Source organism: Engraulis encrasicolus, chromosome 11, assembly GCF_034702125.1.
Source record: "Engraulis encrasicolus isolate BLACKSEA-1 chromosome 11, IST_EnEncr_1.0, whole genome shotgun sequence".
NCBI lineage: Eukaryota > Metazoa > Chordata > Actinopteri > Clupeiformes > Engraulidae > Engraulis > Engraulis encrasicolus.
The window spans coordinates 30,916,380-31,060,558 of NC_085867.1; the positions used below are offsets into that span (position 1 = coordinate 30,916,380).

General features: G+C 42.3%; 7 protein-coding genes across 12 annotated transcripts in view; 3 read left to right on the plus strand and 4 right to left on the minus strand.

The window, feature by feature from the left end:
- ankrd55 (ankyrin repeat domain 55) overlaps positions 1 to 4,157 on the plus strand; it is a 26,098-nt gene extending 21,941 nt beyond the window's left edge. Inside the window, exons 11-13 of the mRNA XM_063209701.1 lie at positions 1 to 508; positions 2,425 to 2,526; positions 3,369 to 4,157. The exon at positions 1 to 508 is cut by the window's left edge and continues 220 nt beyond it. Coding sequence (XP_063065771.1) covers positions 1 to 508; positions 2,425 to 2,526; positions 3,369 to 3,673 — 915 coding nt within the window. The 3' untranslated portion in view covers positions 3,674 to 4,157. The remainder of the gene's footprint in view (positions 509 to 2,424; positions 2,527 to 3,368) is intronic.
- A 3,083-nt stretch (positions 4,158 to 7,240) lies between these two features.
- On the plus strand, positions 7,241 to 28,196 carry il6st (interleukin 6 cytokine family signal transduce). The gene is made up of 16 exons (XM_063210425.1): positions 7,241 to 7,406; positions 9,581 to 9,666; positions 10,928 to 11,248; positions 15,162 to 15,300; positions 15,650 to 15,807; positions 16,025 to 16,176; positions 16,712 to 16,871; positions 17,938 to 18,023; positions 18,333 to 18,561; positions 19,297 to 19,485; positions 20,502 to 20,645; positions 21,395 to 21,538; positions 22,114 to 22,254; positions 22,618 to 22,714; positions 23,289 to 23,370; positions 23,749 to 28,196. The coding sequence occupies exons 2-16, from the start codon at positions 9,591 to 9,593 to the stop codon at positions 24,634 to 24,636; spliced, it is 3,006 nt and encodes a 1,001-aa protein (XP_063066495.1). The 5' UTR covers positions 7,241 to 7,406; positions 9,581 to 9,590; the 3' UTR covers positions 24,637 to 28,196.
- Positions 28,197 to 28,994: 798 nt separating this feature from the next.
- Positions 28,995 to 63,636, minus strand: LOC134458237 (interleukin-31 receptor subunit alpha-like). 2 transcript variants are annotated; one of them, XM_063210428.1, is made up of 17 exons: positions 63,450 to 63,636; positions 63,126 to 63,300; positions 62,967 to 63,028; positions 62,650 to 62,709; positions 62,330 to 62,474; positions 60,363 to 60,520; positions 55,567 to 55,703; positions 51,341 to 51,503; positions 50,167 to 50,234; positions 48,183 to 48,378; positions 45,026 to 45,202; positions 39,777 to 39,872; positions 37,058 to 37,213; positions 35,662 to 35,814; positions 34,210 to 34,291; positions 31,321 to 31,399; positions 28,995 to 30,715 (listed from the first exon to the last, which is right to left on the minus strand). In XM_063210428.1, the coding sequence occupies exons 3-17, from the start codon at positions 63,019 to 63,021 to the stop codon at positions 30,017 to 30,019; spliced, it is 2,424 nt and encodes an 807-aa protein (XP_063066498.1). In that variant the 5' UTR covers positions 63,022 to 63,028; positions 63,126 to 63,300; positions 63,450 to 63,636; the 3' UTR covers positions 28,995 to 30,016. The 2 variants fall into 2 exon arrangements, with proteins under 2 accessions (XP_063066498.1, XP_063066496.1); XM_063210426.1 differs by having other exon boundaries at positions 28,996 to 30,715; positions 50,167 to 50,246.
- A 1,010-nt stretch (positions 63,637 to 64,646) lies between these two features.
- On the minus strand, positions 64,647 to 88,187 carry LOC134458238 (interleukin-6 receptor subunit beta-like). 3 transcript variants are annotated; one of them, XM_063210429.1, is made up of 16 exons: positions 88,091 to 88,187; positions 87,851 to 87,904; positions 87,339 to 87,635; positions 86,626 to 86,767; positions 81,546 to 81,706; positions 79,991 to 80,157; positions 79,489 to 79,630; positions 78,111 to 78,193; positions 77,436 to 77,634; positions 76,864 to 77,037; positions 75,570 to 75,665; positions 72,572 to 72,721; positions 71,765 to 71,905; positions 70,858 to 70,939; positions 70,265 to 70,346; positions 64,647 to 69,155 (listed from the first exon to the last, which is right to left on the minus strand). In XM_063210429.1, the coding sequence occupies exons 1-16, from the start codon at positions 88,101 to 88,103 to the stop codon at positions 68,454 to 68,456; spliced, it is 2,685 nt and encodes an 894-aa protein (XP_063066499.1). In that variant the 5' UTR covers positions 88,104 to 88,187; the 3' UTR covers positions 64,647 to 68,453. The 3 variants fall into 3 exon arrangements, with proteins under 3 accessions (XP_063066499.1, XP_063066501.1, XP_063066500.1); XM_063210431.1 differs by lacking the exon at positions 76,864 to 77,037; XM_063210430.1 differs by lacking the exon at positions 72,572 to 72,721.
- A 1,046-nt stretch (positions 88,188 to 89,233) lies between these two features.
- ddx4 (DEAD (Asp-Glu-Ala-Asp) box polypeptide 4) lies at positions 89,234 to 114,537 on the minus strand. Of its 2 annotated transcripts, XM_063210432.1 has the most exons (26): positions 114,433 to 114,537; positions 113,468 to 113,507; positions 113,287 to 113,314; positions 112,714 to 112,773; positions 112,567 to 112,629; positions 109,281 to 109,316; positions 108,908 to 108,983; positions 106,770 to 106,852; positions 105,549 to 105,596; positions 105,020 to 105,058; positions 104,879 to 104,902; positions 104,641 to 104,712; positions 104,337 to 104,372; positions 104,196 to 104,231; positions 102,196 to 102,253; positions 101,891 to 101,997; positions 100,843 to 100,988; positions 100,381 to 100,533; positions 97,430 to 97,584; positions 95,826 to 95,955; positions 95,146 to 95,312; positions 94,165 to 94,310; positions 93,216 to 93,315; positions 92,704 to 92,974; positions 91,230 to 91,337; positions 89,234 to 90,135 (listed from the first exon to the last, which is right to left on the minus strand). In XM_063210432.1, exons 2-26 carry the CDS (start codon positions 113,486 to 113,488, stop codon positions 90,052 to 90,054), a joined length of 2,247 nt encoding a protein of 748 aa, XP_063066502.1. In that variant the 5' UTR covers positions 113,489 to 113,507; positions 114,433 to 114,537; the 3' UTR covers positions 89,234 to 90,051. The 2 variants fall into 2 exon arrangements, with proteins under 2 accessions (XP_063066502.1, XP_063066503.1); XM_063210433.1 differs by lacking the exon at positions 104,196 to 104,231 and having other exon boundaries at positions 114,433 to 114,536.
- A 13,101-nt stretch (positions 114,538 to 127,638) lies between these two features.
- LOC134457725 (uncharacterized) lies at positions 127,639 to 128,754 on the minus strand. The gene is made up of 3 exons (XM_063209702.1): positions 128,518 to 128,754; positions 127,817 to 128,376; positions 127,639 to 127,719 (listed from the first exon to the last, which is right to left on the minus strand). The coding sequence occupies exons 1-3, from the start codon at positions 128,636 to 128,638 to the stop codon at positions 127,639 to 127,641; spliced, it is 762 nt and encodes a 253-aa protein (XP_063065772.1). The 5' UTR covers positions 128,639 to 128,754.
- Positions 128,755 to 133,036: 4,282 nt separating this feature from the next.
- Positions 133,037 to 144,179, plus strand: part of slc38a9 (solute carrier family 38 member 9) — a 17,494-nt gene continuing 6,351 nt past the window's right edge. The window contains exons 1-10 of one of the 2 annotated variants that reach the window (XM_063211308.1): positions 133,037 to 133,171; positions 134,206 to 134,314; positions 136,133 to 136,262; positions 137,969 to 138,087; positions 138,750 to 138,813; positions 139,279 to 139,372; positions 140,833 to 141,003; positions 141,447 to 141,506; positions 142,447 to 142,647; positions 144,117 to 144,179. The exon at positions 144,117 to 144,179 is cut by the window's right edge and continues 45 nt beyond it. In XM_063211308.1, coding sequence (XP_063067378.1) covers positions 134,250 to 134,314; positions 136,133 to 136,262; positions 137,969 to 138,087; positions 138,750 to 138,813; positions 139,279 to 139,372; positions 140,833 to 141,003; positions 141,447 to 141,506; positions 142,447 to 142,647; positions 144,117 to 144,179 — 967 coding nt within the window. In that variant the 5' untranslated portion in view covers positions 133,037 to 133,171; positions 134,206 to 134,249. Of the gene's footprint in view, positions 133,172 to 134,065; positions 134,315 to 136,132; positions 136,263 to 137,968; positions 138,088 to 138,749; positions 138,814 to 139,278; positions 139,373 to 140,832; positions 141,004 to 141,446; positions 141,507 to 142,446; positions 142,648 to 144,116 lie in introns of those variants that run through there. The other variant, XM_063211309.1, reaches the window with a different exon arrangement.

Consider the following 144,179-nt stretch of genomic DNA (forward strand, 5'->3'; position numbering starts at 1 on the left):
TCGTCGGGGAAAGACCCGACGGAGAGACGAGATGATGGTGGCCCCCCGGTGGCCTTAAGGAAGCGCTCCTGCGAGCCGCTGAAGCCGAACCTCCAGGAGGACCAAGGAGGCGGCAAAGAGCCCACCACCAACAAGGGACTCCCTCCCATCCGCACGCAGAGCCTGCCCCCCATCACTCTGGGAAACTCACTGTTGGCCAACGTGCAGTTCATGGTGCAGAGGAACTCTGGCGGCCAGGTGATCAGCCACTTGGCCCACCGCTCGCAGAAGAGCAAGAGCGAGCACGACCTGTTTGACAGCAGAGCCAAGAACCAGAGGCCAGGGCCGGTGCCGGTGGGGACGGGTCAGACATGGAAGGCGGCGGAGTCCAGTCAGGTGCTGACCCATAAGGCCTGGGTGTCGGCCCCCCAGGACAGGCTGCTGGACCGGCCGCAGCAAGACACCACCACGAGCCCTTTGGATGTGCTCTGTTCAAAACAAACCCCCTACATGCAGAAAAATGAGCAAGGTAATTGTGCTGAGATATAATTCAATAGTCAGGGTGTCGACACAATCACGTCTGCTATGTGGAACCTGTGCAAGCTGAAAGTCCCCCCCCGTTAAAATGGCCCAAGCCATTTTTAAATGGTTGTGAACCACCGATCCATATGATGCCAGATTGCAAAAACCTGTCGGGCAAAAATATTCTGCTGCTAGGGTTTGTCAATACTCAGTATAGAAATATTCAAACTTTCTTGGTGGGAACGACATAGAACCCTGTGGTTGCCTCTTCTGCTTTCACACACATTCTCTTTCCCTAAGTGTTCTGCAGACCTTGGTGAATCAATGAGTAATGTAGCAAACACAATCAGGGGAGGTGTTTGGTAGCTTGCACTAACATGTTACTTTCCTATAGCAATTTTTTTAATAAAACACCTACAGGTTCAGCAAGTTCAGATTGGTTGCAAGTTGTATGGTGGCCAAGCATTTACTGTCTGATCAAGGGTGGGATGTTTTCTGGACTCAGCTTTTCATACTGTAGGTACACGGACACCACTGTGCTACATTTGACACTTAAATAAATAAAATAACCTCACATTCATGGTACTCAAGATATCTTGCACTTTGTTCAGGCCTTTCATTCAGGTCACTGTGTCTGACAAGAGTTGAGAGCAGCAATTTAAGTCTGTTACTTTAGCCTCAGACCTTCATCAGCTTTTTTTTGTTCCAGACGCCCACAATAGCTCTGAGGACATACCCTGAAACCACATTTTTGTGGTTTGTTGTGTACTTTTTCTTGATGAAGTCCACATTTTCACTTCTCAGTTTTGGCTGAACACTATCAATATCACTAATAGTGCCAGAATGTGGGAGGACATTAGCAATAGTGAAAGTCCACATACAAGCTTTACAGAACATCAGCTCTAAGTAACTTTTGTGAGTTAATTGCTCACCTCAATTAGTCACGGGATTCTTGAATGGGTCATTATTCAATGAAGGCTCTCTTGATTGACTTTGCTGTCCACGGGCAGGAAATCACACTTTTCCTGGCAGGAACCTGTAGGGGTAGATCGATCAGCAGAGGTGTCAAGAGTAAAAGTAAATTCATGGTGCAAGTTCTACAACACTAGCACATGATATTGCATAGCTTTACACCATTTACTCCATTGTACCTAAGGAGATAGGTAGACGGTTGTTACTGAAAAACACTAAGGACCAACCACAAACTTGATCCAACCAGGGCAGAGTCAGCTGATGGAGTACACAGGCCAACAGGTTACTCAGATAGGTTGCCTCCATTAGAAGGAAACAGTGTCTCTTTTTTTACTTTTACTTTTACTTTGTACACATCTGTTGATCAGACAAGAACGGCTTGGGTGGTTTTTAGAGGATAAAATGTTGCCTCATAAGTTATTCATGATTATTCTCACTTTTATGCAGTATAGTAAGTGGACCAGCCTGTTGGCCTATCGTTATTAATGGCACATTGCACCAGTAAAGTGGGTGACGTATCAGAGTTAAAAAATGAGAAATTCTTGGTACGTGTGTAACCATTGCATATTTGACGGAGACAGCAAGTCTTTGTGATGTATCAAGAGCCACAGTATCCAAGGTAATGTCTGCATACCACCAAGAAGGATGAACCACATCCAACAGGATTAACTGTGGACGCAAGAGGAACTAAATTACACTAAAATGACAGGTGTCTCAGTTATTTTGTCCAACCCCTGTATACGTATTATGCAATTAAAATGTAACACTTATTGTATATGTTGTATAAAAGTAATACAAAAAAGTTGTTAATGAATGTAACAAGGATCTTCTATATGGGGTTTGTTGTCATATTTCACTTGCAATGTTTTGATCAAATGTATCAGCTTTGCAGTTTGGAGTTTCATCATTTTAACAACCAGTGCTTCTCTCTCTGCTGATTGCATTTGCCAGCTCCAAGCACACACCTGCTACCTCTCAACAGCCTGCGGATGCGGGAGTCCGGCCTCGCACGCAACAGCCTGGCGCCTATTCGGGACCACTGTACACACCGATGTAAGTACCGCAGTACAATATTGCATTAGCTGACACTAGGGGTGGGCGATATGGCAAAAATGTTGTATCACGATTTTTTAACATGAAATCACGATTTCGATATTTTATCACGATCTTCCATCCAAAAAAAATAAAAACAACAAAAAAAACTTTCATATACTTGCAATTTGTAATTTGCAGTCAATAAAATGTTAACACACTGATGATACTCTCATAAAGTGTACAATTGGAATACAATAATGTAAAGAATAAAGTGAAGACAACAACACAAGTGAGAAAACGTCACTCTGATACTGATAATAAACATCTTCAGTGCAAGACGATCTATACGATTTCTCCACTTTGGCAGATTCGAGACGATATTTTACTCAATATCGCGATTCACGATATAATATCGTCATATCGCCCACCCCTGGCTGACACTACTTATTTGTAAGCTTACCAGTTATACACTTCACTGAGGCATATACAGCATATGCTATTACATTCCTAAAGAAAGATGTGTGGAAAGAATAAAAGACAAATAATGCTAAACTAATAAAATATTGTGTAATCTAAATTTAGATTCTTCATTTTTTGCAATTATGTCACATAAGCTAAATAACTAAATACAGTAGCTTTGTGACTCTCAGCAGTATCTACTATAATGTACATCATTTCACTAGTGAAATGCTGTAATACTTAAAAATACTTAACTTCATTTGAACTGCATTACTATTGCACTACATAGAGCCTTTAGTCATGCATTATAACTTTTCACTACCTTTCTGATAACAGCAAATTTATAACAGGGGACATGTCTTAGGAAACAGAATAATGACAAAAAATGTTATTCTGCGCAGTTTCCCTTCCACCTGACCAGGTATCTCAGGGAGTAAAGAAGTCCAAGTCCCTGCCACTGGGCTCTCTGGGCCGGGGGTTGACCAGCCTCCCTCCCCCCAACACCTCCAAGCAGCAGCAGCAGCAGCATCAGCAGCAGCACAAAGGCGGCCTGCTCCAGAGCCAATCACTATGCTCCCTGCCACCCGCGGCCGTCGGGGAGCCAATGAGGATCATGCAAGTACTTCCTGCCATCCCGCCCCTGAGGAGACGCAGTCCCTCCCCCCCTCAGCCCCCGGTGACGCCCCACGCCGATGTCGAACAGTGACTGACCCACAGGCTGGCTGTACAGCTGCTGCTGATGCTGATGGGGCGTCGTGTCATCTCCTGTGCGTGCATATCAAACAAAGTCATGTGTGCCGGGAATGATCTCGTCTGTCTATCTATCAAGTCAAGACATGTCAGTACTGCTTGGCGTAAGATGTAAGATGTCTCGAAGGCTTGTTTAGATATTCCCGGTTCTCCTGTCGTGGAGGTGGAATGACTCGTGCGTTTTGTTTGGGGTTAGGAGTTCATCCAGACTTCTGTAAATGAAAGCCAGATTGTCTTAAGTGTTCTGCAAACGTAGAGACTAAGACGAAAAAATTACTGACTAAATTTGTGGAATGATTTAAGGTATTTAATACTGTTTCTTAAAGAGATACTGTCTTATTTTTGCATTTTTTTACTTGACAAAAACTTTATTTAAAGGCATGCACTGTGATTAACTATGTCTGTCAATGTATGTACAGCATTTGAGTGGCATCTTGAAGTTCTTATTTGACTGTTTTGTAATAAAGGAATTCAATGACCAAGTCATGAACTCAAACTTAACCACTCACACAGCGTAATAATCTGATTGGCTGATGAAGGGAGAATGTGCGTCACCATCCAATTGAACAGCACTTACAAATGATAACCATCATGAGAACTTGTAGCACAATTCAAGAGTAAATAGGCTAAAAGATGACATGGTCTACTTTTTATTAACAGGTCCTATAGAGTAGAAAAGTGAACAGCTTTCAAGGTGAGCAGTTCCATGGAATGGAATGTTATTAAAAGAAACAGAGATGTTACTAATTGTCTAAATAAATACATAAATTAGTATTAAAAAAAAAAACTGGTAATGCAAAAAGTTTCATCACTCCCTATTCCACTTTGTATTTGAAGACATTTTTAGTTGGGTCAGAGAGGCTGAAAGGAGGGTTTGTTGCCCCAGGCCCAGAGAGAGGGAGGCCTAGAATTGCATTCTCAGTACATTATATGGATTGAGGTTGGGGCCCTTTCACATGACTTTGTCCTGGGCCTGTCCAAAGCTGTCAGCGACCCTAAACAGGGTAACCATGTTCAGATTTTCGGTGACACGTGACCCTCGTTTCTACGCATCAGTCCAAACTAAGAATGAGTTAAAAGTTTAGGCATAGTACAATAATAGGCCTACACATCATCTGACAATTCAGAACCTAGAAAAATATGTTTACCATCGTAACTGACCGTAAATTATACCATGTTATTGTGCATGTTGGTCAGAGGCTATGATCAAGGGCAGCACATATTTGGTTAACCAGAGGATATGGTGTTGACAGTGGAGAATAAGCTTTTTCATGCCAAAGCAACTTTGTCATTCATGCTTTCCTGTAAAGAACAGAATTTCAGTTAGGCCTACTGAAATTCCGAAAAATGAATTCTGCAAATGCTCATTGTATTTGGGGTTACTAACCCTCACGATCATAAATCTTTCTCACTGTGTATGTTTTGAATATTCCCGTTGCCTGACAAACAAAAACTGCTGACTGTTCCTCGATGAATTCCAGAATCACAACCCAAGTTCCCAAACATCAACAAAAGGATTGACAGGGTTTCCCATCTGTCCTCACATGCTTTAGCGGTAAGAGCTGGAAACGCTGGCCTATTATCTAGTTGTTCCTGTAAGTCTGAGATTTGCAATGTGTTGATACACGCTGCACTTGAATGATACACACACAGCAGTTATGATCTTGGTGCATCATTATAGAATGCGGTATTGTTTTATACACTGTTACAGCATACTGCCATAAGTGGGTATAGTGGGATTTATAAATGGTATAATAACATATAATACTTACACCAATTTATTTTGTGTATCTTCATACCATTAAAATGTAGGGTTGAATGTAGGCCTATGAAGGTTTTTTAAAATATATATATACTTTGCCAAAGTGCTGAATTCTCCTGTAGATGCAGTCGGCTGGACTGAGGCCCATGTGTACCTGTAACATGTCGCTCTGGGAGTACACCAGCAAGTCCTCCACGGCAGGGTGGTCTGCACACACACACACACACACACACACACACACACACACACACACACACACACACACACACACACACACACACACACACACACACACACACACACACACACACACACACACACACACACACAAATGACGGTGAAGTGGATGAATCAGTGCAACACTAATACCAGTCCCATACATACTACATGTTATTACACCAATTATTCAACTGTGCCTAATGAGATAAGTACATTGTAACTGTGTGCCCTAATGTAAAGTGTGATCAAGGCACCCATTCCCATACAGCTCCAGGGAATGTAACCAATACCCTGTAATAGCTGTAAAAATGCTTTCGATGAAAGCGTCAGATAAAAGTGTACTGTATTGTAATGTAATGTAATATAATGCTGTATATTCCCTATGGGATTTGTGGTGCTACCGCAGTCTCACAATTTCAGACTATATAATGCACTTGACCAGTGAGAATTGTTTTTTTTAATTAGAATGGCACTACATCAGCAAATAGTTTCAGCATAACTGCAGCATACAGATACGCATTGTGGATGTGTAAAATGCTCTTCAGGTTTAGGGCATCCGAAACACTATGTCCTCCTAAAATACAACCAAACAAAAAGGTCTACCCTGACATGTTCAGTAGGCCTTGCATATCCCTGTAATAAGGTATGATAACGACTATATGTGTGAAATTAACAATGCCACTACTTGCAAGTATTTCGTAGCCTATTTAAACCAACCTGAATCTCTGAGACAGTCAAATGCTAGCGTATGAATGATGAACTCAATCAGTACATAGACCTACCCACAAGTAGGCCTAGCTGTATCCTGTCAAATAATATATTTTTTAAAAGCCTACCTGAGGAAGCTGCCATTTAAAAAAAAGAGAAAAAGCCCATGTTCAAATGTCAGTCTAATAGCAGTTCTAGCCCGTGGAACAATCTGAAACAGCAGAACAGAATAGGGTGGTATGACGATGACAGTCTGTTTGATTATTTGGAGTATTTGTTATTAATCGATGGAGATTAGGTGTCTATCATGTTACAGAAATGTACACAAATACAAAAAACACACAAAGATCTACATTATTGCACATTGCAGTAAACATAGGCCTACTCGAGTAGGCTAGGCCTACAAAAAGCCTTCCAGCAGTTCTTACTTACACACACACACACACACACACACACACACATACGCCAGCAGCAGCAGCAGTGATTGAAAATGAATATGAAAATCTAGACTAGAGTAAACAAACGGGCTTCCACTGAAGTAGGTAGGCCTAGTAGGCCTACACGGTGTCCTGTGTCTATTTATTCAATAGCATATGAACTATCTGTTCCTTCTCGTAATAAAAAAAAGGTTTGGGTGTGTAGGGTTTGAGAAAACGGGCAGAAGCCACGACCCTATTCCCATCCATACAGACACTAACGGGTTAACAAAATATATATGACTTTCGGTCAAATGGGTGGAGACTAACGGGAACACTGAGCGGAAATGTGGGCTGACGTGACAGATTACAGCGAGCTGTCGGAGTAGATCTGTAGAATATGTGCTACTGTCTGTCGGCTCTCACTTCTCCTTTCAGGGCTTATCCAGCTCGTAGAGCTCTATTCATATCTGCACATTCTCCATGCACAAGGCGGAGTTTACCCATCAAGTGTACTGCCACTGAAGTGCCAGCTGTATTTTGTTCTTGGCTCAGACATGGAATCACAGAGATAATAATTTAAGGTAATACATATTTTTTTAAACGAACATACGCTTTGTTTATGCTTGTTGTAGCTTACTGTGTCGTCGGGCAGAGCTAATTTAACAAGACATTGAAGATTTAGTCTGATGCTAACGTTGGCTAATAGCCTAGTACCCAAGCATGGGGACATCATAATGGTCTGAATATGTGCGTTCAAAGACCGTACTCTGACCTGTGAGAGAAAAGTGTTTGGTTTTTAGTGACATGATTCTTAAACACGTATAGAGTTTCGTGGCATATAGTGCGTAGTACGTGGGGTGGTTTCTCGTGCCCCCAGTGTACAGTGAATGTGACGCTAGTGAGTTAGCACAACAGGCAAGCCCTGTAACTGAAAACCTGCGCACATTGCGCTGTCCAGAGCTCCGATCAAACCCACCGTGGGCAATAGAAGTTAAATAGCTGATGATGGATCGACTGTAAGAGATAACCTCAACATCACCATAGTGGCTTTGCCAACAACGTCGCATGCCTCATCCCTATGCATTTTCAAAATGATGGAAATAAGTAGGCTAAATGCCAAGACATTCCCTTGTCGCCTCCTCTGTTTACAAATCGATAGGTTAGCCTACTAATGTGTGTTATGATGTGCTGGTGGAACGGTGCAACATTTTTTTTTAAAAAAATCTCACCTGGCTGACCATTGGTGGGCTCTGTAATGACAATGGCATGGCAGTAGCCAAAAAGAAGTGCAGTCATCGCTTACCTCACTTTCGAACCTGCGTGTTTATGGGAGAACACAGAGGCTCAAAGAAAACAACCATAGACAGTGAAAGACCCACCAGCTCACTGCCTGCCGTTCCCGTGCGCTGTAGGCTACTGTAGTGTACAGTGTACAAATAGTACCCCCCCGAAAGGTTACGTGACCACTAGCTTCCGGGCACCATAGGAGACAAAGCAACGTACGACCACCACATAGTTTTGCTGCTGAATGCCAGGTGCAACTTGAGAAGTTTCTCATACTTGTAGTAGTTGCATGCACTTGGCATATTTAGCTTGTTATTTGCTCACCCATTGGTATAGCTTGTGCTGAATGTGTAAAAATGTGTCTAGTGGAAGATGTCAGGTTTTGTAGTCATAATCATCAAATTATTTTGTTTTGTGTGTCCTTACTGCTCTATAAATAGGGGTAGTGTACATTGTGTACTTTTAAAGGAAAATCAATAACAAAGGATTTGCTTTCAGAAATTAAACTGACTGCAAAGAAAGCCATAGTTGTTCTCACGGTGAGGGAAATGCTCTCACACATTCATATCTGGAGACTCATTTGGATCACACTGAAATCCTTTTCAGTCCTAACTTGCTGTTTTTACAGCCTTGAGACGTGGTTTGTTTGGCTTCGGCTCCCCTGTAATTGAACAGATTACTTCACCCTCACATCATCACTTGTAGGCCTATGTCCTCCATAGTTAGATACCGGTACTTTGTAAATCATCAGGATAGTTTGGCAGCTGCTGCTGGTGTGATAGCTGTAATTTGCACTGCACAAAAGCAGTGTAAGTTAAGTGAGCAGTGTTTTCCACAGTCCTGATAGCAAAGGGGCGTTGAAGCGATGGCATTAGACGTTATTTGATGATAATTTGCGTCGATTCTGCGTACCTTTGCTGTCAGGGATAGCATGGCAACAGGCAAAAAAAAGGTCTGGCCAATGCAAGTGGTATATGCATGGTGAGGGTCCTAAATTAACTGTTTTCATCACTTGCTTAACACACACTCAATAATGGGTCAAAGTGGCTAGTAAGTTGGTTCTGTTGGTCAAACTGTGTGTATACCCCCATTGAAATTTACATGTGCCTGTTGATCCATTTGTGGTGCTCGGTTTTCATTCCGCGGTGCTGTGCCACAAAATGGTCCATCATGTGTAACTGAGGTGATCCTGCGCTAGTTCGCCACTCTGGGCTGGAACCCGCCACCGTCCAGTCACCACTCCAGTTCACCATGGGAGGCACAGCACAATACCACTGAGGACAGCTCAGCGATTCTGATACTGTATGAGACTTTGGGAGGGAAGTTTACTATCGTCCTATGCCAAACACTGCTAATTGGCATCTGTGTTACACATGCATGGGTAACACTGTGATATGTAATCATGTAATAATGTAATCTAACCATATGGGGTCTTTTAATCTAACCATTGTGGGGTGTTTGTCTCCTGCAGGGTCTTCATCATGATGGCACGACTCCTCTTGCTGTTGCCTTTGTTGTCACTGCACCGTGTACTTGCCGCATCCCACAACACTCCTGGTAGGTCTTTCTTTCAGACGTTATTGATTATGGGTAGAGGATTTATAAATAGATAGATAGATAGATAGATAGATAGATAGATAGATAGATAGATAGATAGATAGATAGATGGATAGATAAATAATATATACACAGTATATATGTTTTGTCTTTTCTTGCCTGTATTGGACAAGCCTTTGTCCAATATGATGGGAGAAAGACACGGATGACACCAGATGACCCTGATGAAGGCGTAAGCTGAAACGTTGGTCTTATTAAATGTAACTGCATGAAGTTCCGAGTGTGCGACGACCATTCTTTACAGGCAGAGAGACACGGGAAAGGAAATGGATATGACCTTGGGCCGGAATTGAACCCGGGTCCCGGCGTAATAGTACGGTGCCTTTGCCAAGACAGAGGATATTTTTCATGGTTTATTTGGTTGGGATTGAAACAGTACACATAGACCAGCAAAATGCATACTACTAAAGGAGCTGCCGTAGGCTCTGCTTGTGTCCCAGTATTTATAGTGAATACTAGATTTCTGTCTATACCTTTTAAAATGTCTCCCTTTGTTTTTCGCCCCTACATCATTAGCTATACCAAGTAGCCAAAAAACAAAGGTAACACTTCCAAATAAGGGGCCATAATTAACAGTAAAGTAGCTACAACATAATACTTAAGTAAGGGTTAATAATCATTACTTAATGCCACATTAGACACATTGTTATTAATGCATTAGTAAGCAGTTACTTAACCATTAGATAACTATTGACCTAATAGCTACTTAACTATTAACTACCCTTACTTATCTATTAGTTGAATAATTATATGCTATAAACTTGTAACACAAGGTAATAGTTATCTAATAGTTAAGTAACTGCTTACTAATGTTCAACATATGCATTAATAACAATTAATATATGTCTAATGTGGCATTAAGTAATGATTATTAACCCTTACTTAAGTATTAGGTTGTAGCTACTTTACTGTTAATTATGGCCCCTTATTTGGAAGTTTTACCAAAACAAAAATAATGTGGTTCTTTGCCCTACCGTGGCGCTAACGGTAGGGCATTTGTTTACTATGTGGCCGACCCGGGTTCGATTCCCGGGCCGGGTCCTTTGCCGGCCCTTCCCCATCTCTCTCTCCCAACTCGCTTCCTGTCACTCACCACTTCACTGTCCTATCATAAAATAAAGTCAAAAGACCAAAAAATATCTTTTTAAAAAGTACATAAAAATAATATGGTTCTGTTGTTTGTTTTTACTCCTCCCTCCAGACTGTGTGTTGCTGCAGCCGAATCCCAGCGAACCCGACGGAGCTCCGGTGGAGCTGGGCAAAGAGTTCACGGTCACCTGCCTCCTGCGCCCCCCCCTGAAGGCAGATGACATCGTCTGGGAATACAACAACGGCCGGGCCCAAGTCGAGCTGCCCAAGCACCTCTATAGGAAGATCAATGACACGGCGGGCACCATCACTTTCAACGTGACCGAGGACATGGCCAAGGACAAGTTCTTCACGTGCAGCGTCAAGAACGCAGACACGTTGCCCCATAACAACTGCCGACTCCACAAATGGGGGATACTGCTCGATAAAGGATGTGAGTGAACATCATTCTCTGGGATTTTTTTTTTTTTTTAAACAGTGTTGGCAAGTGTCATACTGTGTTTATATTTTAGATAGGGCAATGCGATGTGGCAAAATTCTTTATCACAATATTTTATTCTGTGTTTTGGTTTAATTTAGTTTACTTGATTAAGTTTAGTGGAAACGGGACCCATGTCCAAGAGTCATTGGGGTTACTTACTGCTCGATTAAGGATTTGAGTGAACATTCTTTTTTTAAGCAGTGTTGGCAAGGGTTATGCTGCTGTTGATGGAATGTCTGTACGTCTTGACATCCTAAAGCCTGAGTAATGGGTTTATAATTAATGTTGGGCGATGCAATATAGCAATAGGCTTGATCACAATATCTTATTTTTTTTGACCGATGCCTCTCTTTATCCCAGTTAGCAGTGGGCTGGTCAGCAGAATCTCAAATTGTCTCTCACTAACTGCACTAGGCAGAATCACATGATCACATGATGGTATTGTGCTTCTAGTGGGTCATTTCACGTGAAATCAGACACTTTGGGACCCGACCGACCCGGATTTCAATCATACTTGGTGTGCCTTTTCAGTAGCAAGGTAGCACCCCAGAACTGCATTGGTTTGAATCTGACACTAATATTAAGGGAGAAACAGACTAGGAAAGGTTCACATGTGAGGGTAGGACACTATACATTCAGCCTTGAATATATCAGTCAGTGTTAGTCACAAAAAGATGCCTGTGGTGTTGTTTGAAAGCTCTTTTCTGGCTCTACATATTACACAATCACCTTGGAATACAACTACTCTCAGAATATGAATTATGATCAATTGAAAAATAAAAATTGAATATCTAAAAAACTTATATTTTAAAATGGCCAGTTCCTTGTCCAAACGTAGCCGGCAATGTCATGAGCAGCACCTAAAATGCTGGTGTTCGGTTTGTTATTCATTTCAGAGAGAATTTGACTCACAAATATGGCATCATACAGACCACTTACTAATAATATGGTAATACCATAGTAGCATCACATGACAAAACAAAAACAAAACAAAAATGGTCAGTGTCCATGGTCCCAGGTTTCAGAAACTAAGGCAGATGTCCATTTATACATACCAAATGATGATATGTGAATGTTTGAACATTCCTTCTCTGTGTACCTGTGCCATCTTCCCTTTACCGTACTTTAAAGAGATAATCAATGGCTACACTCTCATTTTGTACTCTACCAGTGCATTTGAAGCAACAGCTGTGTCTTTTGTAGATAATGTATAAGTACGTCCCGTTGCAGTTACAGGTTCCAGAAGCACATCCTGATGATCCATGACAAGTCTATCTGGTCTGAAGGGAAAAGTGAAGGATGGAGATGGCCCATGAGGATGCAGGAAGTTCAGTTTCACCTCTCCAGTGCTCGGCATACATTCCTCAGCACATGCTAGCCACCAGTTGCCATCATATACAGCTACAACATACCCTTTGATGCTTGAAAATGTAACACATTCCTTTACTGAGCTCACTCTTTCAACTCTGCCTTCTCTGAATGCTCAAAATGGCCTAACTTCCACTGTGTCCATTGACAATGGGCAGAAGCTGTGTAGTTTTTGAGTACCCGGAATAGTTCTTGCAGATTCAAACCTTTTCAACAAGTTCTCAGCTTCATGATGGTACATATCTGTTGTGGCAAACTGGCAATGGATGTTCTTGACATTATCCTTGACAAATTCAAACAGTTGGTATGGCGTTACAATTTAATTGTCAATAGGACGTTGCAGACTTCCTTCACAATATAAGAACCTTAAAATTACAACAAATTTGTGCCACCACGAGGCAGATTTTCACATACCTGCAGAGTGGCACTTTTTTTGCCACATCACATGGCAAAGGTCCATGTGATGGCGTTGGAGGGACAGTTAAATGGCTTGCTGCACGAGCAAGTCTGCAACGTCCTATTGACAATTAAATTATAACGCCATACCAACTGTTTGAATTTGTCAAGGATAATGTCAAGAACATCCATTGCCAGTTTGCCACAACAGAGATGTACCATCATGAAGCTGAGAACCTGTTGAAAAGGTTTGAATCTGCAAGAACTATTCCAGGTAAACTCAAAAACTACACAGCTTCTGCCCATTGTCAATGGACACAGTGGAAGTTAGGCCATTTTGAGCATTCAGAGAAGGCAGAGTTGAAAGAGTGAGCTCAGTAAAGGAATGTGTTACATTTTCAAGCATCAAAGGGTATGTTGTAGCTGTATATGATGGCAACTGGTGGCTAGCATGTGCTGAGGAATGTATGCCGAGCACTGGAGAGGTGAAACTGAACTTCCTGCATCCTCATGGGCCATCTCCATCCTTCACTTTTCCCTTCAGACCAGATAGACTGTCATGGATCATCAGGATGTGCTTCTGGTAGTGGAACCTGTAACTGCAACGGGACGTACTTATACATTATCTACAAAAGACACAGCTGCTGCTTCAAATGCACTGGTAGAGTACAAAATGAGAGTGTAGCCATTGATTATCTCTTTAAAGTACGGTAAAGGGAAGATGGCACAGGTACACAGAGAAGGAATGTTCAAACATTCACATATCATCATTTGGTGTGTATAAATGGACATCTGCCTTAGTTTCTGAAACCTGGGACCATGGACACTGACCATTTTTGTTTTGTTTTTGTTTTGTCATGTGATGCTACTATGGTATTACCATATTATTAGTAAGTGGTCTGTATGATGCCATATTTGTGAGTCAACTTCTCTCTGAAATGAATAACAAACCGAACACCAGCATTTAAGGTGCTGCTCATGACATTGCCGGCTACGTTTGGACAAGGAACTGGCCATTTTAAAATATAAGTTTTTTAGATATTCAATTTTTAATTTTTCAATTTATCATAATTCATATTCTGAGAGTAGTTGTATTCCAAGGTGATTGTGTACTATGTAGAGCCAGAAAAGAGCTTTCAAACAACACCACAGGCATCTTTTTGTGACTAACACTGACTGATATATTCAAGGCTGAATGTATAGTGTCCTACCCTCACATGTGAACCTTTCCTAGTCTGTTTCTCCCTTAATATTAGTGTCAGATTCAAACCAATGCAGTTCTGGGGTGCTACCTTGCTACTGAAAAGGCACACCAAGTATGATTGAAATCCGGGTCGGTCGGGTCCCAAAGTGTCTGATTTCATGTGAAATGACCCGCGTGACATAGTAGACAATATGGTGGTATTGTGCTTGTAGAGTCTAGAGACATACCGGTAGTAGACAGCTTGTAGACAACATGGTGGACAAGATGTGGCGGTGTGCTTCTAAGGAACTTGACATGTACACATTGTTACAAAACACATATTACAACCATTACAAACTGTAATAATAAAAAGCTATTGATGGTTATGTACTTTAGCAGTAGCGCTGAACAAATTGCAGTTATTTGTTCTGTCTTTTTTTCCAATTATTTGCTCAGCACTAATTTGCGATGAGAGAAAAGATAGAAATACCTACGCATCTGCGGGAATTGAAATATGACACCTTAGCTGTTGCGTGAAATGCATAGGTGCCAAATTGATGAAGCTTATGAGTCAAAAGGGGTAATAAGTTAGAGGTTGAGGAAAATGTTGATGGTATTCTTCTATCCACCTGTGCACACTCTTCAGTCAATACAACATCATACAATTTTGACCTACTGAGGTTAATCTAATAATGAAGGTTAGCCATGACCTAATGGTTAGGGAGGTGAACTTCAGATCAGAGGGATGTAGGTTCGAATCCTACCCTTACCTCTCCCCTCCATGGCTGAAGTCCCCTTGAGCAAGGCACCTAACCTCACATTGCACCAGGGACTGTAGCCAATACCCTGCAAATAGCTGTACGTCGCTTTGAATGAAAGTGTCAGCTAAGTGTAATAATGAATGCTCCTATCCCACAGACCCACCGCAGGTGCCCACCGACGTGACATGTGAGGCATTGCAGGAGGGCATCGTCATGTCCAATAATGTGACGTGCAAGTGGAACCCAGGAAGCAGGGATCCGAGGATTCGCACCACCTACACGCTTTATATAGAAGTGTGAGTTATAGAGAATTCATAAGACCCTGTTAACCCGCATACAGATTTTTTTATAAACACATCTGAGTTTTAGCTCTGTTTTGAAAAGGGAAGATTTCTAAATTGCACCCGTCACTATGGTGTTTTTTTTTAAGACTCATGCTGTGCCTGCAGTACATGTAAATCTGGTAATCTGGGATTAAAAATATCTGCACATGTGTAATCAAGGCCTAAAACTAAACTCGGTCAATTCAGTGTTCAGAGTGAAAGTTATTGACCCTAGAATCATGGGATGTCATTGCTGATATTTCTCTGTGTTACAAAATTTGGTGTTACATGGTTGAAAATAAAATAATTCTTCTCCTTCTAGTTCGGGGCAAAAGTTTCACAGGCGTGCAACCCGCCACTCGGGCACAGTGGCACTGGAGGTCTTCCCCCACCACGAGGACATGCGTATTTGGGTTGAGGTTGTAAACGCGCTGGGGAATGCTACTTCTGAGATCATTGAAGAGCCCGCAGAAAACACAAGTAAGCTTCAACCCTGAAGTCTGCATAATTACTACCATAAACGTCAACAAGGTTGACTGACTTGAATGATGGGTGAAGCGTAATATTCAGTATTTTCTCTTCTCTTTAGTCAAATCCACCAGCAAATGTGAGATTGGCACCCAAGATGGGTAAACTGTAGTCTGTACAAAACAATCACGAAATGTAACACTTTCAATACTTTTCAATGTCTTTTTAGTCAAGACCAATCCACCGGCAAATGTGAAGATTCCAGAACCAGCCTTTTCAAAGTCGCTGTTGGTCCAGTGGAAGCCTGCTATCGCCCAAACCTATGTGCGGCTGAAGTATGAGATCAGGTATCGCGAGAGGGACTCACGCAGCTGGCAGAAGGTACATGAACCCCCTTTACCCCATTGTAGCCTAAAGAACCTGCTAAATGCCTAAGCCTTTTGGGGAACAGATGCCCTCTGTCTATAAAAACCTGAATATCTCGGCATCCAACGCACATAAAAGCATGAAATGAGTTGCATTTTAAAGCTAGGACCCTTCTTTTGCATTAGAATGTGTTCCTTCAGCTCTAACATACCCACATTTGTAATTTAAAAAACCCCTGAAATCTCAAGAGCCTGAATGCAGCGTATATGTCGCTCCAAGCGCCAAAGGTCAAACAATGTATACGCGGCATCAGGCTAAAAATGGGTCCATTACCAATTACTAATTAATTTATGGGCATAATATATGTTGCTGTACCAGCTGATGTCTGATGTCCCCCAAGAAGTTGGCTACGGTTACATGATGTTTTTAAATCAGATTTAATAAATCAGATTTAAATAGATCTGACTTAAAGTTATTTTGCAACGTGTATAGAATTTCACTTTTCAGAAAGTGTCATTGACCCCCTTACTCCCTCCCTAAATGCAACCAGGTGCCCCAGGAGGACACGAAGGACAGCTTGGACTCCTTCCGGCTGCAGGGGCTGAAGCCTGACATGGAGTATGTGGTGGAGGTGCGCTGCAAGACCGAGGACGACCTGGGCTACTGGAGCGACTGGAGCAAGGCTGTCACCAAACGCACCACCGAGGACAGTAAGTGGCACTGATATGATTTAATAAATGAAGGGTTTTGTTGTTAAATGACGTCAGCGACGTTTTTTTTTTAACTTTTGCTTTTTGTTATTGGAAATTACTGTTTAGACGCCCTATCATCTACTACTGTGTGTGCATTCTTGCCATTCAGGTATTTTGAGAACATACTTTTCAAACCTGTATATAATGCTTTTTGCAATGCAATGCAATGGCCCAAAAAAATTTTAATTTCCCAAAGTGTTCTAAAAGAGATATATGTCATTTTGCAATGAAGCTCTTCAAATGTAACCTCAAATTAAGAGTAGAGAAACTTTCATTAATACCGAAGGAAATTCAGGTGTCTTGTCAGCTTACACAAATGGAGCTGAACAGATTTGCTGCTGCACTCGGCAGCACACCATAAGTAAACAATTCCGTTCAACATAAGGAGAGGTGAGGGGGAAAAAGTAACTTGTGAAATGTAACTTAATTAAATTCTTATGTGTGAAAGCCGTGTATATAGTAATTATTATATATATTATTAACATGGCAGAAGACGGCAAGTGGCACAGTTTGTGGATATTCTTGGATTTATATGCAACTTCAAATGGAACTTAATTAAATTTAAATTCAATTGTTGAACAGTTGTAGAGTGTAGTAATTGCAGGTTTAATCAGGTGTTCAGTTATTGATTTTTTTTTTAAATTATGGTAGAATATGATTTCTACAATGGGTGCAACTATGATATTGAATGTCATATGGCACATGGCATTAAACATGTCTTAAAAGTCTTAAATGTAGCTTTAAAAATCCTGAGGCTACCCATGTGTTTGCACATTCATTCAAGTCCTGTCATGAAAAGGAGTGATCTTTTTGAGAAAGTGGGCTTGTTTTTTGAACTTGAAACGTTAGTTTAGTTTTAGTGTTTATTTGGCTGGGACAGTTCAGAAGACACATTGAGCCAGATTATAGCCACAAGGCTAATTTTCATCTAGTCCCTGGTACTTAAACTCCAGACTTCAAGTATTCCTGTGTTTGCTATAACTCTCTCTTGTCTGTGCCTCTGTGCTGCGGTATTTTTCCACAGGTCCGTCCTCAGCCCCTGACATCTTGGTGAAGGCTGTTAGGTCCAGCGCAGATGCCCCTGCCCTCGACGTCCAGCTCCTCCTCAAGGTAAAGGCCCATGACTGTACAAACAGACGTGCAAACGCATGTCATCGCGGCAAAATTGACAATAAAACCGACTTGACTTGAAAATTGTTGAAGAAGCTTAAGAATCTCAGTTGAATGAAATGTGCTAATGGTTCTTATGGTTGTTATGATAAATGTAAGAATAACCTGACATTTGTTTTTATACATAACTTCTCACTAAGTCCTTCGTGTTCCGTATCCTGTGCATTTGTTTGTAGGGTACAGTCCACCTTTGTTTCTTTATTATTGTGAATAATTCCTTTATTTGTTTACTTGGCTTTCTCCATTCAGAAACCAGTGGATTCCAATGGAAAGATCCTTGCGTATAACATCACAATTTTGGAGAAGGGCACTGTTAAACAGGTCCTTACGCTCCCTTATCAAGCCCACCAGCCTTTCCAGACGTACGACTTCAATGTACCAGTACAGAAAGACTTGGTCGCTTCTGTTCAAGTCACTGCCAACAACTCGGTTGGGGTGTCGCCCCTCGCAGATATGGCCGTTCCACTAACTGTTCGAGGTGTGTGTAACTCCCCCAGTCTATGTCTAGTACTTCTGAAAAGCACACGTTCATTGCCACAATTTTTTGTTTTTGGTTATTTTTTGTTTTTTATAAACTTTCCCAATAGTCTTGTGTTTGGCGGCTCCTTCCCATGCATTTCTTTGTGGTTGTGTATGTGACATGCTAAACTTCTTTTGTTTGTGGTTATGTTTGTGATAAATCTGCCATCTCTTTCCTGAGCTATATAACTTGGCCACCACCATCTGACCATTACAAACTTAGCAGGCATTTTGTACATTTTTTTTTTTTGCACTACCGGTACATATAATTATTTTTTTGATTAAATTTTTTTGTCATTTGTATTTTCTCTGTTTTTTGAAGAGAGCTACTTGAGACTGAAGAGACATTTCTTGTTTTTGCAATATACAGTACTTGGCCAATAAAGCAGGACCCCATTTCTCAAAAGTGTCGGTGCTAACCAGTTAGCAACTTAGTAGGTTGCATATGGAAAACTGCACTGCAACCATGCAAGTTGCTAACATAATAATAATAATAGCAACTTGGTTTTATATACCGCCTTTCATGGAGCCCAAGGACGCTTTACAAGGGGGGTGTAGGGGCTGGCAACACCGCTGTGGAGAGACGCGCCCCTGATTCTGATTCTGATACTAACCGTCATTTGTGTGTGTGTGCGTGTCTGTGTCTGTGTGTGTGTGTGTGTGTGTGTGTGTGTGTGTGTGTGTGCCCATGCAGAGCTCCCCGCCGTGGAGGACCTGGTGGTGTACTCCCAGAACGACACGTTCCAGGTGGAGTGGAGCCACCCTGCCGGCCTCCAGGGCCCCGGCCTGCCCTCCGAGTACATTGTGGAGTGGCGCTCCCTCCCAGAGGGGCAGTGGAACTGGCAGAGGGAACCGCGCAACGTCACCAAGACACACATCAGAGGTAATAGAGAGACCTTTGGCGTTTTGTGATGCATTTGTTTATGATGCGTTATAATAGGAGGGTCAAAGATGTTTTTTGGGCTCAGACGTCAGGTGGTACAACCACAGCTGATGCCCATTAAAGGGACACTGTGCAGGAAATGGTCAAAAAATTTACTGCAACTATGCTGCTCATTGAAAGTGGGTTGGCTATCGCCAAATTTCATATTTGCATGAAAGTTTACTGAGTAATAAACAAATATTTTCTAGTATGGACCAAGTAGAGTCATTTTTGCAGTTAAAAATGGCTATTTTTGGAAATTCAAAATGGCGGACCATGGAGAGATCCCCTTTTTCATGTATGAAAACTGCAATTTTTCCAGTCATAATGAATACTTAGAATTTGATGGGAGTGGTAAGTAATCATGAAAAAGGTAACATTAGTGAATGGGCAACATGAATTCTGGAAATAAACAACTAAAAATCTCACACAGTGTACTGCAGTGAATATGCTTCTTTAATAATTTACTAAAAACAAAAACTCAGGACTCAGGAATACATACAACCATCCACAACATTCACTGGGGAGAAATCAAAAACATTTGAGCAGTCAAAATTGAACTCGCCCATGTTTTTCGCTCAGATGTTTGTAAGTCAAGTCAAGTAAGGCTGTCTTTGCTAAAATAACTACTGAGTTTTATTTATAAAGCCCAAAGTGCTGTGCAGTGTCCAACTAAAGCAATAATGAAAAAAAGCATTTTTAATATAGCATATTAGCAACATAAGCGCAGCAAGCATTCCAGAAGATGAATAAAACAATTAAAATTCAAGTGTTAAAAATCTAGATAAATAAAAGGTGTTAAAAGGCAGAACGCTAAGAACTAAGAAGCAAAGGCTAAAGTGTAAAAAAGTGAGTTATCTATCTGGATTTTAAAAGTAGTGATAGTGGGAGCCCTTCAGCATTCAGTTTTCAGCTGTAACAGTGGTAGGCAGCACGCTTTGATCTGTGGTGTGATTACTGGCTTCCTTGTGTTTTAGGCAACGACTTACGGCCCTTCGTACCGTATAACGTGACAGTGACCCCCATCTACAAGCGACAGTATCAAGAGACATCGTCCCCCAACATCATTGTCAAACCGTCTGGAAACCCCAAGACAGTCACCTTGTATCTTCGAGAGGGTGGTAAGTGTTTGTGAAATAGCCTTGATAATCTCTACTCTACTCTAATCCACTCTCATAATTTCTACTCTACTCCTAATCTCTCATACTCTGCTAATGTCTACTCTATTCTAAACTACTCTCTCTCTATCTCTACTTTACTCTACTCTACTCTACTCTACTCTACTCTACTCAATCACCACTTGTGCCGGTGGTTGAGGTGGAGAAGACGTGGAAGCATAGCGCTGAACTCCACTGTTTTACTCTGCTCTCCTCTCCTGTTCTCTGCTAATCTCTCCTCTCCTCTCCTATTCTCTGCTAATCTCTCCTCTCCTCTACTCCATCACTACTAGTGCTAGTAGCGGTGCTGAACACTGTTTTACTCTGCTCTCCTCTCCTATTCTCTGCTAATCTCTCCTCTCCTCTCCTCTCCTCTACTCCATCACTACTAGTGCCAGTAGCGGTGCTGAACTCCACTGTTTTACTCTCCTCTCCTCTCCTATTCTCTGCTAATCTCTCCTCTCCTCTGCTCCGTCACTACTAGTGCCAGTGGCTACTCTCCTCTCCTTTTCTCTGCTAATCTCTCCTCTCCTCTGCTCCGTCACTACTAGTGCCAGTGGCTGCTCTCCTCTCCTGTTCTCTGCTAATCTCTCCTCTCCTCTACTCCATCACTACTAGTGCCAGTAGCGGTGCTGAACTCCACTGTTTTACTCTGCTCTCCTCCTCTCCTGTTCTCTGCTAATCTCTCCTCTCCTCTGTTCCATCACTACTAGTGCCAGTAGCGGTGCCGGTGGTGGATCTGGTGCGGACGTGGAAGCACAGTGCAGAGCTCAAGTGGACGGAGATCCCCCTGGAGAAGAGACGCGGCTTCATCAACAACTTCACCGTCTTCTACGAGAGCGAAGGCCAAGTCCTCTGTAAGTGGCTGTCCTTGTTGTTTTGTTCTTTCATCCTGTTTGTTTGTTTTTCCTTGTTTGCTTTTATCATGTATTTTTGTTTTAATCTGAAATGGTCGTCATTTATGTATCTGTGACGGACACAATATTCGTGCGAGTAGACATTTGCAAGATGGTATACTTGACTGAGGTGATGCAGGTGAAGTAATAGTTACAGTAACTAAATACTTTGTGTAGCTATAAATAGAAGCTGTTGTGTCCAATGTGACATTGATTCATGAGAATTAGAACATTGCTGTCAAGGTGTTTTTGTTCTTTTGTCAGTCGTGTGTGCAGTGATTCTTCACACAACTATTTCAGTTTGTCTGTTGAAACCGGTTTGCCTTCAGAGTTTGCATGCAGTTTAGATCTTTTTTGTTTTGTTTTTATGCCTTATTTCTTGTTTTATTTGCTGTGCGCGTATGCTTTTCATTATGCTTTTCTTTTCATTTATGAATGAAACGCGCAACACAAATTCACTTGTCTTGACCTACTGTATTGCTGGCTGCTTCACGTCCCTTTACGTCTCTCCTGCTTTGTGTCTTCTCCTGTCGCAGCGGAGACCGTGCCACCCAACGTGCACCGGCTGACGCTGACCAACTTGCAGAAGTACCAGTACTACACCATCAGACTGGTGGCCTCTACCGTGGCAGGGGCCAAAAGCAGCGACCCCTTCAACATGAGGACCGCCCAATACGGTGAGCCGTGACTTTCTGTGTGGTGTGATTTTTATGGTGCAAGTTGATTCATTTTGTTTGTGTAGTGCGACTTCTAGGTGCAAGTTTGTGCAAGTTTTTCTTTTAGTGTCGTGAAATGCAAGGTTGGTTGCTTGGTCCATTGGTTCGATTTTTATTTTATTTTATTTTTTTAATTGCTGTTGTTTACGCAACTATATTGTGGTGAATGACACTGCTCCGTTGTTAGCATTTCTTTGCTTGTACTGTACTTTGTATTTGTATGCGATGTTTCTATCCTGTGGATCTTGAGTCTGTAGTAATAAAGTTTATATTAATATTAAGTGTGTCTTTTTTTTCTTTTTTTTTCAACCCTTCCCCTCTTAGATCCGGGTGAGATTGAGATGATTGTGGTGGCGGTGTGCTTTGGCTTCCTCTTCCTCACCATGCTCACCCTCCGGATCTGCTTCAAGAACAAAGAAACGTGAGTCCGACACACACACACACACACACACACACACACACACACACGCACACACACACACACACACACACACACACACCCACCCTTAAACCGATGGAGTACACTTTCGAGTTGCTGTTGATCTTAAGTATTCACGAAACTTGATTTGCTGGTTTGATGTGATGGATTGGATATATTATTCGGTGTCACTTTATTTGACGCCGGCATCCTATGTATGATAAAAGTGTCATAGCAGTCATGGATGAGTCGTAAACATTAGGTCAATGTCGTTAACATTTTATGACTTTACCATAACAGAATGTCACTAAATGACAAAGACAGCCCTGACTATGTCAACTTTTCATGACCATAAAATGTTGACATTGACATCTTGTTTATGACTCATCCATGACTGTGTCATGACACTGTTTTGACATTATTATGACACTGTAATGTCATACTTATAACGCCGGCGTCAAGTAAAGTTTAAGCTGTTATTCCATAGGAATAGGTACTACTATTGTACTAATAAGGTTGTGCTCCCTAGGAAGTCTAGTAAATGGCAAATGGTTTTGTGTTTCATCTCTCTCTGCAGGCTCAAGAAGAAATTCTGGCCCCAGGTGCCCGATCCATACAACAGCACAGTGGCTAAATGGTCCCCAGACCTCTCAGCCAGGGTAAGTGTGTGTGTGTGTGTGCGTGTGTGTGTACAGTATGTGTGTAAGAAAAAAAAGAAAGAAAACTGCCACTTACTGATGCAACCATTGGCTGAAAACGCTGTGGCTCATTGCGTGTGCCGTGCGCACTCATGTGCCTGTGTTTTGTGTGTATTCTTACGTGTGGGTTCAGATGGGTTTTTTTTCTATCTGTATTGGCCATGATATAGCCATAGCTGCTGAAATGGCAATACATGTAAACAATCAATCAATCAACACATGTGCGTTGATGCGTTGTTGCATGCCAGCTCCCCTATGGATCCCCCCCCCGGGCCACCTGATCATGTGCCTGTGTTTCTGTGTATTCTTACATGTGCGTTGATGCTGTTGTTCTTGCAGGCCAGCTCCCCTAAGGAGTCCCCGCTGGGCGACCTGAGCGTGGTGGAGGTGGACGTGTTTGAGCGGCGCTCGCTGTGCGGCGGCGGCGGCGGCGACATGGACGACAAGGCCTCTCTGGCCGCCCTGAAGAAGGACAAGTACCTCTCGGAGGAGCACAGCAGCGGCATCGGCGGCTCCTCCTGCATGTCCTCGCCGCGCCAGAGCGTCTCCGACAGCGACGAGGCCGACTCGGGCCAGACCACCGGCAGCCTCGTGCAGTACTCCGCCGTGGTGGGCCAGTACAAGGGCCAGACGCCAGGAGGGGGCGCCGGCTCCAGCTCCTCGTCTTCTTCCTCTTCGTCGTCGGCAGCAGCAGCGTCCAACAACAACTCCTCCTCATCATCATCTTCTTCGTCCTCCTCCTCCTCGGACGCGGCTGGCATCAATGGCAGTGGTAATAGCACAGGCATTGGCGCCAACAACGCCACCACTCCTGCCACCACCACCTCCAGCCAGGCCCACACCTTCGCCCGCTCCGAGTCCACCCAGCCCCTGCTGGAGTGCGAGGAGCAGCAGGAGGGCTCTGGTCCACACCACCACCACCAGCACCACCACCAGGGGGGCAGAGCTGGCTCCCTCTTCAGGCGGCAGCCCCACCACCTTGGGGACGTGGAGAGAGGCGATGGGGGTGGCAGTGGGGGATCCATGAGGGGGCAGCACCCGTCGGAGCAGGAGGAGCAGGACTGCGGCTCGCTGGAGTTTTGCCCAGTGGAGGATGCTTCGGAGCCCACACAGCTGCCCGCTGCTGCTACTTCCGGGGTGGCAGGGGCTGCTGACCACTTGCCCCTCAACCTGGGGCTGGGCAGACCGGCGTATATGCCCCAGCAGAGTGGATACAGGCCTCAGTGACCTGACGGACCTGACCTGGGCTGCGTTTTCTCAACTGCGTCGTTGCCAACTTAAGTTTGCTAGCAACGTAGTACGTTGCCAATGGTTGCCAAGTGAGTTGCTAACTGGCTAGCAACGATGCTAACTAAATGAGGCTAGTAACGTTGCTAACTTAAGACTGTTAGCAATTTAGTGGGTGGCCCCATGGGGAATTGCATTACAACCAAGTGAGCTGCTAACTGGTGGTTTGCGACAATGCTTTCGAGAAACCTGGGCCTTGACCTGAACGGAATGTGCACCTGACGTGACTGGTCCATCAAGCGTAATTACACAAACACAGAGTCATACAGACACTCGATGCCTTCAGTCAACTCTCTCTCACTCTGTCACACACACACACACACACACACACACACACACACACACACACACACACACACACACACACACACACACACACCTCTTACACATCTAACGATCAAAATACATGACATAACGGGTTCGGGTGGGGGGGTTGCTTATACAGTATGCCTCAGCAGAGTGGATACAGGCCTCAGTGACCTGACGGTAAACTGTGGCCTGACCTGAGCTGAACTGAACTGAACTGAAGAGATTGCACCTGACCCAGTCATCACTCAGCGGTCATACTTACACAAACCTACAGATGCAGCCAGACACTTGATGCCTTCAGTCCACACACAATGACCAGAAGACAACACTTAAAAACACATTATTCACACATTTCCCTACACATGCAAACACACACTCGCACGCAAACAGAGTGATAAAACCACAACATTGACATTGACACATTATCAAACACCCTATCCCTCACACACACCCAGTGATGTGAATCAACACTCAACCCCCACTCTTAATGTTACAAGGTAACACTCACATGCTATATGTTCCCTGCGGCCCAATAACAGTGGACAAAAGACTCAGTGAGGACATCAACCACCTCCACATCCACCAATCAACTGTAGCCTTCCTCATTGACATTCCCATGCCCACCTGCCTGTTGTTTTGAAGGTTCCTACTCCCCACCACACACACACACACACACACACACACACACACACACACACACACACACACGCAAAGTGCAAAACCGGTTATGAACTGACATCGGTGGTATTTTATCCCCTTGAGTAGGCTACAATCAATTTGATTTGTTTTGTGTGTGTGTGTGTGCATGTGTGTGTGTGTGTGTGTGTGTGTGTGTGTGTGTGTGTGTGTGTGTGTGTGTGTGTGTGTGTGTGTGTGTGTGTGTGTGTGTGTGTGTGTGTGTGTGTGTGTGTTTGCAGCGCTTGTCCACAGGCCAATTAGCAGCTGCGTTTTTGCACTTCACCAGAAAGAAACGTGTAAGCTTTTTTTTTGAGGACTGACAAATGAAGCATAGACCCATATTTCTGTTTTTCATGTGTGTGCAGTGTTCTTCCTTGGTCAAAAGAAGTCATGTCGCTGTGCCTTTGGGCCTTTTTACGCCAGACGTGCCACCGGACTGAAGCGATTTTTACCGGCAACGGTGAAAACGCATGGAAACAGATTAGATCTTCCACACCACGACAATGGCGGTAGTCGGGCGGTAGCGGCACGGCAGACGGTTCATTGACGCGCTGCAGTCGGAAAATCCAACTCGAGCGGAATTGTAACGGCGGCCTCTGGCGGTGTCTCATTGAAATGAATGGCAAAGTAGCCATATGCAGGTGGGGGGTTTGAACAGAACTGGCCGCGCATGTCGGCGCGATCAGTGTTAAAGGCTGAGCAGAAAGCACTGCCTGTGACTGGGTGGAAAGACAGCCGTCTTCTGGCTGCCGCCACCATGCCACACTCTGGTGTGTCACTGGCCTTTGTGAGTCATTCAGCTGCCACATCAAAGCAAAACCAACAAAAACTGCGAGCAAGGAGTCTGCCCAAGTCCTTTATCCACTTCGTCCAATTCACACACAACTGTTAATTGTACCAGCATGTACACTGCAGCCGTGACAGAACCGTACATGCACACCTTTTTGAAGTCAGCCAAGTGACGCTTGCTTGGCATCCTGCCATTTGGATGGACTGAAACCAGTGTTGCAAGAACATTTTGCTCGCCGCAAACTTTTTGTTTTCTTTTTTTTAAAGTTCCAAGTGAATGATTTCTCTTCCGTGAGTTTTCATGGAAGACCTTTCAATGGATGACATGTTGCTGATACATGCAAAAGAATGCAATGCAGTTGTATTTGAATCTGTGTTACTACTTGGGTCGTTACTGAGGTATGGGCGGTGTGGGGGGTTGGGGAAAATATTTTGGTGTAGAGTTCTTGCACACCTCCATTGGTCAGGTGCGTCGGGAGGGGAACCCCTGGGTCACCCATTTTAGAGACAAGAAAGCTCCCGCATACACTGTCTACATTTGCAAAGTTTAATGGCAATGTTTTGGTCTGTTGACCCTCTTCAAGCAATTCAACATTTAAAGGTGGGGTTGCAGGTTAACCATTTTAAGAATATGTACTATTATGACATCACGTTGGGGGTTCCGCAGTCTATGTAGAACCTTAGAATCCTGAGGGAGTTCCCCCAACGTGATGTCATACCTGCAACACCAACTAGACAGAAACGTCGCTATTAAACACTACAAATGCAGACAGTGTGTGCAGCAGCTGTCTTGTCTCTAAGGGGACAAACAGCTCTGTTGTCTCAGGCCAGGGGAAAGGCGTGGGACCCCACTACGTTGTATGTATTGGGAAGGGGGCCCTTTCAGATGATTTTGTCCCGGGCCTAGTAAAAGCTGTCAGCGGCCGTGCTGTCAGGTGTGCGTTCATTTGTTCGATTACAAATCATGTGAATGTAGTATAGGTCAGTATGCTACTACAACTACTACTACTATTGCCCATGTGAACATAGGCATACCATTTTAATCAAATGCATATATGTATTTCAAGTGTACCATATTGTATTAGTGTATAGTAGCTGTTTTTTGAGTGTATTTCTTAGCTAGCCTTATTGTGAGCATAATTTTATTGATTGATTTTTTTATGCTTTAGTTTGCACATTTTTTAACCAACATAACCAGAGGTCAAAACCTCATGTCTAAAAACATACTTAAAAAGTTACGTGTGTGTGCGTGAGAGAGTGTGAGCGTACATACAAGTGGGTGCACGCGTGTCTAGTAAGGCAAATCCCTTGCCAACCAAAGATGACCTAATTCTGAAGTATGCTCTTTGGAACATGATCTGTTCCGATGCGTCATATATCATGGATGGGATTGTTTAATTCAATAGGACAGTTCATTTATACGTAGGTCAGAAGGTTTCACCTCCTAATGTGACTGACATTTGTGTTTGTCAGTAAGCGTCACCAATCATGTGCCTGTTTTGTTGTTGTTTTGTTCATTTTGTTTTGTTTGTTTGTTTATTTCTATGTACTATTTACTTCCCTCATCCACTACATGTATCATAAAGTCGCCAAAGGCAAGGAAGCTACATTGCTCTTGCTTCTGTGTTCTGCATGCCCTTTTTGGACCATGCGTCCACCAAACTGAGACATCCACCTAAAACGCTTACAGTGCTCACCTGCAATAAAACGAGTAATTAAAAAGAGGAAGCAGTCTTCATTTTCATCTTTTACCCCTAACATTCATACTGTGGTCATGTGCAGAATGTCTCCTTCTCTCTTTCTCTCTTTCTCTTACTCTCTCTCGTTACTATGATGCAGGGTCGTGCTTTTGGATGTGTTTGTCTGCCCGTCCCAGTCTTGACACACTTTCCACAAGTGTGTGGGCTTTCCCCCCCCCGGGACACCCTGTAATGTATACGACCTCAAGGTCGAAGTTCCAGGTAGCTAAAATGAATTCTTGTGTTGGTTTGTTGTGGCGAAATACACAAACAAGCATGCAAAGTTCTTAATGTGCCAGTTAGACTAGTGTGACTGGTTCTGTTGTTGACTTTGGTAATCCCTACCAAATGTAAAGTGGGAACGACACGGGTACATTGACTTCAGCAGCTCATGAAGTTTGCTTGTACAGCATCACACAAACTGTGTTGGCAGAGGATTGAAGACACAGCCAATTTACACAATACAACATTAGGGCCAGTCTCTGTTTACAGAGTTCCTGCTTCTGGGAAAGGTTTCCTAAACAGCAAATTGGTTGGTACTCTGTCCGGTAGCATACTTCACACCTGATGATTGCTCCTCAGGGTATTTCATGCAGTAATAGTAGAATTACTACAAGTGTAATTACAACATAAGCTGTATGCAGGGCGCGAATTAACACCTGCCAACTAGCCAAATGGTGGTGACAATTTGTCTGGTAGAAAAAAGCCATGACTCATTGCTGAATGTGTTTGACCAGTAAAATTAACATCTTCAAACCATTTTGACTAGTGATGAAAAAGGTAATTTAGAGCCCTGGTTGTATGACATTGCAAATTTGAAACCATGTAATATAGTGTATTACTAGTGTTGTAATTACATAAGAGCACGTTTACTTCTACTGTAACTCTGATCTCCTGTTAATGCATCCTTTGCCAGGCGAAATTCTCTCCTCTAGCTTCTAGCCAAGAGAGGCCGCTTCACCGTAAACTTCAGCAAACAGCAGTCAGAGATAGGCCCTTCTATTTCTGTATGTGTAAACACGGTATAAAATACACATAGGATAGTGCAATCTATGCCTGCACACAGGTTTACATTTTGTCATTCTTTAGCAAACTAGCAACATGATGGCCATTCTAGAAAATATTCTGTCTCTTTCCAGATTCCACCTTTTTGAGTCATGTGGAGTTCATGGACATGTTGAGCATGATTTCACAGGAACCTAAACCTAATTGCACTTACTGGAAGAGAGTTGTGATTTGTATTGAGGTTCATTGCGGTAGGTCTTTCATGATGAGAAACATTGAGTCACATGGATTTTCTTCATGGGCTAAAACAAAATTCACAAAGCAGTCAAAGCCAAGTGGGAAAGAACAATTGGTCATTCCCTATTCGGAATGTCTTTTTTTTTTTTACATCTTTATTCTGCTTTGCATTGTCTAGCAGCCAGTGCCTCGGAAAACAGAATTTCAGTCAATATCAGCCAAAGCTGAAAAGCAAGTGGTCATGTAGTTAGAATATGCTGAAGTTGAAAGCTCAATTTTTGCAAGAAAACAACCTGGCCACAAACATGTCAAAAAATTCACCATAAATAACAAACACGATAAACAAGCACGAGGTTTTCCAAGTTGGCAGGCAGCCACATAGACTTTGGTAACAATCTTCAATGTGTTAAACATTCACATGCACTTCATTCTCTTATAAACACACATGCACCCACGCACACAAATACACATAGAGTTTTTTCCCCAACACTCATTGGCCACAGCTGTCAATGCTACATATTGGATGCGTTACAATGAAATAATTAGCTGTGTCATGATTTCCTTCACAATCCCACCTTGTTTGGTCTGCACTGATTCACCGTAAGGTAAGACAGCTCATTGAGCAGCAGGGTACTTTGCCCTCCGGGTTTCTGCTCAGAACCAGTAAGCTTATTCTCCAATGAGGAGCCGACATTCAGTAGTGTGGGGTTGGGGGCCAGCTTTTGGCCCGTCTCCACGGTGATATAGCTCTCAACGTGCTCCAGAGGACTCTCATCGAGGTCAGTGTCAAACACCTCCCAGTCCTGCGGCTGAACGTTTTTACAGTCAAAACCATCCCCTCCGGGGGTAAGACGTTCGTCAGTTCTACTGGCGTTGGTGATGGCGGTGCCATTGGCAACATCACCAGCAGGTGGCGACAGTGAGCCATTTGCCAGTACTGCTGGTACACTCTCGTAGTCGTCTGTCCACTGCAGGGCCGGCTGCTCAGGTCCACTAGGCCGGGAGAGGGACCCTGCAGCAGTGACATCCAGGGTGGTAGTACACGGTAAGGTGCCTGGAGGCTTCACAGGGACACTCTCATAGTTGTCTTCCCACTGAAGGCTCTCTTGCTGCTGCTGCTGCTGCTGTTTGATGAAGGGCTGCGACTCTACAGAGACAGAGGAGTTGGAAAGAGAGGGGTGCGGCAAGATGTCCTCCAGGGTGGAGATGTCACACGCCATGTTCCCGTCACTGGGCTGAGTCACTCCCCAGAGACTGGCAGACTATAAAAGAACATGTATAATTTAATTATATTTATTTATGATTGAGGTTTTGCAGATGGTGGTTTATGTCTAGTATCTATTCTAGATACGGCTTCCATCATTGGGAATGGCTGACAAACTTCCCCCAGGAGTTTCAAGTGGAAGCGCTGACAAACAATACAGGGTAAAATAAAAAATAAATTAAATAAAAAACAATTTTATCCTCACATGGGAAAGGACAGACTAATTCCATTCAGTTCTTCCATGTTCAAAATATGGCATACAAATGCACACTTAATTGTAATATATGTTAATATAATATATAAATGAATATAGCAACAGTAATACTGCTACTAATAATTATTATTCTTATTACTATTACTATTGATATTGTTATTATTATTTTATTATTATAATTAGCATTATTATTGTTAATAATTAATTGTAGTAGTAGTAGGAGGAGGAGTAGTAGTAGAATTGTAGCAGGCCTAAACTTTCTTTGCTGCATGCAGTTTATTCAGCTCAACAGAGCTACAGTAAACAGTAAAAAAAACAGATGCACCAATGAATACAAGTAGATCAAATAAACAGAGTATATAAATAGAATTTATAGAGTTGTTGTGTACCTTCTTGGGGTCTTGGGGAGACCACTTTCCCAGCGAGCTCAGCCTGGGGTTGGGCAGTTTGTTAAACAGGGTCTTCATGCTGTCCAGAGCACAGTGACACACATGGAGGAGAACACAGTAACAACAACACCAGCGTTAATATACAAGTAACTCTCAAAAGAATTGTAAAGAACTCATTTGGTCCCAAGAACATCATAAAAAAGAATAACTTAGTGATTGGAGCCAAAGGTTGCTTTATAAAAAGCAGATGGGGCTAAAGGAATTGGGGGAAGGGGAGGAAATGGTGTTCTAATTGTACATTGTATATGGGCAGTCATGGGTGAGCGGTTAGGGCGTCAGACTTGCATCCCAGAGGTTGCCGGTTCGACTCCCGACCCGCCAGGTTGGTGGGGGGAGTAATCAACCAGTGCTCTCCCCCATCCTCCTCCATAACTGAGGTACCCTGAGCATGGTACCGTCCCACCGCACTGCTCCCCATGGGGCGCCACTGAGGGCAATTTCGTTGTGTGCAGTGTTCACTTGTGTGCTGTGGAGTGCTTTCGCTTTTTCATATTCTTTGGTAAGAGTAACATTTTCAGAATTATTTCTACTCAATTTTGTGTAACTATTCAGATATGTAAATTCGAAATTACACTGCCCCCTGCAGAACTTGACACCGCCTTTTGATTCCATTGTGTAGTTTGACTATCCACAGTGTTGTAAATAGGCTACTATATCTGGATTCATACAAGTTTACGCCACAATATTGACACCCCATTTTCCCCCATTGTGAAGGAGAGGACGCAAAGGAACGTCTCACACAACTACTGCAACTTCTATTTCTATCCTTTACATTACCATTACATTACAATAGTCTATGCAATTACGTTTGTAGAGTTGCTGCAAAATTTGGAGAGTAGGGGCCAACACTATATAAGCATGCTAAATTGGACTCAGACAAGGATGGATTACTGTACGAGCCAACTGGGCCCGGGCCCGGGCTCCGAGCTACAAAAAAAACCTTATTGGTCTATATTTTTGTTCTGATATTGTGTTAAAATTGCACTTTTAACTACTGTATTTTGGGGTTTTTTTCTCGGGGGAGAAATCCACCAACTCCCAATCACTAAGGCTCTCTAACATCTTCACTAAACCCCCAAATCATTTTTTCGAAATTTGCCATGCCATGGAGGGGGGCCTTTCTTGTTGACTGGCCCAGGGGCCCATGGAGTCATAATGGATCCCTGGGCTAGGCACACAGTTTACTGCACACGTTTCGCCTCTGGATTTCTCGAGCGAAACTGATGAGTGATGACACAATAGAGGTGAAATGAGTTGCGAGCTCAATAACAACAAATGCATGAGTCAAGCAAGTAAACATGAGCTGGCTGGATGAGAGGGCTTCACAGCGGAGGATCAGAGGTAGAGAGAGCACACGTAAACATACCGCGCTCTACACTACAGTGGAACATGTGGGAACAAGTAAAGCCAAGAAAGACCTTTCTGGAGAAATGAAAATGAATTGAAAATGAATGGGGTTTTATTTCTGGTGAGTTAGAATTAAACTGATGAGTTAACACCAAAACGTGGCATGGAAATCTACAGGGTATATTGAAGAGTGAAGTGTGGGTCACCAGGTCAACAAACAAGAACAGCTGACAGCAAAGCATCAAGGATATCTGGGCTTCCATAACTCCCATGCACAGTTTCTGCCATTGACTTCAATGTTAAACGCATCATGGTCGTTATTAAGACAGAGAGAGTCCTAACCACGTATTGAACATTGCATGTTATGTAGAAAGTACCAAATTTCAACTGATTTGATGTGACCCGAATTTTGATGAAGAAAATTGTAATTTTATTACAATATTCTAATGATGTGAATTCCACAATTCATGTTTTTTTTGAGCTGGAAGGCCAAAATATGTAAAAAGAAAAAAATGAATGATTGGTATAGTTAAAAAAAACTGGGCCATGAATCTACAATCCATGACAGTTTAACATTATTGATGGAATTATGGAAATAAATCAACTTTTTCATGCTATTCTAATAAAGTGGCCTGGAGCTGTATATAACATTTTTTACATTTCTGAAAATAGGCGGCCACGAGGGTGCAGGGCCCACCGGTGAGTCAGTTCTGCGTCGCTAATTATGAGGGGGGCCCTTTAAGCCAAAAGTGCACGGGCCCTATTTCTCCCCCAGCCAGCCCTGACACACAGTATACTATGCACTGCAGCACATTAGTCATGAGTCATGGAAGAAGCTTCTGACAAGAACTGGGAAAGAGAGAGGATTGCCATGGCCAAGGGGCCTGTCTGTCTGTCTGCTTTTCTTTTTCATTTTATTTATTATCTAGTATTTCTTTAACTAAGAAGTGGTCCCATTCTGTAACAGTAGCCCAGAGAGTCCTGGTCAAGAAGTCGGCGTTAAAAGTTACATTACAATAATACAAAAACCCACACACAGCAAGAGTAACCACATCACGTGTAAACTGTGTGCTTTTTCTGGAATCCATAACAGTGTTTTGAGCAGAACCATTGGAAATCCTATGTTGTGCAGTTTCATGAACTATGATATGAAAACCCGGGCCTAAACGTTTAGCATAACATTGCCAATACCAAATCGTTACCTATTCAGGATACTTAGTCAAGCTGGTGGGTGTTTGTTGTTAAGGTGCTTTTACTATAAAGAGCTGGGGGAGACCTTGAACACGTGCTGTACAGATACTAAGTATATGGTTCACAATAACACAGATACAAGAGAAGTGAACTCTACAGGGATAAGAAAGAAAGAAAGAAAGAAGGAAAGAAAGAAAGAAAGAAAGAAAGAAAGAAAGAAAGAAAGAAAGAAAGAAAGAAAGAAAGAAAGAAAGAAAGACAGAAGCAAACAAACACACAAAGTAGCCTTACCAGATGACTATGGACAATGTAACAATCAGAGCCACCAACGCTGCAACTGCGATCAAAATCAACTTCACGATGAAGTTTTTCCCTGTACAGGGAATATAGAAAACGAGTACGTTAATACACATGTGCGTTAGTGTGTACACACAGATTTCACACCACACATCCATTTCTAAATATTCATTATGGCTTGGAAATGCATTATACAAGAATAGAATCCTTGATTTTTTTTAAATTACCAGTCATTGTCACATTTGACTGATCTTTACAAGAACGTTTTCAAACTAGTAAACAAATATTTTCTAGTATGGTCCAAGTACAGCCATTTTTGCAGCTAAAAATGGCTATTTTTGGAAATTCAATATGGCGGACCATGGAGAAGATCCCCCTTTTCATGTATGAAAAGAGCAATTTTTCCATTCATAATGAATACTTAGAATTTGATGCAGGTGGTAAGTATTCATGAAAAAGGTAACATTAGTGAATGGGCAGCATTAATTCTGGAAATAAACAACTAAAAACCTCAGTGTCCCTTTAAAGGGTTAAAAAAAGCACATCATATGGCATTATATGGTCAGTGTTCTATTTTCAATAGTAAGTAGTTCAATGATCAGGGGCCTTAAGTACAAATCTTTCTTATGTTAAAAAAAAGTACTTAAGTAAATTTTCAAATCTACTAATAATGACTTAACATGAAAAAGTGCAGGTGTACTAAATTTCATGTGAAATCGGACAAACGTGAATCGGCATGAAAACCTGTTTATGTATGGACTGATGATACTAAGTGCAAAATGTACAGCATCTTTTCAGACTTTTACATACGCAAAGATTCAAAAGGAATTCTTTGTACATGAGGTCCCAGTTCACACATTTCAAAATTATTTAGTTCATAATTGTCATTAGTTAACAGTTCGTTCGTAGTTCCAAACAGGAACTAGTGCATAGTTCTTGCTAGGTTGTTATGAGCTGAACTGTATTATATCACAGACAGCAATAAAAACATTTATCAGAACAGTGACAATATGTGTTAGATGTCATCTTATATTATGGGACTCTTCACAATATATTTGGCTGGATATTCACCTGAACTTTAAAGAAATGTTGCACCCTATTAAACCAAGGCAGGGCTTTAAATTAACACCTGGCAACCGGCAAGTAAAATAGAATAGAATAGAAAAGAATATTTGTGAGTATGTTTTTGGCTAGTAGGATTAACATCTAGTCATCATTTTGACTGGTAATAAAAAAGTAAATTTAGAGGCCTGAACCATGGCGAATGTAGTTTGTTCACAGGCACCAGAATGAACTGGTTCCTGGTTAGATCAGGTAGTGATCTTTCAGTTCATGTTTGCAAAAATTATGAACTAATTCATAAACTATAGGTCATTGAACTTGTTCAGATACAACACTGCATATGGTATCGTATGCAAATCATATGCCACAGTTGAATTGGCTTACCAAATGGCCTTGTTTTGAAGTTGTTTTGAGCGCTTGTACTGGATCCAGCAATTGAGGAGGCCATGACATAAATGTGGTATGCAGTGTTAGGCTGCAGGTCTGTCAGCGTAACAGAGTGTCTTTCTCCATTCCCCATGCTTGTCTGTGTTACATCTGGTGGAGGAAAGCAGAGCAGATTAGATTTGGTTTTGGCAAAGGACACGCTCAACTTCTTGGAAAAACAAAAGTCTTTGGGTGCGCGATAAAATGTATCAACTTAAGGAAGAAAATAAATTATTTATTATTTTATAAATTATTTATTTATATTACCACCATGTCCAAAAGCAAACGCGTTTCGGCTATCAAGCCTTCATCAGTGCGTGCAGACGCAGTTTGTGAGTGCAGATTAGATTTGGTAACACTTTACTTGAAACCGTTGTCATACGTATGACATGATGGCAGTGTGATAAGAGTGTCAAAACAGTTTCATGACAGTCATGAGTGAGTCATAAACATAATGTCAATGTCAAACGTTTCATGGTCATTAGAAGTTGACATTGTTAGGGCTGTCTTAACCATCACCGACTGTCACTTCATGAAATGTTTATGACACTGAAATAATGTTTATGACAGATGCAAGACTACGTTACGTGACTGTTATGACACTGTTATGTTATACATACGACGCCGGTGTCAAGTAAAGTGTTACCATAGTTTTTTTTGTTGTAGAAAATGCACTCAACTCCAGACCGTTTTTTTTTTCTTTCTTTCTTTCTTTTCTTTTCTTTTCTTTTTTTTTTTTAACAAAAATTTGGGTGTGAGCAACTGGATCGGTACATTTCTTGTAGAAAAGCTGCACTCGTAGACGCTGAAGAAGGCTTAGGCCAAAATGTCTGTCTTTGCATCGAAAGTAAATGTAGCATATAACAGAGCAGATGTAGCACAACACATTTAGCTTCATGTGATATTACAATTTGCGATAACAGTGAGAGATTAAAAATAAACAAAAGCATTACTATTATTCAGTTAGTGAATTAAACTTCAATTTTCCATTTATATTTAGAAAGATACAGATAAAATATAAAAAAATATTGACTCTTTGTTTGCATGTTTTCTTAATAAACTTCTACAATCTTGGATCAAAACAGATGTGAAATGGTTCTCCACATCCCATGTGGACTATGTTAAAAATGTTTGATTGATGTTTCGAGCATCAAAGGGGTTAGATTTACTGAGTGCGCCGTCTTTCTTTCTGGGACTATTTCTCCCCTCCCTTTGCCTGTACAAACCATTGGCTTGGAGAGGAGGGGGAATCTTTCTACACTGTATCCCATAAATAAAGTTGTGGATGTAGAATAAATAAAACAAAAACAAAAAAGATAACAAAAACAAAAACAACAATAAAAAATAGATTTACTGCGTGTTGGTTGCTGTGAGCCGTCGTCTGTGGTGTAGTAGACGGTGTAGTGGAGCACGCGGCCACAGCACTGCTCCGGCCCCACAGCGTCCCACTCCACTCGGGCTGAGCGGTCATCTACGTCCTCCACCTTCACACCAGACACCTGGGCTGGCTCTACACGCGGTCCAAATAAAGTGGGATGTTGTCAGGTGGTGGTGTCAACAATAATCGATTCAGCAATGCTTCACAATATAGGCATGGGCAATTCAACAATCGATTCGGCACATGCTATTAATGATGCAGCATATTTTTTCTAGTTTGAATTACTTCTGTGGGCATTTCTGGAGCAAATGACCTTCTAACTAAGTTAAAGCACTTCAAAGCACTGAGACCTGCAGGAGTGACACACACACAACAGCCGATAAAATGTTGTTCAGTATCTGACTGCTTGTATTGCCTCATGACTGATGAAAAAATGCCCTTTCTTTCAGTAGAAATGTATTGCATCAAAATAATTCCCTCACTTTCATTGGAAATGTAATGCATCACAATGCATCATAGAATCAGAGTGAACCGATTTGAATGAAATCGTTACCTCCCGAATCATAATTGAATCGGATTATAAGGCCTGTGCAAATGCACACTACTAATGCCTGGCCTTGGCCGTAGCTCAAATGGCTAGGGCACTGTAGAGTTAAACCGGGGACCCGGGTTCGATTCCAGCCCCGAGGTCAATTACCATATCTCGATGAAGGAGAGGATTGTGCACATCCCAGGGAAAGGTGCAGGACGAAGGCCAACTGTAGTTTTCAGAGTGAGAAGTCCGCACACTTAGAATCATTTTTGCTGTGTTTTATTATTTCATGGCATGAGTGAACCTAATCCAGATAGAGTATATTTACAACACTGTGGAGAGTCAAATTTCTCTATAACAGTGGAGTCAAAAGTCTGTGTCAAATTCTGCAGGTGGCCAGTTTAATTTCAGTTTTACAACTGTTCATATTTACACAATGTGGAGTAGAGTTAACTAAATACTGCACTCACAACCAAAAGGTAAAATTAAAGGTAAACTGTGCACGAAATGGTCAAAGAAGGTACTGCAACTGTGCTGCTCATTGAAACTGGGTTGCCTATTGCCTAATTCGATCTTTTTATGAAAGTTTACTAAGTAATAAAGTAATATTTTCTAGTATGGCCCAAGTACAGTCATTTTTGCAGCTAAAAACGGCTATTTCTGGAAATTCAAAATGTGCAGGAAATGGTCAAAAAAGGTACTGCAACTATGCAGGTCATTGAAACTGGGCTGCCTATTTTTGCAGCTAAAAATGGCTATTTCTGGAAATTCAAAATGGCGGACCATGGAGAAGATCCCTCTTTTCATGTATTTTTCATGTATGAAAAGAGCAATTTTTCCAGTCATAATGAATACTTTGAATTTGATGGTGGTGGTAAGTATTCATGAAAAAGGAAACATTAGTGAATGGGTAGCATGAATTCTGGAAATAAACAACTAAAAATCTTGCACAGTGTACCTTTAAGACTTTTTTTGACCAAATGTTATCAGAAATGGAGTTAATTTAACACGAGTTAAAGAGGCCATGCCACTCTAATTACATTGCCATTTCCAACTTTTTTCCATAATCCTCGATGTTCTCAGACCTGATATGCAACATTATTTTAGCTGGAAAGTTATTTGATGGTGTATTTCAAGGCATTTTATTGCGCCCCAAAAAAAACCCCACCTCACAGGAGAACTAAGCGGTTTGTCCATAATGTTTATGAGCTTTGTGCTGATTGGCTCAGCTGTTGTTGCTAGAGAACCAGGTCATTGTAGAGAACATGTTCTACTCAGGACTCGCAGGCTGCTCTCAGCCCTTGAGACGAAAAAAAAAGAAAGAAAGAAAAATAACCTTGGCTGAATTAGATTAATATTTACGGGCAGTCATGGGTGAGTGGTTAGGGCGTCAGACTTGCATCCCAGAGGTTGCCGGTTCGACTCCCGACCTGCCAGGTTGGTGGGGGGAGTAATCAACCAGTGCTCTCCCCCATCCTCCTGACTGAGGTACCCTGAGTATGGTACCGTCCCACCGCACTGCTCCCCATGGGGCGCCACTGAGGGCTGCCCCCTTGCACGGGTGAGGCATAAGTGCAGTGTGCAGTGTTCACTTGTGTGCTGTGGAGTGCTGTGTCACAATGACAATGGGAGTTGGAGTTTCCCCAATGGGCTTTCACTTTCACTTTTTTCACTTTATTTATCCTGGTATTTTGTACTATGTATGCTGAGAGTGACTAAAGAGAATGACATTTTTAAAACTTCAATACCCAATACCAGAGAGCAGTTGGAGTGTGTACATTTTTTCATTTATAATATTTATAAGTCATAACGTAACATCTAGCCTTTTTATTTTCATAATGCCTTACAGGCCATGTACGTATGAGTATGTGTCGTATTGAAGCAGCTAAAGCAGACCAAAACTTAATGAAGCATATGGATATTCAAAAGTGTTCCTACACAACGTCACATTCAATAACTTAATTTAAAAAAGAAAAAAGAAAAAAACAAAGAAAGAATAAACACAATTCTGCTATTCCCGGATTCAGGAGTTGTAACTGTGTTTAAAAAAAGACTACTCTAGGAGTACATGTGGTTCATGCCGTGAGCAGCTCTCCCAAAAGCATTCCTAGAACCCAAAGTTCAGAGAACTCAAAGTTCAGAGAAGATGAATCACACACTCACCCCCCTCCTCTGTATACACATAGAGAAAGCTCTCATTTCCTGGGACTCTCCCATAAAGCGGAGTGATCATGACGGTGTACAGTGTCCGTGGCGAACCTGTCAACATAATCAGCCACAGCACATAATGAGGAAAAAAGTCAAGCATTTATTAAACATCAGTGAAGTCCTAGGTAGCACCTTATTAATCATTTGTTAGTGATGCTTTCTTATTTCTCATCATTCAATGATTAACATTGACGTTTTGTGTGTGTGATGATGAATGATTAACTACTCATGTAGCATTGCGTGGCCAGGACCGCTGACAGCTTTGGCCGGGCCCGGGACAAACTCATCTGAAGGGCCCCTTAACACTGTACATACATATGTAAATGAGCCAGATTGTAGCCCAAAGGCAAATTTCCATTTGGTGTCCAAATTTCCATCTGGTGCCAACAAACCCTAAGAGGGATTGCAGGGCTCACCACAAGACTGTGGAATGAGGTATAAAACTAGTGTATCATGCCAGCCTACACTAAGGAGCATCCCTGTAGTGGAAATCTGGATTGTGAATATGCTAACTTTCAGGAAGACGTTTGAAAGCTTTGTCAAACTAGAAAGCTTTGTCCTAATGGCTCTAACCTTGTTTCTCAAGACTCAAGAGTCGGCAGCCGGCCGGCAAAACCAAAATGTATCCTGTGTAACATGCCCCAGTAAAAATCTGTTAAAAACAAACCAGCAAATGCCGGTGAAACAAACCAAGTTCAGTGAGACAATATGTGAACCATCAGACCCTTCACATCTGGTTTTGAACATTTTTTGGACCAGACTACAGAGGCACACTTTGGAATTTTATCGCAGAAACACGAGCAAAAGCGACCAAAAACACAAGCTCATGTTGTTTACACCAAATTTCTCCACTTCATGTCAGTTTAGTTCATTATCTCAAAGCACGGTGTCGGCACAGGGAGCAGGGAATAACATATTGTGAGACCATGGCCGTAGTTACATTTGAGGCTACCGAGGTCCGGACCTCGCCTATTGTGAGAGGTTTTTTTATTATTATTATTATTTTAACGGCAAATATGACCAACTGAAACACACAAAAACGTCTATAAACCTTTGTGAAGCGTCCTTTGCAAACTGTGGTTAACATCCATGAGCTATGTGTTCTAGTTTTGCCTTTGTGTTCTGTTTTTGAGAGTAAACCAGATTGATTAATATCGCAAGTGGTGCGACTCGTGGGAGAGAACGCAACTCAGCCGACATCGCAAGTGTTTGGTCGCGTTCGTGACAGAGCATTGCGCAAAGCAAAATTACCATGCTTTCTGGTTGGAAAAATGCATTGAAATGGCAAAGTGTGCGTGTGCAGCCTGCGCAGTAATGTGCCGTCACGAACGCGCCCATTAAGCACGCGCTTGGTGAGATCTCCGCTTTCAGAAAGCCCGCGCTTGATGAGATATCCGCTGACAGAAAGCCAACCGTTGTATAGCCTACATAAAGCTCATGCGTAACAAGTAGGCTATGGTGTCTTAAAAAGCCATTTGAGTCATTATTTTAAGAAGGCCGGCTGCTGCATCAGCTGCTGCATAAAGGTAAAAGCAGGATATCCGTGAAAGGTAATCGATTGTAAATTGGAAAGCATATGTGATAAACACTGATAGAGGAGGTCACCGGAACATCTTCAGGTGTGGATATTTTCCTGTTAATTTGGACAAGTGCCAAGACTGTCGACGTTGCCACGTCTTCGTCAGAGTCAATCGCAGTAAAATATCCACACCCGAAGAGGCTCCCGTGACTACTGTGTCTGCATAGCCGTGACGCATCAGATGGCTCAGGAGCGCGGAGGATAGGCTACTTTTCTTTCTCGTTGAAAGACTTTTGTCCTCTGCGCTTGTGAAGAACTATAACAAGTAAATAAAAACAAAACCTTTGATGCGACTCTAGGAAGAAAAAAGTTTACTCCAAAATAGGTGGTTTGCACTACAGAGCTATCCCTGTATCTTTGGAGGAAAACAGCTGAAGTGTAATTTCATTGGGAGAAAAATATGAATGGCTGAGCAACTTGCCATCTGAGGATGTAGCTTATTGTGCAACTTCAGGGTCAAGCTTTAGTTTCCTTACAAAGGGCTTTACTGACTGGGAGGATGCTGTTTATAATAAAAGAGGCATGATACCAAAGCATAGCCATTCAAAGGGAATAGGCTGAGTTGGCTGAAAACTACAACATATTTATTATTATACATGTCTACATATTTACTATTTCACATTAGGCCTATACATTCATAGAGGAGGGCCCTATATATAGGCCTGTGTAGCCTATATTTATTTATTTTATGAATTCATTTTTAATTTATATTTTATATTAATAATAAAATTTGGACCTCGGCTACTTCACATGGCTGGCTACGGCCATGTGTGAGACTCTGAGGTGTTGAATGTTGACTTTATAAAGGTCAGATGAGGTCAGAGGACCTTGATCACAATTCAAGATGGCTGTGAGGTTCAAGCGCATTGTGTAAACGCTACGATGACTTACATTTATAGTATGTTGTGCACAGTAAAAAAAGAACTGTTGTTTTTACGGAAAATTGCTGGCAGCAGTGGTTGCCAAAGTCTACCTTTAAACAAATAACGGTATATTTCATTTTTACATTTTACGGTAAGATTATGGCAGCAGTGGTTGCCAAAACCTACCGTTAAATAAATAACGGTATTATTTTTTTTACATTTTACGGTAAAATTATGGCAGCAGTGGCCAAAACAGATTGGACAGATTATATTCAGGTGAGTTCAATTATAGAGTTACAATCAGACAACTGATTGGACTGATTATACTCAGGTGAGTCCAATTATAGAGTTGCAATCACAGACAAGTGATTAGACTGATTCTACTCATTGGAGTCCAATAAACATCAACTTAATTAGATACCTAAATAAATGCCCAATTGCCAGATTGTCTAGTGCAGGCAGGTGGACCAGTCTAGTATCATCAATGAAGGGTATGCAAATCCATTCTTTATTTAAAAAAGGCCTGAAAATAACCTTAAGGAAAATGAAGGCCAAAGCTAGCGGGGCAAGCAAGCTAACAAACAAGCTAGTTAGCAAGCCACCATGCAGCCACCCTTACAACGTGCCGTACAGCCAGCCAGCCAGCTAGCTAGCAACCAGTGAGCAGTACAATGCAACAGTCCCTGTTTAAATACATGTTCAAGTGAACCATGTGACCCGAGTGATGAAGCATTTGGCAGGTGCAGGCAGTAAGTTAATCATTGCATGACAGCCCTTAGCACTCAGGTGAGGTCAGGAATTGATTGATAGATTGATTTGGATGGGGTAGAATGACAGTTTCAAATAGACTGGGCTACTTCTAAGAGCTCAAGGGATTACTGTCCCAGGTAGACTTTTTCAGATTATACTAGCCTATAGGTATATTTTACACATTAAATGAGGCTAAACTGTAGGCTGTTACCGGAGAAATAATAAGTTACAGTGAATTACTGCAAAATGTGCAAACTGTTGCCATTTGCAGTCCTTAACTGTTGCACAGTAGTTTATTCAGTTGCCAGCTTCATTGTTGTCAAATCTACAACGTGGAGGCACCTGGAGCCAAGCAGACAGGCAATATGTTTTCTGTGGAGTAATTAATATTCAATTCATTTTTAACCTCCATTGCTTTCTGCTGGGTAGGAGGAATGCAAAAAAAGATATTCTGAATTTTGAAGAGGTTTACCGTGTCAATTTGCCTCTCAATCGAAAACTCTGATGGCAAAGCCTCAAAGTCCAATAAGGGAAAAAATTATTGCGGTGGAGAATTTTTCGCAGGATGAACTACAACACATGCAGAGGGTTGTACTCTGAGTTAATACNCATTGATGGCTACAAATCAAATAGCGTGTTGACATCAAACTCTGCCTGTTACAACCAGCCTATCAGTGGTTTGACAAGTTACACCTGGAACAAGTGCAATCACAAGAGATCTATTGGACTAAAAGAGGACAAAAAGCCTAACACGACCAGAAAGAGCACCTACTTTTTGTAGTATACACAATGTGAAGAAAAGCAGAACAGAGTTCTTTGTCTGTTGGTTCACAATTTGGTTCACTACCAGAGGATTGAGTTTGGTTCACTTATAGGGGACTCAACAAAAATGGCTGCTCATGTTGCCAAAACATTTGAAAATTGGGGAGGCATGTTTTTCATAACTCTCAAGGGAGTTAAACATTAACTCTCTAGCTCTCTTAGCTCAACAACTCGGATCCAGAGGAGTCAAATAACACTCTGTAGTGTTGCTGCAACTCTTGATGTTTAGATTTTGGCTGAACACCAGTCTAACTCTGATCAATCGAACTCTGGCAAATTTGCTGTGTACATATGTGTACATCAGTGAAAAATAAAGTCATGTACCGTTTCTTGACTACTTCATCTTCACTTAACGGTATTTTCCAATATTTTCTTTTCAGTGAACAGTTCAGTATTTTCTACATATTGACACCAGTGAAAAATAAAGTTATGTACCGTTTCTTGACTACTTCATCTCACTTAACGGTATTTTCCAATATCTTCGTTTACAGAGAACAGTCCAGTATTTTCTACATATGACACCTGTCGAAAATAAAGTTATGTAGCGCTTTTTGACTAAATAGTGGCTTGCCATATTTAGTACAGAGATAAACTGTTTTACATTTTACGGTCACTGACTGTTGCAATTTGACATTTTTTTGCCGTAATTTCAACAGGCATTTTTTACAGTGTGCAAACTAGATGTCCATTTATCATGATGTGTAATTTCGAACGCAGCTAACATCAGTGTGCGGCCTTTATATGGTGAAGCACCACAGAATGAAATCCCAGCAGCATAAATTGATTGTGCCTTTTCCCCTAACAATTCTATCATTCTTGACCAGAGAGAGAGAGAGAGAGAGAGAGAGAGAGAGAGAGAGAGAGAGAGAGAGAGAGAGAGAGAGAGAGACCCCGCGATCCCCATCGCGGCCCTGCCCGCTAACGAAAAAAGACAGCAAAATGGGCAAAAAAACCCCTGCTTATAACTAAAACTTAAAACCGCTCATACCATGTTGTTATTGCAATAGTATGGCTACAGTGCAGAAATGACATACTAATGGCATCGGGGCAAAAGTTCGCAAATGCTGACCCGGGCAATTGCCCAGTCATCCTGCCCCTGATCATTAGTCTAATCAAGAAATCTCAGTTGTTAGTTGTTCAGACAAATGTTAAGGACCGTAACTCCCACAGAAGCTCTGGTACAGACTCACCATAAAAGGAAATGCTTGTGTCCGCCGTCTTCTGCCACATGTGGTGGCTTTGGTTGGCGCGGCGCATGACCACGTAGCTGGTGGCAGCCGAACGCGGCGAATCCGGAGTGCTCCAGGACACCACCACTTGGCCATGTTTGACGGTCGCCGTGGGTGATGAGACTGGAGGACCGGCAGCTGTTGGATAGTCACAACAAGAGCAATCAGAGAGGGCAGCCAGCCTGGCCAGAGAGAGTAGAGAGAGAGAGGTTCCATTGGCCCATTGTTTCCGGGTTCTATTATTGGGGGGGAAATCCCCCTTTAGGCAGACCAAGGCAGACCTAAGGACTGTTCTATTCAATGCCAGGAGCATTATGACACGCCCCTTTAGGCAGACCGGAACCTGGTCATGTTAGGTGCCCATAGAAACCTATTATGTTGGCATATCTCTATACTTAAAGAATCTCTGGCTCCCTTGGCCAATGCTGCAGTAAATGGACGTGTGAATGGACCCAAAACAGCACAGGCAGACAGACAGACAGGCGGACAGACTGACAGGGTAGTGTGTCTCTTTGGAAAACTTTGGTAAGGCTTTAACATCAAAGACTGAGTTAAAGTCTGCACATCCAAACGTCTGACCTGGGAGCAGGACAAGCAAATGATCAGATAAAAAAAGAGGAAAAAGTCCGCTTCAACCAGGGTTTTTATGCTCCCATTTGTTATTTTATTTTTCCGGAAAAATGAAATAACAAATGGGAGCATAAAAACCGTGGTTGAAGCGGATTTTTTCCTCTTTTTTATAAGGCTTTAACATCAGCAACAACAGAAGTCAGACTTGACCATTTTTCTGAGTAACTAATTTCCTTGAGGCAAAGAGCACCTTCTTTGAAGAAACAAGTGAAGCTGCACTCCTTGGTGATCACGGAAACACTGTTGGTGTTATAGTTTCTGAGAGAGACAGACAGACAGACCAACAGACCGACAGACAGACAGACAGACAGACAGACAGACAGACAGACAGACAGACAGGGTAATTGCAATAACTGACCCAACTCCATCTGGTGGACCAGGTAACAAAGGCTACAAAGAGGACAGGGTGAGACCTGTACATTGTATGCCGGAATGGCCTGAGACGAAGAGCAGTTATTTTTTAAATAGGACAGCACCACACATATACGTACGGTACAATGTGAATACATGTTAATCACACAAGCAACTTGCCCTACTGCTGTATGGTGGCAGGATGGAGATATAGAATATGATGCAAGCAGGAAATGTCAAAATAGACCATTATCTTACAATATCTGCTGCAGTGGAAATCAGAGGGAACAACATGTCCACATGCAGACATCCCAAGTCTCCCAGTAATTCAGGGAGTCTCCCTGGTCTTGACAGTGTCTCCCTGATGGCTGCGAGTCGAATAACATATCCTGTGTATTTTAGACTATGGGAGGGAGTGCCTTTTGATAATGTGAGCGAGAGCTGGGTATGCAAGATAACTCAAGCATCATTCATGCAACATCCTTCACTCATTACTGCTGCTGCCCCAGCAACCAGCGAACCCCAGCATAGCTGCTTGGCAGAGGATAAAGCCAGCAGCCAACAAATGCCAAACAGCTCCTCAATCAATCCGTTGCCTCATCTGCCGCACAGACTCAACATTTATTCATCAGGTTTTATGTGTCAATTGTGTCCCGTATGTCCTACGTTTGCCTGACAACATAATGCAAAACACTTCTGACATATGCAATACATCTCCAAATAAATTTGAATGTTTGTGTCTTTATTTCTCCCTCAAGTCTACCACCCACCTAAGTCCACCAAACATACTGTATGCGCTCGCAACTCATTCTGTGTTTTCTGGAACCTGAGCCAATAAGCTTTTTGTGTGGGGGCAGGCTTTGAATTCGTGGGGGGTGAGGAGTGGGGGTTCTCGATAAAGATGATAAACATCGCCCGGAAATGAGTTTTTGGAACATGGGATGTCTGCAAAGTTCCCGGCAGTACATTTTTTTTAACAGGACAGGAACACACATATACAGTATACGTACAATGCGAATCATACAAGCAACTCTTGCTCTACTGTATGGAGATATAGAAAATGTTGCAGGCAGGAAATGTCAAAACAGACAATAATCTTACTGCATCGACTATAGTGCAACTAAGAAGGAACAGGATGTCCAGATATGCAAGGGAAGAGTGTGAGGGTCAGTGACGATTCAGCAGTAGCACACGACAGGGTGGCGCAACGACAGCCAGTGCCGCTATTGTATGGCTTTTTTTGGTTGTCTTTTAGTGAACTATCTAAGGAGCATTCAGTGCAACATAACAACCACCAATTACTAATTCATTTATGGGCATTAGATGTTACTGCACCACCTGATGTCTGAGCCCAAGAGGCGTCTTTGACCCCATATATAATGGAATGCAAGCACACTCAGAAGAGCGTGTCACCCTGGTAAACCATACACTGGAAATAATATTCTATTGATGTCTGTTTGCAAGATAGGCATTCCATTAGTTTTCTTTTGTTGTGATCTACAAGTGGCTATAAAAAGTCTTACACGTCCCTATTCAAATGTCAGGTTTTTATGATGTAAAAAATGAGAGAAAGACAAATAAACCACAGCTTTTTTCCACCTTTAACCTAACTTAACTATTAACCTGTACAATGCAATGCAGAAACATGGGGGGGGGGGGTAAATTGTCAAGGTTGCATAAACATACACAACCATCACCCCATAATGCACCACCAGTGGCACGCTGTAATAGTCATTGAAAGGTTAATTACCATAGTACTACTCTACTATGACATAACAGGGAGACTTTAGTAATGCACTATGACTCAGTCATTGCCATTCTCGTAACAGAAAATGTATAATGCCGTGTTTTAACGGGTCATAGAATTGCATTGACAGGATTTTCACACAATATGCTAAAGCAGTAATTCTCAAAAAACTGGGGGCTGGGGCCCACTGGTGGGCCCTGGAGGTATTTTAAGTGGGCCTTGAAAGCGTTTTCTAAAAATCAACATAATATTTGTGTGTGTGTGTTGCTGTTGATTATTTATGTGAGTTGTATAGTTTAAGGGGTCAGAGGTAGGCCAAAAACATTTGTGAAAATTTCAAGTGGGCCCCCAGGTTGGAAAAGGTTAGGAACCCTTGAACTACAGTCTTACCTTCAGCCAGCATTGGAATCAGCACAGACGCGTTGTCAGTGATGAGCCTGCCATCTTTAAACAAAGCGAGGGTCACCTCATGGGCTGCAGCAGTGAGGCTAACAGAGGTGTGTTCCTCAGAAGCCTCCAATGTCTTGCGGAGTTCAGAGTCAACAAAAACATGGAATTCATCAACGCCACAGGCCTGGGGTGGGCCCTAGTGGAGTGGAGCAGAGTACAAGAGAGCAGAGTACAGTTAGAAGTGTATTGTAGTTAAGTGTAGAAGATGCTCTATTAAAGGAAAGTTCCAGCCAATTTGAACATGCATTTGTATTTGCTTACACTACCCTGAACTGCATTTATTGTTCAGGCATTTTATGAGATGCTGGCCAGCTAGTTGGGGCATGGGTTTGGTTGTATAATGTTTGAAACTTCTTGAGTTGACATACTCCAAAAAAGAGCACTCAGAGATGGCAGCCTGCCCACTTACTAATGCACACTTAATGCAATCACTCTCTTTGATGTTTTATTCCATGGCAGGATTACATGTCAACCACGGTCTTTACCAGAAGACAACAACAACAACAACAACAACAACAACAACAACAACAATAATAGTAATAATACATTTATTTTATGGGTGATCTGAGGAGGACTGTGCACAGGAGATGCATTCCCAATCTGCTAGATTTGGAGGGCTTTTGCAAAGAGGACGAATATTGCCACATCAACACGTGCCACGCTGATAGATTCTTACCCAAAAATGTAATACAAGGCAATTTAATTTAAGTGTAATGCGAAGCCAGTCACAACATTCTAAGTTGTTCTGACAAGTAAAGGGTATGAGCAACAAAACCACATGTTGACATTGGACAGATTTCTCCTCCAATACTGAGGGGAAATAAGGAGTGCAGCAGGGGCCCAGCAGGAGTCCTGCCAAGCAGGATGCTACACAATAGTGCAATGGGCAGACGGCCTGTTTATACAGCATTGTGCTGGTATTTGCAATAGCATGAAAACCAGGTGGATAGACAGTGAATGGACAGTGGAGAGAGGGTCTGGAGGCACTAGGCAGCCCCTACACTGCATGCCTAAACTAGTCTGTCAGGGATGGGCAACCCGGATCCCCAAGCTATAAGGCAGTGCCACATACTACAAATTGCCTGTCTACGTGAATGGGCAGCCATGGCTTAATGGTTTGGGAGCTTACTGTATCTTGAGGTCAGAGGGTTGCACGTTCGAATCCCACCCAGACCTCTTCCCTGCACCTCAAGCTATGCGCCTCCAGCCTTGAGCAAGACGCCCAACCCCACAATGCGCCAGGGTCTGTTATACCCTGTATCTAAATAACTGTAAGTCGCTTTGGATAAAAGCGTCAATTAAGAGTAATGTGTAATGTAGTGAGCAGGGCGATTGACCACGATGCCAAAATGCGCTAAAATGGCAGCCCGCTACTGTTTAAAAACTGGCTTCATTCAGCTCTGCTTAAGTCTATGGCTGACGTCACGAATGCTTTGTCCGTTTATTATATACAGTCTATGAAATGAACCAATTCGGATCTGCACATTTTTTTAGAATATGTGGCACTGGATTTTTCCTAATAGGCCAACAGGTTGCTCATCTTGCGAGAAAATTAGGAGCCAATCTTGTTGCCTCGGACCATTTCTCAAAAAAGATGCCCTGTGTATCATCATCACCTTAAGCGATGCCGCAACAAATCCTGGAAATAGACTTGCTCTACAACTTCCCTTGAGATAAATATTTGAAATGCATCTTTCCCCTGTACTTCCAGCCGTTCTGTTAGTGATGCTACTTGTTTTGCGTTTAATACATCATCTTATGGTAACACAGGATCCGTCCTCCTCGCTCTTAGTTCACAGAGGGAATCTAGCCCAGCCAATCAGTGAACAGGAGTTGACGGATGGAGTAAACAACGGACGTGAGTGTGTGCTTCATTGGAATCGCAGTGTGTACAGAACGCTGGCTTAAATCCAATCAACCTTACCTTCCACATGAGCAGCACTTCTCTGTGGCCGTTCTTATCCGGCTTCAGCACTTGTCGCCACAGGTCCACTGAAATGGAGCCTTGAATTGGGTAACAACAGGAAAGTGAGGCTCCATGAAGCAAGAAGAAAAACAGAAGTTGCTGTTTCTGTTTCTGTTTTTTTTTTTTTAAAAACTGAGTTACTGAGCTATTAATATCCAACTAGTGTCACCAGGCACCAAACAACCCTTGAAGTGGTTGGAAGTGAAGTAAAATGCAACTGCATTTACCATGCTGTGTTCTGTGAGCTATATTACAGACATACATCCATAGCCATCCTGGCAACAACCGTATATATTTTTAAATCTTTAAAGTTTTCAATGAATTCCACATTAATGAACCAATGAATGAATTGGTTTATTTTATTTGTTTATTTTCACTGTTATTTCTCTTTCAATTTCATGTGAGGAACAAGGATCATCAGCATGGAGAAGAGGGGTCTCCAAGTGAAGCTAAGTGTAAGCCTATAATGTTTTATCTGTGACTGGGCTACTAGTCCCAGGTCCCAGGTTCAGTTTTTTTTCAGCATGGTGCTAATGCTCCACATGCATGGCACATGTTTAATATGTCTTGTGATGTTAGGTGTCTGTCCTGTCTCGCTCAGAGATGCAAAATGAATTTCAGTGAAACCATGCAAAGCAATAAGTATATATATCAAAGTAAAATAAATAAATAAATATCTTGAAGTAAACACATCTACTACATTTTCCATTTGTATACACAATGTGATATAATATCAGAGATGTTTATATCAGTTCACTGTCTTTATTTGATACCTGTGGGTAAAATGTTCTTTGCAGTTCAAGAGAGAGATGGGTGTCCTTAGCTTGTAAGCGACAAAGTAGATGACACATGTAACATAAAATCTAAAACATATACAGTAAATAGACACAGAAATAAGTGTTATTCTCTAACACACCTTAAGTTAGCCATTCTGGATACAACAACAGTATACTACAACACCTGCAGCTTCCAGCAGGGTTGGTATTACTATCTGCACTTATTGCTCTGTATATTTCCTGTACACTTTGTATCTGTAAATGTATGCTATGACTGTGTCCTCTATTGTAAGTCGCTTTAGATAAAAGCGCCTGCCAAATGTAATGTGATGTAATGAACAAAGGCCGCTTCTTACCACTTATTGGGAGGGAGGTTTTGACGGCAGGGCTCCAGTTGCTCCAAGGGGCCCCCTGGGTCCTGTCGTGACAGCGCACTGCTAGGGTGGCACAGGGCCTCACCTCAGTCAAGTTCAAGTGTATGGAACACGGAGGACACGTCACATTATTACTCACCACCCTCTGCCAAAACAAAAACAGCACAAAGAATATTAACACATTTTTAGAATACCTGTCTTTAAAATGCTTTATGCTTTAAAATGCTTTAAAACAATTAACCGATAACACATTTACAAATGTTTGTAAATGAGTCAGAAATGTTATGTTAGCACAGCAGACACAGCACAGCTGTCCAGAAAGTTTGTCCTCCAAAGAAAATGCACTTACTTGTTTGTATCATGTGGTGGCACTGATCCCCAACTGTCACACTTATTATTTTAGTATTCATAACCTGAAAAGCCTTAATTACTTCCTTAATTCCCAGTGTCACTCCGAATTACATGATGTCATACCATATAATGAAAACATGAATATTTCAAATTTTGGTTAATATGGGTGAGGCAATATAAGAAGGCACTGTGATCTATTGCATTTCCTTTGCTTTCAAAAGTGAATGAGTAAATAAGTGTGAATAAATAGTGTCTGCCAGATCGATGGCTGAGCCTAGATTTTCCTCTATGGACCGAGACAAAACTCATCTGCTAGGAAAAAAGTGTTTTCAATATAACAGCACATTGCACAAATACAGGGGTGATAGTGAAAAAAAATTCTGAGCCTGAACTTTTCCCCCTGCTCTAATGACGACGACAAGATACTGCATAGTGACGTAACGTAGGCCTATTTTGACACATTATTCAAACATTTAATAGCCTGTGTATGACCATTATTCAAGCCTGATAGTAGAAGAAAACCCTGAACCTGTAACACTTTCTGAGATAAGAATAACCTAATGGCTTTTATTATCAATGTTTTTACTTTTGCAAACTCTGTCAAGCCTGAAATCAGGCATGGAGTCTGGATAGTATCAGCCCTGCAAATAGGCTACCATAAGGCTGCACACTATCAATAACTTTTTTGTATTTAGTTTGCTCATCGTTTCTTCAGAACGTCCTCTATCTTAATAGGATGTAGAACTACACTTTCTTTCTGCACATGCAATCCTCCAAAATCGGCTTCAAGCTGAAAATCAAATTTAATAAATAAAATGGGGATATATTTCAATGTCAAAATGACATTGTTAATGAAAAATGTCAATATCGTTCTCAAGGTAATTATGGCTGAAATGTTATTTCAGGTTTTCATTTTTGTGGAAAATGTGTCACACCAAAAGACAGTACAAGATGGAACTGAAGCATAATTTTGACATAATGGACAAAAAAGGCCATGTTGTGTCAACCACCCATATATGTATAATACACCCACCGGCCGATTTATTAGGCACACCTTTCCAACTGTTCATTGACGCAAATTTATGATCAGGCAACTGAATACATTTATGCATGTACACATGGTCGAGATGATCCGATGCAGTTCAAACCGAGCATTTGAATGGGGAAGAAATTATTTTGAACATGGCATGGCTGATGGTGCCAGAAGGGCTTGGTTTGAGTATTTCAGAAACTACTGATCTACTGAGATACTCACGCATTACCATCTCTAGGGTTTACAGAGAATGGTCTGACAAAGAACAAGCATACAATGAGCGACAGTTATGTGAGCAAAAATGCCTTGCTGATGCCAGAGGTCAGAGGAAAATGGAAAATGATACAAACTGATACAAAGGCACCATTAAGTCAAATAACAACTCGTTAAAACCAAGGTATGCAAATGAGAATGAACGCACAGCACATTAAATCTTGAGGCAGATGGGCTACTGCAGCATGAAACCACATTGGGTGCCAATCCTGTTAGCTAACAATAGGAAAACGAGGCAACAATTTGCATAGGCTCACCATTAACGACAATAGAAGATCGGAAAAAATATTGCCTGGTCTCATGAGTCTTGGTTTCTGCTCCAACACTCAGGTGGAATGGTCAGAATTGCGCATCAACAACATGAAAACATTGATCTACCCTGCCTAACAATCAATGGTTCAGGCTGGTGGTCTAACGGCATAGGGATATTTTCTTTAATTGCCACAATTTGGGCCGCTTAGTACCAATTGATCTTTGTTGGAATGCCACAGCCTACCTGAGTATTGTTGTAAGCAGTTAAGGCAGTTCTTCTAAGGGCAAAAGGGGGTTCAACCCAGCACTAGAGAGGTGTACCTAATTAAGTTGCCAGTGAGTGTACAGTGAGTCCAATATGTATTTGATCCCTTGCTGATTTTGTTGGTTTGCCTACTAAAAAAGACATGATCAGTCAATAAATGTTATGATAATATGTATTCTGATATGGAGAGACAGAATATCAAAAAGAAAATCCAGAAATTAACTGAAGAGAATATATATTAATTTATTTCCATTTCATCGAGCAAAATAAGTATTTGATCCCCTGCCAACTGATTACAGTTCCGGGCCCACAGACCAGATGGGCACTTCCGATCAACTTGTCATCTGAATTAAAGACACCTGTACATACTAACATGCATAAAAGACACATTGAATCAGCAGAATCAGTCCATAGTATGAGTGAATCAGTCACAATCCAACCTCTACAGCATAGGAAAGACCAAAGAGTGGTCAAATGATATCAGGGACACGATTTTAGACCTGAACAAAGATTAAATGGACTGCAAAGCCACAAGAAAGAGACTGGGTATTAATGACCCAGCTGTTGACGCATTTCTTCCAAAATGTGAGGAATACAAAATGACTATCCATCAGCCTGTCAGGGGTTCTATACAATATTTGACCTTTTGTAGGGATTTGATAATCATGAGAACAGAAAGAAATCACCCTAGAGCTGTACGGGATGAACTAGGCAATGATATCAAAGCTACTGGGACCAAAATCACTGATAAAACTACTGGTAGCACTTAATACCACAGAGGTTTAAAATCCTGTAGTGCACACATGGTACCTCTACTTCAGAAGGAACCTGCGCAGTCCCACTTGAGGTTTGCCAACAGACATCAGACTGGTTTAGGATATGATAAGGAGGTGCTGTAGTCAGATGAAACCAAAATCAAGCTGTTTGGCATTATCACAATTCAATGTGTTTTGAGAAAGAGTACTGCTGTCTATGACCCCAAGAACACCCTCCTCACCATCATGCATAAAAGTGGTATCATTATGGTTTGAGGGTGTTTGTCTGGCCAAGGCACAGGACAACTTCGCATCGTCAATGAATGGATGGAGGGAGACATGTAATGTGCAATCCTGAGTGCAAACGTCCTTCCCTCCACCACTACACTGAAGGGTGGGCCATTTTTGGATCTCCCAACATGACAATAATACACAACATACAGTCAATGCAACAAAGGAGTGGCTCAATAAGAAGCATATTAAAGTCGTGAAGTGGCCTAGACAGTCTCCAAATATTAACCCTATAGTAATTCTATGGAGAGGACTGAACCTCCCATTTGCCAAACTACAGCCACAAACTATTAATGTTTTAGAGATAATGTGCAAAGAAAAATGGGCAAAAAATATTTTCTACTATATGCACAAACATTGTCATTAACTAAAAGAAGCATCTAACCTCAGTGCTAGACAACTAGTGCTTTGCCACAAAGCACTTTATCCTCTTTAGCTAGAGGGGTCAAATACTTATTGGCCTAAATTAAATACAAATAAATTAAAATATATTATTTTAAGTTATTTTCTGGAATTTCTTTTTGATATTCTGTCTCTCCATGTTTGAATACATATTATCATAAATTTATAGACTGATCATGTCTTTATTAGTGGGCAAACCGGCAAAATCAGCAAGGGATCAAATACATATTGGACTCACTGTATATATACATATAATATATAATATACAATACATATAATGATAATATAAAATGCACCCGAATATTAACTGCATCAACTCAAATCAACAAGAAAACAATAATTACATACAGTTCGTAGGGCGCCCTTCAGCCAAGCCCCAGGTGCCCTCATTGTAACATGGGATATATGCAAAACATTCCCTCTGGAGCTAAATCCTTTTCTTTGTGTTTCTCAAACGTAATAATCCATGCATTAACTGCATCATGGTACAAGCGGCAGGGTTCAAAGTATGAGGAAAAAAGCGGTTTACAGGGCCGATAATAAGGTATTTATTTATCATTCATCTGTTTGCATCACCTTGTCTTACCGTTATGTTAGAAGGTTCTTGGATGTCTTGAAGTTCACATGTTAATAATGTTGATGGGGCCCTATCTGGAACAGTCCACTTCGCTTTGATTCCCTCGGCATAGGCCTCGGCACTCAACTGTGGCCGCCCATATTTCACTATGAAGACAAACGGATAAATATGGTAAAAACGGTAAAATACATTTGCACGTCATATTGTAGTAAGAGGGCACACACACAAACACACACACAGTCAATAGGGTCATTTCACATGAAATCAGACACTTTGGGACCCGACCGACACGGATTTCAATCATACTTGGTGTGCCTTTTTAGTAGCAAGGTAGCACCCCAGAACTGCATTGGTTTGAATCTGACATGAATATTAAGGGAGAAACAGACTATACTAGCTAAGGTTTACAAATGAGGGTAGGACACTATACATTCAGCCTTGATTATATCAGTCAGTGTTAGTCACAAAAAGATGTCTGTGGTGTTTGAAAGCTCTTTCTACATATTACACAATCAGCTTGGAATACAACAACCCTCAGAATAATAATTATGATACATTGAAAAATTAAAAATGGAATATCTAAAAAACTAATATTTTAAAATGGCCGGTTTCTTGTCTAAACATAGCCTGTAAGGTCACAAACAACACCTGAAAATGGGGTGTTTGGTCGGGTCCCAAAGTGTCTGATTTCACGTGAAATGACTCAATATGTACACAATGCGTCATGCATTTGTTTGCATGAGTCATCCTGATCGGTCTTGGGTTGAGAACCTCAGTTGGTGTAAGAAAGGGAATTCATTTGTAATCAGCACTCAGAAGCAGTACAGTGGCCTGTAAGTGGATTATAATGAGCCGGAAAGCAAAGCAGGAAACTTGTTTTTATCGATCCATCTTACACATCTTTCCAAGAACATGCAAATTTAATGACTCAGAAGTACAGTGCTAGCAATTGGGACTTTGAGACCTTAAGACGTCTTGTATTGTTACAAGGGTAGTTGATGGGTTTTTTTTAGAAGATGACATCAGGGTGGTGAAACCACAGCTAATGGCACTATTGTTTTACGAGAACAAGTCAGAAGCATATTCATCGCTTGCATATTCATTAGAAATTATTCATTAATACATGGCCTTTAGCTGTGTTTGTACCACCTGACATCAGTTAGTAAAAGAAAAATTGCCAAAGACCCACAAGACATCCAAAATATCTAGTTTATTTTCCCCTATGCAGGTAACAAATGATTTCTAAGTGTCCATGGATAAGGGAATACCTACTGTAAGCAGAGGTTAAATTTGGGTCTTCTTCTGTACGTGAGGGTCTCTGGTTAAAGATTCAGGTTGAACCCATTTTAGCCTAGGACACATGCAAAAGAACGCCTGCTAAATGTCTAAGCCCTTTTTGGGAAAGGGTGCCCTCAGTCTATAAAAACCTAAATATCTCAGCCTCCGAAGCACATTAAAACATGCATTTAAAAGCCAAGACCCCTCCTCTTGCACTAGAATGCGTTGATTCAGCTCTAACATACATACCCAGATTTTTAATTAAAAAATATCTCATGAGCCTGAATGCTGCATCTATGTCGCTCCAGGCACCTTAGCTCAATGCAGCGTATACTCAGCATTCAGCATCAATAGATTCATTGCTGAATGGTGTGGGGAAAAGGTGCTTTGCTGCTTTCTTCTGATATGCCACTGTGGCCTTATGTCAGATATTTTTTTCAAGGGCACAAGGCCAAAGTGGGAGGACACGAGGGCCATGGCTCTCATGGCCTTCAACGAAATTCCTGCCCTGGTCACGACACAGTATGAGTTTATATGTTGGAACTCAGTCCAGGGCAACCCTGACCTAATTTCACCCCCGAATAAGTGAGGACATTTATGATCGGAAGGATACAATTGATACATCGGAAGAGATGGAAAAACACATGACCTAAAATGTAGCCAGCATCTGTGACTAGCTCCATGAGATTGCTCAATTTGAGCACACATCAGCAAACTTAGCATGCCCAAAGAGCACACCACTACAGGTGAAAACATGCACAGTTAAATATAAACCTGGGACACACAGCACGGGCTACCCTTCCTTCACTGCACATACAGTAGGCTTGGCATCCTCGCCTCTCCTTTCCTTTCAACCCTGTGTTATGCTGACTTATCCTGGCTTTCATTACACTCACTACGTTTATACGAGACATTTAATTCCGAATTAACTCACTTTAATTCTGAATTAAGGTTAATTCCGCTTTGAAAACGTCATGTTAACACTTCAGAAATCGGAATTAAATGAACGATCAAATGAAACTCGACCAAACTATTTCATTATGAATTATGGACTCGGAATTGAAAAAGCCATGTAAACGTAGCCAATGTGAATATCTTTAATCTAATGTGAGGGTTTTTCTAGCCATTGCTACAAAATTGTTCCAACTGCTCGTCCAGCACTTTTTCAGCTGTGTTTGAGCTTTGTTTTCAGAATAAACTAGACTTGACATGTTTACACAGTGCATCCGGTTTATCACATAAATTTCGTGAGCTGTGAGGGGGTAAAGAGACACGGGGGAGCTTTTTGGAGGTTTTGTTACACAGGGCAACAACGTTTAGCTGACTAGCAATGCGAGAGATACAGGGCAACAACAAAAAATGGGCAACAGTCGATTAGATAGCAGAAAATGTATTGCCAGAGGAGACAAACACTGCTAGGATCAAGGTGGTTTCAATGTATTTGGGGGCCCAGCAGGCAAAGAGGGACTTGGCGACCCTTAAAGGACCACGTCAGTCAATTTCAATATGCTGTTGTATTGCTCACGCTACCCTTGACTTGTCAGTGCCCTGTGATGCCACATTTTTCGGGCTCAGCCCTTTCCGAGATATGAGCTATTCTAATGGGGACAGCGTTTGCTTACATTTTTTTTTTTTAATGAACATAGGCCTACTCCAAATATTTTATCAAAAGATACCGCTGTTTGCTAGTTGTCTGCTGATATTGCATAACCTTTTGGATGTTTTTGGGAATAAATAAATAAAAAAAATTTTTTTGAAATGTAAACAAACCGCTGCCCCCATTGCAATGACCAGGATCTTGGAAAAGGCTGAAGAAGGGAAAAAAAAACTCAGGTACTGACAAGTCCAGCGTAGTGTGAGCATTACAACTGCATGTTGAAATTGACTGAAGTTACCCTTTAAGAGGGCTAAGGCGCCGTAGGCTACCATTAAGCTGGAGTTCAAATCCTGCCTGAGGTCATTTCCCGATCCTCCCCCTACTCTCTCCCATTACTCTCCTGTCACCTTCTTCACTGTCCTGTCTCCAATAAAGACGATGCTGCTAAATGTTGAATTGTACTGCTGAAGGAGACAGACAGACACTACGAAGATTAGGTCATATGTCAAAGGAAAAGGATCCTGGCACTATTGGCCAGCAACATTACTCAATAACACTGCCCAAAATGTTGCTAGTGTCTCAAGACCGTAGCTACTATTGCAGTAAAACAGCAATGAAAACAGCTGTTTTGATATTGTCCAACGCATTGTTGTTTTTTTTTATTATAATGAACCACATAAACCCAATCAGTACCTAGAACTGGTGGTTTAGCTAAGTATTTACATTACTTAGACCAGTGGTCCTTTTGGACCCAAGAACACACACACACACACACACACACACACACACACACACACACACACAGACCACCACCCATTTTCCAAATGCAAAAACATCTTTTTTGCTAAACTTTGTAAATCACAGCAAAGGTAAATGCATGTATTACCCATTGAAGTGAATATTGTTACTAACAATGTATGGAAAGGTTATAAAAACATATATTCAAGGCTTTATGCAAACAGTCCATTCTGTCCGAGTCGAGATGACCCCCCCTGCAGTAGCCTACCTCCACGACCCACTTTGGGACACGGAACCTCCGGTTTAGGAACCACTAAGTTAGACTATGATGAGCACGGGCACAAACACTAATATTGTAGGTCAAGCTGGTCCACTTCAAAGGAGACTGGGCCAAGGATGACTGGAGCACACAGGATACGTTAATAAAAACAGAAAAACGTATCCTGTGTGCTCCAGTCATCCTTGGCCCTGTCTCCTTTGAAGTGGACCAGCTTGATCTACACTGAATACGGTCCCAGACTGTGAGCACCAAGAAAGCTAGAGTGCAAGTGACCTCCTTTCCTCACTATTATTGTAGGACTAGCCTGCCTCTGTCAGGTTTGACTTCTGGCATTATGGCAAAATAAATAGACCTCCTCAGGCGACAGGCCTGTTCCAATTGAACTACATTCTTTTAGTTCAGTTGGTGTGCCTATCAAACTGCCGTGTCATTGACAGGTTCCACAGGTTAAAACAATGTGAGAGTGAAAAGTGAACGGCCATTGCGAAACTCCAACTCCCATTGTCATACAGCACTCCACAGCACACAAGTGAACATTGTACACTGCGCACAAAGAAATTGCATTTATGCCTCACCCGTGCAAGAGGGCAGCCCTCAATGTCGCCCCAAGGGAGCAGTGCGGTGGGACGGTACCATGCTCAGGGTACCTCATTCATGGAGGAGGATGGGGGAGAGCACTGGTTCATTACTCCCCCCACCAACCTGGCGGGTCGGGAGTTGAACCAGCAACCTTTGGGCCTGACGCCCTAACCGCTTACCCATGACTGCCCATAAATGTGCATGCCATCTGTGTGCACAATGTATCCCGTGTACTACATGTCTGTACGTATAATCTACGAGCATAAAGTCCATGGTGCGTTTTGAATAGTGTTTTGGGCCACTTCAAAGCCATTTCATTTGTTTGCAACTCACCCGTTGTGAACATGTTGGTGAAGTTAATTTGCCACGTCTTATTACTGGATGACTTGACGGTTACTGTGACATTGTCCTCCATCCCCGGCAGATGCATCACGCAGGAGACATCTCCAGTTTCATAACTCTTGGTTTTAATGCGCCCGCTTTTTTGCTTGCTGAAAAATAAAACAACACATGATACAGTCAATCCAAATAGAGTTTAGCAAAGGAAAAGACGTCTTGGGAACTTAAAGGTACACTGTGCAGGAAATGGTCAAAAAAGGTACTGCAACTATGCTGCTCATTGAATCTGGGCTGCCTATTGCCAAATTTTATCTTTTCATGAAAGTTTACTAAGTAACAAACTAACATTTTCTATTATGGCCCAGGTCATTTTTGCAGCTAAAAATGGCTATTTCTGGAAATTCAAAATGGCGGACCATGGAGAAGATCCCCCCTTTCATGTATGAAAAATGCAATTTTTCCAGTCATAATGAATACTTAGAATTTGATGGTGGTGGTAAGTATTCATGAAAAAGGTAACATTAGTGAATGGGTAGCATGAATTCTGGAAATAATAAACAACTAAAAATCTTGCACAGTGTACCTTTAACGCTGAAGGTAACATCAATGGCAACGTACATATAGGCTTAGCAAAAAGTAGTAGGCCTAGGCCTATACTTTAAGTACATTATGTTAACCCGTTAATACACAGCGTTTGCTGTTACCAGAATGGCAATGACCAAGTCATAGTGTCCAATGACCAAGGCCCTGTGTCAAATCATAATGTAGTACTATGGTAGTTAACTTTTCAATGACTTTTACAGCGTGCCACGGGTGGTATGGCGTGCACTATGGGGCTACGTACAGTAGGCCTACACTTAAGTATACTAGGAATATGTATTTCAAGTGCCTATTAGTTTAGTATTCTTTTAGTACACCATACTAACTGTATACTACTATACTATCCTAAGCTGCCAACTACCTATGTATTTCCAACTACATATAGTATAGTATATTAAGTATAAGTATATTAACTATAGTATACTTAAAAGAAAAACGGCATATTTTTGCAACTGAGTGGTTTAGAGCCTTCCCAGAGAAATTAGGTTGTGCGATACCCATAAAAAGACATAGAACGAGACTCGCCAGGGCATTGATTTGCATGCGCTAAATCAGTGATTTTTAAAATATATCCATTTCAATAGATTAGTGCTAATTCCATTACGGCCAAAATTCAAAGTTTTATTAAATATCTGGGCTTTCAAGCTAAATATAATGTTAAGAGAGACACAAGTGACCTCATATAGTTGTATAGTGTGGTTCACATGAGAATTATGGCCCAAATTGAAAAAAAAAACCCACCCCTGTTTATCCTGTTTAGACATGGCATTATACATTTGCTGTTACAAGAATGGCAATGACTAAGTTGTGGTGCATTACTAAAGGCCCTGTACACTGTCATAGTAGTAGTGTAGTACTATGGTAGTTAACTTTTCAATGATTATTACAGCATGCATTAAGGTGCTACGTATACGTAGACCTACTGACCGTATACTTGAAGTATAGGATACTATAGGCTAATATAGACAATACTAATATAGGCACTTGAAGTATACAACAATAATAATATAATAGGCCTATAAGAATATAAATAGGCAGTATAGTAAGCTAATATAATTATACGTATAGTATTCTCAATAAATAAAAAGTAAGTCTTAGTTCTGTATAGCCCAAGAACTATAGTAGGCTATACATTCATTTAGGCCTACTTTAAATGTTCTGATTCAGTCCGAAGAAGTAGGCCTTAATTAGTATAGCCTAGCCTACTTTGCATCACTAGAAATATAAAACATTAAAAGTCAAAAGCAGTATACTCAGTATAGGCTACTCAAGCAGGCTGCAAAAAAGCAGCTGACTGGTACACTTCAATAAACTTCTTGTTGCTGAGGGTAGCCAAGTTAACCAAGGAGTAGTCCATTTACCTGGTCACCGTGATTGAATAAGTATCATTAGACTTGTGCGACGATTTCCAAGCACAGGTAAAATGACCGGGTAGGCTTAAGTCTGAAATACAACTTATATTGGTCGAGTGCCAAGGCGATGTGTCCATCTCTGGATCATGGAATGCTGCTCAAAAACAAATGAACAAATAAATATAGGCCAGTGCATTATTATTAATTGAGTCTAATCTTGCTTATTTAATGATAAACATTCATATTTCATCACAGTGAAATATGATCATTAACCTATTTACAAATATCCCTACGGTGTATCTTTTATATTACATTGTACATTTTCTTACCGTGTTCCTTGGTAGTTTTCCCAGGATCTAGGCAATCCCTGCCAGATGCGCTCCAAGTCACTGTCAACGGGCAAACCAGCGAAGACACCACAGTGTTTTTATTTTCACCATCTTATGAATAATCTGCCTGATGAAGGTCTAAGGACCGAAAGCTTGCAAGTCAAGTAAAGCTTCTTTGCACAAAAATAGACCTGAAGTGTGCGGATTGTCTTCTTTTTATACTGAAACCATCTTATGAATGAAATCCTGAATGTATTTATCTGGTTATGTACAAAGAAGTATGCCCATCTTTTCGCAGTTTGATTTCATTCTCTCACCTGAAAGACACAAGAGGCAAAGAAGTGCAGACCGCGCCAGTGCAGACCGCGCCATAATTACCCTGGAAGAAAAACAAAAATGTGAGATACATTGCAGAAACCGACAAATCACCTTTGCCGTGGCTAAATAAAACCAAATAAGAACAACTGATAACCTACCTTGTTTCACATTATTTTCATTTCAAAGTCTACAATGTTCCAGCGGTTGATGTTGGGTTGCCAGTGGAATAACTTTACTCGAAAACGTCAGGGATGATCTTGATCTCCAAATTTGAACCCTTGATCTTTCCCACCCGATAACTTCAACGCCGTCATGCCCGCCACAGAGGGAGGGCTTGTAGAAGTTAATCGATGTAAACATTAAGCACTTGAAAACAGACCAAGATACTACATTATTCTCGCCCATTACGCACGTGTAGCGCGTATGACTAATCGATATTCTAACCAGAGCTTAGAGAAACTGTCCATCCAGAGGGAACTCACCCATAACGTCTCCATTTCACTTCATATCACCTCATTCGGATAATTCTATCCTATAAGCCATCAATTTGAATGAACTGAAACTGACGTTTGTTTTAACCTAAGGTAGGTATTTTTGTTTGAAAAACAATCATAACTGGAACAGCGCAGAAACGTCAGTCTGGACCGTGCGTAAAACGGGAAACAGTGGAGATTCCTGGCAAGCTTCTCACATGCCTGTCGCAACGTTTACGGTAGTCTTGTCGAGAACTACCAATGACCTAGCAATCTACTCCGTTTAATTGCGACACCAGGAGGCAAAGATGTGTCATAAAGTTCAGGTCCATATGTAGGCTAGCATTTCCCAAACCTTTTACTCTTGCGTTGCTCCTACACCTTTTTCATACGTACCATGAGTGAGCTGAGACCACGTTGCCGGGCCCAGAACAAACTTTCTGAAAGGGGCCCCCAAACAATGTAAGGATAACCCAATTTTGGGGCCCTTCTCTCCCTGGGCCCGGGACAACTGACACCTTTGTCTCCCCTATCAGCTTCCCTGACCATGAGTACCCACTGACTATGCTCTACATCTCTTCCACTGACAGACACAATGTTGCTATGTTGCATTAATTTATTACAATTACATTTTTCCACGTACGTACTCCTGGTTGGGAACCAATGGGTTAGACCAGGGGTTTCCAAACTCTACCATGACAAGGCCCTCCATATACTGGTAGATTCCAAGCAAGGCCCCCCTTACATGGGTCGTGCCACATAATATTTTTTGTGCACCCTCTTTTATAACCATAGTCTATGTCTGTGTGTCAGTGCCCCATTGGGATACATAAAATAACGATAATAGTAGGCTATTAACGTTCAGAGATGTAACAGATTACTAATGCAGTTCTAATGTAATGCTATTGCTGTTTATCTTATTTTTGTTTATTTTGAAATACGCAGATTTTTTTCGATCATTTATTTTGCTTTGTTGTACTTTTTACCAACTTGCCGCGGCCCCCGGCCCCCACTTTGAAAACCACAGGGTTACATCATCGCATTCTCTCTCTGCCGGCGGCAGCCAGTCATTGTAGCCTGTCTCTGACCCTTGAGTTCAATTCTTAATCCCACGTTAGGCCTTCTAGTAGTAAACTTCATAGTTTCAGTTTTGACCTTTGATACACATATTCAAGAGGGAAAAAATACAAACAGGGATTTAAAATGTAAAATCACATGCTCTTTATTACATAAAAATATGACAGGATACAATGCAAACAGTTCAGAATTCACATTCAGACGCTAGATCAATCCCAAACAACCACGCCAGTCCCTGGAGGGCATCGAGAGATGTGTTCCAGTGTATCATCACACAGAGACCAGGAAATGCATATCCTCCAATGATTTCCTTCTAGGCCACTAATGTCCATTTGAATGTCATTAGGCAGCCGACTTAACGAGGCCATGCAATGGGCCCACACTCGCCCTCCACCCATCCTATGGTGCCATTTCTAAGAAAAAAAAGAAATGGACAACAACTTCCCTTTTTCTATGTAACAGTTTTCCACGTTTTCTTTGGGCGTGACAGACTCTTGTACTTACTTATACTTACTCATTTACTCTTACCCACATCCACATCCACCAGCTCACGTACACATCCATGCATGCAATAACCACTCACCCTCGACCTCACACATGCAAATACACAACAATATTCAATAAGAGTACAAAATGTACTCAAAATATTTGTATACTTGTGGAGGTATCCATGCAGATTTTCTCTTACACTCAAACTCATTTTTTTCTGTCATGAAGTGGTAACCAGATCTTCAATATTGCAGACAGTTAAAAAAACATGTTGTTGAAAGGGTCTTTACTTAACCCACATAGTGGGGTTTACCACCCAACAAATTAAATACCACACACAAATACCACACACAAAACTTCCCTTTTCATGACTTATGTGTGGAATCAGTAAAAGGACACAGTGAAACACAGTCAGTCAGTGAAAAACACAGGCAGCTTTGGACCTTATCAACGCCTGTTGCCTCATGCACAAAGATTTCTGTATAAATGAGTTTCACACCCCTGTAGCCGTAGCCATGAGTCCGTGTCCATCACCCACTGAAGTTGCTCAGCTAGTGGTACTCATCCAACATGAGCCATGTTGGGGAATAATGGTACATTCCAGACCCAATCCAACCTAGTAGGACAGGGATGGGGAACCTTTTTCATTCGAGGGGCCACTTCAAATTACTCCGAGGTCCGTAATAGTCCTCAGAGGGCTGTACTATATGAATACAAACCAGGATTTCCCCCCGCAATTTAGGCCTATATTGAAGGCAGCCACTTGGCATCAAGGGCCGGAAACGTCCCTCCAGACATAGGTTGCCCACCCCTGTTAGGAGATGGGACTCCGAGTATCACAACACATCAATTTGTTCTGTGACAAGAAGGTTTGCTGTGCCCACAAGCACAGTGTCCAGAGCATGGAGCAGCAGCGGGATTGACATCTTTTCCCTTGTGCCAGGTGGCACAGAAAAAAACCCAGTGCCAGATAGCCCTGCAAAGTGAGCTTTGCAGGCCACTGAGGTGCACGCTTTGGGTGAAATAGTCAAAAGTAGACTTCATGATGACAGAGGGAGAGAGAAAATACAGTCTGTTGACACACACACACACACACACACACACACACACACACACACACACACACACACACACACACACACACACAGGGACATTCCTTCCCCAAGAATGCACATGCTTAGAATACAAACAGGAATTTGGAGTGTTTCAGGGTGTTCACCTTTTCTCCTTGGTGATCATCAGAGTGTAGGGACTCTTGAACTTGTTTTAGGGAAGGAAATCGGAGACACTCAAGATCGCAGATTTTTGGAACCCACCCCATTACATTTTCAGGACAGTGGACACATTGGCTTTGGATATTTCTAAAAATGTTTTCTACGTCGAAGTGTCAGCAAAATTAAAAGACACACTGAATGTGTAGAGAATTGATTGAGGACTCGGAAGATTTGCTGATGAATTGAACATTTTGGGTTGAGTTGAAATATTTAGAATATTTTGAAGTTGGGTTGAAATATTTTAAGACAAAATGAGAGGCCTCATTTGACAAAAAAACTTAATTTAACACATTTTAAGATTTTTTAAGGACCCACAGAAACCCTGTTCCTCCAGTCTTTCCCTATGGCCTACTTCCTTGTGATAAGTCATTTTTATTCAATATTTTCCAAACACTCAATTCAAAGTGAATTTTGTCATTTTCAAACTGGATTTTGAATGGGGCAAGCCCCCCAAATGTCGCTCCACACTGATAGCAAACACAATTGTTTTCTTTACCGATGCAAAGCAACACCGAAGCAAGAGGACAGAGGTCACAGGAAAGGACAGGAGAAAGCAGTTTGGCTGGCACCCAGAGAGAGAGCTGGAAGCACATTTTGGGGTGAGGGTAAGGAAGAACTGCACTTCTAACCTATTTTTATTTAAAAAAAAACAGACAAAATGAGCATAAAAATGGATTAAAAGGCAGCTCATGGCTGTGTGATTCTTCCTTACCATTTACAGGCAAATGATGACTCACTCCAAAATCCACTTCCAATTTATTTTGCCGGGTGCTAGATCAAAATAATTTTGAGGCGAGTCCCCATTTGCCTGGTTCTCATGCAGACCTCGTGTATTTCCGCCCAACATCTTGAGCTCGCATGAGGTTGGTAACAATCGGCTGCATGAGAGCCAGGTTATGTCACCATGACCACGGGAGAGAAACTGAAACCTCTGACTCACGTATTGAGGATGTAACCAGAGAGAGTAGAGAGAGAGGTTCCATTGGCCCATTGTTTCCGGGTTCTAGTATTGCAAGGGGGAGGGGGGGAAATCCCCCTTTAGGCAGACCTAGGCAGACCTAAGGACTGTTCTATTCAATGCTAGGAGCATTATGACACGCCCCTTTAGGCAGACCGGAACCTGGTCACGTTATGTTGGCATATCTCTATATACTTAAAGAATCTCTGATGTAACGGTTTGGAAATAAGCAGTTCTGTTTGGCATACCCTGTCCTCACATTCCATAAAAAAATATTCCCATTCGTGCATTCACATCACAATGTAAAAAAAAATATATATACAGTATATACTGTAGAAAGCTCTGCAAAACAGTGCAAATTCAGCTCCCACTTGGCTTAATACTATCTCTTATTTGCCGTATCTGTATATGAGTCGGTTTTGAGGGTACCATTTTCGCAGCCTGCCATTTCTCATGTTGATATTGTCAAGGTTGTTGTCTCAGCATGCAGCGTAAGTTGAAGGATGAAAGGAGCTCAGTCATGTGCAATTGAATACAGTTTTCAAGTCCTTTTTTTCTTTTTTCTTAACATGGTCTTTGTATAAAAGGGTGGTGACCAATTCACTTGCTGAAAATACTTAACTACATCATAACAACATCTCTATGACATTACAGAGAGCCATAGTGCTGAGCTAAGGGGTTAACCTCTGATAATGCACTGATGGTATAACACCAGTAGATTTTGCTCCAATAATGCAAAATTAAACTTGACTGCTGCATGTAAACGTAAACAAATCCATTCTACTATCCCAGACTTGTCCAGATAGCAACAGGAATGGCAACGTTGCCAGATCTTTCCACTCTTTAACCTGTTCTAAAAAAATACAGTTCTGGGGCACCCAAAGCGCCGGTGCCATGTGGACGCAAGTGTTGAACTACCCTGTTATGTGGGTTAAAGGGAGCACTGTAATTTCAAATCGTGAATCTGTCCTGCACACATGCTTGAGGACAACAAAGCTGACCTTAACTTCCACTTTGCAGAAAAGTCGTTTCCTATTTTTCGGTCTCTTTGCCTTTACCGCAGAAGAGGTGAACAGGAAAATAGTTGGGAGAGAGAGAGAGATTGGGTAGGGCTAGCAAATGACCCCGGGAGCCAGAATCTAACTCGGGTCCCCGGCGCAATAACAGCATGGCGCCTTAGCCACTCGAACCGCGGCCATGGCCAAGGACGAAAAGTCACTTCCAGTGTTCCCATTTGTCCGTGTATCCCTCAAAGACGTCATCCACACTGACGTACGAGGCGGGGACAGGTAGGTCGGTCCCCATGGCTGTGCTCGGCCGGTCGGCCTCCTCTTCTGGGGTGACGAGGACGCACCCCTCGTCTCCACCCGACGCGCCCTCAGAGTCTCCAGAGACAGACACCGCCGCCACCATGACCACGGCAGGCATCTGGTCCCGGTAAGGTTGGAGAAGCTCTACAGGGGACGCAGTTCCGCTCGGCTCCCCCAGAGGGTGCTGTTGACACTGCTGTTCCTTATAGTGGTCGCAATACGCCACGTCCTGGTCGTGGTCCTGCTGCGGATATGCCACATCCAGGCCCTGCTGCTGGTACCCCATGTCCTGGTCCTCCTCCTCTTGCTCCGGGCTCTCCGCTCCTCTGGCTCTCCACATGCCGTAGGAAGGATTCAGCCCCATATTCTCAGCTGGCAAGTCGCCGATGCTGCCACTGCCACTGCCACTGCGGCTGTCGGCCGGGGGCGGGGATGGGGACGGGTCCTCCTCCACGCCACACGATGACGCTGCTGCTGCTGCAGAGGAGGAGTCGATGTCAGCCACGGCTGCAAAGGTGTGGCAGTCCGCCATCTCGTCCTCTATTTGGCAGGTGAGGATCCGTTCCCTGGGATTGCTGTTCATGTCCAGGTTGTTTGAGAACAGCGGCTGTAAGAACACATATAAATACATAAATGTATACTATACACACCTATAAAACTGTTAAACTAACAAGAGAGGGAGAATAATGCTTAACCACTGAATTGACAGGTAGCTCAAGGTTTACAACCACTCTACATGTAAGATGTAGAGAATGTGAAATAACAACACAGACCATATGTCAAGACTAGTTTGTGAGGTCAAACAAAGTAAGGGAAAGGACGATTATTGACCATGACTTGAAAAAGGACATTTAGAATAGGATACAGTAACTTTTTGTGTGATTGGTAAAACCAGTGCGCGTGATAATGATATAAACGGTTGACATTTGAACCATTAGAGGATGTGCTAACATCCAAAAGTCAGATGCCAGATTGAAACATTACATTACACTTACCGTAGCTGACACCTTTATTCAAATTACAGTCATTTCAATACAGGGTATTGGTTACAGCCCCTGAAGCAATGTGGGGTTAAGGTATGGGTACCACAGCCATGGAGTGAGGGAGTGGAAGAGTGGGATCCAAACCGGCAACCCTCTGATGTACAGCCACTAGGCCACGGTTGCCAAAAAGGGGAGAAAGTCTCCCCACACTTAACTCTGTTCCCAGTTTATTAATGAATCAACTAGGACTGCACGATTATGGAAAAAATCATAATCACAATTATTTTGGTCAAAATCATAATCACGATTATTAATCACGATTATTGATTTCTGCAGATTTTTTTTGAAAATTATAACAAGATGAAATATAACCAAGAATGAATTACATGCGGGATGAGCAAAATAAAATGAATTGTAATAATTATGTAAAGGCAATAGCATGAAACTTAAGTGGACAGATTTCAGGCCAGAAACACCAGCCTGTCAGTATGTTCTGGGTTCAAGGACGCTCTCAAAAGCAGGTCACTATTACCACGATTAAATCACGATTAAAATCACGAGTTCGATTTCACTATGTTATCACGATTTTGATTATTTTTCCGATTAATTGTGCAGCCCTAGAATCAGCTATCATTTTTGACTGACATCACCAAGAGCACCAATTCCCCTCAATGTACAAAAATATGTCGGGGACAGTGCAGTCCACTACGGAGGACAGAGGAGAACGCCATACCTTCAGAGGTTTCTCCTGGGACCACATGGCCATGGAACTGTACTGAGGACTTGGGACCATCAAGTTGTTCATTCTCTTCCACCTGATCCAAAGCACAGAGTTACAACATCAGTTGCAGGACAGAGTTATAACACACCACCATGTTCCCTGTTACTAAGTGGCAGTCTTGTTCATTCGGGTGCCTGAACTGACTACATGCACCTTCATTTAATTCAATAGGGTGCCTTAGTGTTCAGGTGAAAATTCAGCCAAATACACAGCAAAGAGCCCCGATAATAAAAGCGGACATCTAAGACATATGCTGTATTCACTATATCTGACTATAATTATAAACAAACTAGTTCATTTTAAAATGTGAGAATTGAACTTTGATCTTGAGGAAATGAAATGAACACCGCCATATAAAAAACACCCCAATAATAATGAAAATGTGATAGTTGTCTGTCTCTTATTTAACCTTTTGTAAATTGTATATGTATGATATGGACCATTGTGTCTGTCGCAAATAAAGAATGAATATCTGCCTGTGCACACTCTTCTAAAATGTTGACCCCAAATGTTGAGCTGAAGTCGTTGCCTTTGATCATACTTACAGGATGAAAAGACAGACGCCACAGATGAGCACAATGACCACTCCACCCGCCACGGAAACCAGGATTCGGATTAGGGCTTTACCTAGTAGTCAAATACGGAGAAAGAAACAAAGTTGGCAGAATGGATGACTGAAAGAAAAACCATCCCCTTACTGTATGGTAGTGCAAGACATGTGCTGTCGTGAAATTACTGGAAGCATTGCAAAACCCATTCTAATCTGCAACAGCAGTTCCTGGTCGACAGCTGTGACAGGAAACATGCTGCTGACTGAGTGACCTGACCAGAGAGCAAATGGCGTAATATTTAGGTCATCTTTAGGAAGAAAGTGAAACGCTGAAAACTTTTAAAAAGTTAACCCTAAATTGATCTTTTTGTGGGTAAAATCCAACTCAAATGATGAACCTAGAGACTGATGTGCTACCTACTGTTTTTATACAGTATAGTCGTGCAGTAACTTCATATTTTGTCAAAATCGAGTTTACACTGAAATTGGTCTACATAACACAAACATTTACGTTCGAACATGAACTAGCATTTACTGTTAAAGTGGTTTCACTTTAGAAGAGAGCCTTCAGTCTACTTTGGGCTTACAGATGTCCCAAATGACTTTGAAACCAAAGTTGCTTACTACATTAGCTACTTTGCTGTTTTCAATGCATTTTCCCATTGGCAACTACAGAAGTTGCTAACAGGCTAACAATAAATGCGATTATACTCATTTAAAAAAGATCCTCAAGATATACAAAGTAGCATTCGTTTCTATGTACTGGGGACCCAAACTATACAGTAGTTATCCATCATAAAACTTTGGTGTACTCAACATTTCTAGGGTCCCCTACTGCCTACGACTACTTGGCACCCCGCTTGTTTTTGCTAATGGTAAGTGTGTGTGAAGGACAGTATTACTGTATGCTTCTGTGGTGAAGTGGGAGGGGTCGCTGTCACTGAATCCTGCAGAGGAGTGGGCTCTGACTACGACACTGTAACTCGTGTCAGGCTCCAGGTCTGGCAGCTTCAACTCGTGATGTGGGTGGTCCACAGTTCGACCTAAACATGGGCAACAAGTCAGGTTTTAATATTCACACTGAGGTAACATCCAGACCGTGAATGAAAAATCTACCAACGCCACCAGATAACCACCATTGTGCGCACCAAATAGGTGCACTGGGTAGGATGGTGGCCAGAGTAGGAACTTTGCTGCTCATTAAAACTGTGCTGCCTATTTCAAAATTGGATCTTTTCATGAATATTTACAAAGTAATACATTAATATTCATTAGTTTGACCAAAGAACAGTACGTTTTTCAGCTAAAAATGTCTATTTCTGGAAATTCAAAATATCGGACCGTGGAGAAGACGGACCATGTATTAAAAAAGGGCCATTTTCCCAATCATAAAAAATACTTGGAATTTGAAGGTCGGGGTAAGTATTCATTAAGAAGTTAACATTTGAAAATGGGCAGGATGAATTCTGAAAATAAAGTACTGAAATATTACACAGAGCACCTTTATGGCACCATTGGCATCCCTTTTCCACGTCATACAGTAAGGTTGTTGTTATTGTTATCAAAATGGTAATGACCAACTCTTCATCTCTTAGACTCTTCAGACTCTCAGATTTCAGACTTTTTGGATCGCCTTCCTAACCCATCATCACAGCAAAGGCTTAGCGACAGAAAACAAGCTAATTAGTCAAACATGTCTGGAGACTCACTGAGGTACTCTGTCTCCGAGAGCTTGTGCCAAAGTACGGTGTAGTTGAGCGCGAAGCCACAGCACTGCTCAGGACGCAGCGGCTCCCAGCCCACCGTCAGGTGACCGCTGTCAGCCTCCAGCAGTCTCAGCCCGTTGACCTTAGCCGGAGCTGGACCAGAGCACGCAGGAGAGAAGAAGAGGGTGGACAAATGCAAAAAATAATAAAAAATAAAAAAAGAAATGCAAAATAGATGACAGTCCATTACATTTGACTTAGCTGATGGATTTATTTAGATAAAAGGATATTGGTTACAGCCCCTAGAGCTATGAAGGGTTAGGTGGCTTGCTCAAGGGCACTTCAGCCATGGGTGATGTGGGATTCAAAGCTGCAACCTTCTTTGTCCAAAACATATTATTATTATTGTTATTATTATTATTATTATTATTATTATTATTATAATTACTACTATAAACCGGGCTCTAAATTAACTTTTTTCATCACCAGCCAAAATGGCTCCTTTGTTAATCTCACTGGCCAAACACACACACTCACTAATGGGTCAAAGTGGCTGGTTAGTTTTCTTTTCTTACCAGCCAAACTGAAATTTCACCATCATTTGGCCGGTTGGCTAGTGTTAATTTAGAGGATTACATTTGGCCACAAAGTACAGAAAGCATACATTAATAATTTTAGAAAATCAAGTCTGGTAGAGAAACCCTTCAAACAATATGCGTAATAATTATAGCAAAGCACATCCTCCTTATTTCTATCACAGTCAAATTAATACCATCATACGGTTCAACACAAACACCAAACTGAAGAAAGTTAGCCCGCCCAACCCATTGCATTGCATTGCAAAAAACCCCTCAAACTAGTCAAAGTGAGTTTGAAACAGTCAACTGAATGTTAACAGAATATTCTGATGCAGCTTGGTGCCTTTCCTGGGGGGGTGCTTTTGTCAAATATCTATACTTTTACTATCACCATCCTCTAAAACAGTGATTCCCCACCAGAGGCAGTTACCGAATACAAGTATCTGGGGGTGGTTTTAGATGAGAAGCTGCGATGGGAGCAGCCCACAGAAATGATCCAGAAAAAAGGACAACAGAGACTCCACTTTTTAAAGACACTTGTTTCATTTTAAGTTGATCTTAAAATAGCCAGGATGTTCTACAGTGCTTTTGTGGAGAGTGTTTTAACCTTTGGTGTCCTCTGTTGATTTGGCAATGCAACAGAGGCTCAAAAGGGGAAACTAAGGAAAATTGTGACAACCTCTTGCAAACTGATGGGCACTAACATGAAAAGTCTGGAAAACATATATGAAGAACGTTCACTCAGCAAAATTGACACAATTTTAACAGGCAGAAGACATCCATTGTTTTATACTTTTGAGCTACTGCCATCTGGCAACTGATTTAGACACCCTGCTGTTTTTAAAAACAGATCCAAGCAATCTTTTATCCCACAAGCAATTAGCTTTTTTTAACAAACATGCGAAACAAAAAGGTGATCTTAATTTGCACACCCTGTCTCAGCAGGCCTGAGAAGGAATGACATTCTAATGTTTTATCTTTTTTATAATGTTTTTGCTCATCTATTTATTTATTTGCTGCTTGCACATTCTCCCATGCTTTGTCCACGCTATGGGGTTAACTGGGACTGACCACTGTTGATGGATGACATCTGTTTTTGTCCAATGTCTTGTCTATGTTATGTGGGAATGTGTTGCTTGGGGTAAATGTGCTTGGGAATCTGACTGTATTGTGTTTGTTTTCATGTCTTATGCACCTCTCACTAGAAGAAATTTCCCCCATGGGGGATAATAAAGCTACTACTACTACTAGGTACGTGTACCACTAGGGATACGTGAGCCCACCTCAGGGGGTGAGTGGAAAAATGTAATAAGTAAGGGTTAACGTTCGGCGAGAAGGTCGCTACCGTGGAATAGCAGCACGACAGAGAGAATCTTTAGACCCCGACGCGGAGCGGAGGGGTCTTGTTCTCTCTGAAGTGCTGCTATTCCACAAAGCGACCGACTCGCCGAAAGTTAACCCGCTTATTATATGGATATACTTAAATGATTCACACATGGCGGGGACATTTCTTTAGACCTATTTAATGTTAAGATTGTTGCTGTGCAAAACAAAACAGTGCCGTTGTGGAACACCGCTAGGCAACAGCTAGGTAGCCAGGACAGGTGTTGTCTATCACAGCAGCTGATTAGAGTGACAAAAGACCGGACCCCCTGCGGAGTGATATGAAACATTCGCTTTAGCCCTCGACTTGTATACAAGCCAGTGGCTTTAGCAGTGAACGTCTTGTTGCCATTGACAGCGGTAGCCAGGACAACGGGTGCTGTCTATCACAGCAGCTGATTAGAGTCTTGTTGAAAAGTCGCTTTAGCAGTGAAAAGTCTTGTTGCCATTGACAGCGGTCTGTTATAGACCAACCCGTCCGTTATCGAAAAATAACAGACGTCCGAACGTTGGGGAGCCCCGTTGAAATGAATGGAGCATTCGACAGGTGACGTCACAACCATATAATAATAGTAATTAATATATGGAGTTTAGTCACATTGGGATGTGATAGAGGAACAGATATAGAACATGAGTGAGGGGTGTACTCATCAGATGACAAAAATGCTTAGGGGGTAGTAGAAGACAAAAAGGTTGGGAAACACTGCTCTAAAACAGTGATTCTGTGAATTGCGTAGACAAAGTTTCAAAGATATAAACTAGCAGAGTCTTTATAAAAGAATCTGAAGAGTGCTGCCCTTCGCTTCCTATAATTATCTATGTTTTATGTGGGATTCAGCACCCAGTTAAAACTGTTCGAATCAGGTGAAGGTGTGAGCGCAACTCCTTCACATTTCAAACATAGTCTTTGTAACACTATTAGAAGGCAAAACATATCCTGTGTGCTCCAGTCATCCTTGGCCCAGTCTGTCTGAAGTGGACCAACTTGTCTTCTACTGTAATACAACTGTGTTTGAAAACTAGACTGTCTAGAGACCTACCCGCTTCCTTTGCGTAGGTGTACAGAATAGTCCCAGGACCTGGGCCCTTGTCGTACAGTGGCGATATGGTAACTGTGTAGAGCTTGGAGGGCACACCTGTGGAAGCAAAAAGAGAGATGAGGGCTATGTCAGTAACCTCTCAGCAGATGGATGTAGTTCCGCCGCATTGGAGACATGTTAGGGAGACTTATTCATTTGGCGGAGGATAGAAAACTGATTTGTCACCATAACATTACATTGCCCTTAGCTGACTCTATTATCCAAAATGACATGGCTTTATTATAAGGTGCCTTGCTCAAAGGCACTTCAGCTATGGATGGAGTAGTAGGGTAAGGTCATGGTGTGATTGGAACTGGCAACCACGCTTCACAGTAGGAAAGGTGGGAACACAACTGTTATGTCCCCCAATGCAATATTGTTTCTCGTTTTTTAACAGTTCATATGCTTTCGTTTCACTGTCCATCTAATACAGGGGTCCCCAAACTTTTTTCTTGTGTAGTGTTGGGAAGTTCTTTCTGTTTTTTTCTCTGTGAGGATTGCTTCTTTGGGCCAGCTCAAATGGTGAGGTGCACAGAGGTGGAGGGCCGGTCAAAGGGGCATGGCGGGCCGCATCCGGCCCCCGGGCCTTAGTTTGGGGACCCCTGATCTAATATATGGATTGAATGTTAGTTGTTAAAATTATAGAATTTTGATATTATTTACATTTTACCAAGTGTTCCAACTTCATCAGAGTTTGGGTTTGTACATTTACCTAGACCAGTCGTTCTCAACCTTTTTGAACAAATGCCCCATGAACCTCATCATAAGCCTCCCAATGCCCCCTTGGCCTCATCATAAGCCTGCCAACGCCCCCTTAGTATTAAAAATGACAGACTAATGCACCCAAATGACAATTAAGCCCCGCCCCCTCTTAGCTGTAGCCCTCTCAACGCCCCCTAGGGCTCCCCAACGCCCCCTGGGCGTTAATGCCACTGTCAAGAATTATTTGAATCTACGTGAATCATATCACCAACTGACTTCCTGTGCCTCCTTAGTCACAACACTGAATTCCGTGGTTCTGGTTGGTTTCTAGGAAACTAGAAGCCAGACAGGATGTGACTCAAAAAGTGACTTTTGTCACCACAAGAGGCTAAAAACTGCTAAATTTGAGTCTGCTTGGAGTAACATACAAAGCATTTGAGTGCGGCGTACGCAGATGAATGAACAATTGAAGAGTCAGATGATTGAGACTGTGCCTATCTGTCTCAATTTTTTTTTTTTTTTTTTTTAAACAATCACTGATGTAATTGCTCACCGGCGATTGAGATGTTTGCGTATGCAGTTTTCTCCCAAAAAGGTGTGCCTTGCTGTGCAGCCTCTGTGAACCACTCCACAACGTAGCCATCAGCTGGTGTCAAAGGTGGCTCCCAGGATATGGAAATAACCTCATTTACAGCATTGGCAACAGGCCTTAGCACCGGATTCAGTTCTGACCATAGGGGGAAAAGAGAGAGAAACACAGGTCACACTGTCACAGTCACTGACTTTTGAAATCCCTTTATTGAACCATTGCACGGTCTATACATCCACAAAAAATGGTGAACACACCCCCCGAACCCTTGTCCACCCACCCTAACCCATTAAAATCAACCCATTACCGATGGAAAACCAGCCCACCACCTGTACTGACTGACCATACCCCCTTATCCACGCACCACTTCTTTGCAAACGTATCAGTATTCCCTGTGACCTGATAGTAAGTGTTTCTCTGACTAAGGCACTAAAGAGTACCCAAACCCAGGAAGCCAACACATCTCTGGATTAAGAGCACACCATAATCTACAAAACAGAAAAAAGTCAAACTTTACTGAAAACTTTGACAGTTACCTTCATCAATGCTGGGGATCTTGAAAAGGCTGTGATGAAGCATTGCGTTATCTCGATGTACACCAATCATTATCTCGTGTGCCGAGCCGCTTAGTGAAACTGTGGCATGTTTCTCAGTTGGTGGCATTTTGGATTTGATCAGTATCGAGTCAACAGAAAGTCGGTACTCATCAAAAGCCATGCATTCAGGCGATGGACCCTGCGTAGAAAGAAAACTTTGGTTTGCAGCCTCTTTGTGCAGATGGGCCCGCCAACGAGCCTGTTTTCTTTTTACTCATAAAACTGTACTACACTATAACAACATTGCTAGGACATTATAGAGAACATTGGTCATTACAATTTAGGTCACAAACAACTAACATTGGCTCTACGTAAAGGGGTAAATGTAATAAACAGAGGCAGTCTTACAGCATGCCCACTGCCCAGGAATGTTTTTTTTAAATTGAATTTTAATTGATTAATTAATTCATTCATTCATAAATACAACTGTCAAAAATATCTTCAAAAATAATATAAATGATTCCCAAAAAAATATCTTGGTGTGTTTTTTTTCTTTTTACTCGAATATAACAACACTGTCTTGCATCATGGAAATGGAAATCTCTTTTGTTTTTTTTGTCACCCAGCATCGCACTGTTGATTAGCCTAAGAAATCTTCAAAATGTCTTCAAGTACCTTCCACATGAGCTGAACAAGCCTTGATCCGTTTCCAATCCTCTCCAACACTTTGCTCCACAAATACAATGGCACAGTGCTTACTGGGGACAAAGAGGAGAACAGGGAAGTGAATGCTTACACACATCAAGTCAAAGTCACAATTGTTTATTTGCCATTTGTGCATGATGAACTAGTAGTCCAGGCACAAAGGAACTCTTGCGCAGGCCCCCTGAGTCAATAAATAGAAATAAAAAGACATTCAATAAAAAACATGCTTTTTTGTAGAAATGCAGGAAATGCTGTCTGCTCTACTGTGTGTCAGGTTGTATGTGCAGTGCTTGTGTCTGAGCAGAGTTAGCTGAATGGAGCGGGTCTTTAATGATTCTCGCCGCTCTCTTCATCATGATCTTGAAGATAAAGGACGTGTGCACATTAGACATCTAAAAAGCAATGAAGCCAACACTTTGATCTCTCTGGATCTTCATCAGAGGCACTTACTTTTTTCTACAAGCAAAACAGTGTGCAAGCCACCTGTTCTAAAATACACACATGGTCTCTAGTTACTAGCAAAGTAAATGCTAGGGACAAGGCACCCCCCTTGTCGCAGAGATGCTGCAGGGGGGTGGCAGATAGAATGGGCTTTTTATAAAAACACGGGAATTAATAGTTAAGATAAATTAATAACACAGTACTCGCATATAAGGCCAATACATGTGTTTACTTTTCCTACGAGTATCACATTAGAATTTAGCAAAATTAATGGATAAATAATATTTGCCCTTTGGAATATGGGGGAGTGGGGATCGTGAAAATGTTCTTAGATGCAAATCATTGGTAGATGCAATCATTGGTGGGTTGGTTGCACTACTAGACATTACAGAAGTTACAGTCAGTTCAGTTTACTTTATTGGCACCCATAGGTGGTAAATGGTTTTGCAGGTTGAGAGAGGAATGCATGTCCTTACATATTATCCTTACATATACACATGACACATATAACATGGAATCTAAAAACGTATCCACAAGAATAAATATTACAAGGACAGTGCTGACATATAACATACAACATATACGCACACACGCAAAAAATGCTTGCAGTACGATAAACCAGAAATGTGTCTTCTTTGCTTTACACTATACGGTATGCAATGCCTCACATTCACCCACATACATTTCCAATACAAACACGAATACAAACACGAATACAAACTCTCTCTCACACACACACACGCACACGCACACGCACACGCACACACACGTTTTAAGACATCAGATGCAAATTGCTACCGTGCAAGGTGCAAAATGTCTTGCCATCTTTTGCACAGTGAGGATGTAAACACATGACTTTAGATGTCCATCAATGCCAAGACACAAGTAACAAAACGCATTTGCTTACCATTGAGGAATGAGAGGACAGGCTGGTCTACGCTCCAGTCACTGAACAAAGAACCACCACATTGACACCGCATTTTTACACTGTAGTTAGTGCAAGGCTTTATGTCAAATATGTCGACAGCTGCATTTCCTTCAGACAGACTCTAAATCAGAAGACATTACATTACATTACATGACACTTAGCTGAGCGTTTTATCTAAAGCAACTCACAGTTATTTTAATCCGTTAAAACACGGAATTATTTATACATTTGTTATTACCAGAATGGCAATGACCGAGTCGTATTGCATTCCTGAAGGCGCTGTGTTACTACTGTATGTCGTAATAGAGTAGTACTTTGGTAATTAACCTTTCAATGACTATTACAGCATGTCCTCAGCAAGTATGTTTTAGTCACATGCATAAAAAATCATTTCTACACTCAACTCAATTTGACAAAATACCTAGATACTTCTGGCCGTTTTTCGTTTGCAATTAACATCAAATTTTGAAAACAAGCTTACTGTGTGAATGCTGCCTTTTTCCATGTACTGGTACTTCACCTCACACCTCATGGTCTCACGTCCGCAATGGCACCAGTCCTTAGAAATGGGACACGACTCAGTCCTGGATGACACTGTGATTCTGTTTGGATGGGGATCCACACGAAGGCTCGGGCGATCAAATTTGACTACAGGAAACACAACAGTATGTCACAATTTGCCACCACTACTAATAAAAGTCTGAATCATTGCATATTATGCTTTCCAACACAACTACTACTTATGTTTCCATACTCTTGTCGTTCCTGTTTTTGTTTGAACAATGAACATAGCCTGATTTTTTATTTTATTTTTTTAAATGATGGGAGAAAAATAACGCTCTATATAGACACAAAGCCCATCATTTTCTAACAGGCTTCCAATTATACAACTCTCACATTCAGGTAATTGTTTGGGTTAATGTTCATTCACCCAAAGTGTGAAAACTAAAATGAGAATAGGAACAAAACTATATTCATGGCAATTTTCTCCCTTCTCCTCCGTCCTTGTTTTTTTTCAACTTTTCATGGTTATCATTCTAGTACATCAGAATACCATAGTAAGCTTTTGACCAGGAGGCAAACAGTAGCCTACCTGGATGACTCTATACCCGGTTATATTTGCAGTAGGCAAATGATGGTTACTTCGATATCCCAGAAGTCTGTGGGAGTTCAACAACTGTACAGCCATTGGTCATTAGTACCATCAGGGGCGCCCACCCAGCAACTGGAACACTGGAACTATTGCCCTCTTACTGTAGAGACGAGGCTAAATTCCTGCATTCTGTGCTCTAATGATACAGACGTCATATAAACAGCCTGGAGAACTAAACCTGACCTGGGAAGACTGGCTCCCCACATATTGGCATCCTGACTGCAACTGACACCATCAGTATGGAAGCAGGTCTGGCCAAACAGGCATCTCCACTGGGTTGGTCACACCCAGTGCCCAGCTCCCATGTCATGTCAAGTCCTCTATGGACAGTTAATCAATTCAAACTCAAAGCAGGCTGCTGTTTGCCAGAGGAGGCTCTACAAGAACTTCATGAAAGAACTCCAGAGGCACTGTTACCAGGGCCGGATTAAAGTGGCCCAAGGCCCCTAGGCTACAGGTTCGATAGCGAAATTAGATAGACAGTGTCATAATTGCAAGCTAGGAATTAAGGATAACATGTCTTCCAGCTGTGGAGAGATGTATTAGCAAGATTTAAAACTGTACTGCACATTACAGATTCATTTTCCAATATTGCACCTTGTCACAATTGTGCAATTTTTCACTTTTGGCCTATAGTGGGTCCACTGGCAGGTGCTAATTGTAAGGAGGCAGTGTCTACCACAGGTTTCGGATGCACCCCTAATCTTCTCTCTCCTAATCTAAGGGGCAATCAATTTTAATTAATCAAAATGGGCTCCTGATGTGCAGCTTTGCCCTTTGCATTGAGTTTACATCGCCAGGTAGATGACTGATTACACTTGTTTTCAGGAAGCCACTCATGACACCACAAAGGCTTTCAACCGAGTGAAGCAGGAACACTTACTTGTCTTCCACACCTCAAAGTGGACAGTAGTCGATGCATTCCCTGCAGCATTGCTTGCATGCACAGTGATGGTCATGTTCCCACTTTTACCTGTGGCGTTATTAAACTGGCATGCGTGCCCATGGCCAGCGGGAGGATGGCAATACCTCAGCTTCTTCGCCCTGTAGAGGGACAGGAAGGACATCTTTAATAGCCAGGCTGTGCCCTCCTACTGACGCAACACTTTCAGCGTTGCAACTAGTCAGGTCAAGAGCAATGCAATGTACTTTCTGAGTTCCCGAAAATAAGGGAACTCCTCCCACTTTGTCAGTAAGCAAACAACCATAAGCAAACCAAGGGAGGCGGGTCAACCGTGCTGTTTGGGAAATGTTAATTGTTTTGGTCTTGGTCAGGCCAAATCTCAAGGTGCGTTGCAATATGCGACCTTGCCTCCTCCATTTGCCTCCTCCACTTGCTTCTCTCCTCGTACCAGGAAGTAATATGTCATGATGACATCACTGACCACAGCATTATATTTCAATATCTTGCAAAAGCTCAATTGTAAAGCCTTCTTCTCATTTGCAATTGGGATGGTGAATGAAAAACAGTCCCTCAAAAGTTAATAATAATTGTATTTGTATAGCACTGTGTCATACAAGGCATGTAACTCAAAGTGCTTAACAAATGGGAAAAAACATTGTTAGAGATAGATTTAAAAGGAGAGGTATAGAGGAGAGGCAGAAAAAGCAGGAAGGCAGAGGAAGAAGAGATAGACAGAGAAAGTAGAGTCATAAGGTCAACGTAGGTTAGGACCAGGATTCTTAGATGTGTAAGGTCCATAGTGGCTGGGCCTATCATAAGTCATAGATAGTCACACAGAGATTGGGCGCTCAGGTGCGGCCCCTGGTGGCATCAGGGGTGAGGAAAAACTCCCTTTCGCTTGATTCATAGTTTGTGAGGGGGAAAAAAAGCTCAGTGAGGTCTGAGAAAAAAGACCCCCTGTAGTCAGGAAGAAACCTCAGGCAGAGACCAGCGGCCACCTAGGGGAGCCCCCTGCCAGGGCTGGATTGCGAGTAGTAAGGGCGCTGCGGCGGCTGGGACACTATGACGCCTTGGCAGCTAGGAGTTGGCAAGGATGAAGAGGTGGGTCTTCAGCTGCTTCTTAAAGGAGTCGACGGAGGTGGCTGATCGGATCTCGATGGGGAGGGCGTTCCATCTCTTGGGCGCATAGCAGGCAAACGCGGCGTCGCCGATCTTCTTCTGCGGGGGGGTGGGGGTCCTTAGCAGCTTGGCATCAGTGGACCTGAGAGCTCGAGCAGGGGCATAAAAAGAGAGCATGTCTGAGATATAGCTAGGGGCAAGTCCATTTAATGCTTTAAATACTGTGAGCAGAATCTTAAAGTCGATTCTGTATGAGACAGGTAACCAGTGCAGGTCTGCCAAGACAGGAGAGATGTGCTCTCTCATTCTGGTTCTTGTTAGGATTCTTGCCGCAGAATTTTGAATGAGTTGCAATTTGTCAATTAATTTTTTTGGGAGACCGGAGAAAAGAGCATTGCAGTAGTCTATCCTACTGGTGACAAAGGCATGAATAAGTTTCTCAGCGTCTTGTCGGGGGGCCAAGCCGCGCACTTTGTTGACATTTCTAAGATGGAAAAAAGCAGATTTTGTTATCTTGTTGATGTGAGGCTCAAAGCTCAAATCCGAGTCTATGACCACACCTAGGCTAGTAACCTTATCTTTAATGTGTATGCTTAGGTCACCTAGGCTTGAGTGGAGTTTTGCACGTTTTTTCTTAGGCCCAATGAGCAACACTTCAGTTTTATCTTCATTTAATTTTAGGAAGTTACTGTTCATCCAATCTGTAATGGCAGACATGCATTTAGTCAAGGCATGAATGGCAGTGGTTTGGCTAGGCTCGACAGAGATATATAGTTGAGTGTCATCGGCATAGCTATGAAAATCAACATTGTGCTCTCTGATGATGGAGCCCAGGGGCAACATATAGAGAGAGAAGAGGAGAGGGCCCAAGCAACTACCCTGAGCAACTCCAAAAGGCACATCATACTTGTTGGAGACGTATTCTCCGATGGTGACAAAAAACTGTCTTCCTGTAATATATGTTTTGAACCACTCTAAGACGTGACCGGACAAGCCTACCCAAGATTCAAGGCGGTCAATTAGTATGTTGTGGTCTATCGTGTCAAAGGCGGCACTGAGGTCGAGGAGGATAAGTGCTGAAACTTTGTTTGCGGCAGTGTTGAGCCTAAGATCACTTATTATTTTGGTTAGTGCTGTTTCGGTGCTATGGTTGGCTCTAAAGCCTGATTGGAATTTTTCCAAGATATCATTCCCAGCCAGATGTTGATTAAGCTGTTTAGATACAACTTTTTCTAGTACCTTGCTTATAAAGGGGAGGTTTGATATAGGTCTGTAGTTGTTTAAAGAATTCTGATCTAAATTTGTCTTTTTTTAGGAGTGGCTTTACCATGGCTGTTTTGAATGAGCTTGGAAAAATGCCTGTAAGCATAGAGGTGTTAACAATTTGCAGTAAAGGTGCTGCTAAGCAACCAAGTACGTTTTTTAGCAGATATGTGGGGATCGCGTCAAGGCTGCAGGTAGACTGCTTACTTTCCCTGACTATTTTACAGAGGTCGTCCTCTGTAATTGGACAAAACTTTTGGAAGCTCTCAGGTCTCCTAGGGGGGTTTAACCCTCCCCTCGGTGTATCGCCTGAGTGGGCGACAGAGGTTGCTGCGTTTCCACCTTGGATGCCTTCTCTAATGTCGGCAATCTTTTTATTAAAAAATCTAGCAAATTCCTCGCACTTGGCATGTGATGCTGCATTTAGGTTGTTATTGCTATGTGTTGGATTAAGCAGGTGGTCAATAGTGGAAAAAAGAACTTTCACATTATGCTGGTTGTCTGCTATGATTTGGGAAAAATATGCTTTTCTCTCTGAGCGTACCGCATTATTGTAGGAGGAGATCTCATCCCTAAGGGATTGTCTGTGGACTTCTAATTTAGTTTTCCTCCAAAGACGCTCGGTTACTCTGCATTTTCTTTTTAAGGCTCTAAGTGAGTCATTCATCCAAGGTGAATACCTAGCTCTGGTTCTTGTCGTCGTTCTAATTGGAGCTATGTTATCTAGAATTCCTCTTAAGTTGTTGTTGAAGCTATCAACCATTTCATCAGGTGTGCAGTGACCATTTAGTAGGTCACCTGATTTGATGAGGTCTGAAATCTTAAGCTCAGCAGAGGCATTAATGCGTCGTCTGTGAATGACATTGTTGGGTGTGCTAATTTGTGTTGAAATGTCAAAATCAAAATCAAAAAACACACAGTGGTGGTCGGAGAGGCTGACGTCCGTGACCGATATATTGTTGATATCAAGTGCATGTGAAATAACAAGGTCAAGTGTGTTGCCTTTTCGATGGGTAGGCTGTTCTGTAACATTCTGGACGAGACCGAATCCATTTAATGTGTCTAAGAAAGACTTGGCTATTGCGTCATCTGATTTATTTACGTGGATATTAAAGTCGCCAGCAATTATTGCTTTGTCATAGTTAGTAAGTACGTCCGACAAGTTGTGGTGGCTAGGCTGACAGCTGGGAAGTCGTTTTCTCCACGGAGGAGGGTCCAGGAGACGGGACGAGGAAACAAGCGCAAGTGGAGGAGGCAAGGTCGCATATTGCAACGCACTCGAAGAGATTTGAACGTGGATGATAATCAGGCTACAAATTTAAGGCCATTGTGTAAAGTTTTGAAGAATCTGGGCCTGCAGTATGGCTAATGTAGCAAAAAGACAAAAGAAAGAAATAACTAGAATCTGATGTCCTTGGTTAGGAAAAATAGTACAGTACAGAACAAAATGTAAAATTTAAAGCTAACAGGATTTCAGTCAGTAGGTTATTGGTGCGCACATCCAAGACGCAGGTGCATGACAAAAGGTCAGAATAGGCCTACTGTGAAAATAAAGATGAATGTCCGCACACAGCTCCCCTGTTGCTTTTTTTTTTTCAAGTGAGTGTTTTCGAGCTAGTCACTCTTCATCAGACTTAAAGGTAAAATGGATAACATGATACATCAGTCCAGTTCCGATTGGATGGTACACCAGATACAAAGTGCTTCCCCAAAGTATACACCAATATTTACAAATACATTTATACCACGATACATCAGGCATTATCAAATATCCAAACATATTTACAAAATATATTTACAAAATATTTACATAAAACTACAAACTTATATTTCAAGTAAAAAAAACAAAAACATAATTGTAAGCTCATAAAGTCTTAGAGTGTACAGAGAGATCTATTCAGAGTACTTGACAGAGCATCAGGCCGGTGGCCATCATAAATTCAAGTAAACATGATAAGTTGTCTATCCAGTCAAAAGGTTGACATTTTCATCAAGGAGACTACAGCAGGCCTACAGCATTGTGTTAAAATCTTCATTGCAGTAATTACTCAATTCCAAAAGTTATGTTAAGTTTTGAAGAATCTGGGCCTGCAGTATGGCTTGTGTAGCAAAAAGAAAAAAAGAAAGAAATAACTAGAATCTGATGTCCTTGATTGGGCAAAATGGTTCAAGATGACGCACGATTAAGATGGTTGGACCATCCATGTCCAGTACAAAATGTAAAATTTAAAGCTAACAGGATTTGGCTTGTGTAGCATGATAGAACCTGGCAATTCAATATTAATAACATGAAATGTATATAAAAGCCAGACACCTCAGGTCATACAATGGTCCCTCAAGGCCAGATGAAGTAAAGCACACATAACACACATAACAGCACAGCCTACCAGTACACTTCTGCACAAAATCTGAAGACCAAACAAATGGTAAGAATGAATTATGCTCTTTTGCATTTTGAAGCTTTAGCTGAAAGTTCTAAGCAGTTCTAGGCTATTAGTTGCTGGAGGGCGGGATGCCCCAAGTCTACAGCCATGTAGCCTATGCGTTACTCCAGCCATGGCTGGAATGTTGAAATTCAGAAGTACAAATTGATCATTTTGAAAAATGCATCCGTGTGTAGATTTTGAGCAGCAGCTATTGAACTCAACATGATCAAGCGGAGTTGGACACAACCTACTTGTTCATGGTGACCACATAATGAGTGCCAGTGGGATTTCCAGCCCCGTCCCAGCGGCACGTAGTGTAGGAAGGGGAAAGGAAACGTGTGGCACACGATATGTTGGCAGGCTCCTTTGGAGGTTCCATGCCCATTCCTACATCTGGTCCAAGAAAAAACACACACACACACATGTAAACAAAAGGTTTTTACGTTTTAAAGGGCAACCAAAATGGTTTAGTAGTTTATTATGCGTAGAAATTGTTTTAAATCACATTTTGTTTTATACCACTACACTGCATTTGGCCAACGTTGCCCATGCACTTCATATAAGGCAGGGGTATTCAATTAAAAGTCACCAAGGGCCAGTTTTTCAAATTCCCTCCAGTGGCGCCTGAACCTAGATTATGTATAACTGCAAGCAGCATGGCGTTTGGGTGCAAAACAAGCAGATATCTTTCCAGACAGACCCTTCTCTATTTCATACTTATGGTCTATTTATGACAATGTTTTAGATAAAATGTTACTCTCATGTGATTTGTATAGTAGAGATATCCCCAACCTGTGTTAGTGATTGCAAATTATGCACAGTCACAGATACATATTTGTTTTCATTTTGTTCTGACCTTACGGGGGCCATAACTTTGCCATCCAAGGGCCGCATCTGGCCCCAGGGCCTCCATTTGAATAGTCCTGTACTAAGGCCATCATCAAGCACTTCCATTGATACTCACCATGCGTTCGGACAATGGTGCCACCCAGCACTTGATCGCGCATATGGCATTCCACGGTAGGCTTACCATGAAGAGAAAAATTGGCTATGGTGACCGTGGCATGGGTGTCATTGTGGTCATAGAAGCGCTCGTCAACCCTCTGGTTGTTCAATGTCCAATATACTTCACTCAGGCTGAAATCCGAAAACTTCGTGCGGCAAATACCGCTTGTTGGAGCCTTGAACACCACTGTGACATTGGAGCCGAACTCCACCATCAAATCTTTAGGGGCAACTTCACATATCTCCGCGGCGTGACCTGTCAAAAGTAATACATGTATCACTTTTTACAGGTAATTTTTACGCCTGTATCATCTTGGTAGGCTACGGCTACCCAACACACATAGACCTACCAGAGGTATACAACTCAAAAGTCAAGCAACTACTTGCATCACATTGCAAGTTCCTAAATTACGCGCTGTGCGTTGGTGACGTAGACAAAATAATAGAATCGATCCGTACACGTTTACTCACCAAGACAAACCACTGTGAAAAACACACAGCCCAAATAGAAGACAGTCGTATGACCTGTGGAAACAGGGTAAGCTGTAAACTCAACTGTCTTGGTCTACAAAAGCCATAAAGAAACTGATGGGTCGACATTTTCATCACGACTCGGTTAAAAAGCAAAACAGACGTTCAAGCCCAAACTTCACCAGAAAGATCGTACAGCATTCTCTCTGTCCGGACAATTGGACCGATATGTTTTCTTACCGAAACGTCTCATTTTTTCCCACGCAGTTACGTTCAGAAGGTCTCATTTTATGAAGCGGTCCGTCTCACTTGACACAACAATATGCCCGGAAACTAAAGGGAATATTTCCCAACCCCGCTACTACATCATAACAGGGTAGGCAGTTCTCAGGAACTGAATCATGTGACGAGACCAGCGGCGATGTTTGAATGATGGGCTACTTTTTATACCCAGGGGGTGATTTGTTTTGCGTTTTGGGAACACTTGGACAAATATGACAAGACTAAACAAAAACAAAGCATTGGCCTACAAAGCAAATTCAAATAAAAATTGTAGGCTAAAAATCCTGGCAGAATGAAAAGGCTAAAATAGAAATAAATTAAAATCAAGTTGAAGTTGTAAATGAAATTCTTATATTAAATCTGTGAACTTAATACTCTTGGATTCTTCTAGACACCACAATAGCCTATGTTAATCATCTAGGGCTATTACTTGGAAAAGTGTGATGTCTAAGTCCAGATGGGAGGAGGGAATAGCCTATTCAAAGAAAAGCGTGGGATGGATCATCTATTTGAACGCTAAGAGTAATCGTCAGAAATTTGCCCGATTAAGTGGGTGTTCATCGCCAGACTGCCGTGCCCTCTCCAAAACTAGACCTACATGAGCACGGTTCAAGGACCACTGACAGGACAATTGGAGGGTGCCGAGTCGGCTGAAGTCTAGTTCTACATGTTTTTTTTTTATTTTAAAATGTTTTGACCACGTTGTCAGCAAAAACCTGCCCATACGTTTCCTTCACCAATGCACTCGCTGACCAGTGAGTGTCAAGATGTGACTTGGAAAATAATTAAATTCCAATACTAACTAAAATACTTCCCCTGAATTTCTTTGATTCCAGACCCTTTGAGCGGCTGCATTTCATTACGCACTTCACTGTTCAGTTGGTGGTATGCCTTGGGATTTTCCACATTGAAAACTATTGAGTAGCTCTGCTCAAAGTTTGAAAATCTCCATTTACAACAATTGTAGTGACCAAACCCCAAAGCGCCAGATGCTGCAGCGCCTCCTTCCCAAAACAGACCAAAGTTCTGAGCCCTAACAAAACAGACTTTCGAAGTCGCATACGTTCACTTCAAATGAAATAAAATGACACCACACATGCATCAAGTTGACACTTTTTTTATTCCTCACAGCAGCCCACCAGGGCCATGCAACAAGGCTTCATCTGGCCAACAAGGCTACGCCAACAGAACCTTTCAAAATGCCGTCATGCGTTTGTTTTATTTTCAATGCAAGGGGTAGAAATCACTTAGTGCTATATTTGTGTTACAATGACCTGTAGGTTATGGCTTCATAAGCCACGTGTACTTCTCGTTAGTAGTATTGATGGTCAACCAGGATTCAGAAGCCAAGTGCTACAGGCCATTACTGCCCATCTAGTTTCACCTTTTCAATTCAGCATTTGGAGCAGTAAAACCTTGTTTTAAAATACTCCCAACTACCTCAACTCAGAGAATGCTTTGGATATAATTCTTAAGTCTGTGAAGGCTTAAAAGGAATAACCAGGCGCACCCCTTAACCTGGAGAGAAGCCAATAGAGTGCTCGCCATTCTTTTCTCTTGCCATTCAGGTCATTTGTTTGCAGCTTCTGAATTCAGATTGCCCATCACTGATTATTAGTGATAAAAATGGCTTTTCACACCAACTCTTGCAGTGCTGTGGAGGGGGAAAGGTGCCATTACTTGATCTGCACTGAAACCATGATTAATAACCCCCTGCATTCGCATGAGTATTATTAACTTCACAACTGCTTCAAGCCTTTAAAAGGCTGCCATTTTCAGTAACAAAACAAAACACGAAAAAAAGAAACATAAAAAATTGCCATGACGCGACATTTCAAAAACATAAAAACAAACATAAAATATTGAACATAAAAACAAATTGCGTCTCCCCCCCCCAAACAAGACTACATGCAAACTTGTCACTCCCATTCGTCGTCGTCTCCTCCTCCCCCTCCGGCTGAGGCGGGAGCCGAGCCCTGGCTATCTGACTGGAATCCACCACCCTAGCGGACAGAAAGAAACAGCACACCAAGAGATTTTAACACTTCACACAAGCAAAAGATGCACTCATTCATGCCATTCCAGGTTTGGTGACCTAAGGATTTAGGTCCCTTCATATGCAGCTTAGGTCAAGGTTACTGATCACCAGTGTAAGTGGATACTGACTAATGCAGATGGTGGGTGGGCATGTGTGTGTTCCCAATCCCAAGCCAGACTTAAAATTCCATGACTTTCCCTGACCCGAAAACACAATTTCCATGGCTCCCAGTAAAAGACGCACACAGACTATCCAGTCAATGTCGGGCATTTCCTGTTGCAACATTGCCCATGGGGACACCAGATTCGAGACCGGCCAGGGTCAATTCCCTACCCTTTGCCCATTTTACTCCCCCACTACTTCCCTGGAAAGTCCAGCATAACAAAGTAGAAAAAATGCACCCAAAATAATGACAAATGTCACCATGCCACTGCTTTTCAATGACATGCCTACTTAGACTTGTGTGTGCAACAAAACTTTGCATGCTTATCTCGTGCTGTACAACACCCTGTGATACGTTAGGGTTATGCACCGTTTTGATCTAGGCACGATTGCCATGTTCATGATCCTAATCTGAAAATTGTGGCGTAGGTTTAAGACAGCACATTCAAAATCATCTGACCTGGAAGTAGGACAACCAACTGACAAGATTTAAAAAAAAAAAAAAAAAAGTTTGCTTCAACATAGATTTGTCTGCGTCAAGTGTCTTCACTGAAAAGTCACGAAAAAATAATAAAAAGTAGAAGCAGAAAAAAGCTGGTTGAGGAAGACTTGATTTTTATTTTGTCTTATGATGTGGACAGTGATCTGCACTGCAGTATCTTGACTATGCAGCCTTTCAAAGTCCTGTGTTACTCAGTCTAGAAAACAACCACTATGATATTGATATTCAAATTCATTATTTTTTGTAACTTTTAAAAAATTAAGTAGCCTCTTGTAACCTACTCTACCTTCAAACTATCAAAAAGACTTATTTTTGAAGATCTTGGGGTGCATCAAATCTTAACTAGTGACTGTTCGTATCAAGATTTTTGTTATCATTACAGCCTAAGCACTCACCTTCCTTGTGTCGGTTGAGGCGAACACTCCTCCTCGAGGGTTGTGGCCAGTAGTCCCGTGGGCACCGAAGGCAACCTTCTCTAGCCAGTCCGGGACAGTCTGCTTGGCCTGAGGGAGGCAACCAGGGAAAAAAAAAAAACATTGAAGTTTCTGAACAGGTCCAATTTCTCATCCACATATCTTAATTTACCAAATTTCTGTCTAGTAATGCTATGCACATATGTATAGAGAGATGAATACATAATGCACGTTGGGTATGCGTTGTGTGTGTGTGGGGGGCAGTTCCTTGAATGTCCAACACAAATTTCCTGCAGGACCAAGGATTTTGATACCCGTGCAGCATAGGATTTCACCTACTCCCACCTCACTCATAACGCCAGAGTCATGTTCATTTCAAGGTAGCATTACACACAGTGGGTAAGTGGTTAGGGCAGGGGACAGGGGTGTCGAACTCAGGCCCAGGGGGGCAAATATGGCTCGCCAAGTCATTTTATTCGGCCCAAGATAATTTGGTATGCATTACAGTTCGCCCGCATACACCATTTATGTATAGTGTACCAAGACTTGAACATGAAACTTGGTTTCACAGGAGTACGAGTAGGCCCAAGCCAATGACGCAGCTCAGTCATATGCAACACAATGTGCCAACACATTTAAATGACCAGATATGATGGGAAAGTGAAATTTAAGCATTAACTGTGCGCCTGAATGATTGTAGTCCATCACTATCATTATCCCTTATTATATGGTTGTGACGTCATCTGTCGAATGCTCCATTCATTTCAACGGGGCTCCCCAACGTTCGGACGTCTGTTATTTTTCGATAACGGACGGGTTGGTCTATAACAGACCGCTGTCAATGGCAACAAGACTTTTCACTGCTAAAGCGACTTTTCATCAAGACTCTAATCAGCTGCTGTGATAGACAGCACCCGTTGTCCTGGCTACCGCTGTCAATGGCAACACTGGCTTGTATACAAGTCAGTGGCTAAAGCGAATGTTTCATATCACTCCGCAGGGGGTCCGGTCTTTTGTCACTCTAATCAGCTGCTGTGATAGACAACACCTGTTGTCCTGGCTAGCCTACCTAGCGGTGTTCCACAACGGCACTGTTTTGTTTTGCGCAGCAACAATCTTAACATTAAATAGGTCTAAAGAAATGACCCCGCATGTGTGAATCATTTAAGTATATCCATATAATAAGCGGGTTAACTTTCGGCGAGTCGGTCGCTTTGTGAAATAGCAGCACTTCAGAGAGAACAAGACCCCTCCGCTCCGCGTCGGGGTCTAAAGATTCTCTCTGTCGTGCTGCTATTCCACGGTAGCGACCTTCTTGCCGAACGTTAACCCTTACTTAAAAAAAGGAAAAAAAAAAGCTCAGCCCGCAATTTTGAGGCAGAGTCCCACCTTGCCCATTTAAGTGTTTTTAAGCCAGGAAGACCACACCAAAGGTGCGTGTGTGCGCGCCACTCACCCCTGAAAGGACCTTGACAAGGGAGCGTGCCAGCTGAGTGTCAGCCTCTGGGTCAAAGAACGAGACGGCACGTCCCGTGTTGCCGCAGCGCCCGGTCCTGCCGATGCGGTGCACATACTCGTCAATGTTGTTGGGGAGGTCAAAGTTAACCACGTGCTGCACATGCTCGATGTCCAGGCCTCTGGCGGCAACCGACGTAGCCACCAGGATGGGACACTTGCCCGTCCGGAAGTCAGCCAACGCCTGCTCGCGCTCCCGCTGCTCCCGATCACTGGAACCACAGGCAAAAAACACGACCAAACTTCAATGTCACCAAAACAAGCCAAGTTGCCAGAACTACACACTTTTGACTTGTGGCCTACTTGGATGCAATTTTACTTTTTTACATCATTGTTTCTAAACCTTGCTTCAGTATCAGCATATATGTTGACCTCAAGAGATGAGCCATTAAGAAAGATTTATGGTAAATTACAATAGGAGACCCCACAAAGCCATCAAAGTGTTGAACTCACCCATGAATGCTAGTTGTGGGCAACTTCTCCTGACAGAGATATGTAGCTATGAAGTCGGCCTTGCGCTTCGTTTCCACAAACACCATGGTACGTTCAGTTCCTGTGTGGGAAAAAAAAAGAGGGGGCATGTGTAGATTTATCATATTTTGAGAGCCTGAACACACATGCACCAACTACTTACGTAGTTGAATAGTTGTCCATTGTTAAGATGGCCCCTTGTACATTCTTTCAGCCCTGCTTGTACCACCGCAACGCATGTTTAATACAGCAACAACTTTTCAACCAAATCATCCCCAAAAGGGCAATTGATCGAGACATAAAAAGCATATGGAAAAACAAACAGACCATGAAGCCATCAAGCACTGAGTATACAGCGATGAGGATATAAAGGGTCTAAAAATGCACTAAATTTTGCATAGTTGCATATTGCTAATGGTTCTGATGACAATAGGTTGGATATGCAAAACAGCTTTTAGTTGGCTGTTCATAGCTGAACCACATACAGTGGGTGTGCCCATCAAGGCCAGCACGGCTATTTTGAGATTGGCCAAATAAGCATCACAGCATGAAACTTCCTTCAATGCATTGCAATTTCGATGGGAAGGGAAAAGGACATGCATAACGTCCACTGGCAGTTTTGTATGGATTAAAGGCATTAATCTTTGCCCTCGAGGACTTTCCTGTGGCCCCCGGCCTTTTTTTCTTCAGATATAGGGCAACGAGGCAAGACACCACAGTAGAGGACGACAGATTCATTTGATGTGAGGCTTAATTAATGAGCAGTCATCACAAGAATGTGCGTAAAACTCCATTTATGCAAGCATTGATGTCTGGTGAATTTGCAGCTTTGTATATTTTTCCATGCACGAACAATGAAATGATTCAGTACAAATTTACGAAAGTCTTTGGCACATAAGCATCCTTGGAGAGGAGCGGAGGTCGGTCTCACCTGTTGCCTTGAGGAGCTCCAACAGCTGGTCCCTCTTGGAGAACTGGTTCACCTCCAGCACCTGCTGCTCCACATCACTGCAGGCCCCGCCCACAACACCCACCGCCAGGAACAGGTAGTCCGTCTTCAGGAAGTCAGCAGCCATCCTGACACACAGGATCGACACAAAATCCATAGAAGAAAGGCATGAATAACGGCATGAGCCACACAGAAAACCGACACAAGATACATAGAAGAAAGGCATTAAATAAGGACATGGGCGCCACACAGGGAACCAAGAAAACAACTCTCAGCTTGTAACAAATAAAAACTACTTAAATTGTATGCCGTTTGCAAGTCACTATTATAAAGGGCAACGTTTCTATCAGATCTTTTACAAAATATACCAAAGATCTATGACAATAACTGTACTGTAAGGGCAAAGTTTCTAACACAAGCCACAATCATAAGTGTTGCAGAGGGAGATGACTGCCAAAACACATTTGCATTTTACAGCATGTGAACGTTTTGCATTGTCACCACATTTCGCTTTTTTTAAGAACCCAAATAACTCAATGGTAGCCGACTGTTTCCATGACTAGGCACGAGAACTGATGAAACACCAATGATATGAGCTCATCCTTGTAACATTTGACTTGGGTTCAGCCTGATGTCACATGAAAAAGGCCATTGCCTCAGAAGGCACCTGTCGTCTTGCTAAGGATAGCACACTTTTTGATGACTTAAGAAAGTCTGTAATAAGATGAACTGACAGGTTGCGACATCAGCTACAACTGGAATAACGTCTAATAATATTTCTTTGATGAATTTGGTGTTTGATGTTGGTGGTTTGCCTGAAAGGCGGCTTTGAGTGTAATTAACATAACAGTTTGACCATATTTCATAAGTCTTGAAAACGTAATTCCAGTTGTAGCTGATGTTTAAGGCTAATTATACTCCAAGCCGGCTTTCAGGAAAACCAAACCACCAAATGGGACAAACCTTTGGATCTCCTCCGGGTAGGTGGCGCTGAACATGAGGGTTTGCCTCTGCTCCTTGGGGGGCATCCCTGGGGAGCCCACCAGCTTGCGCATCTCCGGCTCGAAGCCCATGTCCAACATGCGGTCTGCCTCGTCCAGAACAAGGTAGCGCACCTTGCTCAGCCCCACCTGCAACCACCGAAAAACAATGCAATGAACATGGTAGCGCAGCTTGCTCAGCCCCACCTGCAACGCCCAAACACAATACTGGAGATTCTAGGAGTATTATGGAGATATGCCAAAGTAATTAATAGGTTGCTGTGGGCACTTAACATGGCCAGGTTCCGGTCTGCCTAATGGGAGATTCCCCACCCCATTGTGACAGTAGAACCCAGAAACAATGGGCCAACGGAACCTCTCATCCAGTCTGACAATACAGTGCGTTTCATCACAGGTATTGGGTAAGGAGGAGTTTAAGTGGGGTGTAGTGCAAACTTTTAAGGGGTGTGGGACTACAAGCCACCACAAACGCTTAACTTTTGGCAAACAATTAGATGAAAGTGGTTCGAGCTAATAGTCTCGTGCAAATTTGTGGTCAACGTTAAATACGCTGTGCTTAATACCACCAACCTTGTGACGGCAAGTTCTCACGTACTTTGAATCATCGACAAAGCAGCAAATCCAATACAGTTATTGACAAACCTTCTCTTTCCCAATAAGGTCCATGAGTCTTCCTGGGGTGCCGCAGAGCACATTGCAGCCTCTGCAGACTTCTCTGATGGTGTAGCTAACACTGATACCGCCGTACACCACCACCGGGCGCACACACGTTCTGCAGGAGCACAAGTCAACAGTGTCCGTCAACATGCATATTCTACAGTAGATCAGATTCAAACCATTTCACGATAGTGTTAATGCTCTATACAGGGTGCACACATAGGCAACCCAGATGCCCCTATACACCACCATTGGGTGCACATCTACATTCTGCAGAAACGCAAGCCAATCTTTGGTCAGGTCTGTTAGGGGAAGAGGCTGCTTCACACATCCATAAAAGGCCCTAAAACTGGCGGACCAATCAATGCAGGAGATTTTTGAATCTTTGTGCCTACAGGCCAACTGTCTGACCAAAACCCTACCCGCTTTGCATCCAGACACTACTGATGGGAACAACCTGTTGCTTTCAAACCATCTTCTGACGTCTCATTGATCGGGGCCAGACTTAATATTCACATTTAATCTCACATTTAGTCTGGCAAAACATTCTGCAAGGTATAGCAGACATACCATGAAATGCCAAACATGTAGAGCTTGTGGAACATTTGTGTCTACATTACATTGATGTCCCATGCAAATCTGCCCAATGATTTTTTTTTTTTTTTAACTTTTGCAAAACGGAGCTTGTCAGATAACGTGAAACATTTCCAACAAGCAGATCAAAGGGACGGTAGTGACACACCTTGACATTGAAGATTTGTATGCGGAAACAAGCCATCAGGGACAACCATTTACAAAAACGCCATGGCGACACATGCGGCCTAACTTCTGCGGTGTTGTGCAAGCTGCCGCCACCCCAGTTTGGACATGGCCAGCTGACACGCTGTTTACACATACACAGGTACTTTCAAAAACTTAAAACCTTACCCTGCATTGAGCCTTCTGTTCAAACAAAAGTTTACATGCAAATATCAAACAAGAGTTTTGCCATAGTTTTTAAACAGACAAATCAGACCGCACAAACGGACAAAGTCGGAGCCTGTCTCACTGGCTTAACGAATGTCAGCTTACCGCAGGAGATTTAAACAGATTTGCCAATAGAGTGACAAAAGACCATTTGACTTTTCCAAAATATCTTCATCAAAACTATCAACAATGTGTTGTTATAACAGCAGCCGAGGAGTGGTTATAGTTGCAGAGCACGACGAGCTTCCTTTTAAATCCATTTAATTGTGTTACTATGCAGCTCACTGCACCGGTGCTACCTACTGCCAAATGCTATCTTTTTGTTAATATCAGTATTGAACTGATATTTACTAGTCTGACCAAAGTAGGCCTACTTTAAGTTCTGCAGCTAAAAATGCATTTCTAGAAAGTTGAAGGCTGTTAACTACCATTAAACAAAACAACTAATTGGTGCAATGTAATGCAGTTCGGGGTAACAGTCTTATGGTCGGTGTGCATGTTGCACCCATGGGCAAACGTGCACCCCTTCAACTCCCCTAAAACGCACCACACAATAAGCATCATGCAATACAGGCTACAGTGTAAAGCAGGAATTAGTTATGCGTGAGTGCGGTTTCTCATACCCATGGGCAAACTTGCGCGCCTCAAGGTATATCTGGTTGATGAGCTCTCGCGTGGGGGCCACGATGATGGCCTCCGGCTCCTGCTGCTCACTGAAGGCACTGGCCGCCACCCCGTCAGCCATCAGGGTCTGCAGGATGGGCAGCAGGAATGCAGCCTGGGGGGGACAAGACATGACAACACAAGAAGGAGCTTTTGGTCACTTTCAGAACAACTGTGGACATTCAAGGTCAACACTACATACATTTCTGAAAACAATATTTTTTTCAGAATCTCCAGGATGTGCGGCAGGAATGCAGCCTAGGGCGGCACATGACATGACAAGACAAGGAGCTTTTGGTTAGTTGTGTTGACATGAAATGATCAGTTTCTTTGAAACTGTTCAGAAAATGACCAAACATACAATTACACTATCTTATATGGACTTCTTTCAGAATCTCCAGGATGGGCGGCAGGAAGGCAGCCTCGGGTGGCAAGACAGAACAGGAAGGAGCTTTTGGTTACATCAAAGATTTTCAATAAGGGAACCAAGATAACCATACCATGTGTCACCAGTGCAAACTAAGTAGCAGAAGTTCTGGTCTCCTAAAGGTGCATGGTTGCTATAGGACTGCAGCTTAGATGCTTACACCATGATGACTCCAACATTTACTTTTTCTGCATACAATTACACATTTCTAAAAACAAAAATTAACTTAACCTGTCAAAATATTTTGAAGTAAATTTGTATTAAGATATTAACCCTCTAGCTACCAGAATTTTTTTTGAATAGGCCGGAATTCTACCAAGAATTCTGAGGAAAAATTGACATTTTGGTCATATTTTAAATAATGTCAAATAACTTGAAAAGACATGAAGTGTCAATTACGAGTTACTTTCATATTAAAGTAGAGAAAACACACTTTCAAATGGTATATCATTTATGGATAATTAATTGTTCAGTATTCCCATAGAGTGCCTTTGATGTGGATTAAATGATAAAAATGTGATAAAATCCGATATTATCTAGGCCTATCCATCTATATATCTATATATTTAGGCCTATCTATCTATCTATCGATCTCTCTATCCATCTATCTATCTATCCTTCGTCTATCCATCCATGCATCCAGGGTCAAAGTTGAACAATGATCATGTGACGACAACAAATGTCGTTCACCCAAAAGTCCTGTTTTCAAGCGGTTTCAAGCGGTATGACTGTAATGGACTACACTAGCTAATAATGTTTGAACTAAACCATGCCAAAGACGTGTAAGGATAACCGTAGAAGTGTCCACGATAGCAGACAGGACATGAATGGAGCTGTAAGGAGGTTTCCCCTCCCAATTTGGCACAGGTAAGACGTGCCAGGCATCACCGAGTAATACGGAATTGAAGTGCTACAAACACCACGTTGGTAGGTTATTATTGGACGTTAGCATTCAACTCAACGTCTTCACGCACATTGTTATGAAGGACACGTGGAGTAGTAACAGTCCTTGACTGCTTTGCCAAAGCTGACACGCAAAATGAGTAGCCTATCATGCTGCGCTTCCAGATGCGCTGATTACGCAGAGCTGTCGCTGTTGTTCCAGGAAACTAAGATAGTTGGATACCAACATATGGTTTGACTCTGAAAACACGCCGAAGACAGTTTACATTTTTAATATGTAGCGTGTAGACATCGGCTGGACAGTTGTGTTTGCTATTTAGGACCATGGCAGAACTCACAGTTGAACACCATCTCATAAGCCCAATAAAACAACATGATCAAAAACAGCCTAAATGGTCATAAACATGTGCTGTTGACCATGAAAATAGATCTCAGAGGGTTGGAAGTTTTCATATTTAGTGTATATTGGTTGTAGAAACAGAATGGTTGTGTTTGTAGCCATCCAATCTCGGACGGCCGTCATTCGAATTGACGGCAGATTGCCAAATCGCATAAAGCGGCGCATCTCGTAATGAAATCTAAATACTGAAAAAGAATATAATATAAACATATAGTTTTTATACTGAAAGTATATCGAGGAGGGTCTCTAATATTGAGCTGAAGTGTTTAAAAGCTGGAAAAACTGCATGATGACGGCCGTTCAGCCGTATTTTCATATGAAAATATTCCGGCCGGCCGCGGCCGTTCTGGTACAGATCCAGCCGGACGTTCACGGCCGTTATGGTAGCTAGAGGGTTAAGGCAGGTATGGCCTTGTCAAAAACACAAGTTGTATCAATACACGTTTTAAAAAGATCAAAATCTTTTCAGGTGGAGCTTTTTTAAAAATAAATAAATAAATGAATTAACACTGGCCTTAGCAGTTTTTAATCATAAAGGCAGATCAAGATATCCTTGTGGGAGGAAGTGGAGTTGGCAGCATGTGCTGCTTATCACACCAGTCACTTCCCTCCCATCTTCATCTACCAGAGAACTGAATGGCTGCAGGTTTCAGAAAAAAACAGCAGTTTATTTTATAACAGGGTCTAAACTTGAGGTTAACCTTTTAAACGTGTATTGATACTTTCAGATATATTTAATTTACTGCATTGTATTGTTGCTCATGTAGGATGACCGGAAATAAGTGGAGATGTCCCTGGACTATTTGTAAGCAACACTGTGTCCATTTTCTGGCTAGTTCATGTGTTTACAGCCATGATTCACACACACTGTGAGGACTATAGTATAGGTGTTTAACTGGGCGAGTCTGGTCACACTTGCTCAAGTGACAAGTTGTTCTTATCTGCTCCCTCGTGTAATAGTGATTTCTGTAAGCTGGGAGTCATGGTGAAACTTGCAGTAAGTACCATTCATTGTATAGTCCACTATATACGAGGGAGCTGTGAGACTTAAAAAGTTACATTTTTGGAGCTTATTTGACAGTTTGCAGACCCACCTTCAACCGTCTGAACACTTTTTGCGTGTGCTAGACAAAAGAGCCAGAGTGCGCACACAACCCAGAACGACTACGTAAAATACTCACGGTTTTCCCAGAGCCTGTCTGTGCACAGGCCATGAGGTCCCTGCCGCCACGCACGATGGGGATGCCATATTTCTGAACAGGGGTGGGCTTCACATAGCCCGACTTGCTGACGTTCCTGATCAGGGACTCACACAGCTTGGCTTCTTCAAAAGTCTGCAATGGAAACAAGAGAGGGAAGGAGAGACAGATGGAGAGATGAAAGGAGGCAAAGGGATGGAGCAAGGGGTGGAGGTGGAAGATTGAAACACGAAGGACAGATAAAGATAACTTCACACCACCGCAACTTGGCTTCCTTCCCTTTACCCAAAGTGTCAGAACAAAATGTACAAACGTGACAAGTATGAAAGTACCAGCCAACTTATTCCAGTGAAGTCAGCCATTAGACAAAAAAGCATTCTTGGTGATGCCGTCTACACAAATTCAACATTAGGCAGGAAAGACAATTTGGGGCGTCAGACTCACCATTATAGCTGGCGGTGGATTGCTTCCACTTACATCCACCAAAATGTCGTCGTACTTATCAAAGTTGATGCCAGTCGCAAACTTATTGAAAATGGCCTCCTCCTCCTCAGGAGGTGGGGGAGGAAAGTAGATGGGAACCTTTGGAGCTGTGGGGCAGATGCACACATTAGGATCAAGACAGGGGCAGCCATGGCCTACTAGTTAAAGATATGGGCTTCATGGATCGGAAGTAGGGGTGGGCGATATGACGATATTATATCGTGAATCGTGATATTGAGTAAAATATCGTCTCGAATCTGCCAAAGTGGAGAAATCGTATAGATCGTCTTGCAGTGAGGATGTTTATTATCAGTATCAGAGTGATGTTTTCTCACTTGTGTTGTTGTCTTAACTTTATTCTTTACATTATTGTATTCCAATTGTACACTTTATGAGAGTATCATCAGTGTGTTAACATTTTATTGACTGCAAATTACAAATTGCAAGTATATAAAAGTTGTTTTTTGTTGTTTTTATTTTTTGGATGGAAGATCGTGATAAAAAATCGAAATCGTGATTTCATGTTAAAAAATCGTGATACAACATTTTTGCCATATCGCCCACCCCTAATCGGAAGGTTGCCGTTTCAAATCCCATCCCTCCACTACCGCTCTCACATTATGGCTGAAGTGCTGTTGACCAAGGTCCACAATCCCACACCGCTCCTGGGATTGTAACCAATACTCTGTGCTGAAAAATAACTAAGTGGATTTCGATAAAAGCGGTGGTTGAGCAAGTGTAATGCAATATTACATTTTAATGTAAAACTGACACTCCCTGCCTGGGACTCTGCATCGAGGATCCAAGATTCAAATGACTGTCAGGCCTGAATGTGGCAACTGAGGCTAGAGACCACACTATGGGGTTATAGAAGGCTAGCCATTGACTGGCTGTGGTAAATTAAGCCTCAAAAGCCATTTTTGGCCTCTACTTCTGTTGAGATCCTCCCCCCACAGACTGGGACAACACACAATTTACACATGACCTACAATTCAAATGGAATACTTACCTCCATCCTCCCCTCCTCCTCCTTCACCATTACCGATGTCTGCAGGCTTGGCTGTGCCACACTTGTGACACTCCGTACGACGAGCAAAGTTACTGTTTCCACAGGAGCTGAGGAAGACACACACTAAGATGAAGGACCTCAGGAAAAACTGAATATTTATGCGTTTCTTTGGGATTTGTGTGTGTGGTGCACATCTGCATGTAAACAGCGCCCTCTATCTGTTGGGACAGTGCCAGTCTCGTGTGTGTGTGTGTGTGTGTGTGTGTGTGTGTGTGTGTGTGTGTGGTGTAAATAGCACCCTCTACCTGTCTGGGCAGGTCCAGTCTCCTGGCTTCACGTTGCCACCTCCACCACCTCCAAACCCTAAACAGGAAGCAGAGACAGGGGTCAGACCAGGGGGGCAGGATTTGGCTGGTTAGCTTCGCTGATTAGCAAGTCACCATTTTCGCATTTCCGACATCCACTTCGCTCCAGATGATTGGTGGGTGCGCAACCTTTACAGTTCTGTGGGTTGGGCACCTCCATGCATCCAATGACCGTCTTTCATATAACTAACCGTAAGTCAGACAATTACGTGGCACCTAATTAGCTGAGTAAACTGTCTGCGGAAACGGAAGCTGAAAAATTCATTCAATTTTGGCTGAATTCACTAGCCTAGCATTAACCATTGAAATGATTTGAGGCGGGACTTATTCACTCTCCAGTTCTTATACTACCTCCATGGGTCAGACCACAGACCTATACTAACCTAGACCAGCAATGGTCAGTTCAAGGCAGTAGCAGAATTTTGGATTGACAGGGCGCAGCCATCTTGGGTTTTTCCCCCCCTCCAACAGCTCTTCCCACAGACATCCTAGTGAAGACTATCAGAGCTGTGAGCCATAGGAACGTTAAAGTGGATTTCAATCATTTTCTGTCAGATTGACAAATTGTAATATATTATCACTCCAGGAAAGGAATCACCCTCACTACCACCGAACGTTTTATTAGAGACCCAGAAGTTGAGCGGTTATGCCAGATTGGGCGGTTTCTGCCAAATCGGGCCATTTAGGAAGGCGGTCTTCGGGTAGAAAAGGGCACACAATCATCTCATCTGGCAACCCTGCCGAGACTTTTCGTTGCAGCAATGCACCTTACAGTTTGAGATTTTGTGATACTGAATCGGTCATGCTTGTGTGTATACAACTTATTTGATACACTTTACTGGGAGTTATTGACAACTATGAAAACGTACAGGTTATTTAAGAAATATACACACCTATATACAGTGAATAGTGGTGTCAACAATGATCGATTCGGCGATCCGAATCGATCCGGGGCATGGACGATCCAGATCCGGCAAGTTCCAGAATCAATCCGGCAATTTTTTAAGTTTCAATTACTTCCATGGATATTTCGGGAGCAAATGAATGTTAAATTAAATAAAAACACTTCAAAACATCGCACGACTGATACTGAGCAACAATTTATTGGCTGTTTTCTGTATCAGTCAGTATCTGACTACTTGTATTGCCTCATCATGACTGATTAAACATTTGCTTTTCTTTCAGTAGAAGTGTAATGCATTGCAATGCATTGTAGAACTGAATCGGGTCATATAGAATCGAATCGAATCACTACCTCCCGAATCGTGATCGAATCGGATCGTTAGGGCAGTGCCGATCCACACCACTAACAGTGAAGCTGACTGTGCAAGCTTCCCAGAAGACACTAACCTAGCAACATCACGAGCCCAGACAGAAAGATATGACACTCGTCTTTTCCGACATTGACATCGTAGAACATTATGCTGTTGTATTGTATGATGTGTTACATATTATAGATACACAACACATGCGGCAAACGAAGTATCACATTCTTTCAAACACATTTTGAAGTTAAATTTACTTATGGAATGATGACTTCATTACGTACAAGTCTGTGATTACGGGGGTCTTCACCAAGATGGTGAACTGAATCTGGGGATCTGATTAATCCAAAAATTTCAAGGACCATTGCCAGTCTAGGTTATAGGTCTGTGGGTCAGACAAGTCAGGAGGTGCATTCCAGTATGCGGACTCACGTCCTCCCTTGTGCTTGAGCAGGGGTAAGACACGACAGACACTGCAAAAGGAATGGAAAAAGGAATCCATCGAGCTAAATGCAAAAAAAAAAAAAATTTGCCACCACCATTTCAAACATGGCAATGTGAATGTCGCCCAATTCAAACACCACCAAAACCAGCCAGTGAATAGTTGCCAACCCATGCACTACACAGGAAGGAACAGCAGCTGTTCCTCAAGAGTTTAAGACTTGAGTCAGTCACCTCTCCGGAAGGAATTGACATCTCTATCCCTGAAAGCTGAAGTCAAGATTATAAACAAATTAGTGATCAGTTAATAGAAGACAAGCTGTTTGTCCACGCGTGATGAGCAAACTGAAGTGTGGACCTCAGTAACCAACATACCTCCACCACTGGAGAATCCATCGTCGTCTCCGCCATCTGAAACATGTATGCAGACATTAACATTTCATTGCAACCGAGAAAAAACAACAACAACAAAACACTACCAGTCACAGTCACAACGTCCTTGTTGGCACCAGTAACTTCTCAAAAGGGTTTTTACTCCCAAGAAAGTCAGTCACCCAGTACGGGTAATAGATTAAAATAAAGTCAAATGTGTATAACTAAGAAAAGGCACACATCAACACCGTAATGGAAGGCTTATAACGAGCTCAAGTTGGCACTAATCCCATTGGCTATTATTCACCTCGGAAGCCACCACGTCCTCCTCCTCGGCCCCCACGTCCTCGGCCCCTACCGCCAAAGTCACTTTTGAAGCCTGCGCACAAATTCAGGTCAAAAATGTCAGTGCCATTAAGTACATGCTAAAGCAAGTATTTGAAGCACCATAGTCGGATAAAAAGGCAACATGGAAGATCTATTTAAATTGAGCAGCACTCATCATGACTGAAGGAAACTTAAAATAAAACAAAAAAAACCCTCACCATCACCTCCATCATCATCCCCATCTGCAAAACAATCAAGACAAAAAAACATTTGATAACCAAATATTACAAAGCACATCATCGATCTGACTAATTTTAACTTAAATTTGATGCAACTGCTGTAAGTATAAACATGGATACCATTGTTGTTGGAATCTCTAAATCCTCCTCGACCTCCACCTGTAAATACAGATTTTATTTTAGTTTTGATCATCTAACAAACCCACAGAACGCGACAAGAACTTTGTATAGACAAGCTGGCAGTTAAAGCAATTTGGGCAACGACAAGGCAATTGGCGCCAATTTGTAGATTAACTTCAGGTAACATTATGGTAACCAAAAATACAGTTAGGGGACAGCTGCAGCAGCCAAGAGGAATGCTTGCATTCTGATTGTAAATAGCCTACTTGGATGCATGTTCACAGCATAATTTCCCAAAAGGTCATTTATGCCGCCATGTTAACATATACACTACTCTCAAAAGTTAAGGGACATTTTGTATTCAGATAAAAAGCACATAAAATGGCCTCATCTTCTCAATGTCACGTTAAGGCACAGACGCTGATACTTCATCAACTCACTGCTTTTTGTTTTGTTTTTTTTAAAGCCAAATAACCCTCAACATGAGTAACCCTGTAGAGTTGTGCGTTAAGACCATGGGAGAACTTGCCTCGGCCTCCTCTACCGCGAAAGCCCCCTCTTCCTTCACCGTCTCCACCTGGGGTTCACAGGAAATGTAGCATTAATGAAGTGGAAGGCAAGAGACACCACTTCTCGAACAATACAACGTTTAAGGACTTGAACTCAATTTGTATAGAAAGTGGTGACCAAAGGGTTATTGGCCTGACCGATCTCCTCTCAACACGCACCCACATCACCTCCTCCAAAGCTGTCCCCAGGCATGATGAGGCATGTGCGTGATGTACATTCACTACCATTCAAAAGTTTGGAGTAACCTTAATTTTTCCAGATACTTGTTTGCAATTCAAGTCAAACATATTTTAAATAGCTTGAAATTGAATAATGGAAAGTACTGAACAGCCACAAGTGAAAAAAGGTTTGATTACCCATAAAAATTGGTTAAACTGGACAGAAGAGCTAAATCTAACTAAGCTTTTTCACCCATTTATTACATAGAAATACATGTTTTAGTCAATTTATTTGGTTTATCAAAGAATGTATGGAACTATTGGAAAGCTCCGTGTCTGCCCTTTCCAATGGTAGGTGTATGACATTTGAGTTACCACTTCGTCCACAAATTCAATTCAAAGTAGCTGCATGATTTTCTGGCCATCAGAATGAACATACTTATGAATGCACGATCCATTGTCTCAGTGATATTTTAATGTGCAAGCCAGTGCCATACATCGCTGTAAAGCGTAGATTCTCCTCTTTCAAATGTGTATATCACCTAGCATTGTATGGAATGACAGGAGCAGACATCAACTTTTGCATGCATGGGGCTCATAGAGCTCATGGGCAATTCTGGACCTCATCTCATCCCGGGAATGAAATCTGTAGAACCGCAACTGGCTATTATTAATGCCAAAGGAGTCAACACTTTGTACACCAGACTAGACACTACGTTAGTGAAGGTACAGTTACTTTTTCCAACATCAAATTGCTTATTTGTTGCATGCATTAAATTCAGGGAACAATAGCTATATACACTGACTTTATACCAGAACTGAAATTGAAAAGGAATAAGCTTAACTGTCAGAAAGAAGCATTGTGGGAGGAAAGTGTGGTGACCCCAAACTTTTGACCGGTAGTGTACCTCCTCCAAAACTGTCTCCAGGCTTCATGAGGTGTGTGTGTGTGTGTGTGTGTGTGTGTGTGTGTGTGTGTGTGTGTGTGTGTGTGTGTGTGTGTGTGTGTGTGTTCTACATACCTCCTCCAAAGCTGTCTTCAGGCTTGGCTGTGCCACACTTGTGACACTCCGTACGACGAGCAAAGTTATTTTTGCCACAGGAGCTGAGGAAGACACACACAGATGAGGGACCTCAGGAAAAACTGAATATTTATGCGTTTCTTTGGGTTGTGTGTGTGTGTGTGTGTGGTAGAGGCCTGCAGCGGGGCAGGAGTCCCGCGGGACTCTCGGGAAGCAGTGCAAAAGCATGCGGCGTGGGGCAATATTTGACAGTTTCTTGCGGAAGCGGGCAGGAATAGAGAAGTGTGGTCGCGGGAGCGAGACTAGATAATGTTCTCTGGAATCCCGCTAAGTGCATTTGCATTACATTTTTAAAAAATTATTTTTTTTATATAGCATGCTTATTCTATCAGTTGTCTCCATCGTGCACTGAAGATTCTCTCCCATATTACATCTCATAGCATAGTTGTGTTTTTTTTATGTCTCCTGGATATTTAACGCACCTGCCCAATTAACGAATTTTCTTAAGCCTTCGTAGCTTATGCTATTAATTAGGATGACGTTTGGTAGCCGTCCATTCATGACATGAACATAGTCAACATAACTGTGCAAGCTCAATAACGCCGGCATGAGCGCACGCCCGACAAACCCCAGATGGAGATGGGGATGCAATCTTCAACAACGCTGACTGCTGCCATCTTAATTACAACAGTCCCGCAAATGCCCCACAAGGATATTAAATTGACAGCAAAATATCTAGGCCACTTCATGACACCGAATGTTTCCAGAACTCTATTATCGACCGTGAGTCCCAAACAGTTGCAATGTTCCGCTGCTGAGTTAAAATCAAATGAGAAGAATTTAAAACCAAACCCAGAACAACCTCGTAGTTATGACATTACGGAGCTTTCACTCTTGGCAAAACAAATCACAAGCTAACTGGGCACTATCACAGAGGCCACTAGCCAACCCTGCTGCGGTCGGGGAATGAGGGCTGCTTTACACAACGCGCTCCAGGTAAAACCATATTGCGCGCTTGATTTACTTTGTAGCTACGACAGTTAAACGCAACCTAACCCCCTGTTAAATTTAAAACAGGTAGCCTACTCGTGGAACTGGTCATTTAATTACTAAGATGAAAACACCTGTCAAGTGTGAGCGTGGGTTCCTGATCGAGATCTATTCGCTGTGTCATGTAGCCTATTTTCGTCTTAATTAACATCAGCCACAGCTCCAGGAGTAGGCATACTTTTATTAATATTAGGCTACACAAACACGACAGGGAATGTGGGCTACTTTGCACAACGTGCTCCACGTAAAACCATATTGCGCGCTTGATTTACTCTGTACTAAGCGACAGTTAAACGTAACCCCCGTTCCATATAACAGGTACCCTACTCGTGGAACTGTGGTCATTTAATTACTAAGTAAGATGAACACCTGTCAAGTGCGCGTGGGTTCCTGATCAAGATGTAGGCTATTCGCTGAGTCATGCAGCCTGTTTTCATGTTAATAAATTAACATCAGCCACAGCTCCACGTAGGCCTACTTCAATTAACACTATGCTACACAAACACAACACCCCCTTAAGTTCAAATACCTCAGTTAAGTTCAAATAGCCTATGGCACCAGCACCATCACCAACACTATTCTTCCCGTATCATGACCGGCCGAGGTTTTAGGACGCTCTTCCTGAAATAGGCTACGCACCGCCTGCTCTTCAGTCACACGCACTTTACTCATCACGAAGTGAAGCGAGGGGTGCGGCACACATGGCATTGCACTTGTTTTAGGCTTTCTGTTAACGGCGTAGACCTTTTGTGCAATCATCAGTTCACACATTGGAAGGGGATCTCGGGGCACAATGAAAGCAAAAAAAAACCACTTGGTGAAAAATGCGGGATTTTAGCAGTGCGGGAGCAGGATAAGTCATAACATATGCGGGCGGGAGCGGTACTTAATATTATATTTAGTATGCGGGTGCGAGCATAACAGAAACTGGCGGGAGTGTGCGGGAAGGGAATTCAGTCCCGCGCAGACCTCTAGTGTGTGGTGCACATCTGCATGTAATCAGCGCCCTCTACCTGTTGGGACAGTGCCAGTCTCCTCCTCTGTGTGTGTGTGTGTGTGTGTGTGTGTGTGTAAACAGCGCCCTCTACCTGTCTGGGCAGGTCCAGTCTCCTGGCCTCGCCTCAAAGCTGGAGCCGCCGCCCCCGAATCCATTCTCGTCACCGCCTGCGAGACAAAATGAAAATATTTATTTCATGTGATGCCACACCCACAACGCTGGTTGCCTAAAGGGTGCTCACTTTCACCAGAAGTTCCACTATTCCATCATCATTATGGTTTCAACTGTGTGGCAAATATCCAGTCAATAAACATGCAGTCAAAAGGAAAGATAGCCTCGTCTATCTGGTATCCATCCACACAGGATCTGCCAGGATGAACTTGTTTTGAGCCAACAGAATTCTTAACTGAACTTTGGAATATTGGTTTAATACATTTTTATACACAAACGGAACACTAACTCACCTGAGCGGCCAAATCCCCCTCCTCCACCTCCTCGGCCTGATAAGGAAAATGTGAATCACGTGTTAGTCATTTTACAGTAACAGGCAGAGTTTGCAGTAGCTGGGCCCTCAAGATGAAAGTGAAAGCAAAATGCTGCCCTCAACACTGTGTGTACTAGCTTTAGGCATCAACAGGGTTCCCCCAGGATTGTTAAACCTAAATTCAATGCTTTTAAGACCTTTTTTAATGCATGTTCACATAAAATTTAATACTTTTATCGCACCCATTATTTCAATAATATTGAACGAAATTCAATTAAGAAAGCGCGTATCAAATTCAAACCTCATTACTTCTTAAGAGATTACCTCTCTGTTTGGCACAAGAATGTACATTTATGGAAAATACAATTAAAACACATGCAAAGTTGCATTGTAGCATCTCAGATTTATTTACTTAAACAAACCCCAGAATTGAATTCAAAAGCTGCTTCAAAAGCACTATTTATTTGTTAATTGCAGATTACCGACTTGCTGTGATGATCACCGATCAGCCAAACACAGAAAGAATTGGAACATTTGCTGTTTTTTATAGGCTATTGACATTTTCTAGGATGAAGTAGACCAATCATAGGCCTAATCATAATTTGCACATGTACTGTAACCTATATTCATACAGTAGGCCTATCTGTCTTTCAACATGTATTAGCCAATATAATGTAAACCTATCAGACTAAATTGGAGTAGACCATTATTATTGTTGTTGGGCCTAATAATTAGGCCTGATCGTTTTTCTTCACTCCATTATAATGACGTTCAAAAAGCATAATTGCCTACATTTAAATGTACCATTTACAATTTGAGCGTTAAACTGACAATAACCCACTCATTTTTTGAGTCAACAAGTTATTGGTCATAGGGCTAGTTGTGCAAGTAATGATCCCCCTTAATGTAGTGTTTTACAGGTATTTGAGAATAGCACTGCCATAGTCGAATGGCCACAATAATGATTATCCGATAAGACCATGCATGCGTCCATGCTTGTTTACAATTTTTCACCATGCGCAATTCTGGGAAGTATGCATTATCTGAGCATGATTCAGTAAGGAAATGCGCCGTGAGCCCCCCTATTCATAGATGGGTCAGGTCTCCTGGTTTAGCAGCGCATCGATTAAAACAAGATCAACTAAGTAGTCGTCTTTTTTCCGAACAGCAAGGGGAAATAGTTCAGAGACGGGATTTGATACGAGTCAAGTTTGCTACCAACAGGTATAGCGTGCCCACGCGTTGGTGTGTGGAGTGCACCCTAACCAGTGTGTGATTTAACCGCGGTTACGCGTCTGTGGTTATTATTGGCCACCTCAAAAATTCAATGCAAGATTTTAAAAAGAGGCTAAATGTTGCATGACGTCGCCTTGTTTTCTGCTAACGCTTTTAGGCAAGAGTGTGTTAATTAATGTCGGTGGTCGTTGGTGATACATCTACTAGTTGCGACCAATCGATAGGCTGTCTCGCCAAGTAGCCTAATTGCGTTTGTAACACAGCTTTGTCATGAAATTGAAATGGCTACAAATGACAGCGGTGGATTTCTGATTGCTCCTTAAGTTTGCTTCACAACGTTCAATAGCCTTAAAAAGAATACCCCAAGAAAACCGGTAACATTCCACAACGTCAGTTCTCCACTGTTTGCATGAACACAATGAAATAAATATAAAGGGGGGGTGGCTTTGATCACAACCTGCTTCTCGAGTTCAACTGGTGCTTGGACGGCACAAATAAAACTTTGCTGGTTAGTGGAAAAAATACTTGTGCGCTACGTCGAGGATAGATAATTGTTAATGCTACACTTCCCTTTGTCGCTGCAGCACTCAACGTTTGTGCACGTGTTTACAGTGCAACGAATGGACGTTCTGTGCGTCATCTTCATTATGAAAAAAGCCCAGCGTAAACGTTTTCTTGCATAGTGTGCAGCACGCCTCGCGGTCATTCGGCACAGATTTTACCCAAAAGTATTTTGGATCCTGCAGCCACTTGGGGTTAAACCGGCACTTTCCCATTCTTCACCTCACCTCATCAAAAAATGACGCCGCTGCACTCTAGATTTGTGTTTACAGTAGCGTTCTACAACGAATCATGGGTATTGACGTTCTGTGCGTCATCTTCATTATGAAAAAAAAAACTTCGTCCTTTAGGTTGCACACTGAAATGTTTTTTGAAAATTTAATGCCGCAGTGAAAAAAATTCCAGACTTTTAACAGCTAATTCAATGCTATTAATGCTCTTAATGCTGGATAACTAAATTCAATGCCTTTTTAATATTTTTAATAACCCGCGGGAACCCTGATCAACACATTTTTCAATGAAGACCATATTGGTCACTGTTTCAGGCCTCTCAGTGTATTTTCGGTTTCAGAATAAGGTGGTTTTGAGTGCTGTCTCACTCTTTCCATGGGGGATGCTCAGTTTTTGGAGATCAGAATCATAGTCCTATGGAGCTATTCCCCTCAAAGTGCCCTTATCAAGATATACATTCTTCTACAGTAATCTGAATTTTTTTCTGATGAAGACTAAAAGAAAAGTTTCAGTTTTTTTTTAGAGAAAAGTTTCAGAGGTTTTTTTTAGAGCCACACATTTTAAGTGTCTATGATTCCATACAAATGGAAGAATGGTAGCACGTTGTGGATCCAAACCCATGTTGAATTCTTAAAAACTACAGTCAAATCTGTGCACTCGAGTATTGAGTGAAATTGACCCCTTAGCAGTCAAACTCCATTGGGCCCTGGGCTCCAATTGCCCCTGGTGGAATTCTGGCGGAACTGCAGTCAAAAAGCCTGCACAGGTTCATTACAACAGGAAGTGGTGAGGCTGTTCTAAAAGGGCTGTAGCATCACATTTTATCATTTAAATTCACAACAATAACACTGAATGAAAACATAGCTTTTGTCTTGCATGCAAACGTCAATCAAATTGATGCGCAATTATGGCAAAATCAACGCAACCTCTAAAGCGGTGACAGCCCAAAACAAGTGATGTCAGCCCGCCCGCACTAATATGTAATTTGAGCCACTACCCTCCATGGTTGAAGATATTGTATTCCACACCAACACTATGGCCTTAACAATAGCAGTACTAAATCAAATCATTACATTAAAATCACGCATCTGGTGTGAAATATGAATTTGGATCGCAGTATGGGTCAATATGCTTCTCATGTGCAGCCAGCACTGCCTCTACACATGAACTTGGAGTAACTAACTGGTCAGTCACGAGTTGGCAGATTTGCAGCAGCGCAACCGTCAGAAGGTGTTTACCTCTGCCTCCTCCTCTTCCTCCAAAGCCACCGCCTCCACTGTTCCAGGAACTCCCCTCGTTGTCTAGCAAGACAGGACATTTTATATTAACGGGCTGACATTTATTTAATGTGGATAATCATTCGATTGAAATGTAAGTGCTTGTACCATTTTTTGAGCCAAAGCTGTTCTTCGGCCCGCTGTTCCATGAGGAGCCCCCTCCACTTCCTATAAAGAAATACGATACAATAACTATCAGACCTATAATGCATTCAAGTGCTACACAAAACAATCCCATGTCCAACTCAATCACAGCACAATCCACCAAAAATGCATATGCATGCAAAGTTCTCAGGTGCAACGGTCATTTAAGGATCAATGTGTAGGATGGTAGCCAGTAGGTATTACAACTGTCTAATGTCAAATTTGACATTTTCGTGAATATTTACTAATTATTAAACGTATATTTACTAGTATGACCAAAGTACAGAAGGTTTCAGGTAAAAATGTGCATTTCTTAAAATTCAAAATTCAGTATGGAGAAGACCCCCCCCCCTTTTTTTTTTCATACATGAAGAATGCAATTTTCCCAGTCATAACGAATACTTAGTATTTGATGGTGGTGGTGGTAAATAGTCATGAAAAGGTAGAACTGACATTAGAGAATGGGCAGCATGAAGTAGACTACACAAATATTACACAGTGTACCTTTAAGATTAATCTGTAACAAAGCTAACTCACCGAAGGTTGATGTTGTGGTCGTCTCTCCCTGAACATGTAAGAATACACAATTACACAAAACCCCTCAACGAGGTGTAAAAAAACAATGAAAAGATTCATGTATTTATTCATTTAGGATCGGGGACATGCTGTTAAACTACAACATCGGCACAATGGTTTACCACCTTGAAATGTTACATACCTCGTCCCACTCGTCGCCCATTTTTAATGATCAAAGTGTACTAAAAAAAAGACAGACCAACACAAGAAAACCATTAATTAAATACAATTACTTCCCCATAAAGTATGATGTAAGAAGTGTCCCTCTGCGCATTTAAAAAGAAAAAAAAATCCTCGTAAGGTGGTGTTAGTGTGCAAACAAACATGCGCAAGATAATTGCAACAGCTGGTGGGCCCCAAAACACCTGCACCTACTTCCACACATTTCCCCCTCCGTCTCTTCTTCAACACCGTTGCAATTCATGTTTTTCTCAGAAAATGAGCCAACGCCAATTAATCTCAATGTCATACCATTTATCTCTACCGAGACAAAGAATACGCATTCAAATGGTTAATTTCAGAGACCAAATTTTACGAAACGGAAAACTCCCAATGCCACATGCACGCTAACATGTGCTCACGCAAGGTTGCTAAACAGCTACCGCTAATCTTGTTTGAGACGCAATGCATTCGCACATCTTTGACGAACTCGCGGCACATTTTCTTTTCCTCATCATGGTTGCTAGCATCCCATTAAGTTGACTTAAAAGGGGGAAAGGGTAAATGGGGAAATTAACCCACTTAGTATAATAGGAATGAAATGTTATTCGAACAAATCTTGTTAATTCCGCATTACCCTTCTTCCATGAGCAACTCATCTACTTAAGAGCGTTCATGCAACTTTTAAGTCAGCGTATTTCAAATTTGCAGCATTATTGGCTTTTAATAAGACTACTTACTAGTCAACCTGCAATGCGCTAACCAGTTTAGCTAACCATGTGGCACCACAGACCACGCCATGCCATGTGGGTCTGGTGCGAAGTAAAAACGTCGAGCGTTTTATTGAACAAAAAATATAAATAAGAGACTGCATCGGTTTATATGTATATAAGTGGCACCCTCCTTAAGCATATTGGGTTAATCTACATAACATTTTTGAAGACTTACTTTTAGGAAGCGTCTGAAATTGTGACTTTGGGAACAGCGACGAGACGCGTGACCAGCTCAGGATGACGAGATCCAGTGAAAGGGAAGAATTTCGAACGTCGTGCTCTGAAAACTGAAATGATGGCGGGAACTTGGTAGACGTAATCAGGTTCAAAGGTCATCAGAGTTTGTCAAGGTTTTGCACATTAATACAAAAAAATAAAATAAATAAATAAATAACAAAATGAAAATAAACAGGTATAAAATTATATCTTAATTTTTCAAGTGGAATAATTGGTATTCACAGTCAGTCTGTGATTAAATAAGGTATGCCACCACTACACGGCCATGCATGCAACAAACAGTTCGTCAAACATGTTTATACCCAGGCTTTTTTAAAACACCTCTCATTGCACTACAGAACAGGCTGCCATCACAGTCCAAAGTAGCCTAAACTATAAATATAGAGTCTTGTGCTGCGATATTCTGACACTTTTGGGACTCCCTGGCTGGTCAGAAAACATCAATATTGTCTGTAAAGATGATGATGATGATGATGATGATGATGATGATGATGATGATAATAATAATTTATGATAAAGAAACTGAGGGGTGGAGGGGTGTCACCTACATTTTGCATCACCTCTTGCATGGTGCTTCTGTCCGGTTTAGTAGCCTACTCCTGATACTCACAACTAAACCAAAGCAACCATGAGCTTCAAATTATTTCAATCGTAAGTAGCCAAGGGGTACCTATCACCGGAACGGACCAAAACGGACAGGAACTTACCGGAACGGAACGAAACGGGCCAGAACGGACCGGAACGGACCCAGATTTAGCCCAAAACTGACCGAAACGGACCGAGATTTTGCATAATAAGAGCACATTACGATGCGAAACGGACCGGAACTGACTGAAACTGGCCAGAACGGACCGGAACGGTCTCAGATTTGGCCAAAACTGACCGAAACGGACCCATAAATTAATCAGAACTGAGACACGCGGACCGAGACACGCGGACCCTCTTGTGACCACTTGGGATATTTTATTACTAGTAAACATTTCAAGTAGGCCTATCTTTCGAGATAGAGAGCGTGTAACGATGAACAAATGTATATCGTGGAGTAGGCCTATTGAAAGTTGCTGGCCAAAACCATGACAAGCAACCATCAGTTTACCAGCGAAATTGCGCATTGGCCAGTGTATGGATGGAGTGACTAGGCCTAACACATTGACATGTGGGAATATGCCTATAGTGTGCTATGATGCTTACAACTCCTTACTGTAGGCTACTGTTTTTCACCAGTGAAGTTTAAGCTGGTCAATAGCCTATTGAGGCAGCTCTCTGTAGCGCGTCAGTGGAGACGCGCGCGCACACACACACACACACACACACACACACACACACACCGACAGATCTCCTGTCTCTCCCAGTCTCCCTCTCCTTGTCTTCATAGTGCTCCTTGTGTCAACAGGTGAGAGAGACATAGGGTATTCCATAAAACTGTTCTAACGTGAAACCTTTCTTCGTAGGCTACTTGTCATGGTTTTGGCCAGCAACTTTCAATAGGCCTACTCCACGATATACATTTGTTCATCGTTACACGCTCTCAATCTCGAACGATAGGCCTACTTGAAATGTTTTTACTAGTAATAAAATATCCCAAGTGGTCACAAGAGGGTGCGTGTCTCGCAACGAAGCCCATGACAGCGCAGGTGTCTCCTGCATTTTTGATGCCCGTGCTCCGAGACAGGCGTAAGCGCAAGTGCGCAAGTGCGCCCCCTCCCCCCCCCCCCCCTTAACTAAATTTGTGTCCGTTTCGGTCAGTTCTGATTAATTTATGGGTCCGTTTCGGTCAGTTTTGGCCAAATCTGAGACCGTTCTGGTCGGTTCTGGCCAGTTTCAGTCAGTTCCGGTCCGTTTCGCATCGTAATGTGCTCTTATTATGCAAAATCTGGGTAAGTTCCGGTCCGTTCTGGCCCTGTTTCGGTCCATTCCGGTAAGTTCCTGTCCGTTTTGGTCCGTTCCGGTGATTAGGTACACCCGTGGCGGGGCGCATTGGGAATTCTTTCTTGTGCAATTTAACGTCATTTAGAGGATATAATGTGTCTGTTCAGCATACCTCATGTAGATTTTTTTTAAATTAAATAGCCTAAACCATGTCAGTTTTGCAGCTGCAAAATATGACAGGTTGTGGATTTGAGAATTGCCACATAGTGCCCACGAGCTGGCGAGCAGTCTAGGCTGTAAGTCATGCTGTAGGCCTAAGCCTCGGCCAGATGACACCGCAACGCGGGTTTTTTTTAATCCGAGTTGCAATAAAGTTGCAACCATACAGCATGTTTCAGTGAAAAATTCGGGTCCTAATGACAACGACAGGCTTGCTTCAGAATACACATTTCTTTATGTGAAGTTGTTGAGAACAAAAGTATTCGCTAATGGCCGTGATCGCCCACTCTTATCATGCAAATGACCTGTCACGCAGGGACCTTAGACCAGTGACAGTGCCAGAAAGGTTCACATTTTTTTAACAGACCCAGCAAATTTTGTTTTCGATCTACAGACATATGCCATGGCTTGTTTAAAAGCTGAAGATCTTAGCTTTTTATTACTAAAAACGATACATGTCTAGCCTCTCCCATTCCGAAGTTATGTCCATTTTAAGCGACGGATAGTTTAACAAAAAATAGCGTCATTTCCCCCCTTTGTAAAAAGCGAAAGACGGTTTTATTATGCGCTTTACTCTCCGCAAGCGCGTACATAGCAGGTTCAGAATATCAGAATGTGCAAGCTGCATAATTGAACATTACTAGATGCCACAGAGACAAGTTAGATATAACAACAGACTGTACTGAATCATGCTGCTTAGCAGCACCATGCTTCGTGACAAAGTTGCTCTTACAAGAATAAGCATGCATGCTGCAACTTCTGGAATATTTTGGAAGACATTAGAACAATCGCCAGGGAGTTTACAGTCTACATAATTGGTTGGCCCTCACGAAGTTGTAAGTCTGATGTCTTTACTCCTTTCATTAGTTAAGTATGATGTTTTGTATGCAGGAGGAGCATGTCAAGTTACTAAAGGAACTTCTTATCCCAACATGTGTACTAGCATTTGCTGCTAGCCGACTTATATTCAAAACCAGCATCGCATAGTTGTTATTCTTCATTATGCTGAAGTGAGTGCTACGTGGGAAAATAGGCTACCAGCTTTGTGGCACCTTGTGTAGCTTGTGGAGTGACTAGAGTAGCGAATCATTGCCATTTAGGCATCTGTTGATTGTGTAGGCCTACGCTTTATGCTGATTTTTTTTATTTGAGAAGTTTAAGCTAAGGTGTTGAATACCAATACCGGGCAGGTAGGCCTATTTCTCCCTCCTCTGGAGGCTGCTGCGCGCTCACCGCTTCTCTTTCTGCCCATTACGCCTGCAACTAGTGACATATACATAATATGCATTGCTGATAACTGTTTGGGTGCGCAGTTAAAAGATAATATGAAGCTTTGCTTCCTGTTTGTCCGTTTTTTTTTTGTTTGTTTGTTTTTTTTTTAGATTTTGAACACGAGTGACCCACACTGGGCAGTTTGAAACGTAAAATATTGACCGTGGTAGAAATGAAAGTCTCCACAGTCCACACAAACAGTTGTCTGATGATGCCATTGTGCATGGAATTAATGTTGTGCGCAAAGCTAGTGGTCATTGTGAAGATAGGCTACCTCACTGTTTTTGGCCATGTGGCTGTGACGCAGATGTAAACAAATCCGTTTCGCCTGTAACAATGGCAACGCAAAGGCCTGCGTTACTCGATTTTCGCACTCTGGAACCCATTATTCAAAAAACTCGTTTTGTGCCACGTTTCTGGTGGGTTTCATATGGTTAACCCAGGTGAACGTTGTCACTGGCATAGAAAATCGTTCCCATATAGCTGGCCCCTAAGTGTCTGATTAAAACGATTTATTTTCTTTTTTTCGTTTGCTAGCCCATTCGACATTCAAACAGCATGTAGGCCTAGTCAAGCCTGTGAGCTTCTGGGTTGTGCTTTTACGCCGGTGTCCTGTCTATTTGAGCGACCCGTCGAAATGTGATTCTCTTCGCTACTGAGCATGCGCACGCATGCGCACACCCTCGCGGTGGTTTTCGCGGGTGATTGCCCATCGAATTGTGAGACCGCAAGTTACGACAGGATCCCCTGAGACTGTCAACTTTAGTGACTCAAACTGTAGCCTGAGGTTACCACCAGTCATCCATAGTCTAGTTAGCCTATAGCCTGTCCACCGACTGTCATGGACTGAAAGTAGGCCTAACGATATATCCCCTGGGGGGAAAACGGCAGAGGTGGAAAGTAACTATTATACTTAACTCGCGTTACTGTAATTGAGAGCGTGGATCATCCATTGGGAAATCTGCGAAATAGCGTGGCCTCGAACATTTGCTACTTTGTTGCCTAATCGTAATCGCTCACACACTCAGCCTCGAACATTGTAACATCGATCAGAAAATACTATTTATGTAGAGGAGGCGTTCTCATTGCAAAATGGAAAAAATCGCCACCTCTGATTGAGCTGTCAAAATGCTCCCTTCACCCTTTTCACTCAAGAATTTGAATCGACTGCATTGTAAAATGCCTGAACATGGTAATAAGAAATGCACTGCTGGGGATGTTATGAAAATATGATTCCGGTCATTAAAAGACAGACATCTGCCAAAACAAAGCCACAATACGCGATCTGGGAATATCTAAACCGCGCTTGTTTATCCCCATAGCACATGATTTCATGTGGCAATTTGCCTTGCGAGCCCACGTCGCATTGAAAACAAACCAACAGCAAATGACTGCATTAAAAAAACCCGTAGCCAGGCCCTGATCCCAAACACTTTCTCCAGTATTTGCGCAAACTCAACTCAGTCTCTTTCATATGGCACGTTTTTTAACTTTCTCAAACGAGAGGCTTTGAATTAAAATTTGGATTGAAACGCCTTCCGCGGAAAATCAAGGTCGCTCATTTAGATGAGGCATCGCAAATCGATAGAACACCACTGTCGAATAGGGCGACCGGTCGCTCATCTCGACGAGGCAACACATCTCGACAGAACACCGGCTTGACTTCTATAACAGTAGGCATACTAATGCATTTATTGGAGCGCATTTATGTTTTGTAAAGTGTCTGTGAACTGGCACACAGCGTCCTCTTTAGGCCACGAATAAATAACAAAAACACACCTTCAACTTCCGCACTGGCCATAGCTCAGGGGTTACTTCTGCTCTACATTTCTATTTGAAAAGTTCGCACCCTCTCGCGCATGCGGGATCGAACCCCGGGTGCTGTCCAGTGTTTTCCTACCACAGCGTCTTTCCAACCACCACACCGGATTAGGAAGAATGTTGTGTTAACTGTGTCGATCGCTGTGCCAATTATAGAGTAGAAACTTAGAAAGTTATATCAATGGAAACCTCTGGTAATTCAGTGTATAGGCCCACAGTTTCATTCGTCACCAGCGATAGCCTGCGTCCATGTCTGCCATCTAGGCCTGTGATATTTCGAGTAGGGCATAGCTTAGTTTGTTAGAAAAACGCCCCCATGAGCAGAGTCGTGTAAGACGATAACAAAATACTTTCCATTTCGAAATGACTATTGCGAAACGGTGAAACAGCACCCTCTGGGACTGCCTGAAGGCTATTAGACCCACCTCACTTACCGGTATATTGTATTATGCTAATGGCATGGATGGGCAGGGAGAGGGCAGTATCCTGACAGTCTTGAATGCTGAACGAGCCTGTTGCCGGTCCTGCCCCCTCTTCACCCCCTCATTTCCCTCTACATATCAAGAGACTGGAGGCGTTCATTTGCAGAGGGCAGTAAGCTATACTATGTAGGTTGGTGCTGTCTGGAGGGAAGGGGTGTGTGTGTGTGTGTGTGTGTGTGTGTGTGTGTGTGTGTGTGTGTGTGTGTGTGTGTGTGTGTGTGTGTGTGTGTGTGTGTGTGTGTGCCTCATGGGGCTCTTGTTTGCCTTTGGAGTGACGTAAAACATAACATGACCCCCACCCCCTTATTTCATGACATGACATTACACTTAGCTGAAGATTTTGTCCAAAGCAACTTACAGACCGGGTCGCTGGCAGCTTTGGCTGGGCCCTGGGCAAAGTCATCTGAAAGGGGCCCCCCACCCAATACATGCAATGTATAATAAGAACCCAATTCTGGGAACCCCTTCCCTCTCCCTGGGCCCGGGACAGCTGACCCCTTTGTGCCACCCTGTCGGCTTCCCTACTTACAGATATCACAAGGTTTTGGTTACAGTCCCTGGAGCAGTGTGGGCTTAAGTGCCTTAAGCTCAGCCTTGGGACCTAAAGTCCAACTGCCTAACCATTAGGTCACGGCTGCCCCCATGACTGCCTTTCCACTGGGGAGGTTTGCTCTCTACTGTATGTAAGCGAGGGTCCACACATAGGCCTCTGTGAGCTTTACACGTGTGTGGATTGATGAATTACATTGTATTGTGTATGGCGTTAACAAAACTTTTCCACAATCCAATGGCAATGTGGTGCCACGCGCTTCCCGAGGGGAACCTGGACGCCACTAATAGAAGAGTCACTGTTGTAGAAGGTGCTCATGACGGGAGCTGCACATATTACATTATATTGTACGTATATGACATTAAGCTGACACCTGTATCCTATTTACACTTACAATATTTACAGGGCTGTTGGTTACAGTCCCTGGAGCACCATGGAGCTATAGGTGCCTTGCTCAAAGCCATGTGTTGAGGTGTAGGGAGAGGCAAGGGTGGGATTTGAACCTACCCTCTGATCTTAAGACCACCTATTGTAGGCCTACCTAACAATTAGGCAATGGTTGCCCATGTCCACATACTGTATTCATGCGGGCTGCATCAGGTTCATGGCTCTCCCCAGCCTGCAGAGGACTGAGGAAGTAGGCTCTGCAGGTTGCAGTGCTCTTTGCTGGCCAGTAGAGGTCCTTAACCAGTGGGGAGGTCCCTTCATGTTAGTTCACAACTATCGCCCTTAGTCTTCTGTTGGCCAGTGTTGCATGTATTTTGACTATGTGAGGCCCTTTGACATGTGGTCATTCTGAAACCGTGTTGCTTTTTGGTGATTTAACACATTGCCCTATAGCCACCATGACACAATAACATTGACTCATGTAGCCTAGAAATCTAGACGCCCCTAGTGGCCGCAAAATGAATTTGCTCCCGGGGGCAGTCTAGCCACCCTGAATCTACAACCGATCCAAGCTGGATCGGGGTTCGCGGCCAATCAAATCGTGAGGGGCGGGATCGGGGGCCGGGCTACCTAGTGACGACAGAGTGTGCGACGTTTCGTGTGTAGTCCCAGAGAGAAGTAAACAATGGCTGCCCCTAGCGAATTCACGGCGTCTTTCGATTCAGCTTTGGCAACGACTCTCGAAGATTTGGATATTCATTTCACCTTGCGAGACCAGCAGATAACGGCATTAAAGTTTTTTCTGCAGAAAAGGGACGTTTTTGGAGTATTGCCCACCGGATATGGTAAAAGCCTGATTTACCAACTTGCTCCGCTGGTGGGGCGACGCATGGGTCTGCTGCACAAACCACTGGTGGTTATCGTGTCACCCCTTTTAGCACTTATGGACGACCAGGTACAAGAGGCGAAAAACTGGGTCTTACAGCTGCGCAACTTGGCAAAAGCGACCCGGAGGAGATCCGAAGCGGGCGGTACCAGTTGGTGCTCGGGAGTCCGGAGTCCTGGCTTAACAAGGAATGGCGATGCTTGCTAGCCAGCAAAGTCTACCAAGACAACCTGTTGGGCCTTGTCGTGGATGAAGTTCATCTCACATACAAATGGTAAATATACTTAATGCTACGAATAATATGAACAATGTAAGGGGCAATCGAAGCTACACAACTAGCTACTCTGATGTTACATGCAACTCTGTGATGTTTCACGATAGTCTAGCCCACTGACTTATTTACTCTAACCATCTAAGTTACGTTAGCAGGAAACCATTCGGAATCAAAGCTAACGTCATCGTCCACACAAACAGCTAATTGTTTTTTGGAATCCTGCATAATGTAATGTGTGAGCTTTTGCGATCGATTTTTGGAAACACTAGAGCTCTATGCACATTCCGAAACGATTAGCTGCTCTTGTGGACGAGGACGCTATCATTCCGGTCTGCTCTTAACATTTAACAGTGGACTGAGAGATTGGGGTGTACATTTTACTTGTAGTCTGCCTGAAGTTGATGACGCGCGGCGGTTGTTTTAAGTGTGCCATAGCTGATGTCACATTGGTTGTGTTTTTAATTTTATTTGTTCCAGGGGAAAGGCTGCTAGGGGAGAGAAGGCTTTCAGAGAGAGCTTTGCCAGGCTGGCCGAGCTGCGGTCCATTGTAAAACCAGGTGAGTAGGCTATGAAATGTTGTGACCCATGACCATTATGATCTCAGTCTGAAGAAAAGTTATTTTACACTGTTCTCACTGTTGTTGATCACAACCCGGCAAACGGAGGTTTCAAAAGTAAAAGTACATTTGTGGTTTAACAAAGACCAGTACACGATATTAGGGCCTGCACATCTGTTACTTCCTTTGAAACTAACGAGATGACTGTACTGATACTGAAACACACTAAAAACCCTGTAAGGACCCACCACTGATCCAACCAGTGTAGTCAGCTGATTGTAAGGACAATTACACAGGTCTACTTTTTACTCAGATAAGTTAAGTTACCTATGCTGGAAGTTACCTTTTTTTTTTACTTTTGACACCTCACCTCTGCTGGCAAGTCAGACCCTCCACAACCCCTTGTGACTTCACCTCACATATTTGGTTGGAATTTTTTAATGGCTTACTTTAATGAAAATGTATTGTACTGTAGATGCTAATGCATTTACCTTTATTCTCCAGGTACACCTATTCTGGCCTTGACAGCAACGGCAGACCTGGAGACTCGCAAGCTGTTGTCAAAATGGCAGTTACATTTGGAGAATGCCACTGAAGTAATCATAAGCCCAAACAGAAAAAAACATAAGGCTTGGACTGTCTACAGTGTCTTCAGATAGCATGGAGTGTCTGAACTGGATTGTGAGGGCGGTTAAAGAGAAGGGTCAACAATTGCACCAATTAATCATCTACTGCCGTACATTGCCTATGTGCGGGAAGGTGTTCTGTCACCTACAGTATGAACTTGGTGAGGACAGCTGGGTGGATCGGGATCCAGAAACACACGGCAGAAAACCGACTCATTGGCATGTTTCAACAGCCAAAACACTTCCCCATCACAAGATCACAGTTCTGGAAATCATTACGTGGCAATGGTTCATGCAGAGTGTTTGTAGCCTCCACAGCTCTGGGAATGGGACTGAACTTTCCTAACATATCACATGTCGTGATGTATGGCTCACCTGAGGATGTGGAGGCCATTGTACAAGAGGTTGGCAGGGCCGGGCGAGAATGGGTCTCCAGCACATGCCATAATTTACAAATTGAAGCAGGAAGCAAGAGTGAATGAGGGCGTTAAGACACTGGTGAAGAAGGGCATCACTAGTTGCCTTAGGAAGGCCTTATTCTCACACTTCGAACAAAACACTGAGTGTGTTCTGCCGGGCCATTTTGTGCTGCTCAAACTGCCACTCTGTTTGCTCTTGCAGCTCTCCCCAGTTGTGACGTGGCAATACCCGATTACGAACTGCCTGAACAGTACACTCATGCCGTTGTCAAAAGCAGAGAAGTTACAGAGGATCAAAGACAGACAATTAGAGATACTCTGTACAGGTACAAGCTCAGCTTAGTCCAGAACATGCCTCTGTACACTAACAGCAGCGACTGCACTGGTTTTAGTGACGAGCTGATAGACTGTGTTCTTGAGCGCTGCACAGATATATTTGATCTCCCATTCATAATGGACAACCTACCGGGTGGTTCAGTAAAAGGCACGGACAGGAAATTCTCAGCATTATTTTTAATGTCTTCGGGGATTTTGAATACACTGAAGTTGATCTGCCTGTGGAGGAAACTATGGTGCCAGACCAAGACTACACAGGTTACTTTGACTCTGACTCTGATGCAAACGCCTTGTCCCAATGGAGCAGTCTAGAATCCGGGGTGTCACAGTTGAGTACAGACTGAAACATTTGTTAGTCATTTCATATGACCACTGTACATACTTCTGACATCTTTGAAAGTACTGCCTGAATGCTCCCCATACTAATGATGGCTGCCTGTAAATAAAGTTGAGGAATGATCTCTGCAATTCTTGTTTAAGTATTTATTTCACATTAACATCAAACAGAAAAGTGTGAATTACATGTGTATACTTACTACATACTAATAACAATGATACATAAAAAAGTAACAGACCCAGGATTGTAAAATGGAAATCAGTAGTCAAATAGTATTACAAAAAATGCTATATAAAGGTAATCAGGACTGTGAAATGGTAATCAGTAGTCAAATACTGTAGATACAAAGTAAAAAAAAAAAAAAACATTTCTGACAAGTGACAATGTTACATACAATGTGCTTTAAAGTGACTGGGTTGGAACTGGCTGGTTCAATTGAGTTTAAACATGTTTTACAAGTCGAGATACTCGCAGCAAACACCGAAAAATTGTGCTAAATAAGTGTAATTATACACGGCTGTTAGAAGAGGCCTGTAACAGTCTAGACAATATTTTGACAAACTGAATGCATGGTAAAGTGCAGAAAGGTAGGGTGCAATTATGAGTCATCAAGTGTTAATGCTTAAATACCTAAGTACTGCATAGATCTGAAGATACCTATAGGGACTTTCACAAGACAAGAAACTACCAATGAGTGATTTATTTTTTCAGTTTTCTCCACCTCTTTCAGTTTGAGCATCATCCACTCCCACATTTCCTTTTTTTTCATTTTGTGCAACAGATTGCTGTCAAACTTTCGGGAAAGCCCGAAATTCCCTTCCAGGTATCTTTGGACCAACAGTTGACCCTCCCTGAAAACATTAATCAGAGTCAATATATCCTGTGTCTGCTGCTCAGCACGATGGATGCCACTTGGCTTTTTCACACCCAGTTCACTATCAACTTTTGTCCATTATCTCTTTCAAAACGCCTATGGCCTTGCTGGACTCGGCTAGCAGACGCTTCAGACAGGTTTTGGACCCTGACCCTTCAAGAAAGACTTCAGGAAGTTGTTGAGGTGTTCTAAATGAAGGTCTAAGGGGATGTGCCTCCATTCCCTCCCCTAGTGCTCCAAAACCTGTTTCCAGGTCACGCTGTGCGACATCCGAGGGCGTCAGGACACGCATTCACCTGAAGTGTCAGGAGTAACGTTACTGTATGCATAGTGGCTGTGCGCATGGGCTTTGTAGAAGAGCAGAGCTACTTTGTACAGGCCTCATCAGTCGTTCTCCGTCACCCTCTTTCACAGCATCCAGCATGTCCCAAAGGAGAAAGCTGAAGCTGAGACGCGCCAAGGTATGTTCCTGCTTGTGGTCCTTTGTTGAGTGATGTACCAGGCAATGTTTCGGGGACACGTGTAAGTTGTGCTTTTTAAGCTCGTGATTGTCTCTGGATTTGGGATAGGTGTATACCTGCTGACAGCCTGGCGCTCGACAAGGGTACTGCGTTGCCTGAGTCGATGTCACATCTGCTTCGCCGAGACCAGTCATGGCCTCAACCGCATCCCCAAGCAGGATGTACTTATCGACCACCTCAGCAGATTTGGCATGCAACCATGTTCGCCCTCGTGTCTGTTGATTCCTGATGCATGTCCTCAGGAACAAACGATTCCGGGATTTCTAAGTCAAATGGAAGAAAATCACAAACAAAAGCAAAGGTTTACATTATTCCCTCTACCCAAACAGTTCAGTTTTAAAAGCACTGCTGTCCCATTTCATAACACCCTATTTACCTTCGATATCCTTCAGGCCAAAGTGCTCCATGGCAGCCGTCAGAAGCAGCGCAGTAGTGTCTGTGACAACAAAATGTTTGTATGCGTTGTAGGAACTCTTGGGCCCCTGTTTCGCATTGCTGCACCTGTGATACAAAGAAATGTTACCGTCACTCTTGGTGTTCGAACCAGCCACCACTATACACCAACAGAGAATACTTAAACCTCTGAGTCAAGAGACCAGGCAATCGACCCAGCGGTCAGAAGCGGTCTTTGAATAGGTGTGTGAGGATTTAATCACAAGCACACTCTCATACACTCACATACAAATGTAAAATTTGTGTTAGTAATCTCTCACACCACCTTTCATATTTCAAATAAGCAAACATTGCATTCTGAGAAAGTCTGTGAAAATACTAACCACATTCCAGGATGGGCTTTCATCATGACCCACCCCAGCTTAACGAATAAGAACAACTTCTCAGGAGTGGGCTTTCCATCATGACCCACTCCATTCCATTCCATTAGAAAAACTGCAGAGAACACTGTCAGCAAATTAAATAACATTAATAACAATAACAATAATAAAATTAGCCAGCAACATCAAATTTATTTCTGTTGATTTCAAATGAATTTCAGAATCTAAAAAATAAATAAATAGTAATTCATGTAGTGTCATATATTCATTCATCGTGTCACTACATTACATTTACATTACATTTGGCTGACACTTTTTAAACAAAGCAGCTTTACCTCAACTTTGTCATGTTGGCGCACAGAGTCCCATGGTCCTTTGCAGATTTCTCACTGAAGAACACTTTGTAGTGGATCTGAGTTCACAAAAGGAAAAAAAGACAAAAAAAACTAGTAAAACCAGGGACAGAGTAAAGATTGGTTAAATAAACTTACTCCCACAATGGGCATCCAGATTCTAAGGCAAACACTTTGTGACTGCATTACACATTTAAGGGGATACTGTGTTTTTAATAGCAGTACAATACTTGTTAACTATGACCAACTGTCTTACATTAAATAATGAATGACTGAATATAACAGTTTCAGCAAAACACATGTCACAATGTGATACATTACTCACTTGAAATAGCATCCTAATGGCATGCCAGTCCTCAAACATGAACTCCATGCCATCAAATCGCTCCTCCATGGTTAGACCATTAGCATATGCCCACTGTAGGTTTCTGCTATTTGCTTTCGGAAAGCCGTGTCGCCTCCGACCAAAATGGTTGAAATTCCATCAGGCCGTTTTGGTACATACCTACAATTGAGACAGAAGAAATTGTTTGTATATTCTTCTCACAGTTATTACACTGGAAAGAATTTTGTGACCCTCCTTCATGCTTACGTGTTCTGAAAGTGATGAAGTACTTCTGCCAAATCGGCAGATTTGTTTTCATCTTTGAAAAGCAGTCCTAATGGGTACTGTAGAGATAAACAGAGACACAATTACTTTCACTACACTGACATTGTATGGTGTAGGTGTTTATGTAGTTGTTTATGTATTGTTTTAAGTTCTTACATCAGTGGAATGCTGCGCCATTTCTGCTGAATACTGATGCGGTATGTGTCGCACAACCACATTGGAGAATGGCTTGAATACAGACAGATAGCTAGACAGGATTCGGCTGGTGAAAACAATGAACTCTCTTCGCATCTGCATTTGTTCATTCTGGCTAGGGAGTGACAAATTCAGGTCATAGTCCAGAAGATTTCCAATTGGTTTGTCATTAGCCAGGTGATAAATGGGGACACGGTCCTGGACAGCGATGTGGTGTATCCAATGAATTGACTTGTTACTGTGTAGGGTGGACTGGTGGTGTGTGTGCATGAAAAAATCTAAATTATCAAAGATGATGGAATAAGTGTGTGGTGTAGTCGAGCACTTCTCCACCAACGACTGAGATGTGATCCTCACATCATGTCCAGAACCCTGGTCCACGGCACTTCCTTCAGTCAACTCTGATGAGGTCCTCAACTCTTTATCTGATGTTGCCTGCTCCGTGACGTTTTCAGCCAGCTCAGATGTGATCCCTTCCCCTGATGTGGCCTGGTCTGTGGCACAGCTTTCAGCTAATTCTCCTTTAATACATTAAAGACATGTACACATAAGACAACATAACCCCATACATGTCATGTACATGGCGCTGTGTGTGTGTGTGTGTGTGTGTGTGTGTGTGTGTGTGTGTGTGTGTGTGTGTGTGTGTGAATTTTACTTCTCACCTGATATTCGAAGGTCTTCCATACTTCGGAACACATCACCGGGTATCATCTCAGACTCCGTCCAGGCATCTATGGAGGTTTCGTCCTGCTCTTCACTGACAGGCTGACACCCAGCTTCCATTGCCAGGAATTCTTCGTTTTGCCTCTTCAATGACCAAAGACCAGATCCACAATTGTTTGCCAATTCCTTCTGCTTTCCAATAGCATTCTTGTATGTTGTTGAAATGGCAAATTTGCTGAGCCTTTCGAAGGCTGCTTTCTTTGCACCCCCATATTGCAGAATGCAGTTGATGTAGTAAGCGAACCCAGACAGGCGATTTTCTCTACCTCTTAATGCAATTGCAGCAGCAGCACAGGTGACAAAACGTGAGTGTTTTGTGATGGTTGTGAAGATGGACAAGAGGAGTGGTGAGAGGCGCTGCAGGTCTGACTCCAGGCTGCTAAATGAGAAAGAACTCAAATCTTCTGGTGAAGACCTCCACAACATGCATTTCTTGCTGGGGTCGCAGAGTGCTCTGGATTCACTTTCAATGACTGTAAGGATGCTGGCCTTCACTTCCTGTGAAAGCTCCTCATGCTTCATGATTAGTTTGGCCGCTGCTTTCCATTTTTTGTTCATGATATGTTTCACCAACAAAGCATTCTCAGATTTGTGCACCTCTTGATCAGAAATGACCTGAAAGAAGTAAAAGAAGTCAGAAATATCAATATGTATTATGTTAATAATCAAACAATGATAAACCAATGATAATCTACTTTAATAGTCTTCAATGTAGGACGACAACATTGAAATTGTTCAAGAGGCATAGGACAACCATTGATGTATAAGGGGGCAACATACAGCATCAGACCCTAGGTTATGTAAACTTTGATCAGGGTCATGTTGGTAGTTTGTGTTGTGATGGAGATAACACAGGGGAGTGCTGATAAATGTCATCAGACAGTCAATAGTGAAAGGGTGCAATGAGTGAAAGGGTTTTTTTTTGTAATAATTTACATTCTATGATACTTATCAACACAGCAAAGCATAGGGCATAATTCTGTCAGGGTATGTAATCATATGAACACCACTGTGAAAAAAATGGTGTGAGTGAAACACACGAAAAAGAACTGTGAATGATTACACAAAACCTTTTTCCCTCATTGAAATTGACTGGCTGATAGGGACCAGGTCAGGAAAGTTGGGGGCTGCTGTTCAGAATCGTGTCTCCTGGTCCAGATGAGCCATTTCAGCCCCTTCTGTGTTCATGTCGCACATCCCCCCCGGTTGTTGGTGAACCCCACCTCCCCCCCTCTACTGCCCTCCCTGCTACTGACCTACAGACTCTACCACTGACTTACAGACTTGGTAATTTTCCGTCAACCCACAAGTGTGTGGTTGGGCAGTGATAGGCCCAGCAACCCAGACCCCCGTCTCCAGAGGCTCAGCACCCTGCTGTGATCTGTGCAGCAGCATCTCACCCTCAACCGGGGGTAGGGGCTGACTACCAAGAAGCAGTGTTGTATAACGTACTGAAATCTCATATTCATGTAAAACTATGGGTACCCCTCCAAAAAATGACTTTGGTAAAAGTAAAAGTCACTGACTGAAATGTTACTTAAGTAAAAGTCTTAAAGTATCTGAAACTTACGTATGTATGCGAGGTACTGTCAAAAATAATGTAATTAAGTAATGTAATGAAAAGTACAATGCAGTTTGAAAGACTTTTTTCTATTTGGGTAAAATTTCAAAAATTCAAAAACATTTAAAAATGTACACACAACCAATTTCAGTCTAAATTTAGGAAAGGTTTCGACAGAAAATAAACTCAACTTCCTATGCGTGCTGACCTAAGCCCAGAGCCCATGCATCATGTCCTGACTTTGTTGCAGTATGGTCAAAACTCTTTTTTTCAATATATACACACACTTGGGAAAAGTGTTAAGTATTCAAAAACATACTTAAGTACAGTAGTGAAGTATTTTTCCTACTATACAACTCCTACTATACAATGTGACATGAACACAGGAGGAGCTGAAATGTCAGGCTAATCTGGTCCAGGAGGCAGAATTCTGAACATCCACTGTATCATTACTTTTCACAATGCTAAATGCCATGAAGACCAAGCAACAGTTCCAAAGTTATCTAATAGGCATGGCAAATAGGCATGAGAGACACGCTGATGACTAGCTGTAGGTTGTAGCTTTAGGGCGTATTTACATCAGAGACCGTTTAGGTGGGAGGTAGATGGACACTCCAACTGAGATCGCTCCCCGGACGTGTAGTCCCAGGTGTTTCTATCACTCCCAGACGTGTAGTCCCACCCGATTATATTTCACGTATTATCATACACTGCCACATAGGCCTACAAGCAATTTAGGACCTAAACCGTCTCTGTTTACACTCCTATGCTATCATTAAGTTTCAGATCAAGCGATGCAGATTTCAGCACGATATAATGGTCATTTTGGAGGCTACAGACTAGAGTAAGGAGAACGGTCGTCTAATGACAATGTTGTCCCTGGAATATCCTAACTGATGGGCAACATCTATAGGTCTAATGAAAAGCAAATTGAATATCTCCACCGTTACTGCACGATAAACAAATGTCAAAATGCAAACATACCTGGGCGATGTTGACACGGCAGCCCCTTTTCCCGGACTTGCTGGTTTATCACAGAACTTTTTCAATGCCCTTGGTGTTTTGGATGGAGTCGGCTCGCGGTCACGTTTCTGTGTAGAACCAGAGGTATCTGAAGTCGTGGTGGATGCTCCCTCCTCCTGCACCCATCTTCGGAACACCGGCAGGTCCTGTTCCATTCTCGTTAGTAACCGCACACAAGGCCTACAAATTCTGTTCGATTTTGTCTGTGTTTTCAACACCGACACGCCAACCTGCATTAATCTGTCAGCAATGGTTTGTTTTTCTTTCTGGCTGTCAAAGATAAGTGCTGAATTAGAAATCACGCCAGATATTCGCATATTTTTGTTGCAAAAACGGCAACAATCATTCATTTCCATGTTCACGTAGTTCGCGTGCAGTCTCTACAATAGCAGATTGGAGTGCTAGTTGGTAAATCTTTCCTCTCACTCTGACATTAGCCCGTAGAGAAAACGCTCGCTGGCCTGGCATTCGTTCTATTTCCTACTGCCTACACTCTACCAAGTACTTCCTGTCGCGCTGCAATACGTAATCATTCCTCATCACTCTGGTTGGTTGTTCGCCATCCTATTGCGTTGCATTGAGTGCAGAGGAAACCGTTGATCCCGCCCACACTGATTCTCAGCGACCCCAGACCCCGGCACATCTTTGCTGTAGGGGTTTTTGGCGCGGCCAGGCTAGGACTCATGAGTAGGGCTGGGTAAAATAATTGAGTTAATCGATAATCGATCGAATCAAATCAAAATTCCCATAATCGATTCACAGGGCACAAAATCGCTTTTTTGGTTCTTTTTCTTTTTGTTCTTTTTGTTTAATTTAGGTCTATGGAAAATACCCAGTAGGTATTAGTCAATTAGGCCTAGGCCTACTTATTACAAATTAGCAATCTGTTAACACTGTCAAGCCACAGCCCTTTGACATTTTTATATAAAAATAGGCAACAGCATCTTTTGGGGGAAATCCTGGCACCAAGAAGGGAACAGATTGAATCGATTCGGAATGAATCAAATCGAATTGAATTGAATCGTGATTAATCGATTCAAAGCCCAAAGAATCGAAATCGAATCTATACAGGAACATGGCTGTGATACCCAGCCCTACTCATGAGGAGTCATGAATAGGCACTGGGAGACATCAAAGTCATTTAGGCTTATTTTTGTGAAGATGTGCTTCCAATAGCTTATAAGCCTGATGTCGGCTCAACAAGCAGCCACTTCAAGATTCAAGATTCAAGGAGTTTATTGGCAATTGTCATTGAAGGCAACAAAATTGTGGGATGAGCAACAACACTGCGTATAGTTTCAAGTAGGCCCATATAATAGGCCTAGTAGTAGGCCAAAGTACTACCAGCCCCCCCCAGTAGGCCTACATTATAAAGTATAATAATACATTTATAGTAACAATAAAGTAATAATATGAGTAATAATAGCCTACATTAAGACACACACACACACACACACACACACACACACACACACACACACACACACACACACACACACACACACAAACTGTATAAATGAACAAAACAATAAGATCTTAAGCGCCTCTTAAAAATAGTCACAGAAGAACAAGTCTTGTGGTAGCATAATGATAAGACTGACTACTTCTTCTAACTTAATAGATGACTAATTATTAATTACTAATTACTAATTAAGTAATAGAGAGGTCTGAGATTATTTCCAGAAAAATGTTTGATGTGTTGAAAACATTTTCTGAGTTGGAAGGTGGATGTGACAGAGCTTTGGATGTGCTAGGACAGAGATTTTGATAGGAATTTTAAACTGTCTCTGGCTAGGATCATGTGACATAAAAGGATCCGTCCTCTCCATGTGCCGGTGACGTAGGAGGTGCTTTTCAAAACAGTCCAGTGTCAATGCTGAGCTATCAAACTGTCGTGGCCAGAGTGCACAGAGTACATTTCTCTTCTGTCGGTGTGATGGTGTCGGTTTCATTCTTTTGATATAACACAGTTGTGTCACATATCCATGCGCCGGTGTTTACTGTACTAGGTAAGTGGTTTGTGTTTTCACGCATCCTGTCTGTTTCTGTTTCAACTTTGCCATTGTTTTCGTTAGCTTAACGCTAGCAGGCTAGCCGGTGAGCTAATCTGAAGTAGGCTATTTTTTGGAAAGTGATAGGCTTGAACCATCCTGAAACATCTCGGAATATTCAGTGTTAACTTCAAGTATCAATGGCTTCAGTTACAGTTAACACTAGAAGTTATCAACTCCTGTCTGGCGGGCGTTATCCAGCCTCTAGCTGGATGTGCCAATCAAGGCTAATTGGAGGAAGCAAAACCTGCCCAAATCCATCATCACCTCACGAGTAGTCCAGATTTAATCTAATCAAGATTCAATACTCTCATCATACTCCATGCTAGTTTGCCTGAGGGGGTGGGGGTGGGGGTGTCACAAAATTGTGATGTATCTTTTATCTGTTAGCTCAGCAGAGTTAACGATATTCATTGATTGATTTGAGGAGTGCTAGTTGTTCCCCCGCTTTTAGAGTTTCCGGATAATAACATTTGTGTACGGGCTTCAACTAATGTTAAGCTCAATATAAATAAATGGAACACATGTCTGTCACTACATTGGTGGGCTACACGACATCCTCTAGCTACTTTCTCTGAAATACTAATCGACTTCACTTGGAGAGCTTTGATAAGATTTCCTTTCCATTTGCACCCTATACAGACACGAGATAGTAAGGCCACAGGCGCCTTGTATTTATTCCTAAATTTCCGCTGTCATGCGTGCGCATTTATTTACTCTAGCAAAACAATGACATCACTCACATCGATGTTGTTTTGTTCTGTCCTAAAGGACACTGTTTAGAGCATGGATGTGACTTGACCTTTGCTCCCCACTCTCAATTAATCACATGCCTAAGGGTAGTGTGCACAGGGGGACCAGTACATGTTGATGTCACTCTAGTCTGTCTCCACAACGTGCACCACTGTCCCTTAGGGAGCAGAGCAGGGCAGAGCACTGAGCAGTCGAGGTGGATGGGGTCTTCTTAAGAGTCCCCTCTTTGTCATTTATAGGGTATTGATTCACATGAGGGGACGCCAGACGCACTCTTGAAGACATGGAGGACGACAACAGACCACTACTGGGGGGTTCATCAGATTCCCTGGAGCCAAGAGTGAGAAGGTACAAACCGCTACAAATGTTCTTGTCATCTGCCCAGCTTACACACATTTAACATAGCTTATCGAATCTTTGTACACTTTGGACACGTTTTTGCTTGCTTGTGCTCAATCAGGTCAGTATGAGACAAAGTACTTTTGCTACTTTGTGCTGAGTTTGCCATACATTTTGTTCTGTCATTGCTGTGTTTTATTGTTATAACTACTGTAGAACGAGTGTGACTCAGTTAATGCTTGACTGATGTTGAGACTGACCATATGCAAAGTCGAGTTATGCAAGTCTGCTCGTTAACAACAGGTAGTTCGCTCTTTTGCTTCATGTTTTTTTCTTGTCGTCGTGTCTTGCTCAATGTCTTTTCCTTCTTTTCATTGTTTTTAACTGTCCCCTAGGGGCCTTCCCTTCAAATTAATTCACTTAATCTCATTGTCTGCCGTGTCTGTAGTGGGTATCCGGCCCTTACTCCTATTCTAGGGGAAGTTTGAAGAGACTTCCCCTTTGATCTGGGAAGTGTTGAGACACGCTGCACTTTCACATGCACCCACAAAAGGCGGTGTGTTGGGGGCAAAAAGTGAAACATAAGTGGAAGTGGTTGTAACGGTACTGCGGTGACTGCGCATGAGATTTTGTTTAGTGGTGTCAGATTAAGGATCAATTACATTTGTTTTGTACTCAGACGTCAGGTTGTTCAACCACAGCTAATGCTCATACATTAATTAGTGATGGGTAATTCATGTACTGCAATGAATATTCCTCTTAGATAATCCACTTTAAACAAAAAAGTCATTTAATCCATACAGTAGTGGCAATAGCTGTGGTTGCACCACCCTGATTTGTGCTGCTGCTAAAACGTCATTGACCCTTAAACAATCAGGTATATTTATTATACAGTAATAAGCTCCAGCATCCAGTAATGAGCTGGATGAACTGTTCCCTCTGCAGTGTCTTCCCCTTCCCTCTGAATCACTGCACTTAGCATCAGTAGCGCCTTGTGTTTCTGAATTAATTCAGTTTGGCATTTCACAGACACTGGCCAAGACTTTACATTTGGGCCGGGCCACACATTTTCAAAGCAGCCAGCACCCCTCCCTCCCCTCCCCTCGCCTCCACTCCCCTCCTCTACACTTGTTTGGTGTTGCGTGCCGCCTGGACATGGTATTTTTAGTGGGCGCCCGCCACTCGCTGTCTCTGAGATACATGTGCAAAACATCAGGTTGCCTGCCACAGGGTTCCCCAGAGGCCTCTTACACAGCTACTACCTGCATGGCAATCAAAGCTGCTTTTTTAGCACCTCAGTAGCACTGACGCCTGTTGTGGCTTCTTCACGTGTGTGTCTGTCTGTCACATGGCGGTTGGCGCTACGTGCGTAAGATTTCATGTGTGAAAGATGTAATCTGTGTAGCGAAAGCAAGCCCGTAATTTGCCAGATTACAAATTACATTTGTCAATTAAATTTCTCCTGAAAGTGTAATGGGAGCTTACTAGCTGACCAAGTCTATTTCCATGGGATCCCATGCAGTGTTCTACACTTTAAAGCCTTATTTTAAGGGGACCAGTGGCCTTCAAGTGTCTTTAGTAGCTTTTAACTTAAAGGCATACATTGGGGCTGCGGAGTGACTCAGTGGACCAGAGAGCTGTATCATTGCTCAGGGGACTTAGTTTCATTCCAGCCCGAGGACGTTTCCTAATCCTTCCCCAATGTCTCTCCCCACTGGTTTCCCGTCTCCCTCACTGTCCTATCTAAATGATAGCCCCCCGAAAAAGGCATACATTATCCTTGTCTTACTACATGCATACTGTATATATGGCTGTGTGTTGTTGTAGGCCTTTTTACGTGGAGCCGAGGAACATTGTGGATGACGCCACTCCGGAGCGCGTGTCCTCAGAAGCAGCCATCCTCAGCAGCAGGATACACTACTACGGCCGCCTCACAGGCTCCTCCGACAGACTACTGGTGAGCACTCATACAAGTTACTTTTCATTACATTACATTAGAATTAGTAGATACTAGTGCCAAATCACAGGGTCCTCCAACAGTTTACTGGTGAGTGGTCATACAGTTACTTTTCATTACATTACATTACAGTATTCTTATTCGATACAATTACTTTTCTGTACATTACATTACAGTTAGTAGATGCTATTGCCAAGTCATTGGGTCCTCCAACAGATTACTGCCGTACAAATACTTTTCATTAATTGCATTACATTACACTTAGTTTATACTGTACTTTTTATCTAAAGCGACAAAAGACACAACAGACATTTGGAATTTGAATGGACTTGATTGCATCATAGTTGGAATTCCAAAAATTCATAGTGTCTAGATGGTTAACATTTTGGATCAGTCCTGTATCAGAAGATGTATTATTCTGTATATTTCAAATGTACTAAAAGGTGACTTGACATTCAGATGTATTGTCAACATTAAGCAGCTTAGGTGTTGAAGCTAAAGAAACGTAAAAGGCCAAGTTGTAAAAACAGCTGACAGGGGTTCTTGTGAAGGCTCTTCATATGACTAAAGGCTGATGCTAACAACTTTCGATATTACATAGTTATTGGATGGCTGCTTTTTTTTGTCGCTCATCTTCTATCATGCCACATGTTTATTGTTGAGTCACTTTAATTCTGTTTTGTCAGCAGAAACTTTGCACGCTGCCCTTGCACACTGGTTCTAGTGTAGGGGATGTGTTAGTGCTACGCACAGGGGGTCAAAGTAAGAGTAACTTCACAGAGAATCTGGTTACTATCTGGTTACTAACTTCACTGAGGAACTGGTTACTATCTGGTCACTAACTTCACTGAGGAACTGGTTACTAATTACAGTTACTATGGACTGTTGTACCTGATTATGTTTTTTTTCCCAGTAACAACAATGGATCTTTCTCAAAACCTAGGCCAGTGTCCTTCCAAGTGTATCAGCCTAATTAGTCACGCACAGTGATTGGATACTTTTTGGTGAACTCTACAGAATATCCAGTCACTGGGTGTGACTAATAAAGGGTATCCAATCACTGGGCGTGACTAATTAGGCTGATACACTTGGAAGGACACTGGCCTAGGCTTTGAGAAAGACCCAATGTCTCTAGCCACCTCTTTAGGTACAATGGAATACCTGGTGTAACCACTATGTAATCTCATGTGCTAGTGTTGTACTCGCACCATACATTTACTTCTACTTTGACTTTGGCCACCTCTGGTACTACGTTAGCTTCAATAGAGGTGTTCATGAAGGTCCTGGAGCACAAGCCTTCAGTAATAGGGGTGCAGGTGTGAGGTAGGAAAACTGTAGCGACCGTGAAGACAAACTAGTCTGGGCGAAACGTGTTGTTCACTCGAAGAAATTAAGAAACAGTAATGAGAACGCTGTGTTTTCTGAACTTTTCATCTTTGTCATAAAAGAGTCTTATTAGTTCACTCCTCTGGCACAATTAAGTCAAAGGGCTTCTGTCTTGTAGATTTGTCACTTTCTCTGAATGTAGATGCCCAGCCAGGTACCCAGGTGAATTAACCCCCCCCTTCAGTTTCAGTCCTACAACAATCAGTGGCCAAGTTGCCTTTGGACAAGGGCAGCATTTTTCCTTCAGTGACCTCACCAGACGGACATTGACCTTTGTTCTGGATGTGTTTTTTGCTTTGTTTACGTCTGTCGCTGTGTAGGCTCCTCCAGACCATGTGATCCCCCCACCTGAGGACATCTACGTTTACAGCCCGCTTGGGACGGCATTCAAAGTGCAGAGCAAAGATGGCTCGCACAAAAACCCCAGCATCGTCACCATGTATGTACCGGTACCTTCTAGATTTAAGATTCAAGAGTTTATACTGTCATTGTCAAAAGGGCAACAAAATTGTACAACAATTAAAGAAGTGGTAGATTCCCAAGTAAAGTGCACCCCTTTCCACTCATATACTATGTACCGCCCACGGTATCCCTACGTATGTGGCTGTGTGTAAGTGTATAAAGAGTTAAAAGGCAGAGTGATGGAACACAGTACAATATTATTTTTGCCTCAAAGGGAAATGTGTCTTCAATTCATGTCTTGCAGACACAATAACGCACAGTAATTTGTGTCATATGTTGCAATGCAAACATACCACCAACAATGACTACGATATGAATAAAAAATATTGAACGCAGATGAGACAACACTCAAAATTTTTCATTCAGTATCACTGGCCTCGATTACATGAGACATATGATTCAGTATGATTAATTTTGAATAAAACTTAATTCGCTTCGAAAACTTCATGTATACACAATTTAAACTAACAATTTAGAATTAAATGAAACTGCAATGTAAACTCGACGGAACAATTTAATTCTGGATTATTAATTCGGAATTAAAGCAACATGTAAACGTGGCCACTGTAATGTTACGGTGTAAAATAGTATGTATCATGATCTTGATAAAACCATCTTAACCATCGCTTCTTTCTGTAGATTTGCTATATGGAACACCATGATGGGCACATCAATACTGAGCATTCCATGGGGAATCAAGCAGGTAGATCTTTAAGAGCACTTTTTTGAACAGGCATCATCATATATTTGATGTAAGGCTTTGATGCAATCCCATTCCCTTTTTCATGTAATGCCAGGTGTAGATGCAACAAAACGTTCATAGTATGTTATACTTTTCCATTATGCATTGTTTCAAAAGACAAGTTGATGATCTAATTGTTGATGTGTTGAAATGTATTGATCTAAATATCTCATGGCAAATGGCTGTTCTTATATTTCTAAATAAAGATAGGTGTAAACCCAGAATTACAGTAGTGCCATAATGCTTTTCTTGGATGCTTTTTTGTCTGTATGTCTATGTCCTGACATGGAGTAGAGAGAGAAAAACGTAATTTCAATTTCCTTGTATGAACTGTGCATATAAAGAAACTGACAATAAAGCTGACTTGACTTGACTTATTGACAAGACATGTTGTTGCCTAAATCATTGCAAATGTTTGTTTTCTAGGCAGGATTCACACTGGGGATTATCATCATCATCGCAATGGGCTTCCTCACCTTATACTGCTGTTTAAGGGTGCTCAAGTCAACCAAAGCTATACGTAAGTCTTCAAACTCCTGGATTCTCAATACTGAACTTAGAGTGCTACGCCAGTAGCTACGCCAACATTGAAACTGAGAAAAATGCCTTCAAATTCTTGGTATTACGTTGGATATGTTACTGCAAATTTGACATGGCAACATCTCTAAAGCGGGAGACAATTGGATCTTAAGGCTTTTTCACAAGATAAAGGAGGTGTAATGAAGACCATTTTCAGTATAAACTGAACACTTTGCCTTTTTTCGGCAGTATAACACAGAATTACATTCTGTTTTACATTGTCACTTGTTGCCTAGATACATCACTACACGTGCCGTTCACAGATCCATTCATTGTCTCCTTGTTGTCATGTTTTGATGCATGCCGGCAGACAGACTATGTTAGCCCAGTACCGCAAGCAGAATGTGCACCCACACAGGATGGCATTTCTGAAATGCTGGCTGCACGTGCAACAGAGGGGAGAGGCCTATTCTAACACTCAGACTCAACTGTTCACACATCTGAACTCGCAGCCTGAGTCATGCTAAATCCCATAGACTGCCTGTCTGCTGTGACCTGAGTACATTGTTGCAAACATGGCCACGTGTGTAGGAGGACTGAATGCAGAGGTGGCCAAAGTAAAAGTAGAAGTAAATTCGGTAACACTTTTGATGCCGGTGTCATAAGCATGTCATTACTGTGTCATAATAGTGTCATGACAGTCATAGATAAGTCATAAACATGATGTCATTGTCATAAACATTTTATGACTGTTGGCCTTGAGTGACATTCGGTTATGGCAAAGACAATGTCACTTAAGGCCAACAGTCATACTATTATGCACTATTATGACACTGTAATGACGTGCTTATGACACCGGCGTCGAGTAACATGTTACCGTAAATTCATGGTGTAAGTGCAACGCCATATGGAAAAAATCTAAACAGAAAAGCCCCAAATGTGATCCAACCAAGGGAGGAAGGAAGGGAGTGGTAAGGGTGGGGATTAAACCTGCAACCCTCTGATCTAAAAGTCCAACTCCCAAACCGTTACACCACGGCTGCAGTCATTAGTCAAAACCCGGGACAAATCTCCACCCTTCTTTCCTGTATTATGCCCTTGTGAAGAATCTTGAGAATGTTTCTGACAGTTATGACCGAGTCCTCCACGCCTCAATTTTGAATAGATTCCACAGTGTAGCAGCTACCCCCCTAAATCCACATTGTCCTTAATGATCCTCACGTGGGGCTGTGGTCTAATGGTAAGGGAGGTGGACTTAACATCAGAGGGTCGCAAGTTCCCACCTTTACCTCGTCCTGCACTTCCATCCATGGTTGAGGTGCCCTTGAGCAAGGCACCTAAGCCCACATTGCTCCAGGGCCTGTAACCAATACCTTGTAAAATTACTTTAAGTCACTTTGGATAAAATGTCAGCTAATTATAATGTTATGTAATGGTTGCTGTCTGTTCTCTCTTCTCCAGCATATGTGGATACTTCCGACTGGGAGTTCCCTGATGTGTGTCGGTATTATTTCGGGGCATTTGGGAAGTGGTCGAGTCTGATCTTCTCGTTGGTCTCCCTGGTTGGTGCCATGGTGGTCTACTGGGTACTCATGTCCAACTTCCTCTTCAACGCCGGCAAATTCATCTTCAGTAAGTAGCCCCCGGTCTGCAATCAGACCTTCATGAACCCCTCTATTGCATTACATTCCATTACACTTAGTTTATGCTTTTATCCAAAGCGACTTAGTTATTTTAGGTACAGGGTATTGGTTACAGTCCCTGGAGCTGTTGTGGGGTTTAGATGCCTTGCTCTAGGGCACCTCAGCCATGAAGTGAGATGCGGAGTGGAAGGGCGGGATTCGAACCTGCCCTAGACTACTGCACTAGAACCAGCATGCCAGTATGAGTTCTTCCTGCTGATAAAACAGAATATAAATGATTTACTGATCAACATGTCACGTGACCGCAGCTGAGCCGACAACCATAGCAGCCATCCTCCAATACATTTTCATTTTTCATTTTATTATATTATCTTTCTTGTGTTGGGTTGTAATAGTGATCTCTTATGTTCCGTTGTTCTCCTTTCCTTGCAGACTACGTTCATCATTTGAACATGACAGATACAGATTTTGGAACAAACGGTTCTGAAAGAGGTATGGGAAAACCATTAGTCACGTTCGCTGTGTGTGATGCAGCAGTTGAAACAGTCATTTAAGCTCAACATGTCTTGTTATATGTCCATCATGTACAAGTTAGAGTAATTCAGAGTAATTATTCAGTCTGTTTCTATAGTCCATGTGTATGATAAAAGGGGCTTTACATCTGTCATGTTAGTTTATTTAGTTTGAGTGTAATCAATATGTACAATAGTCATTCAGTTTGTGTACATTAGGATGAAAAAATGAATTGAGTTTAGCTGGTTACTGGAGTTTAATTATTGAGTGTATTCAGTTACTTTTTCACATTATATTGCATTTCACTTAGCTGAGGCTTCTATCCAAAGTAGGGCTGCACGATTATGGAAAAAAACATAATCACGATTATTTTGGTCAAAATCGTAATCACGATTATTAATCATGATTCTTGATTTTTTTGCAGATTTTTTTTGAAAATTATAGAATGAATTATATACGGGATGAGCAAAATAAAATGAATTGTAGTAATTATGTAAAGGCAATAGCATGAAACTTAGGTGGACAGATTTCTGGCCAGAAACACCAGCCTGTCAGTGTGTTCTGGCTTCAAGGACGCTCTCAAAGGTAGGTCACTATTGCCACGATTAAATCACGATTAAAATCATGACTTCGATTTCACTCTTTGATCACGATTTTCGATTATTTTCGATTAATTGTGCAGCCCTAATCCAAAGTGACTTACAGTTAATACAGAGTATTGGTTGGAGCAATGCAGGGTTAGGTGCCTTGCTCAGGGGCACTTCAGCCCAGGAGGGAGGAAGGGATTGGTAAGGATGGGGATTGAACCTGCAACCCTGTGATCTACAGTCAAACTCCCTAACTCCTTATCTAGAGATATGAGGGATAAGTTCATTTAGAGAGCAATGTAATGTAACCCTGTCCAATTTGTTTTCCATAGTCATCTGTCCGTTTCCTGACACGGATCATGGCAGCAACCTGAGCGTGGCTGTGACTGTGACGGGCAGTGGGAACAGCACGGCGGAGGTGTTTGACCACTGGTGGAGTAAGACCAACACCATCCCCTTCTACCTCATCCTGCTGCTCTTCCCCCTCCTCAACTTCAAATCGGCGTCCTTCTTTGCCAGGTTCACCTTCCTGGGTAAGCTGCCTTCCTGCTGATGAACACAGACGCTGAGAAGAAATGGATTGTGCCTGTGAGACTGATGGGAAGACATGTGTGTTTTCGTGTGCGTGCCTATTTAAGTGTGTGTGTGTCTGTGTGTCTGTGTCTGTGTGTGTGTGTGTGTGTGTGTGTTTGTGTGTGTGTGTGTGTGTGTGTGTGTGTGTGTGTGTGTGTGTGTGTGTGTGTGTGTGTGTGTGTGTTTGTGTGTGCAGAGTTGTATAAAGTAGAACGGAAAAAAAAGTACAGTACAGTACAGTAGATGTAAGATGTACAGTAATGACTGCATTAGTGTTATGACATTGTTTCGACTTTGTAATGTCATACTACTAGTGTTGTGATTACATCTGTCAGAGTACTTCTACTTCTACGTCAGTACTTCTGCTGTGGAGGTGGGGTGGGTACTGGGAAGACTCACACATGTCCCCTGCAGGTCAGGGTAGTCTGGTCAGTGTCTGGTTCACACAAAAAAAGTAATTGATCCAGAGGATTCTGTGGAGTAGATGACCTTGCTGAACCCTTACAGGCTCAAATGCCATACTCTTGCACAATATGTTAGCCTCTTAGTTGGAAACCTGTAAGCACACACATCGTAATTTCCAGACTATAAACCACTTTTTTTCCAATTTCCACATGATTTGAACTTGTAATATGATTTGGCTACTTTACATTTTTTTATGGGCTAACAAAGTTCATATTGTGGTCCATGTACTGTGGAATTATTTCAGTCCCTTTAAGTTTAGTGGGTGCGTCATATATTCTGGTATATAACACTTACGTTTTTCTTTTACTTTAGACAACGTTTTTTTGTCTTTCACCTGACACGTTTCAATGGTATAGCTTCCGTCTTCATCAGAGGGTCACATGGATGTTGATGTGTGACTTAATTTAAAATCAGCTGATGTTGTTGTGGAGGTGTGACCCTCCTGTCAATAATCACAGGTTGGTCACACCTACTGCTGTTCGAGTTGTCCTCTTAGGGTGGTAGTCCAGGTGTGGGAGAGCATGTATGCCCCCTCATCCCTGTTCATGGTATTTTGGCTGCACTTTCTGATTTCCATAGACTCCTTAATCCAGCGGAGCCCAAATACCAACCTGTCATTATTGACAGGGAGGTCGCACCTCCACAACAACATCAGCTGATTTTAAAGCATGTCACACATCAACATCCATGTGACCCTCTGATGAAGACGGAAGCTATACCATTGAAACATGTCGGGTAGAAGGTTTTAAAAAAAACTGTCTGAAGTAAAAGAAAAACTTAAATATTATTCAAACAGGTATACATCATGAATGTTATACATCTATATTTTGGTATGCTTCATTGTACCGATATGTCAATCAGGGCTAGGTATTCATAACATGCATGTCTGCATACCGGTCCTGCTTATCAGTTATTTACGTCCTGTTTTGTTGTTTGTTTTTGTGTTTTTGTGTGATGAAATTAGGCACAGCGTCTGTGATCTATCTTATCGTCCTGGTAACGGTCAAATCCTTTCGCCTGGGCTTCC

Bases quoted from the DNA above. Each gene is read 5' to 3' on its own strand.
- LOC134457725 (XM_063209702.1), bottom strand. From the start codon at position 128,638: ATGGAAGCTGGGTGTCAGCCTGTCAGTGAAGAGCAGGACGAAACCTCC. The intron at 128,377-128,517 runs GTGAGAAGTAAA...AATGTATTAAAG, and splicing joins GGAAGACCTTCGAATATCAG to GAGAATTAGCTGAAAGCTGT. The intron at 127,720-127,816 runs GTAAGAACTTAA...TTATCTCTACAG, and splicing joins TGGCGCAGCATTCCACTGAT to TACCCATTAGGACTGCTTTT.
- LOC134458238 (XM_063210429.1), bottom strand. The intron at 87,636-87,850 runs GTGAGTAAACGT...TACTTTTGACAG, and splicing joins TTTCACAGTGGTTTGTCTTG to GTCACGCCGCGGAGATATGT. The intron at 75,666-76,863 runs GTGAGCAATTAC...TTGCTTCCACAG, and splicing joins CGCAAACATCTCAATCGCCG to GTGTGCCCTCCAAGCTCTAC.
- ddx4 (XM_063210432.1), bottom strand. From the start codon at position 113,488: ATGGGCGACGAGTGGGACGAG. The intron at 108,984-109,280 runs GTGAGTTAGTGT...TTTGTCTCGCAG, and splicing joins AGGGGGATTTGGCCGCTCAG to GCGGTGACGAGAATGGATTC. The intron at 92,975-93,215 runs GTGAGTTCAACA...CTGTGGTTCCAG, and splicing joins CCCACAACTAGCATTCATGG to TGATCGGGAGCAGCGGGAGC.
- LOC134458237 (XM_063210426.1), bottom strand. From the start codon at position 63,021: ATGGCGCGGTCTGCACTGGCGCGGTCTGCACTTCTTTGCCTCTTGTGT. The intron at 62,475-62,649 runs GTAAGAAAATGT...GTTTTTGAGCAG, and splicing joins GAAAACTACCAAGGAACACG to CATTCCATGATCCAGAGATG. The intron at 39,873-45,025 runs GTGAGTCTGTAC...TTATGTTGACAG, and splicing joins CACAAGCATTTCCTTTTATG to GTTCGCCACGGACACTGTAC.
- il6st (XM_063210425.1), top strand. From the start codon at position 9,591: ATGATGGCACGACTCCTCTTGCTGTTGCCTTTGTTGTCACTGCACCGT. The intron at 9,667-10,927 runs GTAGGTCTTTCT...TCCTCCCTCCAG, and splicing joins CGCATCCCACAACACTCCTG to ACTGTGTGTTGCTGCAGCCG. The intron at 16,177-16,711 runs GTACATGAACCC...AAATGCAACCAG, and splicing joins ACTCACGCAGCTGGCAGAAG to GTGCCCCAGGAGGACACGAA.